We start from the raw sequence: 129,242 nt of genomic DNA on the forward strand, positions 1-129,242 counted from the left end.
TACTCACCAGACATGTCACCCATTGAGCATGTTTGGGTTGCTCTGGATCGATGTGTACAATAGCATGTTCCAGTTCCTGCCAATATCCAGGAATTTCGCACAGCCATTGAAGAGTAGTGGGACAACATTACACATGCCACAATCAACAGCTTGATCAACTCTATGTGAAGGAGATGTGTCGAGCTGCATTAGGAAAATGGTGGTCACAACACATACTGACTGTTTTTCCTGATACACGCACCTACCTTTTTTAAAGTTATCTGTGACCAAGAGGTGCATATCTGTATTCCAAGTCATGTGAAATCCATACATTAGGGCCTCATGAATTCATTTCAATTGACTGATTTCCTTATATGAACTCAGTAAAATCTTTGAAATTGTTGCATGTTGCATTTAGATTTTTGTTCAGTATATATAGCCAAGTTAACCTTACTCATTGTGTTTCTATTGGATAAAATTGTCTGGTACATGGCATATATTGTTACTCCTTATTGTGTTTTACTTTTCTATTATTGCTCTATTTTCTTTCTCTCTGCATTGTTGGGTAGGGCCCATCAAAGTATTTCACTGTTAGTCCACACCTGTTGTGACAAATACAATTTGTTTTGGATTGAACATTTCTCCTGTGCCTTATTGTTGGTGTTGAGGTTACGTCACGTATTTAAGTTAAATGACAATCATTCTTATTTTAATTGAAATATGCACTTTTATAATCATATTTTTTTCCGTAGAGAAGATTGTATTGAATTCTATGCATAACGATTGTTGTAGGTTACTTTGATATCAATGAGATCCTATTGAGATTACTAATGCTCAGTATTTTGTGTGGGTCCTTTGTAAAGTGTATGAATAATTTGAGGGCAGAGGCTTTTTCTAGATTCATGTCATCTGTATCTGGTGACATAATGTGACAAAGTGATGATGTACTGTGACATCTAGAGCCCATATGCTGATATCATATTTGAATGTCAGGAATGTAAAAACAATGTGTGGTAAGTTCATATATTTTTTTTGTAATTTACATTGTGTTGAATTCATTTTCATGACTTCACTTCCAAGCACCACTTTGGTGAAGAATCAGTGACTATTATATTATGCTGTATTTAATATGTAATATGCAGATTTCTCCTATTCAAGTATTATTCAGGCCAGGTAGTTTACTACTGTGTTAAATGTGATCCTCCAGACAGTTGTGAGATAAGGTCAATTAATATACACTTCCTTTAGGTTTTAGTGGGCATGCCTGGAAATTGTCTTGAGGTAGATAAGGTACAGAGGAGTTGTTGGAATTACACCCCTTTGTAATTCTATGTAAACGTAATATTAATATGACTTTACTGTACTGAACATTTAATCTTCATCCAACCAGCAGACAAAATGAATGGTTAAGCTACAAAACTTATCTCAGTATTTGGACTTTAACCTTGCACAGGTAAAAAGATAAAGGAAGATCCTCTTGAATTTTAACTTGGGTGCCCGGCTGACATTTCATAACTGCTTAACTGCTGAGTTGTGTATAAAGAGTCCCATAACCTCTCAAGCCTTATGAGTGGCTGCTGCTCTACTGGTGTGCAATGGGCAAGCCAAGTAGCCAAGTTCGTGATTATGATGAAATTACATCTTTCTTGGGAACATGGGGACCCTTTCAGCGGACGATTTTCTTTGCATTGGCTGCCAGCATCCTCCCAAATGGGTTTGTTGGTATTTATATAGTGTTTGTAGGTGATACACCACCACACGAATGCTATATTCCTGAGGAGTATAACGTCAGTGAGATGTGGAAAAATTTGACAATCCCCATGGTTACAATGAATGGTGTATCACAGCTTAGCTCTTGCTTAAGGCTCAAATTGGAGACCGTTAGAAACTACTCTAACCTTAATATCGTCCCAAATGTGGATATCAACGTGAGTGAAATTGAGCTGGAGAGTTGCTTGGATGGTTGGAAATACAGCAAAGAGGTCTACCAGTCAACAATTGTCACTGAGGTAAGGCAGGAATATTCATGATATAAATGTTACTTTCATTCTAACATGTAAAACATCACACATTTTACAGTACCAAACAATTGTATAAAATCATATGTACACACCTTGTAATCCAGGAAAATGGGTAAATATGGAACGATATCTATACAAGAAACTTTGTTTTTAATGTTCAAGAATAAGTTTCCTTTGTGTGTCGAGATAAAGTCCACAAGCCCTCGATGGCATATGCAGTCAGCTTAACTTGACATTTTCACATTCCATGTCAACTTTTGAAGTGAGCTAAAATGACCTGTATTAAATATTAACCGTCTGCGATTGGGGAAAACAATCTTCTGTTGAAGAGCACAGTGTCGCTGATTCTTTTGACAAATCATTATTTAGTGCACTGATTCCTTAGACAAATCAATGTTTGTGCTTGAAGTAGAGGCAGAGATTTTAAGGTTTTTAAGCCGGAAAGTTTGTAGTGCTTCTGTGGTGACGAGGTGACAAATCCTCTGTTTCTGCTAGTTCTGATTTTGACACTTTTGCTCCCAGAATTAAATGAAGTGGCTACCCTCATGCTGGGCTGAGAGCAGCACAGACCTATAGATCCATAGTCAAGGGTTCCTCCAAACCTACAAAGGGTTGTATCTATACTGATTAGTAGCTGATCTGTCGGTCCCTAATGGTTTGTTTTGCAGTGGGACCTGGTATGTGACAATGAGTTCAAAGAGCCTCTGACTTCCTCAATATACTTCCTTGGTGTTCTGGTGGGAACCTTTATCACAGGACAGCTGTCCGACAGGTGTGTATGACAAAGACAAGTTTGGAAAGAACAAAGAACATCATATTCATAAGGACTTCTGTGGTTCTTACATTGAGTTGGGAAAATATAATTATAATTGTAAGAGGCTTGTAGGGAAGTCAAAACAAAATGCAGTGTCTTTGTTTGCTGCTACAGAGTCCCAAGGTGTTCACAGGATCTCATAAAATACAACATTGAATAATTAGCTTTTCCTTGGTCCTTATATATCCAGCCTGGCGTCAACCACTATCAACAGATAGGAGAATAATACTTATTTAACAATCAGTGTCACGGCCATTGGCCATCAACCTGTACCTTGAGTGTCACAAACACTAGATATCATGTGTATTTCAAACATTTAAACACAATGCTTAGCATATTGTCTCAATCACTCTAAACTGAATATGAACTTTAGTGATCTTAAACAACCCCATTAAAATCATGCAACACAAAGGATGTTGTGACTTAACAGTTCATAGATTGAATTTGGATTGGAGCAGTTCACAATAAATACTTTTCTTACTGCCATATCTCCACTGTGTATCTTTTAAATTCCATTAATAGGCTAAATCAGTGATGGGCATCTCCAGTCCTTGGGGCCTGATTGGTGTCACACTTTTGCCCCATCCCCAGCTAACACATCTGACTCCAACTAGTCAACTAATCACGATCTTCAGTTTAGAATGTAATTAGTTTATTCAGCTTTGCTAGGGATAGGGGAACAGTTTGACACCACTCCGGCCCACGAGGACTGGAGTTGCCCATCCCTGGGCTAAATACTAATCCATTTAGTGTTGTTCATAACTTGCTATGCCACAAATGTATGGAATCATCAACCATGACTTTTGACAGGTTCGGAAGAAGGCCGGTGCTCTTTTCCATGATGGTGTTACAAACTGTAGCAATATTCGCCCAGGTATTCTCCCCAAACTGGGAGGCATTCAGCGCCATCTTCTTCTTTGTGGGCTTTGGTGGATTCTCCAACTATGTGGTAGCTTATGTGTTAGGTTTGTGACAAACTTTAAAAAAAATGTATCTTCCATTAATTCGTAACAGCTCAAATTCAGATTTATCCAATAAGAACAAATGACACAATACACCTTTGACCTGTGTGCTGGTTGGTGTCTGCAGGATCCGAGATTCTGAGCCCTGGGACGCGCGTAGTGTTTTGCTCCCTGGGCGTGTTCATGGGATCTGGTTTGGGCCAAATGTTCATGCCAGCGGTGGCCTACTTCATCCGTGATTGGAGGTGGCTTCTGGTACCCATGGCTGGTTCTGGACTGATGTACATCCCCCTCTGGTGGTAAGTTGATGAATTGGGTGCCCTCAACACGGTCTAGTTGAGGACATGGTCTAACTGTACTACCTACTGTATGTTTGACTGGCACAGGTTAATCCCAGAGTCTCCCAGATGGCTGCTCTCTCAGGGAAGAGTTGAGGAGGCTGAGGCCATACTGAGAGACGCTGCCAGGAGGAACGGAGTTGAAGCACCAGAGGTCATCTTCACTCCCATTGAGGTAAGCAGATACCTTGAGTGAATAGGTCTAGATTTGAGGCTAACAGAATAGGTCACACTTACACTATAGCTACAAAGAAAAAAATTGATACAGTGACAATTACACCTATGTGACAAGTGAAATTGGGCGACACCTCAAAAACACAGCAAAATTGAGGTTGGAAGGGGGAAAATCCTTAAGTGGAAGGAGAATGTGTATTGCAAACTTGGAAGTTTTTAAACTTACAGTATTTCTGTCCTACAATAGATTGAGGATGCCTGCGAAAATATGGACAAGAAATATAATTTCTTAGACATCATACAGAGCTGTAACATGGTCTCAGTTATACTCATTTGTTCTCTTTTGTGGTAAGTCGTGCTCTCCATTGCATTATAGTTGTATTCCAAGATATGTTTAACATACCAGAGTCTTATCACTCATTAAAGATAGACTCTCCTTTATGATGTTGCCATGAGCAGCACTGCACATTTTGAGATGATCACGATGCATGACTTTGCTCTCACAGTCACACAGAGTATGTTAAAAGGGCTTTATAAATACATTTGACTGATTGATTGATTGATTGATTGATTGATTGATTATCTATGCATGTGCACGAGTGTATTTTTAGTCAGCATGCTAGGCTAGCTTATGCTTTAGCAGCCCGTTGGATTCCATGACCTAACATTATATAGTAGCTGCCGGAAGTGTTGTGGAATCCAATGGGCTGCTTCAAAATCAAATCAAATCAAATCCAACTTTATTTATCACATGCGCTGAATACAACAAGTGTAGACTTTACCGTGAAATGCTTACTTACAAGCCCTTAACCAACAGTGCAGTTCAAGAAGCTAGCATGAGCTAGCCTTGCCAATTCATAGACAGTAATGCTAGCGCGTTAGAGTGTTTTCACATACATATGTGACTGACCGGCTCGATTAGGTCTTATGTAGCAAAATTTGAAATTAAATTTTTTACTTAGGATAAAAGTAGACTCAGAGCTATAAAATGGTATATCATACAGTACATTACAGTTGATGAACAATGGTTAAGTAATTCTACTTTGAAAGTTGATCAACTTGTAACCCCACTTTTGAGAAAATGGCCCTTGAATGTTTTGGTACACCTACTTGAGAGCTCTTCTTTGTCTACACCCATTCAGCATCGTTCACTTAAGCCTTACTCCCACCCATCTCTTTAAGGATTCCCATGTGAGGCCATGTACTAAACAACAAAAGATTTCAAGACTAAAGGCTTGTTTATACTACGTCTATCAACAGTTGTCGCCGTGACATCATGAACATTCTGTTGTTGTCCGACATCAAACTTGTCATTGTCGTTATGAAAAAGTTAGAACACAAAAACTACAGACTGCATGACATCAGCAGCCTGGTGGTCTAAAATAGCATAACTGGTGTATTTTAACACCAATAAACCCACCCGTTTAAAAAACAATTCAGTATATGTCGAATCAGGCAACTAAAAGCAACTTTCAAAACAATGTTTTGGTTCTTTCTAGCTTGTTAGCTAGCTAGCTAACGTTAAGTTAGCTGGCTAGCCAGTTCAAATAATGACCACGTCATATACAGTAGCCCCCAATGTCTTCACTTTAACTAATTTGTATTCACTGTTGCAAGAAAATAAACTCACAACAAGATCATTATTTACAAGTTAATGGTGAGCTAATTACAGAAAATAGCTTGCTGTGGTGAGTGTGACGAAATAAAAACAAGGCATTCTACCAGAGAACTTTATGATTTAGGAACTGTTTCTTTGGCCTAATCTAATATCATAATTTGACTTTGATAGAGGTCATGTTGTTCTTCACATTACTGTCTCTGGTAAACACATAGTATGTCAAATAAAACCAAAGTTTATTTGTCACATACAACAGAAGTTGTAAACAGTACAGTGAAATGGTTACTTGGTGGAGTCTTTTGGTTAGACATCTAGCTAGCTAGCTAAACAATTAACCATAATCCCTCTCTGTCACGGATGTCATGGTTGCCCTTAGTTTGAAGATGTAATCCGGAGAAAGGTGTTTTATACAACAGCAGCCTTCTGTGTGTTCTCTTTTCGACTCCCTCTGCGTATCAAACGCCAGAATTTTCTCAATTTCTTTTGCTATCATACTCTAATTCCACTGGGCATTCCACTGATTTCAAAATACTTTTGCAGTTGTACTATGTGAAATCTTTTTAAAAAAGCTGCATTAGAAAGGATTGCCTACACATACTGACCAGCTCATGTTATACACAGAAGCATGCTACATGGCAGACCAATCCGAACTCATCTCTCAGCATGTCCAGCCTCACCCATTAATTATCTCAGCCAATCATGGCTAGCGGGAAGGTGCCTGCCTTTTTCCGTGGCTAAACCAACTAGGCTCTTAATTTAACAATTGTATTCGTATTTACAGATGGCATACAAGTTTGTTTTTTAAGGCACATGAAAGTTCACATATTCCAGACTTTCTGCCCCCCCCCTCCAAAAAAAATATAAGTTGTATGTTCAAATGCCTCTCCTGTGAAGTATTGAAGTGTAACATTTGACTAGTTTCCTGAAACAAGTCACATACTGTATCTGAAGTGTGAGGGAAATGCCCCGATGCTCCGACACTGTCCCAACGCTCTGTCTAAATGTTAATACGCCTTGGTTGCAATACGGTTTTAGAAACATCTGGAACTAACCTTCCAAATTGGCTAGAATTTGTAAAAAATAAAATAAATAAAAAAACGAAAGGTTAAATTACCTTACACCTTTATAACACAAATCCTTCATGGCCGTATTTCCATGTTACAGCGTGTTTATGGAAGAGAGAGGCGACCACCTGTTCTAATTAGCTATATAACATCTCTGAACAGCTGTGTGTAATGGAAGAAGGATGCCAGAAAAGTGTTTTAACTGAAAATATTGTAACTGAAAAATACTGTCGGCTGCAACTGTGTTAAAACAGTGTACAGTACGTGTATATTTTGCATTTGTAAAAGGATTTTGGTCAAGTTTATTCCGCTTTTCTTCATGTCATCTTCAGAAAATTGCATTTATCTTTTCTCCATACCTTTGTGGTAGTTTGTACTGGCATGTCAGATTGGCCTTGGGGGTATGACCAAATCCAAGGACTGGATTCCGATTGGCTCGTTGTAGGTCGGTTATTCAGACATTTATTTCACAGCAATTTATGACTTGTTGGTCTCTCATCATTTTATTAATATCAGACTATTATCAATCCTCACACTGTTATTAATATCATACTTTAACCCATTACTTGACCTGGGTTACATGTACTACAACCAGTATTTGCAATCTTAGAGAGCTATAAATAATGTATGATGACTGCTGATTGCAGTATTTATGTTATTTTCCTATTGTCCCTTTAGGATGATCATCACCATGGCCTACTATGCACTGCTATTCAATACCACTAACCTGCATGGGAATTCCTATATCAACTTCTTCCTGTCTGCAGTTGTAGAAGTGCCAGCCTATATAATCGCTATGTTACTCCTGAAATTTTGCCATCGAAGATTCTGCCAGTCATCCACTCTGTTTCTTGGCGGTTCTGTTATTCTCTTCATCCAGATTATCCCAGCAGGTAATGTTAAAATGTAATCTCCAGTCTAGGGGATACACTGTTTTATGTTCAGTTCATTATTAACAAAGCAATGTAAAACCCATAAGCGTTTCCTACTGCACATAATCAAATACTGTTTCATTTGTGTGAAAATATGAGCTCTTGATGTCCATTTGATATGCTGTGTGAAAGTCAAGATACAAGATATTAACCCCTGGCTGACATCGCCACTCAGATCTCCCAGGAGTGGCCATCTTCCTGGAGATGGTGGGGAAGTTTGGCATCACCGCAGCGTTCTGTGTGGTCTACGCCGTCACGTCGGAGCTCTTCCCCACTGTGGTGAGGAACATGGCCATGGGGACGTGCTCCATGGCAGCACGCATAGGCAATATCATCTCCCCCTTCATCATCTACCTCGGTAAGACCAATCAATCAGTTAATCAAACAGTTAATGAATCAATCAATGTCAACATTGGACTGTTAATAAAGTGTATCTATATAATCTTGCCCTCTTTTACCAGGTAATTATTACAAGTACCTACCATATATTTTGATTGGGAGTCTGGCTGTGTTATCCAGCCTACTTTGTTTCGTTCTACCAGAGAGTTTTGGAAAGGTTCTCCCTGAGACAATACCACAGATGCAGAAGCTTAGAGGGTAATTCATGTATTTCATAAGTGTTATAATAGTTAATAGCATATGGTAACGTTTCATAGCTTGTTCTTATGATGGCATAATGATACTAGCAACAATAATGAAAACAAAATGTTTATTAGTATCATAATTGCAGCATTTATCATTAGGAATAGTATTAGAATTATAATAGCAGTAGTAATAGTAGTAGGTAGCAAGTATATGTTGTATAATGTGTTACACTTATACGTCTCTCATTTTGCAATAGGTTCGGAAGTAAGAAGAAAACTGCAAATACAACTAACAATCCCATTGTAGAAAAAGAACAAAGATTTTAACTGACTCACGTTGTTACTTCCCACAAGACACTGTACATAATAAAGGTTTTTAATGAACATGTTTTTATTTATATCTCATATGTCATTGTTCATATACACTGAGTGTACAAAACACTAGTAAAATCTTCCTACTATTGAGTTGCACCCCCTTTTTCCCTCAGAGCAGTCTCAATTTGTCGGGGTATGGACTACAAGGTGTCGAAAGCGTTCCACAGGGATGCTGGCCCATGTTGACTCCATTGCTTCCCACTGTTGTGGTTGGCTGGATGTCCTTCGGGTTGTGGACCATTCTTGACACACACAGGCAACTGTTGAGCTTGAAAAACCCAGCAATGTTGCAGTTCTTGACACACTCAAATCGGTGTGGCTGGCAGCAACTACTATACCCCATTCAAAGGCACATCTTTTGTCTTGCCCATTCACCCTCTGAATGGGCACTGTAAGATGGCGCCGGAGCAGAGGGTAGACGTTTTACACCCTCTTCCGATTGTGTTTTTTTGTTTGTTTATCTGCATTATTTCTTTACTATTTTTGTACATAATGTTGCCGCTACCCCCTCTTATGACCTAAAATAACTTCTGGACATCAGGACTACGATTACTCATCACGGACTAGTAGAATAATTTTTCTTCTATCACAACTCTGACGAGCCCGAGGCGGAGGATATATACGGCTCCCTCGGGAACAGGCCCCAAGCCCAGTGATCTGTGTGAAGAGGAGGCGGAGAAAGAGAGGCCGGAGGGTGAGCTGCCTTCTGAGGAGTCGGAGGCAATTGAATAAACCCCCACTTCCCTCAATTCTGCTAGCAAACATGCAATCTTTGGACAATAAAATGGACGAGTTATTAGGAAGATTAAACTACCAACGGGACATTAAAAACTGTAACATCTTACTATGTACCAGCAGGATAGAACAGCGGCGTCTGGTAAGACAAGGGGCGGCGGTCTATGTATTTTTGTAAACAACAGCTGGTGCACGATATCTAATGAAGTCTCGAGCTATTGCTCGTCTGAGGTAGAGTTTCTCATGATAAGCTGCAGACCACATTACCTACCGAGAGAGTTTTCATCTATATTCTTTGTAGCTGTTTACATACCACCACATTCAGAGGCTGGCACTAAGATAGCATTGAATGAGAAACTTAAATCAGCTTAACCAAATTTCTATCAGCATGTTTAATGTGCAACCAGAGGGAAAATAACTCTGGACCACCTTTACTCCACACACAGAGATGCATACAAAGCTCTCCCTCGCCCTCCATTTGGCAAATCTGACCATAATTTCATCCTCCTGATTCCTGCTTACAAGCAAAAATTTAAGCCGGAAGCACCAGTGACTTGATCAATAAAAAAGTGGTCAGATACAGGACTGTTTTGCAAGCACAGACTGGAATATGTTCCGGGATTCCTCCAATGGCATTGAGGAGTACATCACATCTGTCATTGGCTTCATCAATAAGTGCATCGATGACGTCATCCCCACAGTGACCATACGTACATACCCCAACCATACGTACATACTCTCCGCAGCCAATGTGAGTAAGACCTTTAGACAGGTCAACATTCACAAGGCCGCAGGGCCAGATGGATTACCCGGATGTGTACTGAGAGCATGCGCTGACCAACTAGCAAGTGTCTTCACTGACATTTTCAACCTCTCCCTGTCCGAGTCTGTAATACCAACATGTTTTAAGCAGACCACCATAGTGCCTGTGCCCAAGAACACTACGGTAACCTGCCTAAATGACTACCGACCTGTAGCACTGACGTCTGTAGCCATGAAGTACTTTGAAAGGCTGGTCATGTCTCACATCTACACCATCATCCCAGAAACCCTAGACCCACTCCAATTTGCATTCCACCCCAACAGATCCACAGATGCACTCCACACTGCCCTTTCCCACCTGGACAAAAGGAACACCTATGTGAGAATGCTATTCATGGACTACAACTCAGCGTTCAACACCATAGTGCCCTCAAAGCTTATCAATAAGCTCAGGACCCTGGGACTAAACACCTCCCTCTGCAACTGGATCCTGGACTTCCTGACGGGCCACCCCCAGGTGGTAAGGGTAGGTAATAACACATCCGCCACGCTGATCCTCAACACAGGGGCCCCTCAGGGGTGCATGCTCAGCCCCCTCCTGTACTCCCTGTTCACTCATGACTGCACAGCCAGGCACAACTCCAACACCCTCATTAAATGTGCCGATGACACAACAGTCAGGCCTGTTCACCGACAACAATGATACAGCCTATAGGGGGAGGTCAGAGACCTGGCCGTGTGGTGCCAGGACAACAACCTCTCCCTCAACGTGATCGAGACAAAGAAGATGATTGTGGACTACAGGAAAAAGAGGACCGAGCACGCCCCCATTCTCATCGACGAGGCTGCAGTAGAGTAGGTTGAGAGCTTCAAGTTCCTTGGCGTCCACATCATCTACAAACTAACATGGTTCACGCGCACCATGACAGCCGTGAAGCGGGCACGAGAAAACCTATTCCCCCTCAGGAGACTGAAAAGATTTGGCATGGGTACTCAGATTCTCAAAAGGTTCTACAGCTGCACCATCGAGAGCATCCTGACTGGTTGCATCACTGCCTGGTATGGCAACTGCTCGGCCTCCGACCGCAAGGCACTACAGAGGGTAGTGCGAACGGCTCAGTACATCACTGGGGCCAAGCTTCCTGCCATCCAGGACCTCTATACCAGGCGGTGTCAGAGAAAGGCCCTAAAAATGTTCATAGACTCCAGCCGCCCTAGTCATAGACTGTTCTCCCTGCTAACACACGGCAAGAGGTACCGGAGCGCCAAGTCTAGGTCCAAGAGGCTTCTAAACAGCTTCTACCCCCAAGCCATAAGACTCCTGAACATCTAGTCAAATGGCTACCCAGACTATTCGCATTGCACCCCCCCCCTCTCCACACCATTGCCACTCTCTGTTGTCGTCTATGTATAGTCACTTTGGTTAACTCTACCTACATGTACATACTACCTCAACTAACCGGGGCACCCGCACATTGACTCTGTACCGACACCTCCCTGTATATAGTGTTATTTTTTCTGCTGCTCTTTAATTACTTGTTACTTTCATCTCTTATTCTTATCCATATTTTTTGTTAGGGGCTCATAAGTAAGCATTTCACTGTAAGGTCGACACCTGTTGTATTTGGCGCATGTGACTAATAACATTTTATTTGAATGTCACACATACACAATCCAAGTCTCAGTTGTCTCAAGGCTTAAAAATCATTCTTTAACCTGTCTCCTCCTCTTCATCTACACCGATTGAAGTGGATTTAACAGGTGACATCAATAAAAGATCTTAGCTTTCACCTGGATTCACCTGGTCAGTCTATGTCATGGAAAGAGCACTCAATGCATATACAGTGCCTTTGGAAAGTATTCAGACACATTGACTTTTTCAACATTTTGTTACAATACAGCCTTATTCTAAAATATATTAAATAAATACAACTCCTTATCAATCCACACACAATACCCCATAATGACAAAGTGAAAATAGGTTTTGTTAACTTTTGCAAATGCATTATCGTAATTTCCGGACTATAAGCCGCAACTTTTTTCCCACGCTTTGAACCTCGCGGCTTAAACAATGACGCGGCTAATATATGGATTTTTCCCGCTTTCAAATTTTTTTCTCCCAAAAAAACACATTCTGTGACGTGCTCAGTTTTTTGGCGGCATGAAGCTTTCATTAGACCAATGAAATTGCCAAAAGGGTTAAGGTCAAACAACTTTTTTGTTTACTGTTTAGATTAAATCGAGCGCTCTCAAACTTCCCATCATTCTGATTACGGTAGTCATTTTGTCACCCTCATCCTGGCAAAGACACGGAGAAATGCATATGATGCAGCTTTCAAGTTGAAGGTGATTGATCTGGCTGTTGGAGAAGGAAATAGAGCTGCTGCACGGGAGCTTGGTCTTAATGAGTCGATGATAAGACGTTGGAAACAGCAGCGTGAGGAATTGACTCAGTGCAAAAAGACAACTAAAGCTTACTGCTAATTTTTTTGGGTTTTGTTACAAGCCGTGTTTCGTTAAAGCCTCTTTATTTTTGTTACAAGCCGTGTTTCGTTAAAGCCTATTTATTTTTGTTACAAGCCGTGTTTTGTTAAAGCCTGTGTAAAGTTCATTTGTTTCAATGTACCGGTAAACACCTGCGGCTTATAGACATGTGCTGCTTATTTATGTTCAAAATAATACTTTTTTTAATATTCAGTGGGTGCGGCTTATATTCAGGTGCGCTCAATAGTCCGGAAATGACGGTAAAAATTCAAAACAGAAATACCTTATTTACATAAGTATTCAGACCCTTTGCTATGAGACTTCCATTGATCATTTATTTATTTTTATTTAACCTTTACTTAACTTGGCAAATCAGTTAAGAACACATTTTTATTTACAATGACGGCCTACTGGGGAACAGTGGATTAACTGCCTTGTTCAGGGGCAGAACAACAGATTTTTACCTTGTCACCTTTCGGTTACTGACCCAACGCTCTAACCCTTAGGCTAACTGCCGCCCCAGGTAGAGTGGCCAGACGAAAACCACTCCTCAGTAACAGACACATGACAGCCCGCTTGGAGTTTGCCAAAAGGCACCTAAAGGCTCTCAGACCAATATAAACAAGATTGTCTGGTCTGATGAAACCAACATTGAACTCTTTGGCCTGAATGCCAAGTGTCACATCTGGTGGAAACCTAGCACCATACCTATGGTGAAGCATGGTAGTGGCAGCATCATGCTGTGGGGATGATTTTCAGCGGCAGGGACTAGGAGACTAGTCAGGATCGAGACAAAGATGAAAGGAGTACAGAGAGATCATTGATGAAAACCTGCTCCAGAGCGCTCAGGACCTCAGACTGGGGTGAAGGTTCACCTTCCAACAGGACACCTTCCAGCAGCGACGCTCCTAATCTAATCTGACTGAATTTGAGAGGATCTGCAGAAAAGAATGGGAGAAACTCACCAAATATAGGTGTGCCAAGCTTGTAGTGTCATACCCAAAAAGACTCGAGGCTGTAATCACTGCCTAATGTGCTTAAACAAAGTACAGAGTGTATGGTCTGAATACCTATGTAAATGTGATGTTTCAGGTTTTTTTAAGATTTGCTAAAATTTCTAAAAACCTGTTTTTACTTTTTCATCATGGGGTATTGTGTGTAGATTGATGATGGAGGGGAATAAAAGAGTTAATACATTTTAGAATAAGGCTGTAACCTTACAAAATGTGGAAAAAGTCAAGGGGTCTGACTACTTTCCGAAGGCACTGAATTTGCAATATCATCGCTAATATCCTTACATCTACATTTCCTGAGCTGATCAAATATACAGCTGGTTATATAGAAGCAAAGAGTTTCCATGCCAGAGCCCTCCCCCCAACGGATCACAACAAAAAGTGAAAGTAAAACTGACTGCCATGAAAACACAACGCAAGCCAGCTATCCTTGGGTCCCTCAATCTTTATTTATGTTAAGGATATTTTCTGTATATTTATGGATGTATTCATTGGAATGCGTTTTACTATGGAATATGATCTTCTCACTGCATTGAAGGTGAGTTTGCATGTAGATGTCCAAGGATATGATAAAACTATTACTTAGGCCTTAGGGATTGCCAAAGCAATGTTTTCACAGAAGATTGGTCAAAACATGGTTGTGTATTTCTGTTGTTCATGTAAGAATATAATACTAAATATACTCAAATGTGTGTATGGTGCAAGTCAATAAATGCTTTATTACCAATAGTTTCATATAATCTGTTACCCACATGCTATGTGAGAAAGTGAAAGTGAGGGACTGTAAAGAAAAATGAAATGCCCTTGTCTCGTAGGCTTCTATGCTCTTTTTGAAACTCGTCCACCCATACCTTGAATTGCTGTACCACGTAAGCAACATCGTTTCATTCAGGCTGTTTGTAACTGATCAATTTTGATGGACCTCAGTTTTAGAATGTATAGATGTGTATGTGTTTTGTGTGTGTGTGGGTGTGTGTGCTTGCGTACGTGTGTCCGTGCCTCTGTGCCTGTGCGTGTACAATTTGCAGATAAATGCGAATACCTTTAAAGAACATTTGTATTTCTGTTCTTTGATGTTTCTGTTCTTTGATGCTTCTTTCAGATGCATTGCTTGCTGTTTGGGGTTTTAGGCTGGGTTTCTGTACAGCACTTTGAGATATCAGCTGATGTACGAAGGGCTATATAAATACATTTGATTTGATTTGATTTGATGTCTGTCACGTCCTGACCAATATAAGTTGTTATTTTCTATGGTAGAGTGGTCAGGGCATGACAGGGGGTGTTTTTGTGTTTGTTCTATGTTTTCTCTTTCTATGTTGTAGTTCTAGTTTGTCTATTTCTAGGTTGGGGTTTTTTGGGTTGACCTTCAATTGGAGGCAGCTGGTCCTCGTTGCCTCTAATTGGAGTTCATATTTAGTAGGGGTGTTTCTGCATGTTGTTTGTGGGTGATTATATTTTGAGTAGTGTGTTTTTTCCCCCTCTCTGCGTCACGGTTTGTTGTTTTCTGGTTAGTTTAAGTGTTTATGTATTGCATCACATTTCACTATTAAATAAAGATGTGGAACTACGAAAACGCTGTGCTTTGGTCTGCTCCTTATCACAGCTGTGACAATGTCTCTTTGGTGTCAGAGTTTGTGTATATTGGAGCCCTAGGCAAATTGTCACTGGTAGGGTTTAAGTGAAATGTGTCGGGTGGCATTTTATACATTTCCAAATATTCTATTTGGCTGGCCCATTGAAGAATTGATTACATCACTGCTTCTCTTTCTTTCCTTGTGACATGTGATTGATATCACAACACAAGCTTAATTGGCACAAAAAAAAAATGCATCACTTCACACTTCAAAAGTTTGATAAAAGACCACAAGATGTCGCCAAGAGTATACTGCCAAAACATTGATTGCCCTAAGACGGGTTCACTCGGTTTCTCTCGTTACTCTCACAGTTTATAACAATAAAAGTATGAACTCATCTTTTAACCAGGTGTCACATGGTTTTTACTATGACAGTACTGTTAATGTGAAACAATGTGTGAGGTATTTGCGTGATTGTGAAGAGTTTTGTCACTAAGCCTAAAGTTAGTTAGAAATGGCATGCTTGTCTACAATGCACTGGTAGGCCTTTGTGCATGCAGGTAATTCTCTAGTATTAAACATGCTGAATTCTAAATAAAGGCCTATTGATTGTGTCAAAGTTAGGAAGAGGATCTCTTACGCTATTTTCATGACAGAGCCAGAACAGATGTTTTTTTAATAGTGTTTTGGATGTGGAATGCTGCCAAGCAAGATGTTTTCTCTCTCAATTGTAAGACAGTGATAGTGATCAAGGAAATTGTGACCAACTAGGTCAGAAAACGCAATGCACCCAGACTTGAGAGCAGTGGTGGAAAAAGTATAAAATTGTCATACATTTACATTTTACATTTACATTTTATACTTGAGTAAAAGTAAAAATATCTTAATAGAAAATGACTCAAATAAAAGTGAAAGTCTCCCAGTAAAATACGACTTGAGTAAAAGTCTAAAAGTATTGTGTTTTAAATATATTTAACAATCAAAAGTAAATGTAGTTGCTAAAATATACTTAACTATCAAAAGTAAAAGTACGAATGATTTAAAATTCCTTATATTAAGCAAACCAAACGACACAATTTAATAGTTTTTTTTATTTGCGGATAGCCAGGGTCACACTCATCATTTACCGACAAAGCATTTGTGTTTAGTGAGTCCACCAGATCAAAGGCAGTAGGGATGACCAGGGATGTTCTCTTGATAAGTGTGTGAATTGGTCCATTTTCTGTCCTGTTAAGCATTCCAAATTTAACAAGAACTTTTGGGTGTCAGGGAAAATATGTTGACTAAAAAGTACATCATTTTCTTTAGGAATTCTAGTGAAGTAAAAGTAAAAGTTGTCAAAAATCTAAATTGTAAAAAGTAAAGTACAAATACCCCAAAAAACTACTTAAGTAGTACTTACACCACTACTTATGAGCCAGAATTCCAAATAATGTGAGGTCTAGTACTGGTGTAATCCTGATGTGTAGCAGTCTACAAGTATTCACCTCAAACAATTAACCTACAGAAAACAAACTACAGTGCTTAAATGCCCATTGAGATTCACATTAAGGATCAAATCTTTCAATAAAATCTGTTTTAATGCTGCTGATGCAGAGATAAGGGCATTTCTCTGGTACGTGTGTCAAGTCAGCCACCGGTATGTAGCCTAGTTCTTATGTAACCTGGTATTTGTCAATGTTGTGTATTGTGTAAATCGCAGTAATTGCAGTAATTATCTGACTTAGGTTTATTATATCAATTGGTGTGGTTGGTTCTAATGATGAACTTAGCCTTAAGATGCTTTTGGGAAGCCAGGCCCTGGACAATTTAAACATGTGTGCACAAGTAATGGACATGGATCCATGACAGGGCACATAGTTTCCTGTAAATGCTTCTCTCTTCTTCTCAGTGGTGACATTCCTCTTCTCAGTAGCGATACTCCCTGGCCAGAGGCCCACACTGCAGCCCTAGGAAAAGTCACGTGATTTACAAGAAATCGAACAAGTAGCTCAGAGCAGCAGTCACAGCCTGCTATAGACAGACAAAAACAACTGCAGATGTTTGAGCTTGTCCACTGAGATTGTTTTATAGCAGCATCCTGTATGACGATTGTATTTTATTACTCTCAGTCCAACCTTCGATTTATCAAGTCAGAGGGAGAGTGAAGAAAAGTTCAAGGTTGTGATTTGGATACCTTGTATAATATCTTGCTTATACAAAAATAGTTGATTTGTGGTTTTGTCTTTCACTGCTCCTACTGTAACTCTTCATTCTGGTTTCTGCACGTGATTCTGATGTTTCAACACTTAATCCTGTTTTGACCAAAGACTATAGGTAATTGTAGGAATTTCTGGGTTGAAATTGCCCTCTGCAGAGCTAGAGTTATTTTGGTTGTTTAGCAAAGTTTATATGTATCATTGGCTAAATTGCCACAAGGATGGGGGAAATGTCCAACTTTGGGCACGCAAAACAGTACAACTAATCCTCTTTCTCAATTTTCAAACAGAAATGGGGTGTGACTTTGGTGGTTTATCAATGTTTCATTCTGGTCATTCGTGCCATGACCAAGGTAGTTAGTTCGTTAACTAATGCCGCAATCACGTGCTAGTCGGAACTGGTTAACTCCAAAATTTACGACTTGCTAACTGGTTGTAGTTATGCATGTGCAGTGTTCAACCAATTAGCAACTAGCACGTGAACGCGGTTTAAGCTAGCCACTTGTAGCTAGCCTGTAACTCCTCCTGTGTGTTTTTGGATTTGTTTTTGGAAAAAAGCTATAAAGATTGGTAAAAAATGGTACTTCTGTAGCCAATTATCTTATTCATCCATTTTTTTTTATTCTTAAAAGTCTCTTGAAGCACATGTGCGTCAATCTAAGTAACATTATAAAAAAAAAGATATCAGGTTTTTTGCATAGGCTGCATCTCAATCCATCGCATCCGCCTATGTCGCCCTTCTGCCTCTGCGGTGGAAGACGGCCGAACGACAGAGGTGTGTGTCAGACCATGAGACATCCTAAAAATGGGTCTTCTCACGAAAACGTCCACAGCGATTGAATGGCTTAAAAACTATTATGACCACTCTATGGAAAGGTGTTCTCTGTTTTGCACTAGACCCCCACACAAGACTTGTCTGAAGTCGGTAACGCTGATGTGCCAACTTCTGTCTGTAACTTTCAAACCAGTTGAGCTACACACTAATATGAACTCACTATGGAAAGGGGAGACTCTCACGAACACAATGGTATTCTCCGTTTTCTCTACAACCCCCACAAATGTCACGGGACTCATCTGAAGGTACCCCATAAAAACAAATGGAAGTATTGAGATACAGTGTATTCGGAAAGTATTCAGACCCCTTGACTTTTTCCACGTTTTGTTACGTTACAGCCTTATTCTAAAATTGTTTAAATTGTTTTTTTCCCTCATCAATATACACACAATACCCCATCATGACAAAGCAAAAACAGCTTTTTATACATTTTAGCAAATGTATCAAATAAAAAACTGAAATATCACATTTACATAAGTATTCAGACCCTTTACCCAGTACTTTGTTTAAGCACCTATGGCAGCGATTACAGCCTTGAGTCTTCTTTGGGTATGACACTACGAGCTTGGCACACCTGTATGTGGAGAGTTTCTGCCATTATTCTCTGCAGACCCTCTCAAGTTCTGTCAGGTTGGATGGGGAGCGTCGCTGCACAGCTATTTTCCGGTCTCTCCAGAGATGTTCGATCTGGTTCAAGTCCGGGCTCTGGCTGGGTAACTGAAGGATATTCAGAGACTTGTCCCAAAGCCACTCCTGTGTTATCTTGGCTGTGTGCTTAGGGTCATTGTCCTGTTGGAAGGTGAATCTTCAACCCAGTCTGAGGTCCTGAGCGCTCTGGATCAGGTTTTCATCAAGGATCTCTCTGTACTTTGCGCCGTTCATTTTTTGTACGATCCTGACTAGTCTCCCAGTCCCTGCTGCTGAAAAACATCCCCACAGCATGATGCTCCCACCATCATGCTTCACCGAAGGGATGGTGCCAGGTTTCTTCCAGACATGACGCTTGGCATTCAGGCCAAAGAGTTCAATCTTGGTTTAATCAGACCAGAGAATCTTGTTAATCATAGTCTGAGAGTCCTTAAGGTCCCTTTTGGCATCCTCTAAGTGGGCTGTCATGTGCCTTTTACTGAGGAGTGGCTTCCGTCTGGCCACTCTACCATAAAGGCCTGATTGGTGGAGTGCTGCAAAGATGGTCGTCCTTCTGGAAAGTTCGCCTATCTCCACAGAGGAACTCTGGCGCTCTGTCAGAGTGACCATCGGGTGCTTGGTCAACTGCCTGACCAAGGCCCTTCTTCCCCGATTGATCAGTTTGGCCGGGCGGCCAGCTCTAGGAAGAGTCTTGGTGGTTCCAAACTTTCTCCATTTAAGAATGATGGAGGCCTCTGTGTTCTTGGGGACCTTCAAGGCTGCAGACATGTTTTGATACCCTTCCCCAAATGTGTGCCTCGACACAATCCTGTCTCGGAGCTCTACGGACAATTCCTTCGACCTCATGGCTTTGATTTTTGTTCTGACATGCACTGTCAACTGTGGGACCTTATATAGACAGGTGTGTTCCTATCCAAATCATGTCCAATCAATTGAATTTACCTCAGGTGGACTCCAATCAAGTTGTAGAAACATCTCAAGGATTATCACTGGAAACAGGCTGCACCTGAGCTCAATTTCAAGTCACATAGCAAAGTGTGTGAATACTTATGTAAATAAGGTATTTCTGTTTTTTATGTCTAAAAACCAGTTTTAGCTTTGTCATTATGGGGTACAGTGTGTAGACTGATGAGGGGAAACAATTATTTGATCCATTTTAGAATAAGGCTGTAACGTAACAAAATATGGAAAAAGTCAAGGGGTCTGAATACTTTCCAAATGTACCGTAGTTTTGTGCCAACAAAAATAACAGGTTAAATATGTGTCCAAAAAAAATACAAATTAGCTTTTGTTAACTCCAAGATACGATATAGGACAGACACTTCAAAACCTTGTTCTTTATTTATTCATTTATTTTTTGCCATTTTTTCCTCTGGATGAGCATTTTCCAGTTGGCTTATGGCCCCTGAACAAAAATATAAACGCAACATGCAACAATTTCAAAGATTTTACTGAGTTACAGTTCATAAGGAAATCTCTCAATTGAAAAAAATTCATTCAGCCCTAATCTATTGATTTCACATCAATGGACTGTTGGTCACAGTCTGATACCTTTAAAAAAAAAAGGTAAGGACGTGGATCAGTATCTGGTGTGACCACCACTTCCTTCCCATAGAGTTGATAAGGCTGTTGATTGTGGCCTGTGGAATGTTGTCCCACTCCTCTTCTGTGAGAAGTGCCTGGATATTGGCGGGAACTGGAAAAAACGCAGTCATACACGGCAATCCAGAGCAACACAAACATGCTCAATGGGTGACATGTCTGGTGAGTATGCAGGCCATGGAAGAACTGGGACGTTTCTGCTTCCAGGAATTGTGTACAGATCCTTGTGACATGTGCATTATCATGCTGAAACATGAGGGATGGCGGCGGATGAATGGCACGACAATGGGCCTCATGATCTCGTCACTGTATCTCTGTGTATTCAAATTGCCATCGATAAAATACTATTATGTTCATTTTCCATAGCTTATGCCTGCCCATACCATAACCCCACCGCCACCATGGGGCACTCTGTTCACCATACCGCACTAATGTGCAACATTAGTGCACAGACTTGTTTCAATTCAGCTGCAAGAGCAGTAGTGAGGTCGGGCACTGATGTTGGGCGATTAGGCCAGGCTCACAGTCGGCATTACAATTCATCCCAAAGGTGTTTGATGGGTTGAGGTCAGGGCTCTGTCCAGTCAAGTTCTTTCCCACCTATCTCGACAAACAATTTCTGTATGGACCTCGCTTTGTGCACGGGGGCATTGTCATGCTGAAACAGGAAAGGGCCTGTTGCAACAAAGTTGGAAGCACAGAATCAAACCCCTTCACTGGAACTAAGGCGCCTAGCCCGAACCATGAAAAACAGCCCAGACCATTATTCCTCCTCCACCAAACATTACAGTTGGCACTATGCATTCGGGCAGGTAGCGTTCTCCTGGCATCCACCAAAACCAGATTTGTCCATCGGGACTGCCAAATGGTGAAGCGTGATTCATCACTCCAGAGAAAGCATTTCCATTGCTCAGGAGTTCAATGGTGGCGAACCTTAGACAACACAAGCCGAAGCTTGGCATTGCGCATGGTGATCTTAGGCTTGTGTGCGGCTGCTCAGCCACGGAAACTAATTTCATGAAGCTCCCGACAAACAGTTCTTGTGCTAACGTTGCTTCCAGAGGCAGTTTGGAACTTGGTAGTGAGTGTTGCAACCGAGGACAGGCGCTTCAGCACTCTGCAGTCCCATTCTGTGAGCTTATGTGGCCTACCATTTCGCGCCAGAGCCGTTGTTTCTCCTAGATGTTTCCACATCACAATAACAGCACTTAAAGTTCACCGGGGCAGCTCTAGCAGGGCAGAAATTTGACAAACTGACTTCTTGGAAAGGTGGCATCCTATGACGGTGCCACGTTGAAAGTCACTGAGCTCCTCAGTACAGGCCATTCTACCGCCAATGTTTGTCTATGGAGATTGCATGACTATGTGCTCGATTTTATACACCTGTCAGCAACGGTGTGGCTGATATAGCCGAATCCACAAATTTGAAGGGGTGTCCCCTTTTGGCCATTTAGTGTAGTGTAGTGTAGTATAGCTAACCATGAGCTATCTAGCTAAATAACAATATTCCAACAGATGCAATGTACCTTGATTTATCTGTTGTTGTTGTTTTTTTAATCAACCCACACCCTTCCACTACATGGTAGGTGTCATGCCAGGCATTCCTGGTCTCTATGTGTTTCAGAGAAGCTCTGGTCTTTCTAGTAAATCAGCAGACAGACATAGGGAGGCTTAGAGCCTGAGTCACTCAGGGATCTCTTCCTCCTTCTCAGCCTGCTCTCAGCCATAGGGCCCTGGTCAAAGTAGTGCACTAAATAGGGTGCCAGTTGGGACGCACTACGACCATGCCACATCAGATCACATCAGATCATTCTGTTAGTTAGTATTCATACTTTTGTGTCGTGGGTGTATTGTGGTATTGTAGTAATGTTGTGTTGTATTGTAGTGCATTAGTACCCTGAGTTATCATTGGGAGATGCAGCTGCCAGTGGGTAGGTGTGTGTGCCTGCCCCGCAGAAGTGTTTCCAGAGAAGCCAAACAAAAGCATTAAGGTCAAGTCTAAAGACACAGTAAACACAGAAACTAAACCTGAAAATCAACCTACCCCAGCCGGGCTCTACTATGTTGTTTTGTTTGGCCTTTGTTGTGATTCCTTGCACTCATTTCAATCATTTTGCATTGACGTATCAAATATTATTTGTTTGATTATTCGTTTGAGCAGGTGAGTTTGAGGAGGGATTTAGTGGTTAAAGGAAGGGATTTAAACAGAGGGGTTTAAAGTGGTGGTGATGGTGTTATGTTCAACAAGATCATGCAACATCTCACCAACAGTAATATCACCACCATACCACAATGATTATGGCACTTCCGTTGCTACATGTCCATCCAATTTGATTACAAGCCATAGTGTAATAATTCATCTATAATAGCAGAGTTTGCATAGACAGAACTGAGTTTAATAGGAAGACATTTACATGTGTTCAAAAGGCATGCATATCAGCTGAGTCTTGACTATGACCCATAAATGCATTCCATTGCTGAGCATTGGTATTCAGAATCACTGCCCTAAATCGTCCTAATGCTCTCTACTCTACTTTATCTCTGCCTATTGACATCCTGTCATTCAGAAAAGCCTGTGGTTATTATCAATCCTGTTGACTTTTTCACACTATCTGGTGCAAAAACAGGTGATAAAGCCAATGTGTGTTTGTCGCGTCTGGCTTTCCAGTAAAAGGGACTTAATTTAAATGAAAGGCAATGGACATTGCCAAGTCCCCCTTCCTCCTCCTCACTCTTTTCCCAGGGGAGAAGAAAAATGTATAATCTGATTATCTCTGATAATCTCTGATTATCATCAAACATCTGAGTTATTGTTTCCTTGGTAACCCTTGGCTTTGATTGAGAGAGAACAATGATAATTCATCACTTTGAAATACAATTCAAAATCCCATTGTTGATATTGTTGAAATAACAACCTCACCCTCAGTTTCGTTCCTGTTCTGAGATTAGATATTTGCTAATTCAACTCAGAACCTGCACAAACACACGTACACAGACACGAACACACTTCTCACCTTTTCTGTCGCTCGCTATGTTTGTTTTACCTGTGTCATTGAGAGTCTTGACCCCCCAATAAGGACTATATGTTTTGTTTGTTAATGAGTGGCATGGGTGGTTAATATTTAGGCTCGCACCCTTTCTGTCACATGCTTTGTGTGCTTGATATATGACAGTACGAGTCAATATTACAGTACTTAGACCTACTAAAACAATTACGTCAACACATTATGCTCTTACAGTCATAGATCATTTATATTCTCTCTGGGTAATGTTTGCAGAAGACCAGAGTTGCAGCATAAACTCTCCCTTGGTGGAGAGTCAGTATGTACAGCCATGCTGGGTCATTAGGGCTGAACATTTGGGAAATACCAAACAGACTTTTCTCTCCACGTGATAAGGGAAGTTACCCATGCTGCAGTGCTGTGGTGAGGTTGTGTTGCTGGTCTCATTTCACAACCGTCAAAACAACTCATGTTAAACTTCTGCTTGTTCAGAAGCAATAAATCAGCACGTGTATATCTTGAACAAAATATGAAGGTGCATACTTTTATTCCTGACAATACGTCTTCAGGTAGGGTACTGTAATTGTCAACTAAGATACTGTTTATCTGTACCTGATACTGTAGGTGAAACCGACTACCAGCACCAGTTTGCTGGATAGCATCTTAATGATAACAGTAAAGTGATCCCATTATAGATATGAAGAATAGCCCCTTTGGTCAATGAGAAATACAGTCACATAGGTTAGATGGTTCTTTTTTGTAATGGAAATTCTGTTCTTATGGGACAGCCTATGTATCAGTTAGACATTATATGTACACTACAGTGTGTGTAGATTGGAAAGCACCTCTGTTTTTCATCTGTCACTTGATTTTGGTACACTCCCTCCTTTCCTCCCACCTTCTCTTTGTGTGTTTGTGGTTACATATGAGCTACTGGGACAGAACTTACTAGTTCTTAGCATAGGCAGGATGGATCATGGATTAAGTCTATTGTAATAAAAAATGCTTGAAATAAAAAATGAAGCTGTATAAAGGTTATGTATACAGATGATAATTAAGTGATAATGCCATAGAAGCCGGTGTTTGGAGCATATTGTTAAGTTCTCATTTTCAGCGTACAAACTCAACGGACTCTATGAAAGCTTAAACGAAGTTTATTCTTCCCAGAGGGCCAATACAGCTGCATCAAACAAAGACATGGTTTCACCTGTGGTAGTATACATACCCCACTTTGGATGGAGTCTCCTCCTTATCACTAAACATTGCATCTTTATTGCTAGGCAGGGAGCTGAGTGATACGGGACTTAAACGGTTCCGCCCCTTTTTTTGTTTATCTTACCATTATTTAACTAGGCAAGTCAGTTAAGAATACATTCTTATTTTCAATCACGGCCTATGAACAGTGGGTTATCTGCCTTGTTCAGGGACAGAACAACAGATTTGTACTTTGTCAGCTCGGGGATTCGATCTTGCAACCTTTCAGTTACTAGGCTAATGCTCTAACCACTAGGCTACCTGCCACCCCAGAGTACAGTACGGGAAAATGACAAGTTAGGGAGAATGTTTCTGACATGAATCAGCTAAGCCACATGAACATTTAGAAACTAGACCCAACTTATTGAGAAGCAGCTGAACATGCATGGAGCTTGAAGCCATATAATAAACTCAAATGACCAGGAAAAACTCCCATTAATAAGTATAAGTCAGGTCAAATTATGACGTTGTGAAGGAAAACCGTCTGGACAATGCACTGTGAAAAAAACTGTAAAAGTATCGTTTTGATACCTCTAACACCAACTCCACTGCATGTATGGACAGCCGTTTTAACAAAAATGCATTTAATTTGATAGCAATATTTCCCCATAGGATTCAATGGAGAAACCAATTTTTGATTATGCTAATTTAATTATTGAAAACAATACTGTGATCCTGTCTATGTAAAGTTGCTTTAACATAGAGTGCATTCAGAAAATATTCAGATCCCTTGACTTTTTCCACATTTTGTTATGTTACAGCCTTATTTTAAAATGGATTCAATTAAAAATGTTCCTCATTATTGTACACACAATACCCCATAATGACAAAGTGAAAACAGGTTTTTAGAAATACCCTTTGCTTTGAGACTCGAAATTTAGCTCAGGTGCATCCTGTTTCCATTGATCATCCATCCATTGATGTTTCTAGAACTTGATTGGACTCCACATGTGGTAAATTCAATTGGTTGGGTATTATTTGGAAAGGCACACAGTTGACAGTGCATGTCAGAGCAAAAACAAAGCCATGAGGTAGAAGAATTTGTCCATAGAGCTCTGCGACAGGATGGTGTCAAGGCACAGATCTGGGGAAGGGTACCAAAACATTTCTGCAGCCTTGAAGGTCCCCATGAACACAGTTGCCTTCATCATTCTTAAATGTCTTAAGTTTGGAACCACCAAGACTCTTCATAGAGCTGGCCACCCGGCCAAACTGAGCAATCGGGGGAGAAGGGCATTGGTCAGGGATGTAACCAAGAACCCAATGGTCACTATGACAAAGCTCCAGAGTTCCTCTGTGGAGATGGGAGAACCTTCCAGAAGGACAACCATCTCTGCAGCAATCCACCAATCAGGCCTTTATGGTAGAGTGGCCAGACTGAAGCCACTCCTCAGTAAAAGACAGATGACAGCCTGTGAGAAAACAAGATTCTCTGGTCTAATGAAACCAAGATTGAACTCTTTGGCATGAATGCCAAGCGTCATGTCTGGAGGAAACCTGGCACCATGCTTTTGGGATGTTTTTCAGCAGTAGGGACTGGGAGACTGGTCAGGGTTGAGGCAAAGATGAACGGAGCAAAGCACAGAGATACCCTTAATGAAAATCTGCTCCAGAGCGATCAGGACGTCAGACTGAGGTGAAGGTTCACCTTCCAACGGGACAACGACCCTAAGTACACAGCCAAGACAACGCAGGAGTGGCTTCGGTAAAAGTCTCTGAATATCCTTGTGGCCCAGCCAGATGCCCGGAATTGAACCCGATCGAACATCTCTAGAGAGACTTGAAGATAGATCTGCGGCGACGCTTCTAATCCAACCTGACAGAGCTTGAGAGGATCTGCAGTGTCACGGTTGTCGTAAGAACTGGACTAAGGCGCAGCCTACGTAGAGTTCCACATCTTTATTATCAAGTGAAACTTCAACAAAACAATAAACGAACAACGAAACGTGACTACGTGATGCACATGCACAAAATAATATCCCGCAAACACAGGTGCGAAAAATAGCTACTTAAATATGATCCCCAATTAGAGACAACGATTACCAGCTGCCTCTAATTGGGAATCATACAAAACACAAACATAGAAAATGTAAACTAGAACACAACATAGAAATATAAACTAGACTAGCCCCTAGTCATGCCCTGACCTACTACACCATAGAGAAACAAGGGCTCCCCACGGTCAGGGCGTGACATGCAGAGAAGAATGGGAGAAACTCCCCAAATACAGGTGTGCCAAGCTTGTAGCCTCATACCCAAGAAGACTCGAGGCTGTAAACGCTGCCAAAGGTGCTTCAACAAAGTACTGAGTAAAGGATCTGAATACTTATGTAAATGTGATATTTACATTTTATTTTTTTTATACCCCAAGCCACTTAGTTATCACTTTTGCCTTATGTCAAGGTGCTCCATCATGCTGGAAAAGGCATTGTTTGTCACCAAACTGTTCCTGGATGGTTGGGAGAAGTTGCTCTCGTAGGATGTGTTGGTACCATTCTTTATTCATGGCTGTGTTCTTAGGCAAAATTGTGAGTGATCCCACTCCCTTGACTGAGAAGCAACCCCACACATGAATGGTCTCAGGATGCTTTACTCTTGGCATGACACAGGGCTGATGGTAGCACTCACCTTGTCGTCTCCTGACAAGCTTTTTTCCGGATGCCCCTATACTTTACCCCAGTCCTCAGCAGTCCAATCCCTGTACCATTTGCAGAATATCAGTCTGTCCCTGATGTTTTTCCTGGAGAGAAGTGGCTTCTTTGCTGCCCTTCTTGACACCAGGCCATCCTCCAAAAGTCTTCGCCTCACTGTGCGTGCAGATGCACTCACACCTGCCTGTTGCCATTCCTGAGCAAGCTCTGTACTGGTGGTTCCCCGATCCCGCAGCTGAATCAACTTTAGGAGATGGCCCTGGCGCTTGCTGGACTTTCTTGGGCGCCCTGAAGCCTTCTTCACAACAATTGAACCGCTCTCCTTGAAGTTCTTGATGATCCGATAAATGGTTGATTTAGGTGAAATCTTACTGGCAGCAATATCCTTGCCTGTGAAGCCCTTTTTGTGCAAAGCAATGATGATGGCAAGTGTTTCCTTGCAGGTAACCATGTTTGACAGAGGAAGAGCAATGATTCCAAGCACCACCCTCCTTTTGAAGCTTCCAGTCTGTTATTCGAACTCAGTCAGCATGACAGAGTGATCTCCAGCCTTGTCCTCGTCAACACTCACACCTGTGTTAACAAGAGAATCACTGACGTGATGTCAGCAGGTCCTTTTGTGGCAGGGCTGAAACGCAGTGGAAATGTTTTTGGGGGATTCAGTTCATTTGTATGGCAAAGAGGGACTTTGCAATTAATTGCAATTCATCTGATCACTCTTCATAGTATTCTGGAGTATATGCAAATTGCCATCATGCAGACTTTGTGAAAATTAATATTTGTGTCATTCTCAAAACTTTTGGCCACGACTGTATAATACAATGGACAATAAAATGTATACCTTGTATTAAGTACATTGCGATGATTTGACAAACTACCTAAATAGGAAATGAGAACAATTATAAAACATGGACGAACACAAAACATTTTGAGCAAGGCAGGTTTGGGTATATTCATCATACTAAGATGAATTGTAACTTTTATCTTTGGCTGAAACTCACATGAGGAAGAATAGATTTGTCACGCCCTGACCTTAGAGAGACGTTTATTTTCCTCTAGTTTGGTTAGGTCAGGGTGTGATGTGGGGTGGGCAATCTAGTTTTCTATTTCTTTGTGTTGAGCCGAGTATGGTTCCTAATCAGAGGCAGCTGTCTATCGTTGTCTCTGATTAGGAATCATACTTAGGCAGCCATTTTTTCCACCTTTAGTTGTGGGATCTTGTTTTTGTGTAGAACCCACCTACCTGACCATACTGCCTGCCCTGACCTCGAACCTGCCTGCCGCTCTGTACCTCCTGGACTCTGACCTTTTGCCTGTCCACGACCGTTCTCTTGCCTGCCCCTTGGATTATAATAAATATCAGAGACTCTAACCATTTGCCTCCCGTGTCTGCATCTGGGTCTCGCCCTGTGCCCTTATAGCTTCTGTGGAAAGCAGTTGCAAAAGTAGTTTGACCTGTTTCCGAGAAACGTTACAAACCTGACATGAAAAAATGTGCATCGGTATTCAACAGTGTTTTATATGCTTGAGTCTGAGAAAGTAATTCCTCTCTAATTTATATAGTAGTGTAGTTTACAACAGCTGGGAATAATCATGTGATTTACACACAATGCTGTATTAAATCCCCTTCACCATTAAAAAAAAACATTTTATGCTCTGTTAAAAGCCCTGCCACTTTGAAGAATGGCAATAAGACTCCCTTCAAAACGAATCTGTTTCCAATAAATTGTTATTTTACAATTATTACATTGTAATTTACAATGTTACTATAACCTTGTATCAGGCTGTTGCCTGTTGCACAGTGATGCATTGGACACTCCCCATGTCTTAGATATACTCATCAGGTTATACAGGCTGTTCTCCCCTCATCAAAACCTCTCTAAAAGTATGTCATGTCAGATATAAATATTTTTAGATGTTAAGTATAGTATACAATATATGAACTATACAGGATACACACAACTCACAATAGGTTGGCATTTCATTTAATTTATTTTGTACAAAAAAGAACATTGACTTAAAAATATATATACAAATATACACAAAATGACATCTTTAACACCTTTCACCAAATGAACAGACAAGTTCCCATAATAGTTCGTTATGAATGATTATCGTCCGGGAATATACTGCTCTATATCATATAGTGTGTAAATAACGAAACATTTTGTCACAGTAAAACAGAAAAACCTGATGTTGCTCATCCAAGTGGAGAGTTGATGTGATGTTCTGGCAACGGGCTAGGTTCCCTCATATCAACTATGGATCTTGTAAATGAGCTATTCATACTGAGTACAATACAGCTATGAGCACGATTTAACAAAGAGTGGAAACACAGTAGAGAGTACGAGACTTACTTCCTTTCAAAAATGCTACCCAAGGTTTTAGAGATCCTCCAACTGTCACAGAGCAGCATTCGTCAAATGGCAAAGATAGTGTAGCGTGAGGTCATGAGATAAAGAAAAGGTTGGGAGTGAAGTCTTTTGGTTCTGTTCAGGGTCTGAGAGAGCGGGGCTCAGAGTGGGCATGTGATCTGTTGGGGATAACTGGATGTGTTGTTGTTCAGTGTCCAGTAGTCGGTGTAAGAGAGGATGTCGTCAATGATCGGTAGTCCTGAGCTGAGTTCTGTGTACAGCCGCAGCTCTATTTCCGTTTCTGTCAGACAAACAAAACAAAGGAGGTCAGGGATGCAAGAGAAACACAGCTGAAAGATGGTACAGACTTCTTATGTTTTGCAGTATTGACAGCAGCCTTGTTAGATGATTTTTGGTGCAATGACAAAAACTGAAGCTTAGGCTCTGGTGTAATCATTCACTTCTATGTCTTCCATCTATTTACCATATATGCATTATCATGTTTCACACCTTATGCATATGAGAAGGAAATATTATTGATTGAAACACTGTCCTCAATCGTCTCAGTGTTTTACATATGACAGTTTTGTTTAACAAACATGTTTCCAATGGCCTACGGGATCCAGAGTTTTCCTATTCCTTTTCCTGTTGTAGTCCTTCATTTTGACTAACAAATGTTTTACAAAGACAATACATGCAGACAGGACGAAATCCTGCCGTTGAATGCTACAGTATAATTAACAGCCTGATTCCATCTAGCATAATTTACCTGAGTTATCACTCCATTGGCTCTCTTGACTGTGGTAAGACTCTGCAGTGTCGAAGGACTCTGCTGTGCCTACTTCATTGCTCTGGAACCCCTTGTCGTTTACACTGCCTTGCTCCCAATGATGTGTCATCTAAATGAGCAAAACACAGGTGATGAGCCTGGTTGAATTTTTGTTAGGTTTAACTGTGTTAGAATTTTTAGTATTCAATACAGAATATCTGGCAAACATGGTTATTCCTGATAATGAAAAAAGCACACTGAACTTGTAGAGTTGAGACAAACTTACCCCAATAAGGGTTTCTTGGTGACCGTCTTCATAGTCTGTAAAGTTGAAGAAGGACAATTGACATGAGCATTGTGCAAACCTCAATTACATTTGCAGCCCACACTCAAACACAAAGAGTTTAGTCAAACCCAAGCATCTAGAAAGGTTAATCTTACCTGTGGAGTGGTCTGGTGACACTTGGAAAGATGCGTAGAAGTTGTTGGTGCTGTCTGGGCCTATTTCCACATTGGTGGAACACTCTGGAGCAAATGTAAAATCACCTAGGTTGCCTGTGCTGTCTACTATGCTTTCCTGTGTCATACTGTCCTCCTGCAGGTGTGTGTTGGTATTGAGGTTCTCGGGGCAATTGGTTTCGCTGTACGCCATTCCCCCTGTCTTGATCTGTGACCCCTAGAAGAGACAATAGCAAAGCATGAAGTAAGATTATAATGTTAATCTCTGTTGACACTGGCTTGGATACAGCCAGCTAAAATGACATGCACAGGTCTTTATATAGCAGAGGGAATACATTACTACAATGATAGGGATTACTACGATGATAGGGATTCTAAAGTGGGTTGAAGGGATTCTAAAGCGGGTTGAAGGGATTCTAAAGCGGGTTGAAGGGATTCTAAAGCGGGTTGAAGGGATTCTAAAGTGGGTTGAAGGGATTCTAAAGCGGGTTGCAGTTAAAAAGGAATATAACCTTACCTTCTTATTTTTCTTTACATTGTTTGCTTTTGACCTCTTGTTATTTGGTTTAGAGTAGATGTTCTTCATTTTGTAGACGCGCACTGCTCCACTCCCTCTGTTGATGCTTTTGTCTTTCACTTCCTCTATGTCAGGAAGGGAGTTCATTGCACAGCGGAAATTAGCCTTCCATGTCTTAGGGTCTGTTTTAGTCTCGCCTTGTATGAATTTCCCTGCATCCACAGACAAGTAACACCATTGTTATTATGATGCAGTAAGTATATTGAAAAACCTTAAGGTGCTGAAGTGCATATTGCGCAGAGCATATGATGCATCTAGGTGAAATAAAATTGTATTATGAGAGGGGCTATAGTAGGTAGTCTAGGTATGTGTTATTTGCTCACCTGTGTGCATGGCCCATTGCTTGAACAGACATGCGTCCTTGTTCAAGTCCCATCCATGACGTGCAGCATGCTTCCAAGGGACGGAGAAAATCTTATTGTCCTGGACAAAAACCACAAAGCAATGGGTTTCAAATGAGCGCCTCCTATCTCTCACCCCAGCTTCTCCTCTACATGCTTAGTTTTGAGTAGTCCTTCTCATGGGTAATAGTGCTTAATATGCTTTGAGCTGTCAATGTCAGGACTAAGGTCTCTTCTTACAATGAGTGTCCGCCACTGCAATGTTTCAGGGAGTATTTATTTCCTTTGTACATAAAAATGCATTAGATGAGTCTGATTAGTCTTACCTTGTCCACCCACACCAATCCACTGATGGAGTTGGACTCAATCTTTTCCTCCAACCAAGGCCTCATTCTCATCCTAGACACAGGCATGGTTCCTGGGAGAGTAAGAAGAATAGATTAGCTCAGTTTTAGCCACATGGCATGTGTAATGTGAGGTAGATGTACAAGCATGTTACTCAGGCCCCTCCCACTGCCCTTCTCAGTTAGTGCAGATGATGAGTGCAGGGAAGCTCATGACCTAGCCTTGGCAGATGATAGTGGGAACTACAGCTGCACTGTAGTCTGAGATTAATGTGCATTCCCAGTAAACACTCCTGTACCCCTTGGACCGGCTCATACATAAAGCATCCTCCATTCAGGCTGCAAAGGCATCGTTTCTTTCCCTAACTATCATTAATGACGAGCTGCCGGAAAATATGTGTACTGTCTTAATAAAACACAATTTTCCATTACCATTTCGTATTTTCGAACAATTTAGGATGTTGCACAAGGCGTTCAGCGAAGGGTGTACAACATCCTAAATTGCCCGAAAATACGAAAATGGTGGTGGCAAATTGTGTTTTATTAAGACAGTACACATATTTTCCGGGGGTTCGCCATTAAAGATAGTTAAGGAGGGGAATTGTGCCTTTACAGTCTGAATAGAGGATGCTTTAAGTACGAGCCGGTCCAGGGAAAGCACGAGTGTAGTATCGGGAATGCACATCAATTCCAGACGATATGCAGCTCTAGCGCCCACTATCGGATGCCTAGTCTAGTCATGACCAGGAAGTGTGATGTAGCCATGACCATTGCCAACGACTGTCAAATTACTGGACTATCCAAATCAGTGAAAGAAAGCATTACTAGTATTTCTGTCATGTGCATTTAATAGGACTACATTGAACGTCTTTAAATGTATTTTTCATTGTCCTATTCAAGCAGATAAAAGAGTTTGGTTATATCTGGTGCATGAGCAGGTTCTTTAGAAGTGCTTAAAAAGAACACGATAGACATATTCAACTAATAACAAGCATGCACACTCTGATCATGCACTGAACAAGCGAACGGATTTAAACCAATGCATTGCAGTGCCTAGATACGTTACAAACAGTGTTACACCTAGACCTACTAAAACGTGCAAATATTTATATTTTAACTAGAACTCTTGAAAAGTCATAATATACTACTGCAATGTTGTATTAGCTACTTGCATTACTTCGGCTAGGTTAATTCACCAACAAGTTGACCGTACCGCCACAACCCTTTGCTTCTAGGCGCGTTCGAGTCAGTGTAATATTATCCGTCAAAATATGTGGAGCATGCCCGATGACAAGCCGTACGCTGCTGCACACACGTAAAAACAAATACGAGTCAATATTTAAAAAAAATGCCTATAGGCCTACTATAAATACAAACGATATTGTCTATAAATATGTACAAAGAGAACTATGAGCACTGTTTATATGTAGCCTAGTAGTGCATGCAATAAGAAAAGGAAATCACTTACAGCTGCAATATGATGTCGCTTAATCCGATTGATTAGAAATGTAGCCTAAAAGCAGGTATTCTCTTTTGTAAAGATGGAGCGAGAAGTTGTTCCTCTGTTATTCCTTGTAATATCCACTCTGGTCTTCATTGACAGTGTGTACACTGCTGACGGAACAATGGTTTTTATACAGAGATGCTGGGACTTCCCCACTTAGTAGCATACATATGGTTTTGGCAGCTGTCCGCATCTGCGCCGAATGTCACAACAAGGACCGCGCGCTCAAACTACAGGCAACCTGATTTCCGAGAAATCATGCCGTTGTGAGCGAAGCTGTGATAGTCGTGAAAAGGCGTGAACAGACCCAGTAAGATAGCTATGCATGTTGATCGTAGCAGTATCATGAAGTATCATTTACAATATCTAGGCTTTTTATGTCTTATTGTTTTCAGTGAAAATTAACAATTCTGCATGACTATTGATCGTTTATTAATTGAACTTGTGTTTATAGAATATATAGAGATGATGTATAGTAAACATAGGCTATCTTATCAGTTAAGTAATCATCCCACACGTATTTCTATAATTTAATTGAATGCAGTCGATTATCCCCAATAATGAGACAATATTAGAGAATACGATTCCATGATGTAATTGCATAACTATGCCAAATGCAACCAGTGGGTGAATAGCCTATGCATTTTCTGTTATTGATGAAATTATGTACCGCAAAGCATCAATAGCCCAGGCATTGACAAGCCCTTATAAATAAATCGCAGTCGAACTGAGAAGTCGCGCTTTTCCGGGAAATGGTGTAGGTATTAAAAGCACCGACAGGGGAAGTGTTGACTTGTTCAGTTGGTACAGGGTGCCACAGACTCCAGTCAGATTGCTGACACGAGCTTGTTTACAAAAGAAAGCACTTATACCAATTGCCCACTTCTACAAAGTTAAGCAATCGTGTTATGAATTACTATTCAAGAATTACCCATGTTCGAATGCTAACAGCATGAAACTGCCATACACTTTATTATAAGGAATTGGAGTGATCTGCTTTAATCTCAATTGTCTCATATTGCATAAATACAGAAACGCGTATTTAACAGTGTTCTGATTTACAGTGCAGAGGTTAATCCGCCAGGAAACCCTTCGTCAAGCAGGAACAAGTCACCCGTCTTTTCCATAAAATGACTGTCATGTTTGAGCTCGGAGCGCGCGGGGGAGTTGTGTATTACAGTGTGTGGGTGTGTCCCAGTCCTATGAGGAAAAGCAAGGTATTTTCCTGCTGCGGAGTTTTTGCTCCGTTCAAAAAACCCAGGGTTTTCCCAATAGAAAAAAAGGATATCTCTCTTTTAATGGTGGTCAATATTATTTGTTCTTTATACAAATAATTTGGTTTACCACCAACCCAATGTGTGTATAATTAACTATTTGGTATATCTTATCCAGGAGGCTTCTCACATGCAATGGGTAGCCTAGTACTTCAGTATGTTTTACATGTTTGCTAAATCCCAACCTGGATGCTCTTAGTAAGACATTCCTTGCATTTGTATAGTGCTTTCATTTCACTACTTCTCAAATTGCAACTCACCACAAATCTGTCTGAACAGGAAATATAGACAGCAAACTAATTCACATATTTAATTGCAACTCTTCTGAGGGCATGGGCATATAATGCATTAATAAAATGTTGGGTTGATTCATTTAAAGGCCTTGCGAAGCGTCCAGTATGTCTATATAGCTCGCCAGCTTGTAGTCCTAAAAACCGGAAATGAACACCTCTGGTTCATTCAGCCATTCCAATGGGGGAAATGAATGGGGAAAGAATAGGGTTTGGTGATAAACACCGAAAGTATAGTCTAAGGTTAACACAGACTTAGATTTTATATTTTTTGTTCTATGAAATAACATCAGTCAGTTAACATGACCTTTATGAATTATGAAGCTTTTTTGTTCTTTATGTGTCACGTCCTGATCAGTACAAGGGGTTGTTTGTTATTGTAGTTTGGTCAGGGCGTGGCAGGGGGTGGTTGTTTAGTGTGTTTTGGGGTTTTTGTTTTATGTTCTATGTTTTCTATTTCTATGTGGTTTTTCTAGTTTTCTATGTCTATGTTAGTTTTGTCAATGACCTCCAATCAGAGGCAGCTGTTTGTTGTTATCTCTGATTGGAGGCCATATTTAGTTGTGTGTGTTTTCACTTGTGTTTGTGGGTGGTTGTTTCCTGTTTAGTCTGAGCACCTTACGGGACTGTTTTTGTCGTTTGTTTTGTGTAAGTGTTTTGTTTTTCCTTCAATAAAAGAAGATGATAAATATACCTGCTGCATTTTGGTCTACCTACAACGATGCATGTGACATTATGTGCTTATTTTGATTACATAAATGCTTCAAAATGTTAAAAAAAGTGACTGATAAAGAATATCTCATAGAACAAAACATATAAGATCTCCTAAGCCTGTGTTTACCAGACCTTATTTTCACCTTTATCCAAAACCCCCTACAAAAATGTTTTATTCCCATAGGCCTTTACCAACGAGCCATGGTGGAGTTAGCCTCTGTTATTGCCTACATAAAGACGCCGTTACTATTGTGCTCTATTGACTTTTTAAAATCAGTCACAGAATATGTATCAGCAATCTACACTGAAGCCCCTGGGTCTTTATAAATCAAAAACTCACATTAAATGTCTGAACAGATTAGATGTATAATATAATAAATGTCTGAATGCTAAACTGCTGAGGAAAAAGTAGCCTCCATGCCATGCTTTGGAGATGAAGGAATGGAGAATAATAAATAGTCTGTTTGCAAGGAGAAATTCCCTCAAATGGGCATCTAAAGCTCCTCCGACAGAGGTCATACTACTAGAGTGAGTACATATACTGTATTGTCCCTGTCTGTCCTGCCTGTCTGGCTGTTTTCAGTGGAGAACAGGAGCTTATGGGCTTTAGATGAAGCGGCTTGTACTACACAATCTCCCCTCAGCCATCATCTTGCGAAAAAAGTAATATCTACCCTGCTCCAGAGATTTCCACCCTGACACCATCCAGAGGGTAAATGCCAGCCTGTCTCAGACTGTGTGCTACGGCCAAATCTACACCTGGCCCACCATCCCACCTTCAGCCTGAACTGTCTTTACGACAATGTATACCTGTGCAAAGAGGCAGTCCCCACATTAAACAATGTTTCTGGTTAATTTTGGTTACCCTCCCTACTCCCATTACCAGGACAGGCCTGGGACACTCCTGCCCGCTATGGCAGACCCAACCATGCAACAGGAGCTACACCAAGGCCTGCTGTGCACACCCAGAATGGAACATTGGCAGCCACTCTGATCCCCTGCAGCAGCTCCACTCATTTGGCAGGTGATTCATCAGGGTGGACTGAAATCTGCCAACACTGCTCTCCCAGTTCCCGCTCTAGCAGCTGCATCCAGCGACTTGAGGGAGGTCTGTAAAGTGTTCAGTCTGCTCTGCTCTCATGTGGTTGACCAGGGACCTTAGCAAAGTCCCAGTTCACTCAACAAATAGCTGCAGATTACCCTATGCCTGTTAGCTCTTATGGGACTGAGCTGGGGGCTTAGGCTAATGCACCTAAATGTGCAAACTATTGTTTCAATATGGACACAATTGATGTTTGGGTACAGGACTCGTGTCCTGACATTCTGGTTCTTTCAGAAACATGGTTAAAGAGTTATGTATCTGATAAAGATGTTGAAGTAAATTATTATAATGTATTTAGATGTGACAGATTACAGAAAGGGGGTGTAGTGGCCGTATGCAGTACCAGTCAAAGGTTTTGACACACCTACTCATTCAAGGGTTTTGTTTATTTTTACTATTTTCTACATTGTATAATATTAGTGAAGACATGAAAACTATGAAATAACACAAAAAAGTGTTAAACAAATCAAAATAGATTTTTTATTTGAGATTCATCAAAGTAGCCACCCTTTGCCTTGATAACAGCTTTGCACACTCTTGGCATTCTCTCAACCAGCTTCATCTGGAATGCTTTTCCAACAGTCTTGAAGGAGCTCCCACATATGCTGAGTATTTGTTGGCTGCTTTTCCTTCACTCTCCGGTCCAAGCATCCCAAACCATCTCAATTGGGTTGAAGTGGGGTGATTGTGGAGGCCAGGTCATCTGATGCAGCACTCCATCACTCTCCTTGGTCAAATAGCCCTTACACAGCCTGGAGGTGTGTTTTTGGGGCATTGTCCTGTTGAAAAACAAATGATCGTCCCACAGCTCAAACCAGATGGGATGGCGTATCACTGCAGAATGCTGTGGTAGCCATGTTGGTTAAGTGTGCCTTGAATTCTAAATAAATCACAGACAGTGTCACCAGCAAAGCACCCCCACATCATCACACCTCCTCCTCCATGCTTCACAGTGGGAACAACACATGTGTAGATCATCCGTTCACCTACTCTGCGTCTCACAAAGACACGGCGGTTGGAACTAAAAATCTCAAATTTGGACTCATCAGATCAAAGGACAGATTTCCACCTGTCTAATGTCAATTGCTAATGACCAAGCAAGTCTCTTCTTATTATTGGTGTCCTTGAGTACTGGTTTCGTTGCAGCAATTCGACCATGAAGGCCCGATTCACGCAGTCTCCTCTGAACAGTTGATGTTGAGATGTGTCTGTTACTTGAACTCTGTGAAGCATTTATTTGGGCTTCAATTTCTGAGGCTGGTAAATCTAATGGACTTATCCTCTTTAGCAGAGGTAACTCTTGGTCTTCCTTTCCTGTGGCGGTCCTCATGAGAGTAAGTTTCATCATAGTTTTTGGTTTTTGCAACTGCACTTGAAGAAACTTTCAATGTTCATGACATTTTCAGAATTGACTGACCCTCGTGTCTTAAAGTAATGATGGACTATTGTTTCTCTTTGCTTATTTGAGCTGTTCTTGCCATAATATGGACCTGGTCTTTTACCTAATAGGGCTATTTTCTGTATACATTCCCACCCCTACCTTGTCACAACACAACTGATTGGTTCAAACACATTAAGAAGGAAAGAAATTCCACAAATTAACTTTTAACAAGTCACACCTGTTAATTGCAATGCATTCGAAGTGACTACCTCATGAAGCTGGTTGAGAGAATGCCATGATTGTGCAAATCTGTCATCAAGCCAAAGGGTGGCTACTTTGAAGAATCTCAAATATATTTTGGTTTGTTTAACACTTGTTTGGTTACTACATGATTCCTTTTGTGTTATTTCATAGTTTTGATGTCTTCACTATTATTCTACAATGAAGAAAATATAAAAATTAAGAAAATCCCTTGAATGAGTAGGTGTTTCCAAACTTTTGACGGCATCCAAATCTTTACATTTTTGAGTACCCAATAAATGATAGCTCTTGGTTGTAGATGTGTCCATAATCCACAATACACATTCATGTATTGCTGGGATTTACCTACCCCCTGCTGCCATGGTGGATGTTATTGGTGCTATATCCAAGTGTTTAACACCTTTTTTGTCCTCGGAGTTGGTCATTTTAGGGGATTTGATATCTGGATTGGCTATCATTGGCCTCAAATCAATTTAAGAGTATATGCATTGATTTTAAACTAACTCAACTGATCTCAAAACCCACATAGCTAAATGTGAAAAACCCTGGTAACTCCTCATTCATTGATTTAATTATATCACAACTCAGGATATGACCCAGATGCAGACACGGGAGGCAGATAGTACAGTTCTCAGATGTTTTCTTTCTAAACACGGGGCAGGAAAAGGGCAAGTCGAGGGCAGACAGAGGTTTGTGATCAGGTCAGAGTCAGGCAGGTACAGGACGGCAGGCAGGCTCGGGGTCAGGAAACAGGAGACAAAGGGCTGTGAGACATAGGTTTAATCCTAGACACATGAAAAGTGGGATGTATACGGAGTGTACGGGGCAACAGAAGACGAACAGCATAAGGGCTAAGGATCTTTGAGATGAGGAAAGGGACAATAAAACAGGGGAACAGTTTGCGGGACTCTACCCGGAGGGGCAGATGCCAAGTGGACAGACGATAACGGGGAGCTGGGGTCCGGTGGTCTCCAGGTATCGCCGCTGTCGTCGATACCTGGAGGTGGTCTTGAGAAGAACCGACCGGGCTCTCTTCCAGGTATGACGACAGCGGCGGACGAACATCTGGGCCGAGGGTTTGCTTACCTCTTGGGGCTGATATCCCAGAGAGCACTCAAAAGGCGAGAGACCAGTGGCTGAGCAAGGGAGGGTGTTGCGGGCAGACTCTACCAACACGAGCTACTGGCTCCAGGTGGTGGGATTAGCGGAGAGCAGGCAGTGAAGAGTCATCTCCAGGTCCTGATTGGCTCGTTCCAACTGGCTGTTAGACTGGGGGTGGAGCCCGGAGGACAGGCTGGCCGATGACCCAATGAGCATGCAGAACGCCTTCCAGAACTGGGATGAGAACTGAAGACCCTGGTCGGAGACCATGTCCACCGGAAGTAGTATTAGGCGATTGTGAAGATCATTCGGTTGAATAGCAGGGCCCGTCGAGCTTGTCTGGAGTTGAGGTGCTTGGTATTCCAGGTTCTGGTGATCTGTCCATACTATGAATGGGTGTTCCGCCCCCTCTAACCAGTGCCTCCATGATTACCCGACACTCTCAGGTTAATGGGACACGTGGTGTGGGTGACACTGCCAATAGATTCCTCGGAGGCGAGGTGGAAGTCGAGGACGAGTGTCGGCAACAGGGAACAGACTCCCTCTCCCTCCTACGTTCCCCTTAGCCACCCATTGATCTGGATGGTCAAGGATATGAGGGAGTCGAGGTTCAGGGGCAGCTCCCGGGCTGCGAGCTCGTCTTTAATCACCTCTGACAACCTGTGAAGGAAAGCGTCAAACAGGGCTTCCAGGTTCCAGGCACTCTCAGCTGCCAATGTGCGAAGATCCACAGCGAAGTCTGCCACACTACGAGAATCCTGACTTAGTTGGAGTAGCTTACGAGCCGCCTCGTCTGGACAATGGAGAATCGAACACTTTCCATACCTCCGCCACAAACTCCTACAATCTGAGGCAAACGGTGGGTTGTTGCTCCCACATCGTTGTAGCCCAGGCATGAGCCCCCCGGACATCAGCATTATCATGTACTTTATCCTCCAGGAATCTGAGGGAAATGAAGAGGGCTGCAGCTCAAAGATGAAAGAACACTGGGAGAGAAACACCCAGCAGGATCTGGGATCTCCAGCACTCTGTAGGAGGTAAGCAGGGTTTTTGGGAAGCTGTGGTAGATTTGGGAGAAACGCCGCTGGGAGCGGGGTAATTGACAGTTTGGGGGGTTACTGTAGTGGTGGGCTGCCTCACAGAAAATCAGCGGAATTGCTCCAGCAATGTGTTGAAGGCATGGTCTTCGCTTTCCACCAAGGTCTGGAATCCTTCCATAAAACCTTGAAGTAACTCCTTGTGTCTTCTAATGGTGGCTCCCTGGGAGGAGACGGCATTGCGGAGCTGCTGGGTCAGTCATGGCCAGCTCGTACTATCACAACTCAGATGCAGACACGGGATGTGGATAGTTTATTCTCCGATTATTTATTATAAACACTGGCAGGCAAAGGGCAGGTCGAGGGCAGGCAGAGGTTCGTGATCAGGTCAGAGTCAGGCAGGTACGGGACGGCAGGCAGGCTCGGGGTCAGGGCAGGCAGAGTGGTCAGAACCAGGAAAACTAGGAAACGGAACTACAGAAATAGGAAGGTGGGAAAGAACGCTGGTAAGACCTGACAAGGCAAGACGATCTGGCAACAGACAAACAGAGAACACAGGTATAAATACACAGGGGATAATGGGGAAGATGGACGACACCTGGAGGGGGGTGAAGACAAGCATAAAGACAGGTGAAACAGATCAGGGTATGACAAATTCTTACTAATAACCCATATAAATATTTGTCTAGTGGGGTATTTGCATATGATCTCAGTGATCATTGTCCCATAGTATGTATTAGAGATATGAAAAAGTTAAATACTAATCATCGTTTAATTAAGAAGATACATTTTAACGTTTTCTCCTCAAGGGTTTTTACATGACCTGTTCTACTCTGATTTAGCCACTATCTTCTGTATTCCTGACCCTGAGTTGGCTCTAGAACATTTCTCCTCCATATTTATTCCTCTGGCAGATAAACATGCCCCTTTTAAGCAATTCCGAGTCAATTCCATCCTGGGAAAGCCTGACTGGCCGGCCGAGGCATGGCGCTGGACTAGCTAGCTGAGGCGTTGAAGCCCGACGAGCCGGCTGAGGCGTGGGAGCCGATGAGCCGGCTGAGGCGTGGGAGCCTGATGAGATGGCTGAAGCATGGGAGCCTGATGATCCAGCTAAGGCATGAAAGCCTGATGATCCCGCTGAGGCGTGGGAGCCTGACGAGCCGGCTGAAGCATGGGAGTCTGAGGGGCCGGCTGAGGCATGACGTGGGATGGGAGCCTGATGAGCCGGCTGTGGCATGGAAGCCCAACGAGCCAGCTGAGGCACAGCCACTTCCATCTGCGGCGGCACATGGACCCAACGTCACCACCAAAAACAAAAAACAAAAACTCACTGATGCTTCAAATAATGGTGTCAGCATTCTATAAGGACCGACGCTGGAGCCGAGAAGCAAGTACAGGGAGTGAACATTTAATGGAAAACGGACATCACACAAAACAACAACAGCATCTGGACTGGGGGAACAAAACGACATGATAACAATAATGCTGACACGGCGAACCAACTGAGGAACAGACAGATATAGAGGGGAAGGTCAAACAAAGTGACGGAGTCCAGCTGAGTCCAATGAGTGCTGATGCGCGTAATGATGGTGACAGGTGTGTGTAATGATGAGCAGCCTGGCGCCCTCGAACGCGAGAGAGGGGAAGCGGGAGCAAGCATGACAGTTATCCCGCCGGTTGACCAGGCTCTATCTGAACTACAGTCTGCCTTCATAGCATTACAGAAAAACTGTATTGACCTGAAATTACTATTGAATGCAGGTACAACTAAGTATATGTCGTTCACTAGAGCGCATAAAAATAACTGATGATTTAAACATATGTACTTTGGCTGGTGTCCATATTGATCATGTCCCTGCTTACAAATATCTGGCCATCTGGATTGATGAAAAGCTTTATTTTAAAAAGCATATTGATGAGTTAGTAAAGGGGAGAATAAAAATTTGTTTCTTCTATAGAAATAGGTCTTGCCTCTCGTTAAATAGTAGAAAGCAGATTTGGTATTTTTTGGTATTTTATTAGGATCCCCAAGCAGCAGCTACTCTTGCTGGGGTCCACACAAAACATGAAGCATTACATAATACAAAACATTAATAGACAAGAACAGCTTAAGGACAGATTATTCAGTTGACGTTCCTATTGGTCCTAGACTGTGGCGACATCATCGATATGAATGCAGCTGCCACTTCATTAAAGCCGTTAGATGCAGTTTATCATAGTGCACTGCACTTTATTACCGGAGACAATTTTTATATCATCACTGCATTCTCTATCAGACAGTTGGTTGTCCGTCTTTGATGTCACGTAGGTTGATACATTGCTATGTTTTCATTCATTAAGTCCTTTTACAGAAAGTCCCACTGTACCTAACATCTCTACTAAACTTTAGACACAAGTTACCACACCCGGTCTCAAGGATGGTTAACTCTGGAAATATTTTTGGTCTCCACGAAGTAAGGTAAGTCTTGCTTCGTATTTGTGGAACAAAATTTTTAATATTTTGATGCCTCTAGGGCGGTTCAGAAGGCTGATCGAGGACCTTTTACTGATGAATGTGTGTGTTTTTTATGATCGTGTTTTTCTTTCTACTTGCATTTTGTATTTATATTTTGATGTGTGTATTTTCTGTCATTTATGTAATTCAAGGCTCATCTATAAAAGAGACCTTGGTCTCAGTATGACTCCCTGATAAAATAAAGTATAAATAAATACAAATCTGCTTTGACAGCTCTGTGACATTGGATCAAATGAAAGCCACTGTTGATACTTCATGGTGGCGGCCCTGCCCCCTTTAGCAGCTGCTCTGCAACAGTTCTCTACTTCCTCCTTTTCCTCCCTCTCCCTCTACCTCTCCCCCTTCCACCATGGCCACAACCCTCCCATATACACATTGAGCGGTGAGATAGGCAGGCTTGAAGATGCAATAGATAACCTGACATTCTTTATGGACATGGAGGATAGGGGAGGAGGAAGAGGAATAGTGTATGGGAAGATGTTTTATGTGTGGAGCTTTGAAATAACATGGACAGAACAAGCTTCGGGGGAAAAAAAGGCATGCTGTCTCTGTAGTACAAGACACATGTCATCTTTGAAGGAAATAACCCTTTCACTCTGTTATCACTTAATTCCATGTGTGTGTTGTGTACCCTAACATCGATGCAAGGGGCATTGCAATCACGCAATGAAATCCCTATTGTCCATCAGTAGGTTTTTTCTCTTGCAACTCTTGCATGACCTCCCTGAATTCCCTCCTCAGTCTGTGGGTGCATCCAAATCCCTATATAGTGCATTACTGTATACCAGCCACATGGAGAGTAGTGCACTATAAAGGGAATAAGGGTGCCATTTGGGATGCAAACAGTATCCACCTGTGTGATCTGGGGTGTAATCATTAGCCAAACAGTTGCAACACAAGAGTTTTTATTGGACAAATTCAAGTAGATCCCTCCCCGTTTAGTTACGTTTGCTTCACTTTAAGAAACATTTCACAACAGAATCGGCGTAATGAATACGCCCCTGACTGTCCTCCTCTGTTTAACATGTTTAATGTGGCCATGTTTGTCTTTTCTGCAGCAGGAGGCGGGAGATGTGACTGGTGGCAGGACAGGAAGTGACAGATGGGAGGTCCTGACAATGACCCACTTGATAAGGTCAGTCACGTGATGCAGACACCACAATAACACAATTAGGCCTAATTTTTCATGCCTACCTGCAGAAGAGCACTCCTCCCCTCCCTGGCTCCCTCCCTGGCTACCTCAGGAGACTGCCTCCAGGAAGTGTTTTATGCTGCTCAAAATGTAAAAAAAAAAAATACAATGGAAACATATGTAGGCTAGGGCTACTCAAGATGTGTCTAGACTCCAGATTAACCATTGCATAAAATATGCTACAGTAGGCTTGATATTTAATGTGCAATATGTATGACAAACCAAGAAATATAAAATGATCTCTGTATGTCCTTTTAAATTATCACATAAATATTATGGTTGCAGAAGCAGCAATGGGCGGTCCCCTTGCTTAGGAGGGAGCAGTTTTCAAGGTGATGTGTCATGTCACGTGAGGAGTGTATATCCAACCCATCTCCCTCTTGGGAAAATGTGAATCAGCAGGACACAAACATTCCCCATGGAGATCCACTGAAATGTACTAAACCCAACTCTACAATCCACTGTAATTCACATAGCCTATATACTGCAGGTTTACGATATACAGTTGAAGACGGAAGTTTCCATACACTTAGGTTGGCGTCGTTAAAACTCATTTTTCAACCACTCCACAAATTTCTTGTTAACAAACTATAGTTTTGGCAAGTCGGATAAGATATTTACTTTATGCATGACACAAGTAATTTTTCCAACAATTGTTTACAGACAGATTATTTCACTTATAACTCGTTGTATCACAAGTCCAGTGGGTCAGAAGTTTACATACAGTAAATTGACTGTGCCTTCAAACAGCTTGGAAAATTCCAGAAAATTATGTCATGTCTTTAGAAGCTTCTGATAGGCTAATTGACATAATGTGAGTCAATTGGAGGTGTATCTGTGGATGTATTTCAAGGCCTACCTTCAAACTCAGTGCCTCTTTGCTTGACATCATGGGAAAATCAAAAGAAATCAGCCAAGACCTCAGAAAAACAATTGTAGACCTCCACAAGTCTGGTTCATCCTTGGGAGCAATTTCCAAATGCCTGAAGGTACCACGTTCATCTGTACAAACAATAGTATGCAAGTATAAACCCCATGGGACCATGCAGCCGTCATACCGCTCAAGAATGAGACGCATTCTGTCTCCTAGAGATGAATGTACTTTGGTGCAAAAAGTGCAAATCAATCCCAGAACAACAGCAAAGGACCTTGTGAAGATGCTGGAGGAAACAGGTACAAAAGTATCTATATCCACAGTAAAACGAGTCCTATATCAACATAACCTGAAAGGCCGCTCAGCAAGGTAGAAGCCACTGCTCCAAAACCGGCATAAAAAAGCCAGACTACGGTTTGCAACTGCACATGGGGACAAAGATCGTACTTTTTGGAGAAATTTCCTCTGGTCTGATGAAACAAAAATAGAACTGTTTGGCCATAATGACCATTGTTATGTTTGGAGGGAAAAGGGGGATGCTTGCAAGCTGAAGAACACCATCACAACCATGAAGCACAGGGGTGGAAGCATCATGTTGTGGGGGTGCTTTGCTGCAGGAGGGATTGGTGCACTTCACAAAATAGATGGCATCATGAGGGAGGAAAATTATGTGGATATATTGAAGCAACATCTCAATACATCAGTCAGGAAGTTAAAGCTTGGTCGGTAATGGGTCTTCCAAATGGACAATGACCTCAAGCATACTTCCAAAGTTGTGGCAAAATGGCTTAAGGACAACAAAGTCAAGGTATTGGAGTGGCCATCACAAAGCCCTGACTTCAATCCCGTAGAAAAAAAAGCGTGTGCGAGCAAGGAGGCCTACAAACCTGACACCGGCTCTGTCAGGAGGAATGGGCCAAAATTCACCAAACTTATTGTGGGAAGCTTGTGGAAGGCTACCCGCAATGTTTGACCCAAGTTAAACAATTTAATGGCAATGCTACCATATACTAATTGAGTGTATGTAAACTTCTGACACACTGGGAATGTGATGAAAGAAATAAAAGCTGAAATAAATCATTCTCTCTTCTATTATTCTGACATTTCACATTCTTAAAATAAAGTGGTGATCCTAACTGACCTAAAACAGGGAATAAAAAAATGCCGGTATATAGAGCTATTATGTGACAGGACAGAGACTACATAGAACTATTATCGAACATCATGCATTATCAACGTTATTTAAATGCATGTACGAATCCACAAATCTAACCTAATCATGTACAAAAATCTAACATACGTTTGATCTGTTAACTCATTTATACCCAGCATCTATGCTGTCGTGCATGTTGGTAATTTGAATTTATTTGTGTATAGAATAAAAATAAAATAAAAATAAATAGAGCCACTATAATATCGCTATATCCTAATAGTGCACGTCACCCAGTACAGTTATCTCTGCGTAACCTTGCTCTCCGCGCATCTCACTTGCGACGTCGGTAAAACGCTTTAATTTCAGTCGGTATGCCGCTGCGCAGGAAAGCGCAGGGAAGCCTATAGTCTACCTAGAGGTGAAATAAAGTATATAGTCCAGGAGGGATGATAGGCTATATTCGTTTATATTTGAGGATGCATTTTTTTCTATCTCGTGCGCACCTATAGCTATTTATGTACTCCAATGCAAATAGGTATAGCCTAGGCTGTAACCGGTTGGACGTTGCAATCTGAATTGACTGGCTAGCAGTAAATAGACCAGTAGGCTATTACTCGGTGATTCTTATAATCTCCCAGATTGTCGGCGAGTTACTGCAGTCGATGCTGCAGTTTTAGACTCTTGCACCAGGCTGTGTGCTGCGACCGCAAACTCAATGAGAAAGACATGCTTTCCTTCGTTCTGGTCTCTGGGTCTGTCTGGATAATATTAGGTGAGTTTCATATATTTGCATTCGTTGTGTTCACCATAGATAGAATAGCAAGTGCCATTTGTTGTATGGGCGCAGCCTCTCTGAAATTGTGAGACATGTTATTGGTTTAGAATTCATATAGAATAGGATGCGTTCTTTTTACAGGTGCCGCTTCCATATTTAGAATAGCCTATAGAGTGGCATGGATGATACATTTTCAGGATACATTTATTCGCGTCCGGCCTACACGGAATGCATCTGGGAAAGGTTATCTTTATGTGCGTATCTGCCGGCCTGACAGTTAGTGCACAATTATAGCATAACCTATTTGATGTAACTTATAATAATAACCAGTTGTTGAGACATTTTCACGGAATAACGATTTTATTCTAAACGGGCCTTGTAATTACAGGCATATGGTATGGCTTCGGAAAGCGCATAGCGCATCACAATGCAATAACCAATGTGCATAGGACAACTGGGTCGATACAGTTTCTTCTGAACGTATATATTGTGTTGTGTTTCAGCGAGTTATACACATTTCCGGTCATTTTATGAAAAGTTATTCCACACGACAGGCTTCAGTGTGAGAAATTCGTGTCTGCAGGTTATTAAGGTCGTGCAAGATACTGTAGGGTATATGCCTAACCGGAAACACGTAAATGAAAAAGCTAATCTCTCAACCATTTAGCAACTGTATGTCGCCTGCCAATGACAGTGACGGCTGCTAACATGCATCAGTTTAAATGTAGGCCAGATAACACGTAGATAGGTAGATCAACAACAAAAAATATACATTTTGCTAAACAATTGCAGGATAGGCCTATATAGCAACGTGGCATAGTGGTTGCCGAAGGATGTCTTCAGAATCTACCCACGCCATAGTGGGTGGTGTGACGTGCGATTTCACGCGCTGAAGAGAGGCATGTCTGATTGGTAGGAGCTGTCCAGTGGTGAGGGTCCTGAATCACTGCAGCCAGCTCGAGTGTATTAGCAGTTTCTTGGGTAATGCTCTGTCAAACACTATTTTATTCCGCCAGTAAGGGGTGTGGGGGAAAATGTGACCATTTAAAAAACGTTTTATATGAATCAACATTAGGCACATGTTCCACATATCAGCATGTTTAATCTTTAGTAACCCTGACTGCAAAAGATAAAGTAGCCTAGGGCCGGTTAAACTGTTGTGTTGTCAACATTTGCTTTACAGCCGTTGTGCGCTGTCAAAAGTCATGCGTAATGCATTGTTTTAACATCTGAGGTAGGCTACTAAACATAGTCTATGAGCCAGACCCCCCGGATATGGTCTATTGGGCTCACTTAGGGTGACGATGTCTCATAGTAACTTTTTTGAAGGTCTATGTCCCTAGAGTTGGAAAATGTGCAATAGCAGTGCAGAAATGGAAGCTTTCTCCGTGTTATCACTCTTTCTTTCATCCCTCCGTCCCATTATTTTTTTCCCATAGGGATTTTACCCTTTGACAAACAATGTCAATATACAACAAGTTATTGCTCAGTTATACCCTTTAATCATATATCATTGGAAAGCTTAGATTCACAGCTATCCATCAGACACATTTTCGGGAATGTTCAGGTAACAGAACTCTGACCTTGGACCTCTAGGGTACATATCACAATGACCTGTACAAATTGCTTTACAAAGGAAACCCTGGACAAGTGGTTCTGAACGATCATGAAATTACCTTTCAAATGATATAAAGCACTAGATACAACTATTGCTTAAATAGCCCATATTGTGCCATTGAAATAAGAATGTTGGAAGCTTGGCCATAGAATTCCATGTAATTGGGTGATAGAGGCACAACATTGCACACACACACACACACACACACACACACACACACACACACACACACACACACACACACACACACACACACATTAACCCTACATAAACTTTTTTCCAATATGGCCGCCGAACAACTCAATGGGATCTTATTGGACAATTTCGCATGACCATACCTGTATGAAATATAATTGTAGTATGCCCCCAAATACCTTAAAATGTTCATAGTGATGTAAAATACACATCCAAATGAGCCAGGTGTGCCAGATATAATTGGGTTAACACAAGCTGTCCAAATCGCTGATTTCGGAAGACGTTGTGATCAGTAATTGCAAAATGTCACTTTCAAACATGTAAAATGGATATCTACATGTGAATTGTCATGGATGTGACTGATAAAAATGATATACAATGTTATCCTTGTAGCGGTTTTCATTATGAGGACTATAAACCTGCCCCTTACATTCCATTACATTGTAGTAAAATCACATTTTGGGCCTTTTCAGGGCAATTATATTACTTTTAATATTCTAGTAACAGACTAATCTGCTATGGCTCTATAGTAAGAATACATCTTCATTTAGATGAACTATGTGGAATGGTTTGCTGTTTTCATCGTCAAGTGAAAACTCATTGGCGTTCCTGTAGAATTTTTCATTGTAATGTATGCGTCCTCAGTTTTAAGAAAACAGTTAATACGACAACATTTACATCATTTTAATCAGCTCGCATCCATGACTATTCACATGTACATATCCATTTCACATGTTTGAAGATGAAATATTGCAATTCTTGATCATAACACCTTCAGAAATCAGCGATTGGGACAGCTTTTGGGCACATTCTTAACACAGTTCTGTGAATAGTATCAATTCTTTAAATATCTGGTACACCTGGCTCATTTGGGTGTGTATTCTACATCACTATGAACACTTTAAAGGTCAAATGTAGCCGTTTTAATCACAATATCAAATCATTTCTTGGTAACATTTAAGTACCTTAATGTGATTGTTTTAAATTAAAATGGTCAAAAAGAAAACATTTTGCTAAGACTGTCTGGGAGTGGGAGAGGGGAAACTGAAAACTAGCTGTTATTGGCAGAGAGGTTTGGAACTCTCTTTCTTATTGGTCTATTAACTAATTTATCCCATGGTGATGTCACCATGGAAGGCCAAAACTCCATCCCACCAAAACAGGTTGAAATTTCAGGCAGTCTTTTCAAACAGCTCTTACAATAACATATTATTTTCACAATTTCACAGTATTATTCCAAACTCATAGTGTGGAAATATATATAAAACACAGGAAAATCCCATTTTTGACTGCACTGGGCCTTGAAGATATAATTGGGCATACTACAATTATAGACATGGCCATGCGAAATTGTCCAATAAGAGCCCATTGAATTCTTTGGCAGCCATATTGGAAAAATGCTTCTGTGGGGTTGATACATGAATTCTGTGATATTTGTAAAACCCTGTTCTAGCTGTGTGTGTGCAATTTGGTGCCTCTATCACCAAAGTTAGAATCCAAAAACAAAGCTGCCCCATTACATAGAATTCTAAGTCTGTTTCCAACATTCTAATGTTGATGGCACAATAATGTTGATGTTGATGTTTAATGTTGATGGCAATTTTCTAGCAGCTGATGCTTCCAACGTTGGTTATGTTATATATCATTTGAAAGGTCATTTCATGACCATTCAGAACCACGTGTTAAACAAAGTTAAAAATATTTGCAGGTTTCCTTTTTAAAGCAATTTATACAGGTAATTCTGATATGTACCCAAGAGGCCAATGGTCAAAGTTCTGTTGACCTGAACATTAAGAAAAATGTGCCTGATGGATAGCTATCTTTCCAAATATATATGATTAAAGGGTATAAGTGAGCAAGAACTTGTTGTATGTTGAAATGTTTCGTTATTGGGTAAAATTCCTATGGGAAAAATGAATGGGATGGAGGGATGAAAGAGAGATGAGACATCGTCACCCCAAGTGAGACCGACCAACCCCCCTGGCTCATGGACTAACAGGTAAACCTATTATTTTCCCCCTCTTAATAATTCAGAGGATGAGCCACATGCTCCGCCCGTGACAGAGTCACAGACTGAGAAAGTATATATGACTGCTTCTCAGTTGAAAAGTTTGGCAAAAATGCAGTATCTTTCTCAACATTGTAGACTACATTTGTAAATCAGCCTACAATTTTTAAGGACTTTTTATGTCTCCATGGAACCTAGCTAGGCTATAGCCTATTTAGTGAATGTTATACTATACCAGCATGAGAAGAGTGGGGATAATATCAAGCATAAAACCTTTAGCCATTACCCTATCAGCTAGATTTGGCCCCTGTACAGCAGGCTATGCTACTGTACATGTGTGAGGTGTTAATTTACAGGTTCATATTTATAGTATGTAAGTGCATTTCAAGTTTAAAGAGAGGAAATGATATGATATTTACATCCTGGAATGTCATATAATCCATCGCATTAATTATATTAATGGATGGATATTGCCTCAGTCAGACAGTTGTGTTATGAAGAGTAGGGGTGGATGTTCCAGCATCCCAAGCATTTCCATTGCTTTAATGTCGGTTATTGGACTGCATTGACAAAATGGAAAGTGTTGAACAAGGTTTACGTCCTCTCCTGATGCATCACATTCTTTACTAGGTATCTTTAGATCAGTCTTAAAGGCACTCAAAAACGTGATTTTCTTGTGTATTATATATATATTTCAACACTATGAGGTTGGAATAATATCATGCAATTGTGAAAATGATGAAGAGCTGTTTGAAAAGACGGCCTGAATTTTCTGCCTGTTTTGGTGGGATGGAATTTTAGCCTGCCTAGGTGACATCACTAGGCGGTCAATTAGTTAATAGACCAATAAGAAAGTGTGTTCAAAACCTCTCTGCCGATAACAGCTAGTTTTCCCCGCTCCGACCACTCAAAGACAGTCCTAGCTAAATTCTTGCTTGAGAAATTACTCTTTGCTAAGAAGCTATTGTTGTTTCTGTTTGACCATTTTAATTGAAAAAAAAAAAATCTGAGTGTTACCAAGAAACAATTTGATTTTTAGATAAAAACGGCTGCATTGGGCCATTAACTAGAAAAACCATTGCCTGACATCCCCCATCTCTTTTAAAATAACTCATTGATCTGCTCACTGTATGACTCAATCCTGTATGTTTGTATGTTAATGTGTTTGATTGAGTCTGCACTGTACGTATGTGTATGTTTTGGGATCCTGAGTGGCACAGCGGTCTAAGGCACTGCATCGCAGTGCTCGAGGCATCACTACAGACCTGAGTTCGATCCTGGGCTGTATCACAACCGGCCATGAGTCCCATAGCGTGGCGCACAATTGGCCCAGCGTCTCCCGGGTTAGTGGAGGGTTTAGCCGGGGTAGGCCGTCATTGTAAATAAGAATTTGTTCTTAACTGACTGCCTAGTTAAATAAAGGTTAAATTGAAAATACAAAAAAGTTAGCTTTTAAACTTGCATGTGTGTGTTTGTTTTTGTGCTGAGGTCTCCATGTGTGTGTGTGTGTGTGTGTGTGTGTGTGTATGGTACATACAATATTTATCATTTGCTGGAGGAACGGAAGCACTGTGGGTTTAGGGAGGGCGGAGGAGAGAGAAAGGGAGGGGAGGGGGAGCGAGATAGAATAGTTGGAACGTCTGCTGAAGGTGGTGTGATACGGTGGCCAGCCAGGCACAAACTAGGCCAAATGCGCTTCTCCTTTTCCCCCCTCGCTTCCCTTGCTGAGCATAATCTCCCAGCAGTGGGAGGTAATCAAAGGTTTGCAGAGGGCAAAGTAAGATCTGCCTGGTGGCCCATACACCACAGACACACACACACAGACTGACGGGTTACTGCGCTGCCTTGCAAGTCTTCACTACCAGAGTCTAGTGTGCCTTGCTTCCATATTAATGCAGCTGCTTTCCTGTGCATTGATGTTGAACCCCAACCCCTTTTAAAGCACCCTCCACACTTGCCTTTATCTGTATCAACGAGATTCTCCATGTGTCGTTAGCCTAGAACGCAGCCACAGTCACATGGAGTGCGTGGATGTGCGCAGCACATGGGCTTAATGTGACTGTGGGTTTGCGGAGGTGACACTGAGATAAAATGACTGGATGGTCGCACAGCTAGAGAGAGAGAGAGAGAGAGAGAGAGAGAGAGAGAGAGAGAGAGACCAGACAGACAGACAGACAGACAGACAGACAGACAGACAGACAGACAGACAGACAGACAGACAGACAGACAGACAGACAGACAGACAGACAGACAGACAGACAGACAGACAGACGTGACTTTAAATAGAAAAGGCAGAGCCGGGGGGGGGTGGGGGGGGTTACTTCTGTGCATCCGTCTCTGTACTAATAGGCCATAATCTCAGGGCAGAATAGCCTAATTGCTGGTGACGCTCTGCAGATGGGGAGAGGGGGCGGGACTCAGGCCTCTGAGGTTAGTGTGGTCAGCCAATACCTTCCGTTCCCAACTCTTACGCTACCGGTAGGTTACATGTACAGTATCCAAGGATTCAGAACAGACATAGTAGGCCTACATATGGAAAGAAACAGTACATCTAGGGAAAATCAGTGGTGGAAAAAGTACCGAGTTGTCATACTTGAGTAAAAGTAGAGATACCTTAATAGAAAATGACTCAAGTAAAAGTGAGTCACCCAGTAAAATACTACTTGAGTGAAAGTCTGAAAGTATTTGGTTCTAAATGTGCTTAAGAATTAAAAGTAAAAGTAAACATAATTTCAAATTCCTTAAATTACGCAAAGCAGACGGCATCATTTTCTTGTTTTGAAAATGTACGGATAGCCAGGGGCACACACTCAGACATCTTTTACAAATGATGCATTAGTGTTTAGTGAGTCAGCCAGATCAGAGGCAGTAGGGATGACCAGGTGTTCTCTTGATATGTGCATGAATTTGACAAATTTCCCGTCCTGCTAAGCATTCCAAATGTAACAAGTGCTTTTGGGTTTCAGGGAAAACATATGGAGTAAAAAGTACATTATTTTCTTTAGGAATGTAGTGGTAAAAGTAAATGTTGTCAAAAGTATAAATAATTAAGTAAAGTACATACAACCCCCAAAAAACTACTGAAGTAGTACTTTAAAGTATTTTGGCTTAAGTACTCTACACCACTGGTGTTCCTAATGTTTGGTATACTCAGTGTATATCTTGCTGTCTGTGTACCCCTCCAACCACAAATATCATGAGCTCACTGTGTCCCTAATGACCCAAATTAGGCTGTGTTAGGCGACTTATGTGATTGGTCCATCTGATCAAGGTCATTATTGTTGATGATGACGATGTGGTGGATTGGGAATTGGTGGTTGCCACTGTCCTCTGCCCAGTAGTACTCTTCCTAGGCTAAAGATAGCTGGCTCTGACCTATGTGTGAGTGATCCTCTGCTAGCCTAGCATAGGGCCAGGTTACTATAGGACAAAGAGTGCAGAGAAGGGACACTCCCTCTTGGATGAGAGGATAGGCTAACCCTCTAACAATGAGACAGATGCAATCTGATGATGGGCTGCCATCAATAATGGAAGGGTCTACAACTGTTATCCCCCTGGTTTACAACCAAGCTTTCTTACTCTCCAACTGGGGTCATGACTTTCTCGAAGGTTGATTGGGTATTTTACTTTTGTATTCCACCTGGACAGCGTTTAGCCTAGTCTTAGGCTGATATGGGTCCTCAGATAGACTAGCCTCATCTGGTCACCGTAGGACAGGTAGCCTAACACACAGCAGGTTATCTTCTGTTACCGCTTAGTGCTCAGCAAGCCTCAACTCTGGTGCCGAACAGACTGGGACTCATCACAACCATGCTACCTCAACGTAGCCTGCTATGTGTTTCATTGGAAAGGTTCAGTTAAGGGTTAGATCAGAATGTTTCTCTAATTACACTACTAGGCCTATAAAGTCTCTCTCAAGTTTTTGTGAACACTTTACATTGTAGGCAATCCATATCCTTGTGATTCATTCTGGCCTGGCCTGTTTGTCTGTGGTTTTTCATGCTTAGTATGTGTGTATAATGGCAGGTGTAGCTCTGCTCTTAGATCTACCTGGCAGCAGTGGCATAAAGGGTTAAGTTGAAATATTTTGGGTTAAGTTGAAATATTTTAAAGTACTACTTAAGTATTTTGGGGAGTATCTGTACTTTACTTTACTATTTATATTTTTGACAACTTTTACTTTTACTCCACTACATTCCTAAAGAAAATAAAAAACTTTTACTCCCTACATTTTCCTTGACACCCAAAAGTACTCGTTACATTTTGAATGCTCAGCAGGACAGGAAAATGGTCTTCTTATCAAGAGAACACGTGGTCATCCCTACTGCCTCTGATCTGATAGACTCACTAAACACAAATGCATCGTTCGTAAATTATGTCTGAGAGTTGGTGTGTGCCCCAATCGAGCCGTAAATTTAAAAAACCAGAAAATTGTGTTGTCTGCTTTGCTTAATATAAGGAATTTGAAATGATTTATACTTTTGATTCTTAAGTATATTTTAGCAACTACATTTACTTTTGATACTTCAGTACATTTAGAACCAAATACTTTTAGAATTTTACTCAAGTATGACAATTGGGTGCTTTTTACACCACTGCCTGGCAGTATAATTCACCCTCATCAAGGCTGAAAACCCCCCACCAGAGATAGATATCGGACAGAGACAGAGTTCTAGCCTAATACTAACACAGCAACTGAAACAAGGAAGTTCAGGGTGGTATAGAATTACAATGTCTGTCAAATAAATTGCCGTAAAAAGCATCATGTACCACATACCACTATGAGCAATAATAGTATTACCATAATGTTGCACATGACTCATTGTTGTAACCTTGCTGTAGACTTTCAATAGAAATGGTACTGAACCATAGGAATGTAGTTAAAAACACTCACAGGATATATAGAGTCTACGTGTGTGAATGTGTCAGTTTTGTTGTGACAGAAGAGGAAATGCGGCTTGTTCTGTTCTGATAGATGGTTGATTCACATGGTGACTGCTGTAACTGTCATTGCTGATGTCTCTCTCTGCTGCATAGTGAACCAAGAACGAGGAGGAAGTGATTGTGATTGGCCGGGCTTGGGGTTCTGTGTGACTCATACCATTAGGGAAGAAACACAAATTCAGCATTTCAACCGTCTACCAACCAACCATACAGAATAATGTATATTATTCAGTGTTATTCAGTAATGTATATCTTAAGATAGCTAGGTGGGACAAAAACATGCCTAAGTCATAGTAAGTACATTTTTCCTCAATAAGGTAGCTATCAGCAAAGTCAGCAAAAAGTCAATTGCGAGTGTTAGTTCACAAAAGTGGTAAAGAGAGGGTGTGATGGGGGGGGGTGCTGTGGTATTATTGAAGATACTCTTTGAAGTGGTAGGGTTTCAGATGTTTTTGGAAGCTGGTTCAGGGGGAAGCTGGTTCCACTATTGGGGTGCCAGGACAGAGAAGAGCTTTGACTGGGCTGAGCAGGAGCTGACCTCTTGTAAATGTGGGGGGGCCAAGAGACCAGACGTGGCAGAATGGAGTGCTCGGGTTGGGGTGTAAACTTTAAGCATAGCCTGAAGTTAGGGAGGGGCAGTTCCTCTTGCTGCTCATCCAAGCTGGGCTGACTTCCAAGCAGGTCTATCTACCTGGTATGCAGAGATGCGTGTCGCCACCTGGATGTCAGAAGGGGGGAATGAGAAAAGTAGTTCTTCAGCACTTCTAGTGCTGCACTATATGATAAATACTTTATATAAAGTGCAGTGAAAAAGTATTTGCCCCCTTTCTGATTTTCTTTATTTTTGCATATTTTTGATTCTGAACATTATCAGATTTCAACCAAAACCTTATATTAGATAAAGGGAATCTGAGTTTACAAATGACAAAAAAAAGGTGTACTTATTTTATTTATTTAATTAACAAACGACACCCAATTTCCCTGTGTGAAAAAGTAATTGCCACCTTACACTCAATATCTGGTTGTGTCACCTTTAGCTGCAATGACGGCAACCAAATGCTTCCTGTAATTGTTGATCAGTCTCTCACATCACTGTGGAGGAATTTTGGCCCACTCTTGCATGCAGAACTGCATTAACTCAGCAACATTTGTGGGGTTTCAAGCATGAACTGCATATTTCAAGTCCTGCCACAACATCTCAATTGGGATTAGGTCTACAACTAATCCAAAACTTTAAATGTATTTATTTTTAACCATTTTCATGTAGACTTGATTGTGTGTTTTGGATCACTGTCTTGCTGCATGACCCAGCTACACTTCAGCTACAGCTCACAGACGTTCTCCTGACATTCTCCTGTAGAATTTTCTGATAGAGAGCAGAATTTATGGTTCCTTCTATTAAGGCAAGTTGTCCAGGTCCTGAGGCAGCAAAGCATCCCCAAACCATCCCACTACCACCACCATGCTTGACCATTGGTATGAGGTTCTTACTGTGGAATACAGTGTTTTGTTTTCGCCACACCTAATGGGACCAATCTGGTCCAAAAAGTTCTCAAGTTGCCAAAAAGCACCTGGAAGCATCTTGATGATCATCAAGACTCTTGGAAGAATGTTCTATGGACAGATGATTCCCATAATGCCTGGCAAAAACCAAACACTGCATTCAACAGTAAGAACCTTATACCAAAGGTCAAGCATGGTGGTGGTAGTGCGATGGTTTGGGGATGCATTGCCGCCTCAGGACCGGGACGACTCTCTCTGCCTCTCCTTTTCACTTACTCTCCTCTCTACCCTTCTGTTCCCCTCCTCCCCCCTCCTCCTCTCCCATCCCAGAGCTGAGTTCCACCCTGATGGAGAGGATGCAGGCCCAGGAGCTAATGAGCAGTCTACGGCTGCCTGAGCTGGACGAGTTAACCCAGTTCTTCCGCTCCCTGCCCACCTCCACGCTGGTGGGAATTGGTGCTCTGACTGCTGTGCTGGCCTACTGGCTGGCCACACGGCCACGCGCCATCTCTCCTCCCTGCAACCTCCAGCACCAGTCTGAGGAAGTGCTGGTAAGCCAGAGATACGATGCGATCAGAGGAGGCTGGTGGGAGGAGCTATAGGATGACTGGCTCAGGGTAATGGCTGGAATGGAGTCAAACGTTGTTTCCAAGCATTTGATGTGTTTCGTACCATTCCATGTATTCCATTACAGCCATTACAATGAGCTGGTTCTCATATAGCTCCTCCCACCAACCTCCTCTGGATGCGATACTCCACCTCGGCCCATATTCACAAAGTGTCACAGAGAAGGTGTGCTGATCTAGGATCAGTTTTGCCTTTTAGATCATAAGGAATAATACAGGATGTGCCTGATCCTAGACCAGCACTCTGAGATACTTTGTGAATATAGGCTCTGGGCACCAGGGCAGCACACAACAAAGGGGGCTGACTAAGACATAAAATCCCACAGAGGTTTACCTGAGGGTTAACACATTACCACTGTTACACCCACTCCATTTACCCTCATACACACATCATCACATCCTTACGTAAGTAAGAGAATAAAGGGTAACATTTTGGTTATCGAACCAACTGTGTATTTGGACCACATTCAGAAATAGTAATGTTTTTACTTTGGTGTGTGTCTCTGTGTGTGTGTGTTCCCTAGCCTCATTGTGTCTATCTCCCCCTGTCGGTCTCTAGCATGAAGATGGGGGTCGCAGGTCCATGCTGGGGGACAGCCCCAATAAGCTGCTGACACACTACCATGACGATGCCAAGACCATGTACGAGGTGTTCCAGAGAGGCCTCCACATAGCCGGTGTGTACACACATGCATGCACGCACGCACACACACACACACACGCACGCACGCACGCACTCACACACACTAGCACTTACTTAGACCGCAGTGTCTGCATGAATGTCAAATACGGTACATGCACACACACATACGCTGTGGTCTGAGTAATACACCCACACATAGACATTGTGGTCCGACAAAGTGATGGTGCCCTGCCTGTGTGGTCTGTCTGTGTGAGTGGAAAAAGTGCCATCTATGTTATCATGTCAACCGAGCGTGTGGGAATTACTGTGTGAGGCCTAAAGTCAAACTGCAGACAGACTAGACCGTATATGAAGTAGATAGTATCTCTCTATATCTGGTTCTGAATGGGCTGAATGACTGACTGACTGACTTACTGACTGACTGACTGAATGACTGACTGACTGACTGACTGACTGACTGACTGACTGACTGACTGACTGACTGAAAACTAATGCTGAGGACCAACTGTCATTTTATGTGTCAGTCAAGGTGTCAGTCAAGAACTTTTGTGTTTTCATGTGATCGTTTGGGGGTTTCTGTATTTTCATTTTTTCCCTGATCCTGTTGTTGTATTGTCTCTAGGTGATGGACCTTGTTTAGGCTCCCGGCTACCCAACCAGCCTTACAAGTGGCTGTCCTATAAAGAGGTAAACACACAGTAGAACTACCTTTTGTACAGAACACTGAAGCACAAGAGCAGCTCTCTGCTTTGCATACAGGCTCTGTGTGGTCTATTCCTTCATAGGGCTAGTGTAATCTATAGCTCTGTGTGTAACTCACTCCTTGTGGTTTGTTTTGCATTTGGAGGTGTAGCATACGGCGTCTTGACAGATCCACAGGTTCAGTTTACAGTCTCCCCTACCTCAAAGAGAGACGTCTGCTACTACTCAAACCTCTGTAGTAACACACAGTTGAATTTGAAGTTGATTTACACTAAAGCTTTCTGTACAACTACTGAAATACTGGCCTTTTTTACACACACATTTGAAGCGATTTTGGCTTCCAAACACAATCGAAAGTGAGGAATTCATTTTCAGCCTTCTGTATATGGAATTCTTTAATAGTATTTTCTCCTCAATGTTACTGAAAGGGATTTATTTAGGAGGCTTATAAACCCTTCAGCATTGGAATGCCGCAGCTGGAAGGATTCTGCTCCAATATTGAATCTATGACATCATGAGAGTTGAGCAGAGGATAGCATGTTTCTCTTTTATACTGGCATATTTCTCTTTTCCCAATACGCTCAGCTGCTATTTATTTTTCACTTCCAGGTCACGACACGGGCAGAGCACTTGGGGTCGGGGCTGCTGAGCCAGGGCTGCACGCCGAGCCCAGATCAGTTCATCGGAGTGTTTGCACAGAACAGACCAGAGGTGAGGTCATCATCACGGCGAGACACTGTGTGTGCGTCTCAAATGGCACCCTATTCTCCACATAATGCACTATATAGGGAATAGGGTGCCATTTGGGACGACACTGATTCACAAATGTTTTGACGTGATGCACAGTCTAACAGCCCCGACTGCTCACGTAGAGGCTTTTTTATTGTCTTTATGGCGACGCTGACCTCCTCTTGACCTGTCTGTCTGTACTTGCAGTGGATCATTTCGGAGCTGGCCTGCTACACCTACTCTATGGTGGTGGTGCCTCTGTATGACACACTAGGGCCTGATGCCATACGGTACATCATTAACACTGGTAAGAATAGCAGCTTTCTGAGGTTTGTGTCCCAAGTGGCACCCTATTCCTTACACTGTTCACCTATGGGCCCTGGTCAAAAGTAGTGCACTACATAGGGAATAGGGAGCCATTTGGGACTGAAACTTGCTGTAAGTGTCCTGCTGTCTACTCTATTCGCCCAAAGCAATAGATCTTAGAATGTTCCTTTTGGTTTCATGGTCCAGTTCTTTTAATTATTTTCTTGATCAAGTTGCTTTGGCGATGTCATGAAACACATACTACCTATAGAGGTGTCTGAAAAGATCAAAAACTGAGACACTCAGCCTTCCCTTCCTGAATAACAGTTTTACCTTGACCAGAGAATTGTGTTTTGTCGTGTTTAAGTTACACAATCCCATTAACTCCACACACTCACTCACAGGAATCAGGCAAGGGCTCACCTTCGCCTTATGCTGGAGGTAATGAGCTTAGCTCAGTGGGTTTGGGAGAGAGCAGGTCTTGAGATGTGTCGTTACACTCTCCTTCTTTCCCATGACCTCAGGGCTTTCCATCCTTTAGTTTCACACTAGTCAGACAGATAACATTAACTCACTTTCATCATGTTATTCATCATTTCCAATTGCCCCTCAGTGACGTTGTGCGTTGGTTTTGGCCTAGTGCCCCAACAGGATTTGTCTCTGCTCCAAGGCTGTGGAAGGGGAATCTGTTTGTAGAGCAGTAGTTTGTTAGCTGTGTGTTTACTAGCTGATTGGATCATGTATGTGTGTTCTTACAAAAGGCGTGCGGATCTCGTGTGCTGTCTTTCAGCCGACATCATCACAGTGATCTGCGACAAGCCTGAGAAGGCCCAGGTGCTGCTGGGTAACGTGGAGAGGCAGGAAACCCCCGGGCTGAAGAGGATCATTCTCATGGACCCCTTTGACCCTGCCCTGCTGGAGCAGGGGGAAGGCTGCGGGGTCATCGTCCAGTCCATGCAAGACGTTGAGGTACGTAGGGAGAGTGTAAGGGGGCAGGGGGGATGGGGAGTAGTGTAAGAGGGTAGGGAGAGAGGAGGGAGGGAGTGGGGAGAGTAGGGGCAGATGGAGATGGGAGGGAGGGACCGCAGGTAGGGAGGGAGAGGGGACTCAGCCCAGCTAATATACTTTACGGAGTGGCTACAGTTCCAGATTTTGTGGCTATTGATACAGATTTCTGCGCAGGTGCAGGATTTTTTTCTTTACCTAGCTGCTACCCACTCTGCTGCCTACATAGCTTCTGCTCAGTGTTCCCACTGCTCCGCTGCCGCTTCCGTCTCCTTGACATGAAGGGGGAAACTTTATGTTGTACACTAAAGCAACACTCGCTACGATATGGCAGCATAATTATGAAGATTATCATTGCAAATAGTAGGCAGCCGAAAGTAGTAGTTGACAAACGATGTGAGGAATAATACCTCACCGAGTGCCAGGCAATGCAAAACAAGCTCGCACATTATCAGACTCTGTTTACTGGTCTGGATACACATGCTCGGGCTGCCTAGAACGTTCGGCTGGCCAGAGGTGGAACAGCTAGGTAGCCTACTCGTGTGATACTTGCATGATCATTGAGAAGCAAAATAGCAGTTAGTAGTGCCTATATGTGGTTAAAACACAGATATTTTTTTTCCCCAATGCAAAACTCAAGTTGGAAGTTACATTCTTTTTACAGGAACTGGCTAGTGGCTAAAATATGGCCGCAACTCTAAAGATTAGCCTAAGAATTGAAAGATGATTCACCAAACTATATTTTGAAAGAGGAGGCAAAGTACTTTAAGCATATGTTTTCATTTCAGTGTTCTCCATCTCCACTAACTGAAGTTAATTGTAAGTTTTTTTCCCATTAATAGTGTATAATTAACATCTGTACAGAAAGAGTCAAGTGAAGGCCTAATTACAGACAAAGAACTTCTAGATGCAATTAAAGCCTTCAAGTCCAGGAAAACTCCAGGGCTGGATGGTATACCAGTTGAGGTATATGAAATATTTTTCGATGTACTCAAAGGTCCGTTATTAATGTGTTTTAACTACTCCTACAAAAATGGTAGACTATCAGATACTCCGCAAGAAGATCTGATTTCACTATTACTGAAACAGGACACAGGTGGTAAATATAAAGATCCAGTCCACCTAAAAAAACTGGAGAGACCTTACACTTCAAAGCCTAGCAAAATGCATAACGCATAGAATTACAAAGGTATTGTCAGATATTATTCATCCTATTCAGACAGGTTTTTTACATGGACATTAAATTGGAGATAATATAAGACAAGTACAGGAAACAAGGGAACACTATGAAAAATCCGTGAAACCAGGCCTGGTATTCATAGATGACTTTGAAAATCCCTTTGATAAAGTACAATTGGAATTTAATTTCGTACAAGGGGTTAAAAGTATGAGAAAGTACTTTCTCAGAAAGTTTTACATTGTCAAGAGGAGTGAAACAAGGTTGTCCACTATTGGCATATCTATTTATTATGGCCATCGAAGTGTTAGCTATTAAAATCAGATCCAGCAATAATATCAAGGGGCTAGAAATCCAGGGCTTAAAAACAAATGTGTCATTGTACAATGACGATTCATGTTTTCTTTTAAATCCACCATTTGGATCCCTGCACAGCCTCATAGAGGATCTAGATATTTTCTCTAATCTCTCTGGATTAAAACCGAATGATGATAAGTGCACCATATTACGTATTACGTAAGAAAAATACAACTTTTATATTACTGTGTAGTTTACCAATAAAATGGTCCAACGGTGAAGTGGACATACTCGAATTTCATATCCCAAAATAAATAAATAATCTCACTGCAATACATTTTAATAGAAAGTCTATTTGTGGAAAAATCCCCCTAATGAACTATTTAGTCATACCCCAGTTTACTTATTTAATTATAGCCCTGCCTACACCTAATTATAGCCCTGCCTACACCTAAAAGTGAAGAGGCGACTCCGGGATGCTGGCCTTCTAGGCAGAGTAGCAAAGAAAAAGCAATATCTCAGACTGGCCAATAAAAAGAAAAGATTAAGATGGGCAAAAGAACACAGACACTTGACAGAGGAACTATGCCTAGAAGGCCGGCATCCCGGGAGTCGCCTCTTCACTGTTGATGTTGAGACTGGTGTTTTGCAGGTCCTATTTAATGAAGCTGCCAGTTGAGGACTTGTGAAGCGTCTGTTTCTCAAACTAGACACTCTAATGTACTTGTTCTCTTGCTCAGTTGTGCCCCTGGGCCTCCCACTCCTCTTTCTATTCTGGTTAGGGCCAGTTTGCGCTGTTCTGTGACGGGAGAGGTACACAGCATTGTACGAGATCTTCGGTTTCTTGGCAATTTCTCGCATGGAATAGCCTTCATTTCTCAGAACAAGAATAGACTGATGAGTTTCAGAAGAAAGTTCTTTGTTTCTGGCCATTTTGAGCCTTTAATTGTACCCACAAATGCTGATGCTCCAGATACACAACTAGTCTAACGAAGGCCAGTTTTATTGCTTCTGTAATCAGGACAACAGTTTTCAGCTGTGCTAACATAATTGCAAAAGGGTTTTCTAATGATCAATTAGCCTTTTAAAGTGATAAACTTGGATTAGGTAACACAACGTGCCATTGGAACACAGGAGGGATGGCTGCTGGTAATGGGCCTCTGTACGCCTATGTAGATATTCCATAAAAAATCTGCCATTTCCAGCTACAAAAGTCATTTACAAGATTAACAATGTCTACACTGTATTTCTGATCAATTTGATGTTATTTTAATGGACAAAAAAATTTGCTTTTCTTTCAAAACAAGGACATTTCTAAGTGACCCCAAACTTTTGAACGGTAGTGTAACTCTGCAAATAGCACTGCTGGTTGATTTGAAAAGTCATAGTCAATCAATCAATAATATAATAATACTCTTAGCAAAGGTGTTTATCTTTAATTTACAATCTGTAGAAACTATGTATCACGACTCAGGACATGACCCAGATGCAGACACAAGAGGCAGATAGTACAGTTCTCAGATTATTTATTATAAACACGGGGCAGGCAAAGGGCAGGTAGAGGACAGGCATGGGTTCGTGATCAGGTCAGAGTCAGGCAGGTACAGGACGGCAGGCAGGCTTGGGGTCAGAGCAGGCAGAGGTTCGTAAATAGGTCAGAGTCAGGCAGGTACAGGACGGCAGGCAGGCTCGGAGTCAGGGCAGGCAGAGGTTCGTAAATAGGTCAGAGTCAGGCAGGTACAGGACGGCAGGCAGGCTCGGGGTCAGGGCAGGCAGAGGTTCGTAAATAGGTCAGAGTCAGGCAGGTACAGGACGGCAGGCAGGCTCGGGATCAGGGCAGGCAGAATAGTCAGAACTGTGAAAACTAGGAAGCAGAACTCGAGAAAAAGGAAGATGGGCAAGCACGCTGGTAAGACCTGACAAGACAAGACAAACTGGCAACAGAGAACACAGGTATAAATACACAGGGGATCATTTTGAAGATGGGCGACACCTGGAGGGAGGGAAACAAGCACAAAGACAGGTGAAACAGATCAGGGTGTGACACTATGAGAATAGAAAGGTTCAAAACTTTTCTGAAAAATCACAGCACAGTGGAAAAATATATGTGGCATCTAGAAATCAAAACAAGATGGTCTTCAGAGATAGATGGGATGGGTTGGGGGTAGCTGAAGGCTGGGACTAAAAACACAAAAAAGATCAAATATATAAAATATATAAAATATACTGTTCATGAAATGTATGTAGTATGTATTAGCTGGAAGTGGAATCCTAAGTATTGTTGTCCATTGGTTTACTCCAATTAGGGGACGGGTGGTAGGGTTAGGGGAAAATAATAAAGAACAGAAATATATTTAAAAAAAATATCTATATATTTAAATTAATATAAATATTAACAAAAAAATATATATGGGGGATTGTAAATTGTGCAGACAAAAGAACATGGACAGAGGAACTCTGCCTAGAAGGCCAGCATCCCGGAGTCGCCTCTTCACTGTTGACGTTGAGAATGGTGTCTTGCGGGTACTGTTTAAATGAAGTTGCCAGTTGAGGACTGCTTCGGCATGCACTTTTTTATAACTAAATTATTCTAGCGTAAAACTATGCAAGCCTCTCTTTTGTCGGGACATTACAGTTGTTCAGATATTCAACCCCCTCTATTTCGTCATGGCTGTAAATTGTATTTTATGATTTTATTTTATGATTCTTCATTCTTCATGATTATCTAACACAAGATGTTGTGCTTCTTTGCATGCTGTCGTCCCATCTAGGCACTGGGCAGAGAGAAGCATAGAAATCCCATGGTAAGTGCGGTCTGTATGTCTGGTTTGATTGTTTGACTGAGTAAGCATCTCTGTATCATTAGCTGCATCACATCCACACTGTCATAACCTGCCCAGCTAGGGAAATAATTCATTAGTTGAGAAAAGTTCACATCTAGGTCTCCTCTGTAATCTTGTCTCTAAGTAATTCTTGTCTAATCTCACACATTGGAGAACAGTGCATGATGCAACTTTGTGGTTAAGCAGCACAGAACACAAATTAGCATCTTCGAATAGCCTTGAGATGGACATTGTCTGTCCCTGTCGTGCTCTGCACAGGCAGAATGCAGGACGACCTCAGTGTCGTGCTGACTATGTTTTGTTTTGGATATATTGCAGACTACATATCTCTGGCCTGGTGACAGTTCTTCCGGCTTGACCTGTTTGTGTTTGCAGAGAGAGTATTTGAATATGTTTTTTCCATCGAACATTTGTTATTTTGAGTACAAACCAATTGGTTTCCTTTGATTTCCGTATAGAGCACTGAACTGTGTGTGCTATTATGTAAGAATTGAGATCACACAGCAGACATAAGGTCTTGCAAACGTTCTTTTGTTGTCTTTTCCCATAGTAACCGCTGCTTGAAATACATACTTTTGATCTCAAAGAGCACTTGAGGCCGGGAGTGCTTATGTTCTTCAACGGTAGAAAAAGTACCCAATTGTCAGTCCTACTTGACTCGAGTAAAAGTAAAGACATCTTAACAGAAAAAAGACTCAATTAAAGTAGAAAGTCACCCTGAAAATACTACTTGAGTCGTTACTTGATCTCTCTCTCTCTGCTGTGTGTGTGCATCTTCTCTACAGTCACACGTTAAAATGCCAGAGATGGGCTATTGTGATGGTGATTATTGTCTAAAGGGGATGTCAACGAGTTAAAGATCTCCTTCAGACTATATCCTGACTGAACGTTTGTTCCCCCACAGCCACCTGCACCAGAAGACCTGTCCATCGTGTGCTTCACCAGTGGTACCACAGGTATGGTCATCTAGCCACCAGACAAACTAACACCCCAAAGTGTCTTATTCTTTCAAGCTGAATGCAGTGCTAATGTGTATTATCACAGCAGTGTACTATCTTAAGAGTTTAGCTCACTTCATCCACAATCCCTGATTCAAGTCCAACCCTTGACTTGTGTCTATTGCTTCTCTCATTGTGCGTGACATATTATTAACAGGAAGACACCCCAACCCCACCCGACCATTTCAGACCAGGGCCAATGCCATGTATCAGAGTTAATAGTATGGTCATGGTAGGGCTCCTAACACTGATAGACTTCCGAGGGAAAGACATTTAGACATAAAAGAGGAGTTGTCTGGAATCTTAACCTGTTATTACAGTCTGGCCACCAACACAGTCACAAAGAAGATAAAGAGTAAGATTAGGAGAATCCCGGTATTTCCAGATGAGGGTGGTAACCACAGCTTTAGTCACAGGCAGCGAAGCGGCCCACTGCAGTAGTGGAAAGAGTGCCACCTGTTGGTCTTTCAGTGTAACTTCCATTAGCCTGAAGCCTGTTTCCCCCTGGTGGATGTCTCTGCTGGTGCCCTCTTATCTCCTGTGGTCTGTCTCTGAGAGTATATTCCAATAGTTGTGACAGGGTGGTATAACTCAGGCATTTTCCACTATGACAAATACATATTTTTTTAAAGTGAATGTGTAACTTGAAAAAACGGGTGGCACAATATTATTGTTCTGTTAGTTCCTAGGCTGCTAATAGCTAAATGTTTGTTTTTCCATATACACTGAACAAAAATATAAACCCATTATGTAAAGTGTTGGTCCCATGTTTCATGAGCTGAAATAAAAGATCCCAGAAATGTTCCATAAGCACAAATCTTATTTCTCTCAAATTTTGTGCACACATTTGTTTACATCCCTGTTATTGAGCATTTGTCCTTTGCTAAGATAATCCGTCCATGTAATTGGCATGCTGACTTCAGAAATGTCCACCAGAGTTGTTTCCAGAGAATTTAAACTTCATTTCTTTACCATAAGCCGCCTCCAATGTCGTTTTAGAGAATTTGGCAGAACGTCCAACTGGCCTGACAACCGCAGACCATGTGTAACCACACCAGCCCAGAACCTCCACGTCCGTCTTCTTTACCTGCAGGATCATCTGAGACCAACCACCCGGACAGCTGATGAAACTGTGGGTTTGCACAACTGAAGAATTTCTGCACAAACTGTGGTCAAATGCTCACCTTCAATGGCCACTGGCACGATGGAGAAGTGTGCTCTTCACGGATGAATCCCGGTTTCAACTGTTCCGGGGAGATGGCAGACAGTGAGTGGTTTGCTGATGTCGACGTTGTGAACAGAGTGCCCCATGGGGGCGGTGGGGTTATGGTATGGGCAGGCATAAGTTACAGACAACAAATACAATTGCATTTTAACAATGGCAATTTGAATGCACAGAGATACGGTGACGAGATCCTGAGGCCCATTGTCGTGGCATTCATCCGCCGCCATTATTTCATGTTTCAGCATGATAATGCAAGACCCCATGTCGCAAGGATCTGTACACAATTCCTGGAAGCTTAAAATGTCCCAGTTTTTCCATGGCTTGCATACTCACCAGACATGTCACCCATTGAGCACGTTTGGGATGCTCTGGATCGACGCGTACAACAGAGTGTTCCAGTTCCTGCCAATATCCAGCAACTTCGCACAGCCATTGAAGAGGAGTGGGACAACATTCCACAGGCCACAATCAACAGCTTGATCTATGCGAAGGAGATGTGAACTCTATGCGAAGGAGATGTGTTGCGCTAAATGAGGCAATTAGTGGTCACACCAGATACTGACTGGTTTTCTGATCCACATCCCTACCTTTTTTTAAGGTATCTTTGACCAACAGATGCATATCTGTATTCCCAGTCATGTGAAATCCATAGATTAGGGCCTAATGAATTTATTTCAATTGACTGATTTTCTGATATGAACCGTAACTCAGTAAAATCTCAGAAATTGTTGCATTTTTCGTTAATATCTTTGTTCAGTGTATTGGTTGTTTTCCATGGATTGATACTGTATGCTGCACCCTTTTCTCTATATAGTGCACTACTTTTGACCAGAGCCCTAAGTAGTGCACTATAAAGGGAATAGTGTACCATTTGGGACAGAGCTAATGCTATCCATTGTTGAGAGCAGGTATAGGGGGAGAAGTTTATAGAGTTTTTTTCTGAATCCCTCCTCCGTAGGAAACCCAAAGGGAGTCATGCTGACACACGGGAATGTAGTGGCTGATTTCTCAGGCTTCCTCAAAGTCACGGATGTGAGTTCAAACAGACTATGGTGTCACAGAAATGTCCCTTGCATTTATCTTGAGTAGGTACTTTTCTCCCGTTTCTGTAACTCTATTAGAGGCAAGGCTCACTAAATTGCTTCAAGTCCCATATCTTACATTGGACAATAAGACACAGATGTATTTATTTTTTGTGCATCATTTATGTTTCTCATTGGTATCATATTTGACAGTTTAGTGGTGGGAAACAAATGGTTCTGAACCTGTCTAACCACCGCTTCTCTCCCCCATGCTTGTCTGGCGTGCCACAGAAAGTCATATTCCCAAACCAAGACGATGTTCTCATCTCCTTCCTGCCTTTGGCTCACATGTTTGAGAGACTCATCGAGGTAATGTCCCAAACAAAGTCCACATGAAGCTTTGAGTTGTATTATTATAGTTGGTGTGTGTGTGTGTGTGCGTGCGTCCTCGGCCGCAATTGACCTTGCTATCTGGGATGTTAACTTTGCCATAGCCAGTCAGCTCTTTACTGATAGCCTATCTGCTGCCTCTGTAAAAGCTGGCTCATACAGTTACGGGCGTGTGCTTTATTTCATCCGTTTCTCACAGCTACAGGAAACTTGAGTCCCAATTGGCACCCTAAATTATATATTGCACTACAAAGGGAATAGGGAGCCATTCGGACCACAAGCTTGGCCTGTTGTTTCCTGTAGCTATGGTTCCAAAGTGTTTACTGTCCCTAACTACTCATTTAGGATCAGTCAGGAACGACCCTATCTTTTTATTAACTACTATGACAAAAACAACAAAGCTGGCACTGGACCAGCTGCAGCACTGAGGGGGTAAAGCAACCACACGTGTTCAACCAGCATGCCTGTTTTGTCCCACTGCAGTACGTGTTCTTCCATTGTCAGCGTGTGAGAGGCGGACACAACCACAGGAAACCACCTCTCAGACATGTGCTTCACGTTCACGAGGATACACACATCCAGACACTGTTAATGCGTGGGACTTCGTTGCAGCAATGCAGATACCCACAAGTTAATCCTCAGAAGGAACACCACATGGTCCCGTGTGGCTCAGTTGGTAGAGCATGGTGTTTGCAACACCAGAGTTGTGGGTTTGATTCCCACGGGGGACCAGTACGGGAAAAACAACATGTATGAAATGAATGCATTCACTACTGTAAGTCGCTCTGGATAAGAGTGTCTGCTAAATGACTAAAATGGTAAATGTAATGTTCTGTGTAGAACTCTGTGAGTAGGCTATGCCTATGCTGTGATATTCCTAGGGCAGCAGGTGGCCTGGTGCTTAGAGCGTTGAACCAGTAACCGAAAGGTCACTGGATTAAATACCTGAGCTGTCAAGGTGAAAAATCTGTTGATGTGCACTTGAGCAAGACACTTAACCATAATTGCTCCAGGGATGAAGTACCGCTAGGGTTGACCATATAAAACAACACATTTCCCTGTAGCAATCTGGTATATGTGACAATAAAACATTTAAACATGTATGCCACATGCAGTATTATGATACCTGCCAGGGTGCTGCAGTCTTATTATGCAAATCATGTCTGTCAACAAGGAGAAGAAGAGAAAAGGCGATCCCTGCAGAGCCTTTCCTCCAAAGTAGGAAATGTTCCAAAGATGGGATTGAATTAGGGTCATGGCTAGAAGGGAGTAGAAGGTTAGGAGAATTAACATAGCAGGTTAGGAGAATTAGCTTAAGGTTAGAAAAGGGGTTAGGGATAGCTAAAATGCTAAACATTTCCACTTTTGACGTTTATTTGATAAAAGCTGGATCCCTTCTAACCATGACCGTGTATTAGGTCAGATCCCATTTTAACCAAATTCTAATTGTTAAGAAACAGAGAAGAGTGTGGAGGTTATAAGTTACTATCAGCCATTTGGTTTTTAAGAAGGATAAAAAGGTACTTCTAAAGTATATAAACAAATCTGAAACAACTAGGCCAAAAAAGTACACAATGCCCACACTATTCATTGGGCTATTCAATTGCTCTATTTAATTGCTCTGTAACCAAGTATCATGTTATAAAAAAAATACATTCAGCATCACTCCGTCAAGGGAAATATACTGTACACTAAACAAAAATATAAACATGTAAAGTGTTGGTCCCGTGTTTCAGGAGCTGAAATAAAGGATCCCAGAAATGTTTCATGCGCACAAGCTTATTTCTCTCAAATTTTGTGCACAAATTTGTTTACATCTCTGTTAGTGAGCATTTTTCCTTTGCCAAAATAATCCATCCACCTGACAGGTGTGGCATATTAATAATCTGATTAAACAGCATGATCATTACACAGGTGCAACTTGTGCTGGGGACAATAAAAGGCCACTCTAAAATGTGCAGTTTTGTCACACAACACAATGCCACAGATGTCTAAAGTTTTGAGGGAGTGTGCAGTTGGCATGTTGACTGCAGGAATGTCTACCAGAGCTGTTGCCACAGAATGTAATGTTAATTGTTAATTGTTAATGTTAAGTTTCTTCCTCCACAGACTCAAATTATACATTTTGTGTATGGTTTCATAGAAACAAGGGTGGCTCTACGTATCCCTTTGGCTCAACTTACCCCACTCTCCCCAACTGTATGCAATAAGTGCTTTTTGAATCAACGGTCACTGTTTTGTCTTCTTTCTCTCTATTTCCCCAGTCTGTGGTGTATTGTCATGGCGGCCGGATCGGCTTTTTCCAAGGTGACATCCGCCTGCTGTCTGATGACATGAAGGCCTTACGGCCCACCATCTTCCCTGTGGTGCCTCGATTGCTCAACCGCATGTACGACAAGGTGAGAGAACCACCTACCCACACAAGCATTGACGCACACACCTCCCTCATTCTCCATATCTTATATCAACTCACCCTCTCTCTCGTGTGTGTGTGTGTGTGTGTGTGTGTCCCACAGATCTTCAGCCAGGCCAACACCCCATTGAAGCGCTGGCTGCTGAACTTTGCAGCCAAGAGAAAAGGGGCAGAGGTCAGCAGTGGGATCATCCGCATGGACAGCCTGTGGGATAAGATATTCTTCAGTAAGATACAGGTATCCACCTCACCTCCTCCTCTTGGCCTCTCCTTCCTATGAGTGGCCTGACACGGTTGATGGATGGACGGATGGACGGAGGGACGGACGGATGTGAAGATTGATACATAGATGTGTGTGTGTTCAGACAATGAAGGGGGAATATGCCGTGTGTATGTCCTCAGTGTGACCCTTTGGCAGGCAGAATCCACTGTATTCCAAGAAAGACTCAATGTTTGGTGTGTTGTTGGAGTTTGGGTTGTGATAATATTGTGTTCTGTTGGTCAGGCCAGCCTGGGTGGGAGGTTACGTATGATTGTAACTGGAGCTGCTCCGGCCTCCCCCACCGTACTGGGATTTCTCAGGGCAGCACTGGGTTGTCAGGTGAGTGACGCACACACACACACAAACAAGTATGAGTGCTTAAACCCACACAAACAGACACACACAAGAAGGCACACATACACAAACACATGAGCTTGTGTGCATACAGACAAATCACACCCTCCTAACATGCTGTCTATCCTTGCTGGCTGTAGGTGTATGAGGCGTATGGCCAGACGGAGTGTACTGCTGGTTGTACTTTCACCACTCCTGGAGACTGGACCTCAGGTTAGCTTATATTCTCTCTCCTCTTCTTCTCCAGCTGCTCCACTCCCACTTCACCCAACAAACCTTATAATATGGGATGCATCCAAAATGGCACCTTATTCCCTATATAGTGCATTATATAGGGAATCGGGCCCTGGACAAAAGTAGTGCATATGAAGGGAGCCGTTTGGGACAGACACCTACTGTAGGCCAGGGAGCAAGATACTTCTACGACAGGGATGGGCAACTTTGATGGGGGTGAGGACAACAAAAAATTCTAACATTTTAGTGGCCCCCCCATCTTGACAGCTGATAACCTTTTTTGTTCATTTCGTGCAATTCTACACATTTTTGCCATGGGGTGTAAAGCAATGGTTCTCAACTGGTTGTGCCTCGGGACTCATATTGAACCAGCTTGTCTCAGTCGCTACCCAATATTTGCATCCCAATTTTTGGGGGGCTAAAATGCAATCTGGAAAATTATTCCCACTTTTTAAATTGTCAATAATTTGATTTTGCCCATATTCTTGACGTAGAATGTTAATAAGCTCACTGATTTGAGACCACTAAATAAACCAAATCCGCTAAATAGCACTGCTAATACTGTAACTTTATATAAAAAAACTGTGATTAAATTATTTTAAAAATGTAGGTTCAGTTATATTTCTTTACACACTTTCTACCTGCTTTTAGTTGTTTAAGTTCAGACTGGAGTATTTTTCCATAAAAATAATAAAAAATTAATTACTCAAATGACCTGCAACCTATTCAAATCCTCCTGCAACCAAAATGTGGGTCGCAACCCACGAGTTGAGAGTCGCTGTTGTAGTTTTAACCCAAGTTTGCTGCAACTTTACTACACGTTTTGCCTTGTGGCAGAGTGGAAAATGAGCTGTTTTACAGCTAATTTCCTGCAATTCTTCAGATTTTTCCATAGGGTGGAGAGAAATGTTTGCAGTTTTTTATATGATATCTGAGTGAAACTAACAAAATCAATGGAGGCCACCCCGGACAGTAATTCGACCATGATAACAAGTTTAGATAGTTGGCCGCTAAACTAATTTAGCAGTCGAAAAAAATGTAGCTGACATGGGTTTATTAACTGTTCTGGGAAGGGGGTTCCGCTAGCGGAACACCTGGCCTACAGCCTGTGAAATTGCAGGGCGCCAAATTCAAACAACAGAAATCTCATAATTAAAATTCCTCAAACATACAAGTATTATACACCATTTTAAAGATAAACTTCTCGTTAGTCCAACCACAGTGTCCGATTTCAAAAAGGCTTTACGGTGAAAGCACACCATGCGATTATGTTAGGTCAGCGCCTTGCCACAAAAACCATACAGACATTTTCCAACCAAGGAGAGGTGTCACAAAAGTCAGAAATAGCGTTAAAATTAATCACTTACCTTTGCTGATCTTGGCACTCCCAGGTCTCCATGTTAGACAAATGTTTGTTTTGTTCGATAAAGTTAATTTATATGTCCAAATACCTCCTTTTTGTTCGCGTGTTTAGTCCAGTAATCCAAATGCACAAAGCACGGGCACAAAGTCTAGACGAAAAGTCAAAAGGTTCCATTTGAGTTTGTAGAAACATGTCAAACGATGTTTTTAATCAATCCTTAGGGTGTTTTTATCATAAATATTCAATAATGTTTCAACCGGAAAATACTGTTTTCATTAGAAAGGAAAGGGAATGGAGCTCGCGCTCACTGCCACGCGCGTGACTAAACTAAAGGCTTTCACCTGGGCCATCTGCTTTGAGTGCTCTTATTCACTCCCCTTTCACAATAGAAGCCTGAAACAACTTCTAAAGACTGTTGACATCTAGTGGAAGCCTTAGCAAGTGCAATCTGACCCCACAGACACTGGATATTCGATAGGCATTCACTTGAAAACTACATACCTCAGAATTCCCACTTCCTGGTTGGATCTTTCTCAGGTTTTCGCCTGCCATATGAGTTCTGTTATACTCACAGACATTATTTTAACAGTTTTGGAAACTTTAGAGTGTTTTCTATCCAAATCTACTAATTATATGCATATTCTAGCTTCTGGGCCTGAGTAAAAGGCAGTTTACTCTGGGCACACTTTTCATCCAAACTTCCCAATGCTGCCCCCTATCCCTAAAGAGTTTAACTATCAGTGACTGACAGAAGAGATAAACTTCTGATGCATAACCACATTTCTAAATTGCACCTTGTGTATTCTACTATTATAACTCTCAACAGTAAGTTGAGACCACGACTGAGTTCCAGTTGCACATCCCTGCTGGATGACATCAGCTTACAGTCAGTTCTGGCCGACGCCTGTATTTGGTATTTATTAGGATCCCCATTAGCTGCTGCAAAAGCATCAGCTACTCTTCCTGGGGCCCACATGAAACATGACATAATACATAGTACAGAACATTATTAATCAATGACAGAAATACATACATTGAAAATGTCACACGTAGCCTACATTTTAGTACATACACACAATATCTAGGTCTAATACATAGTACAATGCAAATTACAATACAAGATATATAAAATGGCTGTGTCTCTTAACTTTCCCCTTTGTGCAGTAAGGTGTTCTTTTATCTGTTTTTTGAAAATGGTTTTATTGCTAGCTTGAGTTACCTGGGTTACCAGAGAGTTCCATGTAGTCATGGCTCTATTTAATACTGTGCGTTTCCCAGCCTCTGTTCTGGACCTGAGGACTGTGAAGAGACCTCTGGTTGCATGTCTTGTGTTGTACCGATGAGTGTCTGAACTGTGTGCCAACTGCTTGAACAGACGGTTCAGTACCTTCAACACATCAACACCTCACACAAAGACCAATAGTGATGCAGTCAATCTCTCCTCAACTTTGAGCCAGGAGAGACTGACATGCATGTTACTGACACTTTCCCTCCATGTCTGGTCGACTGAGATGTCAACAAGGCAGAACAATGCCCTATCATGCACACACCTCTTCTCATTTTAGCAACCATTGAGTCTATATGTTTTGACCATGACAACTTTCTATCTAGGGTTACACCAAGCAGTTTAGTCTCCTCAACTTGCTCAATAGCCACATTTTTCAATAATAGATATAAACGAGGTTTAGCGTTGAGCGAGTGATTTGTGCCAGAAATTATGCTTTTAGTTTTTGAGATATTTTACACCAGCCTATTGCTAGTTACCATTCTAAAACTGACTGAAGCTCTATGTTAAATGTCTTAGTTGTTCATTTTACTGTTGCAGCCGACGTGTATACTGATGAGTCGTCAGTGTACATTGACACACAGGCTTTATTCAAGGTCAGTGGAAGGTCATTCGTAAAAACAGAAAACAATAATGTCCAAAGTCGGCTGCCCTGCGGTACACCACTCACAACAGAATTTACATGAGAGAGGCTTCCATTAAAGAAAACCCTCTGTGTTCTATTAGATAGGTAACCCTCAATCCGTAACACCTACGTTTTTCAGCAATAGGTTATGATCAATGACATCAAAAGCTGCACTGAAATCTAACAAAACAGCTCCCACAATCTTCTTACTGTCAATTTCTTTCAGCCAATCATCAGTCATTTGTGTCAGTGCCGAGCATGTTGAGTGCCCTTCCTTATAAGCATGCTGAAAGTCTGATGTTAATTTGTTTTCTGTAAAATATAAACACCTTATCCTGCACCACTGGGTGAAAGTCTCCAATTTTACTATAGTGGAAACAAAATTACACAGAGATAACATGCTGCGTGTTGGGAACACATTATCGTATCACCCCTCAGTAGATAGTGTTATTAGTCAGAGTCACATGCTTTCAGCCTCAGACAACTTTTGAGGTTTTATGTTTTTAGCTCTGTGGCTATGGGATGCATGTGCCATCTTTCTGCAGCGTGCTGCTTAGACACCCAAATAGGACCACAACCATTTCCCCTCTGTAACGTGTGAGAACAGGGGTGACGGGTCGTTAGACCTGACTCGATTTGGGTCAAAGGCCTGTGGATCCCAGCCAGTATTTACACACGCACCATGTTGTTGTTCTGTGTTTTACAACAGGTTCGCAGTTGCAGTATGATAACGTATACACTTTATTATCTCGGTGAAACAGCCATGGCCAAAGGTTACACTGGGAAAGTAATGAGCTGCAGTATTTGTGGTTTAATGGTTGTTAAAGGAACTGAAACTCCTAACCCAGACATCAACCCATTAAATCCCCTGTGCGTCCAAAACGGCTCCGTATTCCCTATATAGTTCACTACTTTAAACCATGCACTATATAGGGAACAGGGAGCCATTTTTGAACGCGGACGTCAATCATCTCCTGTCTGCCTCTTAATATTTCACGAGGCAGAACTTGCTATTGCGGTTACCAGCAGATAGAGCCATTCTTCACAGGGCAGGAGTGGATTATGTTATTCAAAAAGCGAATCAGTTCACGCTCATAATAAGGCCCTGTGCTCTTACAGTACCTAGTCAGTGGGCTAGCTCAGTGTTAGTTTGGATCAGACAACTGAATGTGTGAAACGACATCAGACAAAACTGAATCAGGGGTGTCAGGGGGGAATGACAAGTCAAGATCGTCAACTGCCCAAGAATTGGTCTTTGGTTTTGTGCCGTGCATTTTTTTATGTTTAGCAAGTGTGGATAGACGTATGACTTCAACTATTGTGCAGGCCTGATCGTCAAACGACACGAAGTATGCCTATTTCCACCAAATAATGTTGTGGCTCAGATGCACATTGTAAGTTGTAAAAGTAATATAGCTCGTGTCCCATCCATAACATCAACATGTGAAAGTGGTACGTTTTTATGTTTTGTAGTAAAAAAAAGACAGCAAGATAAGTATTTACAATGACATCAACCAATCAGTAGGCAAGGCCTACTAAAATCACGACGCACACCAATGATGTCATTGGGAATGGTGTCTCTTTTTTACTACAAAACCTAGAAATGCGCAATTTTCACACATGTTGATGTTGGGATGGTGCTGAAGCAAGGCAGTTAACCCACTGTTCCCCGGGCGCCGAAGACGTGGATGTCGATTAAGGCAACCCTCCGCACCCCTCTGATTCAGAGGGTTAAATGCGGAAGACACATTTCAGTTGAATGCATTCAGTTGTACAACTGCCTAGGTATCCCTTTCCCAATTAGGGATAAAACTCTTCAACTGGTGGCGCTAACGAGAGGGTAGACTATACAGGGTGAGGGGTACTGTGGTCAATGTCTCCACCTAGTGGTAAAATACAGAAAAGCAAACAGTAAAACAATTGGAAGGGGAGCATATTTCAGCTACAGTAAATATAATTGATGTAAAACCACTACTATAGAAAATGTTAGGTTTTTGGGGGGGGAATGAGGGTTAAACAAAACTAGGGAGAACATCAAAAGCAAAAAGGACTAAGTGGTTTAAACAATAGTACACTAGTGAGCTTTTCTCATGAATGTATATGAAGTACAAATGGCTCCAATAGCTAAAGTATCACTTTGTTTAAGGGGGGGGGGGGGCATTCACAAAAACATACAATAGTCCTTCTCTAGGTTAAGACCTCTGGGGACTAAAGTATCTAAGGGATTGATCCAGAACATCTCTCTGGGCTGTCGGAGTTTGTCAACGTCGCTACAGCGTTTGTTTTTGCTAACTCGTTCAATTCCAAAATAACTCACAAAGCGAGTGTCCTCTCTTTTTCAAACAGAGGGGCACTGGGATGTTGGGGTCATCACTTCGAATGGCACTTCGGCGCTCACACATTCTAGTGCGTAACTTCCTTGAGGTCTCGCCTACGTTAAATAAGTTGCACAGGCAGCAAATCACATAGATCACACTGCGAGAATTGCAGTTGATGGTACCTTTGAATTTGGGGTCACGATCCGATCTGGGGTGCAGGAAACTTATCATACGTTTGGTGTACTGGCATTGGGTACAACTGTCACACGTGTAGTTGCCGGGAGGAATAGGCAGGATGCTGGTCTTCTTTGCGCTTTGGCTGACATTGGATCGGACAACATTGTCTTAAATGTTTTTAGCGCTATGTTAAGCGGCGCGGGAGGCTGCTGAAATGTATTGCCTAGAGCTGGGTCTAAGCAGAGAATATGCCAACGTTTTTTGATGATGCCTAGGAGTTCTGGACTTTGCTCGGTGTAGGTAGTGACCATTTGGATGGAGGTAGTGACCATTTGGATGGAGGATCTAGCTCTAGGGCTTGCTCAGTAGCTGTCCACGAGGAGATGCACTGCAGTACTTAATGCAGCTGGTGGCCACACCAGATACTGACTGTTACTTTTGATTTTGACCCCCCCCCTTTGTTCAGGGACACATTATTCCATTTCTGTTAGTCCATGTCTGTGGAACTTGTTCAGTTTATGTCTCAGTTGTTGATTCTTGTTATGTTCATACAAATATTTACACATGTTAAGTTGTCTGAAAATAAACACAGTTGACAGTGAGAGGACGTTTCTTTTTTTGCTAAGTTTAGAACAGGGCGTGTGAGGGGGTGTTGGAAATACCATAACACTCATGCTTTTTTAAATTTATTTTTTATATCTATGATGTTGTGATTGAATGCTTCCACCAATGTCTCTGATCTGTTCATTGTAGGTGGAGTCAGAGGGAAGTGGCATGTAGAAGTTTCAGTCTGATTGAGCCTCACTTCTGGAAAAAAAACTCCTGTAATCTGATAGTTCTGAAAAATGCCTAAAGGTCTACAGAGACAGTCATTAATAGGAACAAAAGACAAACCTCGATTCAGGAGGCATACTTCCGATGGTTCAAGATGCTTTAGGGAAAGGTTGACTCTTTGGCTTTTGTTTGTGTAGTGTTGTACCGGTGCGTAATTCCGTTACCTCCTGGTTTTTCTGGTCTCATCTCATACGCCTGTCCTTTGGTTCACTGTGAATTGTGCTGTTCACCCGATTTGTTGTGCCATTGGCGTCTGGAGTTCGGTCTCTGTTGTACGAGCGGTGGTTACTAGACTTTGCGGGATGCGAGTGCATGGAATTGTCACGTACATCTAGTCTCCCCAAGCTGGGTTGACGGCGGCCCCCTTTATGACTTCTGTATTGTGCTCTAGGGGCTGACTTGGATAGCCAAGAGTACACATAAACCTCAGAGTAATCTCGTTGTCCCTGTGGAACTTCTCCTTTTCGCACTCTCTCAGCTCATTTTAGGTTTGTGCGGCCTCATGGTTAAGGTCCTTTAGAGTGCTGGTTAGTTGCCAATCTTTCAAACGCTCTCCTAATTGTGTCTCTATTAGGGTGAGGTCGTCTTTCAGTTTGTTCTCCTTCTTTTGTAGGTAAGAGATTGTGGCTGCCTTCAACACGAAAGAGCGTCTATTCAAGGTGTCAGTCCAGGTGTTGGTTAGTTCCTCGTCATCAGATAGTCAGATAATGTCACCTCAGGTAGATGGGTTTTGTCCAGTCCTAGTTGGATGTCTTTCCATTCAGAAGGGAATACATTGCTTGTCCGTCCTCAGTGACTCCAGCATAATAGCATTTTCAAAGGAGTTATCGCTTAAAAAGGTGTCCAAAAATGTATTGGAAGGATTGATAGCCCTATTTCCTCCTTGGGCCATGGTTGGGAGCAAGCCGTCAAATCTTATATGTTAAGAAATGAAGGGTGCTCTATAAATGTGAATTGAGGTGCAACCAAAATGTTTCATCACAAGGCGCATCGCTCACTCATCATTTAAATATATATATATATAATATTTTAGCAAGGTTCAAATATTAACATTTCAGCCTTCATCAGAATAATTACGCAAAGGGAATGGACAAGTTCATATTATAGGGCATGGGTGTCAAACTGTATGCTGGTTTTCATTATTAACTTTCAATTTCTGTGTGTGGGGAGTTCCTTACTAATCAGTGACCTTATTGATCAAGGACAAGGGAGGAGCGAAAACCCACAGAAACTCGTCCCTCCAAGGAATGAGTTTGTCACGCGGTATAGGGCATGGGGAAGACAATTAGGGCGAACTAATTGTCTGGTGGTGCTCATGAGAGAGCGTGTGGTAGACTATTCAGGTTGGTCCTCAGTGTGAGGGGTGTGGTCAATGTATCCACCTAGTGGTAAAATACAGAAAAGGAAACAGTAAAACAATTGGAAAGATAAGGTGAGCATATTTCAACTGCAGTTGATATAGTAGATGTAAAACCATTACTATAGAATACATGTTGGTATGTTAGGTCAGGGGTATCAAACACATTCCATGGAGGGCCTAGTTTCTGCAGGTTTTTCCTTTCAATTAAGCCCTAGACAACCAGGTGTTGGGAGTTCCTTACTAATTAGTGACCTTAATTCATCAATCAAGTAGAAGGGAGGAGCGAAAACCTGCAGACACTAGGCCGTCCGTGGAATGAGTTTGACACCTGTGTGTTAGGTATTGGAAAATAAACAAGAGGGCTAAGTTTTTGTATTTTCAGCTTTATATATGCTTTTTTTTGGCATTATACTGTAATGCATAATTTTTGGTGGCAGCCAGTTTACTGTGTAATGACTTGAATCAAACAAATGAAGACATCAATTAGCGCTGTCTGTAAACTAGATTTTTCCTCATATTTGTCCTTGTTTTGATGACTAACTCTAGGTCATGTGGGGGCACCACTGCCATGTAACCTCATCAAGCTGGTGGATGTGGCTGAAAAGAACTACTTTGCTGCCAAAGGAGAAGGAGAGGTGAGTTGAATGAAACATCAAGGATATTTTTGGGGATAATCTGTACTTGAACAGGGTCACAGACAGTTGGTCATTGAGGCTATAGTGGGTATCATAATTATTCACCCCACCTTGGATTTGTTCACATTTTGTTTTCCGTGACAGTGGGATTAAAATGGATTTAGTTGTGATTTTTTTGGTTTTTTTTTGTTTTTTGTAATAGACCTACAGTACTCAATGTCAAAGTGAAAAGAAAATTCTACAAATGTTAACAAACTAAGACAAATGTAATAACTAAAATATAGTTGCAAAAGTATTCACCCTTTTTGTTTAGGTAAGCCTTTACTATTTCAGGAGTAGAATTTGGCTTAACAAATCACAAAATAAGTTATATGGACTCACTCTGTGTGAAATAAGGGTTGACATGATTTTTGATTGACTATCCCTTCTTCTGTCCTCCATATGTACATACAACATATGTAAGGTCCCTCAGTGAAGTTTTGAATTTCAACTACAAAGACCAGGGAGCTTTTGAAAGCCTCATAAAGAAGGGCAGTGATGGGTAACCATAACATATCAAACATTGACTATCTCTTTTTATGAATGGTCAAGTTAATAATTATGCTGTGGATTATGTATTAAACCACCCAGACACAACACATATACAATCATCCTCCTGATTTGCTGCAGGAAAGAAGGATGTCAGGGATGTCACCTTGAGGCCATTGGTGAATTTATTCATTTATTACATTTATTTTAACCGCTACAGAGTTCAATGGCCGTGAAAGAAGAACTGAGGATGGATCAACAACATTGTAGTCCACAATAATTGCCTAAATGACATAGTGAAAATAATGAAAAATACAGAGTAACAAATATTCCAAAACATGCATCCTGTATGAAAGAAGGGGGGAAAAAAACACAAAAAAAAACACAGCAAAGGAATACACTTTTTGGCCTTAATGCAAAGTCTTAGGTTTGGGGCAAATCCAACACAACACATCAATGAGTAACTCCCTCCTTATTTTCAAGCAGAGTGGGGGCTGAATTAATTTCAAACCTACTTTGAAACGCAACAAAATGTGAAGAAATACAATGGGGGTGAATACTTCTGATACCCACTTTATGTACAATATGTTAGCATTAGTCAAAATGATAATTGGGTGCTGAACATATTCTCCTTAATTATCACTTTGTTTTTCTCTCCTCCCTCCCTCCCTCCCTCCCTCCCTCCCTCCCTCCCTCCCTCCAATCATCCATTAGGTGTGTGTGAAAGGGCCCAATGTTTTTAAGGGCTACCTTAAGGACCCAGGGAGGACGGCTGAAACGCTAGACACAGACGGTTGGCTCCACACCGGAGACATAGGGAAATGGTTACCTGTACGTACACACGCTTGTCTATGACCCTTCACTTGCAAAGACAATTACTCAAATATCTCTTTGCCTTCCTTGTACAATATCCTATTTTCTGGTTGAATCCGATCCACAAGTATCCCTGTTAAAATGTAAGGTATGAGCGTATTTCAAGACAGGCTTCAGACCTGTGTTTCCCACGATCTCCTTATGACGTCTGCCCTCTCCTCTTCTCTCCTGTCCTCTACACTGCTCAGAACGGTACACTAAAGATCATTGACCGGAAGAAGCACATCTTTAAGCTGGCCCAGGGAGAGTACATCTCCCCTGAGAAGATAGAGAACATTTACATCCGCTGTGAGCCTGTGACCCAGCTCTACGTCCATGGTGACAGTCTACAGGTGAACTAACCTACCTCCCTAACAACCTTTCTTCCTTATCACATCACAGCATGTGGTTCGTTGTTTGAGCATTATGATGAGAGATGGTCACGGGACCCAGAACCACCTGAGCGTACCTAGACATCTCTGTGTCCAGACTGTACATGTACCCATGTGCTCTAAACCAAACCCATGCAGTTTTAGTTTTTCTGTTTGTTGCCAGAGGACATAGATAATCGGGTCAAGCCAATTCATTATATATGTCGCTCGATTTGTTTAGAAACAGCTTATCCAGTCAAGTCAGTAGTGGCTTTTCTTAATGCCACAGTTTATGCTTGACACTGTTTATGTACAGCTAGTTTCATAGAGACAGACTTACTTAGGTCCATACTGTAGCTCCTTGGCCATCGACGACTTGAACGAACCCAGTTCTAGTCAGTCTTCAGCAGCTCGTTCCCTCCCGTGATGTGTGTGTGTGTGTGTGTGTGTGTGTGTGTGTGTGTGTGTGTGTGTGTGTGTGTGTGTGTGTGTGTGTGTGTGTGTGTGTGTGTGTGTGTGTGTGTGTGTGTGTGTGTGTGTGTGTGTGTGTGTGTGTGTGTGTGTGTGTGTGCATAGAAAGATGTATGTATGAAAATGGAGTCACGGGAGAATTTCCATAATCCAAAAAAATTAATAAAAATTATATACACTACCATTCTAAAGTTTGGGGTCACTTAGAAATGTGCTTGTTTTTGAAAGAAAAGTACTTTTTTGTCCAATAACATCAAATTCATCAGAAATAGAGTGTAGACATAGTTAATGTTGTAAATGACTATTGTAGCTGGAAACTTCTGATTTTCTATTTATTTTATGGAATATCTACATAGGCGTACAGAGTCCCATTATCAGCAACCATCACTCCAGTGTTCCAATGGCACGTTTGGTTAGCTAATCCAAGTTTATCATTTTAAAAGGCTAATTGATCATTAGAAAACCCTTTTTAAATTATGTTAGCACAGCTGAAAACTGTTGTACTGATTAAAGAAGCAATAAAACTGGACTTCTTTAGACTAGATGAGTATCTGGAGCATCAGCATTTGTGGGTTCAATTACAGGCTCAAAATGGCCAGAAACAAAGCACTTTCTTCTGAAGCTTGTCAGTATTCTTTTTCTGAGAAATGAAGGCCATTCCATGCGAGAAATTGCCAAGAAACTGAAGATCTCATACAACGCTGAGCACTGCAAACTGGCTCTAACCAGAATAGAAAAAGCAGTGGGTGCAAAATAAATCATTATTTATAACCTTGTCAACCTCTTGACTGTATTTCCTATTCATTTTGCAACCAATTTCTTGTATGTTTTCAAAGAAGTGTATATATACAGTGGGGGGGGGAGTATTTGATCCCCTGCTGATTTTGTACATTTGCCCACTGACAAAGAAAGGATCAGTCTATCATTTTAATGGTAGGTTTATTTGAACAGTGAGAGACAGAATAACAGCAAAAATATCCAGAAAAACGCATGTCAAAAACGTTATAAATTGATTTGCATTTTAATGAGGGAAATAAGTATTTGACCCCCTCTCAATCAAAACATTTCTGGCTCCCAGGTGTCTTTTATACATGTAACGAGCTGAGATTAGGAGCACACTCTTAAAGGGAGTGCTCCTAACCGCAGCTTGTTAACTGTAAAAAAAAGACACCTGTCCACAGAAGCAATCAATCAATCAGATTCCTAACTCTCCACCATGGCCAAGACCAAAGAGCTCTCCAAGGATGTCAGGGACAAGATTGTAGACCTACACAAGGCTGGAATGGGCTACAAGACCATCGCCAAGCAGCTTGGTGAGGTGACAACATTTGGTGCGATTATTCGCAAATGGAAGAAACACAAAAGAACTGTCAATCTCCCTCGGCCTGGGGCTCCATGCAAGATCTCACCTCGTGGAGTTGCAATGATCATGAGAACGGTGAGGAATCAGCCCAGAACTACACAGGAGGATCTTGTCAATGATCTCAAGGCAGCAGGGACCATAGTCACCAAGAAAACAATTGGTAACACACTACGCCGTGAAGGACTGAAATCCTGCAGCTCCCGCAAGGTCCCCCTGCTAAAGAATACATATACATGCCCGTCTGAAGTTTGCCAATGAACATCTGAATGATTCAGAGGACAACTGGGTGAAAGGGTTGTGGTCAGATGAGACCAAAATGGAGCTCTTTGGCATCAACTCAACTCGCCGTGTTTGGAGGAGGAGGAATGCTGCCTATGACCCCAAGAACACCATCTCCACCGTCAAACATGGAGGTGGAAACATTATGCCTTAATGGGTGTTTTTCTGCTAAGGGGACAGGACAACTTCACCGCATCAAAGGGACGATGGACGGGGCCATGTACTGTCAAATCTTAGGTGAGAACCTCCTTCCCTCAGCCAGGGCATTGAAAATGGGTCGTGGATGGGTATTCCAGCATGACAATGACCCAAAACACACGGCCAAGGCAACAAAGGAGTGGCTCAAGAAGAAGCACATTAAGGTCCTGGAGTGGCCTAGCCAGTCTCCAGACCTTAATCCCATAGAAAATCTGTGGAGGGAGCTGAAGGTTCGAGTTGCCAAACGTCAGCCTCAACCTTAATGACTTGGAGAAGATCTGCAAAGAGGAGTGGGACAAAATCCCTCCTGAAACATCTGACCTCTGTGATTGCCAACAAGGGTTTTGCCACCAAGTACTAAGTCATGTTTTGCAGAGTGGTCAAATACTTATTTCCCTCATTAAAATGCAAATAATTTTATAACATTTATGACATGCGTTTTTCTGGATTTTTTTGTTATTCTGTCTCTCACTGTCTCTCACCTACCATTAAAATTATAGACTGATCATTTCTTTGTAAGTGGGCAAACATACAAAATCAGCAGGGGATCAAATACTTTTTTCCCTCACTGTAGATATGTATGTTTGGACACACCTACTCATTCAAGGGTTTTTCTTTATTTTTACTATTTTCTACATTGCAGAATAATAGTGAAGACATCAACTATGAAATAACACACAGAATCATGTAGTAACCAAAAAAGTGTTAAAAAAATGTAAATAGATTTTATATTTGAGATTCTTCAAAGTAGCCACCCTTTGCCTTGATGACAGCTTTGCAGACTCTTGGCGTTCTCTCAACCAGCTTCATGAGGTGGTCACCTGGAATGCATTTCAATTAACAGGTGTGCATTGTTAAATGTTAATTTGTGGAATTTCTTTCCTTCTTAATGCATTTGAGACAATCAGTTGTGTTGTGACAAGGTAGGGGTGGTATGCAGAAAATAGCCCTATTTGGTAAAATACCAAGTACATACTATGGCAAGAACAGCTCAAATAAGCAAACAAAAATGACAGTCCATCATTACTTTAAGACATGAAAGTCAGTCAATCTGGAAAATGTCAAGAACTTTGAAAGTTTCTTCAAGTGCAGTCACAAAAACCATCAAGCACTATGAGGAAACTGGCTCTCATGAGAACCGCCACAGGAAAGGAAGACCCAGAGTTACCTCTGCTGCAGAGGATATGTTCATTAGAGTTAACTGCACCTCAGATTGCAGCCCAAATAAATGCTTCACAGAGTTCAGGTAGCAGACACATCTCAACAACTGTTCAGTGGAGACTGCGTGAGTCAGGCCTTCATGGTCGAATTACTGTAAAGAAACCAGTACTAAAGGACACCAATAAGAAGAGACTTGCTCGGGCCAAGTAACACGAGCAATGGACCTTAGACTGGTGGAAATCTGTCCTTTGGTCTGATGTGTCCAAATTTTTGGTTCCAACCGCCGTGTCTTTGTGAGACGCAGAGTAAGTGAACGAATGATCTCCACATGTGTGGTTCCCAACGTGAAGCATGGAGGAGGAGGTGTGATGGTGTGGGGGTGCTTTGCTGTTGACACTGTCTGTGATTTATTTAGAATTCAGGGCACATTCAACAAGCATGGCTACCACAGAATTCTGCAGCGATATGCCATCCTGTCTGGTTTGCAATTTGTCCCACTATCATTTGTTTTTCAACAGGACAATGACCCGACACACCTCCAGGCTGTGTAAGGGCTATTTGACCAAGAAGGAGAGTGATGGAGTGCTGCGTCAGATCTCCTGGCCTCCACAATCCCCCGACCTCAACCCAATTGAGATGGTTTGGGATGAGTTGGACCGCAGAATAAAGGAAAAGCACCCAACAAGTGCTCAGCATATGTGGGAACTCTTTCAAGACTGTTGGAAAAGCATTCTAGGTGAAGCTGGTTGAGAGAATATCAAGTGTGCAAAGCTGTCATCAAGGCAAAGGGTGGCTACTTTGAAGAATCTAAAATATATTTTGATTTAACACAACTTTTTTAACTTTTCACTCAACCACCACTGAAATTATAATTGCTAGCCTTTCCTTTGAGTTTGAGTCAAAACTTTTTGGGTTACTACATGTGTTGTTTCATTGTTTTGATTCTTCGCTATTATCCTACAATGTAGAAAATATTAAAAATAAAGAAAAACCCTTGAATGAGTAAAATATGTAAAAAGGGCTTTATAAAAAATGTGATAGGTGTGTCCACACTTTTTTGACTGGTACTGTATATATTTATTTTATACCCTTTCTAACTTCTAATGTTCATATTCTATATGGTCTGTTACTCTTCCAGTCCTGTCTGGTTGCCATAGTTGTTCCTGACCCAGAGACAATGCCAGCTTGGGCCCTGAAGAAAGGCATGGAGGGGAGCTATCGGGACCTCTGTAAAAATACTGTATGTGATTTTAAATTAGTCCACATTCAATGGTGTATTTGTTCCATTTGTTGTCATGATGAAAGGTGTCAACTATGTGTTATGTGAATAGAGAAATAGCCCTAGATGATCAGTAAACTGATTAAAGAAAATTAAAGGGTGCTCTGTTGAATCCCTTTTTGTTAAGAGTTTGGCCCTTTGTTGAATAGGTTGGCACAACACATGGTATTATCTTCGAGAGTCATAGTGTGGTGGTGTTGTCTCTATTTGTGTAAAGGTCCTGAAGAAAGCCATCATGGAAGACTTGCAGCGACTGGGCAAGGCCAGCGGCCTCCACTCGTTTGAGCAGGTGGGTGTGTCAATTGTGAGGTGTTCATTGGTGGGGGCAACTGACACTCAGTTTCAACAAATGACAAGTATCTGAAAGAGAACTCGATGATGACACAGGATCCTGTCTACATTTTATAACGTCTTCATTCTCTCCTAAGGTGAAAAACATCTACGTCCATAATGAGCAATTCTCCACACAGAATGGCCTGTTGACTCCCACACTAAAAGCGAAGAGACCTGAGCTGAGGGAGTTTTTCAAGGAGAAGATTGAAGACCTGTACGAAAACATCTCCATGTGAAACACTACCACGACCACAAACTAAAAGCCTGGTTCTCAGCAACATCACTCCTCATTCACATTTCTCCTTCACTCCACTTCACCCCTATGAAACCACAAAAACAGACTCAAATCAACCAAACAAGTTACTGACTGTGGTTCAGGAAGGAATAATCGATTTCTCTTTTGACGCCCGCTGACCGAGTGTTGCCCGCTGCCCCACGGCAGCCAATGTAGAGCTACAACCAAATCAGCCTCCTCTCCATCTTGAAACGGCAGCAACAGACAGTCAACATAGCCTGCACGTTCCTCTTTCCTTTTGTAGGCCTATCAAAACATAACTTAAAGATTGCATCAGTTGTTCTTCCTACATGATGTGCTCAGAGTTTGCCTGGTAAGAACATACATACATGGGCTAAGGGCAGTGCATGCAGTGTGCTCTGCATTGCTGGGACTGTTGTTACATGATACTTCAAAATTTGTCCTGGGATTTTCTGGTCGTCGACAGTCAAACTGTAAGGCTTCCTCATGTAGTCGATATCGACAAGCTCCACCCATTGATGGAGGTTAGAACAAAATGGACAGTGACATTTTGGGTTTACATAGTACAAATGTATAGGCTTCTGAGTTAATTTTGGTTGCAAAGTATCACTATGTAGATGTAGATGTAAGCATATGAATGGATTTTTTTTTGCGTGGAGTGAGATGAATTGTAACTTTTATTGAATTTTCTGTCATATGGAATCATCACCATATCCTTGTATTGAATGAGTGCAGCAATAAGGATTAGGGGTGTGTTGGGGTAGGGGTGGGGATGGAGCAGAGAAAAATCTAATAAATTCTTGAATAATTTTTATTTATTATTTATTTACTTTCCATGTCAAGCGATGCTCAATCAAACTAAAACAGGATTAACTTTGCATTGCAACACTGACTCATTTGGCTGGGCGATATAGACAAAAGTGTTAACTATGATCACGATAGTGATATAGGGTAATATGAGCATGCACACAGTTGGACAGGTGGCACAGTCTCCATAGAAGTGTTCATCCTGTGTTTTTGGAGTCTATTGAGCTTTACACAGTTAACGTGGCTGTGTGATTGGTTGAAGTTTACTATGGCACAACAAAAGTCTACGTCGAGCTAGCAGATGCTAGTGCCTGCTTCTTCTCAGCAGCCAACAACCACAATGTTGAGTGCTGAAGGTCTATAGGGTGTATTTTCTTCAAGTACCTCAGATGATGTTTCATCATCATATTTGATGTCTGATTTTAGTGGGGGAAAGGCTGCACTTACAGAGCCTCTGAAATATGTTTGTGAGCAGTAGAACCTCACATTGTCTGTTACAGCTAACCAATTAACCTCCGTATCGAAGTTGCATGGGGTTAGGGGTTTCGACTCAAACGGAAAGGCTAGCAATTGTAATTTTAGTGGGTTTTGTGTGAACTGAGGCCTGAAGACTAGCCCACAAAGTACATGCCTACATGATTTAGCTCTGCAGGCTAACACAGTGATATGACACACAGTCAGCCAGGGCTCAAATCGTAGTGTCCATCACACAGATTAATATAATACATTTGCAACATCCAGCTCATTTTATTTGGTAAAACACTATTTAAATGTTTTACACTGTGTCAAAAAAATACTTGACTTAAAGACCATAGGCCGTTGACGGTAGTCCTCCTCCATCTCACTTATTTCAAGTTTGCACCAGTTGAGACCGCTCTCAGTCATTTCTGCCTGGACAAATACACCTGAGTCACAGTCACAAGTCTCTGCTTACAAACAAGCTGTTCAGAGGATAACATGAATCCACTTCACAGATAAGATGTGATTAATATATGTAGGGGAGAGTACGAGGATTGTGTACATTGCATCTGGCAGAACAAGCATGCTTGTACAGCACTTTTGTAAATTAATGTAAAGTATAAAAGGTATACAATTTTTCTTTGCATGTGAAACCATGGGACTGGTGAGGAATCAATTAAAAATGTATAGTCAAATTCCAACTGATGAATGTAAACAGGGCAGAATATAAATAATCATGTAGTATGTTTAAAAATATATAAATAATAGTATGTTTTATAGTAAATCTAAATGATGGGCAGGAGAGGAATAAAGCTGTACATGTTGGATATTTGAATAGTCCGTGTTTTTCCTTCTTTGACTAATGACATGACTCCAGGTGAGGTCATGTTTCAAACCTGGTACAGTGTTAGCACAGATAGAACAATGAGTTAGTTATAAAATGGGTTAGTTATAAAAAACTCTGGCGCAAGTGTACTCTATTCTTGCATCTCACTTTTATGACCAGCAGGGGTCGCAAAAATACATTTTTGGGGGGAACGCCGCCATTCCAAATAATTGCTGAATAGCTGGAGAGGCTCAAGCTTATTCAAGTTGCTGAAGATCCAGAATTGAAAAACTCGCTATGGCCAATTACAATATTTTAATAATTTAATTAAGAATAGTTTATTCAAACTATCTTTTTGATTCGCTGGCTTTCTAATTTGATCTAACAAGTGAAACACCTGGGCAAAAAACGAACGTTGGCTAGCTAGCAGTAGCTAGTTTAACAGGGGTCATTCCCTGGTCACTCAAACACGTCTGCTAGCTCGCATTCGTGTTTTGTTTGAACAATTACAGTATGAGCTACTATGATTATACCTGAAGGCCATATCTCCCTAGACTTATTTGAATGTATTCCTACAGAGATAAGATATACAGTAGCCATCTAAAACATTATTAGAAAAACAATTTCTCACAACCAGCTACACACATTTACCTACAGCACAACTGGTGGACAAAAAAAAGACCCAAGCCCAGTATATTCATTACCAAACCAGTTTTCTACCTTGCAGAGGAAGTTGAGTCCTGCTCATAGTTGATCAATAAGTTTGCCTGCTATGGTTGCTGTTCACTTGCCTGGCAGAAGCAAATTGGTCTGGATGCCAGACAAACTGGTCATCAAGCACATCTTTTGTTTAATTCTCAGAACTCTTCGCTAAACCCCTCTGTGCACAGCAAAAAGGTCCTGACACCCATAAATGAGTCAATATGCGCTAACCACAGGTGAGCTGCTTCATCTGCTTAACAATTATGAGCAGTCATAAGGCTTGAGTCCCAAATGGTACCCTATTCCCTATATAGTGCGATATTTTTGAGCAGAGCCATATGGGCCCTGGTCAAAAGTAGTGCTTTAAATGCGGAATCGGGTGCCATTTGGGATGCAGTCAGATAAGATTTGTAGCTACAATAAAGTGACTGATCATCCCATTGACATCCCATTACAATGCTTACCTCAACAGATCTGTCTCGTCAACTGCTCCCCTGGTGAGTGAAAACATTCAATTAAACCAGTTCGCTTCACCTCTGATTTACTCTAGCTTATCACTCTCCATTTTCTTTTTCAGGAGAGCAAAATCAATTCAAGCACAGAAGACCATGCAAGTTGAATTTGGAACATGTTTTTTTGTTGTCAGTGAGTGAGTGAAGGGATGGAGGGCCTTTGCACCTTTTGGTCTGTGATGTTTTGGATTGTAATTGGGTCAGAAAGTTGACCACTGAACGTAATGTATTTTCTAGGTGCAGTTTCGCCAATGGGTGTTTCCTCCCTAATGTTGGATTGTGATGAAACTGACAGATGATATTATCTCCAGCGATACCAGCACCAGCAGTCTGATCTCACCTGAGGTGTTCCACAGAGAGGAAGTCTATGGTGTGTATGTGTGTATGTGTGTGTTGGTCTGGGACTCAGCAGGCACTGTAAAAAATACCTGGCTGACAGCCTATGCTGTAAGAAGTTGATTGACATGGGTTATTAAATCTAGTATCGCATGGTATACCGGTACCATGGTAATATCACGATACCAAAACGTCATGATACTTATGACACCAACATTTTTAGAATAACATAGTACCGTTTCACATGATACTACTGAAGTTTTCAACCCTACCGGTCTAAAGAACCTGCTGGAGCCTGTTATAAAATGTTTATAAAGTCAGTTTGGTTTATTAACTCAGTTGAATTTAAGCAACAGCCACTGGTCTCTTGTATGCACAGGTTCAATAATATCCACTTCACTTTCATGCTCATATCACGTGTGGCAGCTGTAATCAACCAGCTGCATCCCTTACCAGCCCTCACTCACCTGCTTCTCCCAGCATCCCCTACCAGCCCTCACTCACCTGTTTCTCTCTGCATCCCCTACTGGCCCTCACTCACCTGTTTCTCTCCGCATCCCCTACCGGCACTCACTCACCTGTTTCTCTCCTGATCCCCTACTGGCCCTCACTCACCTGCTTCTCTCCGCATCCCCTACCGGCCCTCACTCACCTGCTTCTCTCCGCATCCCCTACCAGCCCTCACTCACCTGCTTCTCTCCGCATCCCCTACCGGCCCTAACTCACCTGTTTCTCTCCGCATTCCCTACCAGCCCTCACTCACTTGTTTCTCTCCACATCCCCTACCAGCCCTCACTCACATGCTTCTCTCTGTTCGCTCTTCATGCACTTCTATTCCTCCATCAGTTTTTTAAAATATAATTTATCTGTCATACTGAGTGGGGATGCAGACCCTACTACTCGGTATCGTGATACTTAGCCTGGTTATGTATTGTTAGTCAAATTTTGGTATTGTTACAACACTAATTCAATCCCATCTTTCTTGCAGTTTAGAAGAGACAGTGGCCTTCCCCAGTGAGGAGCTTTTGGACCTGCATGTGAAGAATACTATCCTAGATGTCAGCCATGCTGAGGACATGAATATGCAGCAGCCTCCTAACCTGTAGTCCATCATATGTAAGGGATACAGTGCACTACTGGACATACTGTACAGGTTGTGTCCCAAATGACACCCTATCCCCTATTTAGTGCCCTACTTTTGACCATGGCCCACAGGTCTCTGGTCAAAAGTAGTGCACTACTCAGAATGAATAGTCATTTACAGTATATTCTAACAAATAAAATGTCTTTGTTCACAGCCATTTAGCACTGCCCATTAGACACATTTTTAGGGATTTGTTTATCATTTATGTTGTGTTTATAATATATAATTGACTTATTTCTCTCAAACACCTAACAAAAGCAGAAGAACACATATCAAACTTATTATTTATTTTCCATGTATTTGTAGACAAGCTGTACAATGCCTATGTTTCCATTGAAAGAACACCCTTACCTGGAGGAGTAACTGTGCTCTCAGTCCCCAAGAAAACACCACGAGTATGAAAACGCTCACCTGTCTTTTTGTATTTCTCCAATTCTGGCTGTATCTCAGTGGCATTTAAAGAGAAATTGTTTAATTATCAAGAGAAATTGTGAATCATCTGAATGTTACGCACGCCTCTAGAAAGAGGGAACACAACACCCTGCTACAACTTAACTCTCCGTGGTGTGAAAAAGGTATGGAAGTGTAGATGTGAGCAAGGATGACAAAAAGGCAGAGAATACCGTTTACTGGGAATTTATTCCTTCACGCGGTAAGTTGGGGAAAAGGGGCTGGACGGAACCAAAGCAAAGAAACTAAATATCAAAGCCCCCTCTCCTACCTTACCTGCCTACCCACTACTTACCTAACTAGCACCACCTGGTGCACTAACCAAAATACAGGGGATGGTCCGCCCAGGTCTTTCCTAGTGTGCATAGACAATAAATTACTACGGGTATATGTATGCCCGTGGGCCTCTTGCCTAAGCACTCCCTAGGTGCCTTCCCCTCTGGGAACAAAGGAAACAGAATAACAAACAATTTCACAACTAATCTGAGAAAACCTCAGGACATTAAAGAAGCTCTCTCTCTGAGCAACAAACTAACACAGAACATAAGGTTTCTCAGCAACAACTAACTAAGTACATACCAAATGCTCTTTCTGAGAAACACACATATATATATATATATATATATATATATATATATATATATATATATAACCCTCTGCCATCAACCTCCTCTCTCAGCAACTATCTCCCTGCAATCATCTCTCTGTGTCTCTCCCTTTCCCTGAGCAACAGCACACTGGCTTATATTGGGGTTGTTAATTGAGACAGCTGCGTCCTGACGAGGGGGCGGGGTCAGCTCTCCAATCAGCAATGGGGCCGACCAATCAGCTGCTTGGAGAACTTCAGGAAGCCATTACCTGAAACACACTCACAAATATACAAACTACAACACAGAAACTGGGGAACGTAACACTGAAAAAGAGACTCTGAGTATCAATGGGCTTTTCCTGGTTGAATAAAGGTTTAAAGAAAAACACACACAAAAATAGTGTATGTCAGTTAGTAATGAAATCTTTCTCTCAAAGTCAGTGATGATTAGACCCAGGAAGATCGATTGCAGGAAGAGAGTAACATTCAGTGACTCTGTTACCACTGAGAAGATGGTAGTGAACAATGTGAGCCTGTCAGTGGCCACACGCCCAGTGAAATCACTGAGCGGACCGGAAACACAGGGGGCGACAGAGAGACGTCTGCCCCTGAAGAAGCCCCACAAGTCCAGAAAAGACCCACACATCACTTCCCGGAGCAAACCAAGTTCTTTTACTTTGCAGACGAGAAAGAAAAGGACACATTATTTCAAACATTGTGGCAGAGGTACTCCTCCCTGAGGGTAAGCATTCTCTCTGAATGGTCAATCTGGATGAGTCGCTGTCATAGAATGTTGTTTGACTGACCATGGGCCTGGTATTTTTCGCCACCAGATGATATTCGCCATTGTTGGTGTACCTTCGACAGATGCATTTGAAGATGAGGGTGAAGCTGTTTGGTATGCTCACAATTTCTATACAGGATGAAGTCTTGCAGATTTTTGTAAAAAAACCTGTGAATTCCACATCCTCGGACTCTGTTTACCCTGCACTGAAATGTCTTGCAGAAATATGTCATTACTCGAAATGTCCATTAGAGGTCATGCCTTTCTCATGAGACCTTTCATCATGTCCTTTCAAGCATTTCCATGAGTAGGGCCAGGAGCTTTTCCTGACTATTGTGACTGGACCAGGAAAAACTTGTGGCTCTATTTATTGGCTATAAATTGGGCTCAATTCCTGCCACCCTATCCATGAAACATACTGTTTTGTTATAATAATGTATAGTGATGGTTATTGAGTATGATTAATCTGCTGCTACATCTGTTCATTTTCTGTTGTTTTTATTGAATATTGTGCTTTATTCACTCTGCAGTTCCAGAACCAGCTGTGCAAGGTGTGCTGGTTCCACCCCTCCAGGAAGGAAAGCTACCACAACTTGTTAAAGCTGTCATCAATCGAGGTGAGAAAGCAAACAAACCACATTGGCTGAAGCTCATATATAACCTTATTTTACCTGACATTTTCACAACACATTCATCTCACAAGGCCCTGTAAGCATGTTTTGAAAGAGTTTTGCAAACTTGTAATTCAATACACAATTGTGAAAGCTATACAACACTAATGAAAAGGCAGTTTGTACATTTGTTTTTTAATTATTTATTTTAAGACAATTCTGTAAAAAAAAAAAAAAGAGAATGTTTTCACAGTCCATGTACAGGTTGTCTGTTTTTTGTTTTTGAAATACAAAATAAACATTTATGAAATTCTGTTGCTGTAATACATAATGCACATTGATTTTGTTTAACTAAATACACTGATAATATTACCACCCTGTTGGGGAAGAGCTGGTATTTGAGCTATTTGACATGTGACATACAGTATGTTTCAGGCTAGGAATTGAATATGAACCATATTTAACTTATCAAAATATGTAATCTTCTACGGTGTCCTGGCCTGGGATATATATGGATTCTTTATTATGTTTTAGGAGTTTTTAATGTACATTTTATTTCGTATCTCGACCAGATGGTAACTTTAAGCCAAAACATCAACACAGCATTTCTATTGACCACGTGGTGCTTGGCCAAAAATATCAGCCAATCAAGTATTTTCGACAAGGAGCAGTGGATCATCGTCCAATCAGAAACATGTAGTGGGTTTCCAAGCAGCTCGTGTGACTAATGCTTGTCATATGACTCCGACACAAATGGAATTAGTTTCAAGGAACTAGCGTTGCTTTTGGATTTAAAAGAAAGTGAGACGTTCTGTACCTAAATATTTGGTACAAAATGCCTCCAACTCTTTTCCATAAACTTTTTAATAAAAGAAATGCCTTTTCGCCGCCCCCAAGATGCAACAAAGAGGATCCCGCGTTCAGGTACGTGCGCATGCTATCCATAATAAACTAGCTAGCTAACGTTAGTTGAGCAGCTCGTCTTGTGAAAGAGGTGAGCGAAAGGTCCGGAGCATTGTGTTAGGATACTGCTATGCAATCCGTATGAGCGTAACTAATGTCTGATGACAGCAGCTGAATGCGGCCCTTATTGTTGCCACCGGCTAGCTAACGTTAACCCACCTTGTGAACTCGCTCGAGGAACATGTTGGGTCTTTTGTAGAAAATAAGGCAATGCCGCCACTCTTGGTGGAAATTACTTGAAGACGTTTCAGTAACACGAGACAAAGCAAGTGTTAACTTCTAATGCAAATGTTACTCATTTGTGCTGGATAGGGTGTTCATAATTGGGGTGTGTTACCGTGGAATAAATTGTCGATTTTTAGAATTCATAACTATTCATAACTAGCTTGCAACAATTCCAGATTATTATCGACACTTGGTGTAATGTACAACGGCGCTGCATACATGCTACTGTACCAATGATGTGTGTGTGTGTGTATATAAATCATTGTACAGTAGCAGGCATTGAGATGTGGTCACAAGCCAGCCAGTCAACCAGGGGCAGTATGTGCTCTGTGCACGTGACTGTTCAATGGGCCTATGACAAATGGATGGCTGGCAAGCTGAAGCTGCTCTGTGAAGGCTCAGAAAATACTACATTAGTTGTGCTATAGTTTCTCTGATTGCTCTGAAATTACAAAGCTTTTGATATTTGTCTTCTGTTACTGCGCATTGGGAAATCATTTTATACATTCTTTAAAAATATAGATCTTATGAATTATAGGCCTATCATTTTAAGAGAGATGTCAATGAATTCAGGTGGATTCCATTTATATCTGTCTCTCATGAGAACCCATGATACTAAATACCCTCCCCTATATGTGTCAAATTCACATTCATAAAGATGTCCAGGCTGAGAGAGAGATGCAGCGGAGTTCATTTCGCACTGGACCCCATCATGGCATGGGTTACTATTCCCTTTCTGGTCCGCACTTAAGTACGTTTCTTTGCACCCAGGCTTCATTCATCAGACACGCGGGACTGATAGTTCACTTTAACACACGCACTCAAGCACGTTGGTGTCTCCTACTACAAAATTATTGATTTGCTTATCTGACAGTAAAACTACTCAGATACTGACACTGGACTGACTATAAGAATACTAGGCAGAGCAGCAGGTTGGTTGACCCTCTGAGGAAAACCCTTAACAGAGCTCATATTACCCTGACTCCCTGGCTACGTGTGACCAAGGGCAGTATACTGTATATCGCTGAGAGATACCTGCCAAAGGCTTTGCTTGCTTCCCAGCCTGCCCCGACTGCAAACAGCTTCCTTCCTGTACCACAGAACAACACACACAACCTTGAGTCAGAACTCAAAACACACTGCTCCTTCCCCAGGCAGAAAGTATTCACACCCCTTTTACTTATTCCACATTTTGTTGTGTTACAGCCTGAATTTAAAATTGATTACATTGAGATTGTGTGTCACTGATCTACACACAATACCCCATAATGTCAAAGTGGAATTATGTTTTTAAACATTTTTATTCTCCAATTTAAGGGAAAGAAATGTCTTGAGTCAAGTGTTCAACCCCTTTGTTATGGCAAGCCTAAATCAGTTCAGGAGTAAAAATCTGCTTAACAAGTCACATAAGTTGCATGGACTCACTCTGTGTGCAATAATAGTGTTTAACACATTTTTTGAATGACTACATCATCTCTGTACCCCACATATTCAATTATCTGTAAGGTCGCAGTCGATCAGTGAATTTCAAACACAGATTCAACCAGAAAGACAAGGAAGGTTTTCCAATGCCTCGCAAAGAAGGGCACCTATTGGTAGATGGGTAAACATTTTTTTTATCCCTTTGATATTCAATATCCCTTTGAACATGGTGAAGTTATTCATTACACTTGGATGGTGTATTAATACAGCCAGTCACTACAAAGATACAGGCGTCCTTCCTAACTCAGTTGCCGGAGAGGAAGGAAACCGCTCTGGGATTTCACCATGATGCAATGGTGACTTTAAAACAGTTACAGAGTTGAATGGCTTTGATAGGAAAAAAACTGAGGATGGATCAACATTGTATTTACTCCACAATACTAAACTAAATGACAGAGTGAACAGAAGGAAGCATGTACAGAATTAAAAAATATTTCAAAATATTCCATGCATCCTGTTTGCAATAAGGCAGTGAAGAAATTAACTTCATGTCCTGAATACAAAGCATTATGTTCGGGGAAACACAACACATCATTAAGTGCTACTCTTCATATTTTCAAGCATGTTGGTGGCTGCCTCGTGTAAAAATAAATTCTAGGTGAAAACCTGGTTGCTCATAACCAAATAATGTTGTTGACTCGCCATTTACTTGTTGGCCAAAGCATACATTAGAGAAAAAACACTCAGTTCTAGTGATGCACTGATATGACATTTTTGGCTGATACCGATATCCGATATTTTCCTTGCCAAAATAAACGAAACTGATAACCGATATTTACAATTTTAGCGGCTTTCTAAGCATTCTAGTACAGTTATAGTTAACACACACACGGACGCAGCGGTCTAAGGTATCTCAGTGCAAGAGGCATCACTACAGTCCCTGGTTCGAATCCAGGCTGTATCACATCCGGCCATGATTGGGATTCCCATAGTGCGGTGCACAATTGGCCCAGCGTCTTCCGGGCCATCATTGTAAATAAGAATTTGTTCTTAACTGACTTGCCTAGTTAAATGAAGGTTACACACACCACACTGACCAAAAAGTTATTTTGTTGGCATTTATGTATGTTCCCATTACCAGTAAAACATAGTCATAACCTATCTCTTTCATTTACTTGCTGTGCTCATTCATTTGTTCAGTTGTTTCATTCTCAACCAGGACTTCTATGGAATGCCGTTCAGGTCTTTGCGTGTCAAAAAAGATACGCATCAAATAACACTTTGATGTGTCAAATAACATGACATCTGTTTCAGTAGCTATATTTAGCTAGCTAACTATAAAGCTAGGTGTCATCTAAAATAACCCTAATTTATAAGACAGTTCTTATTTGATTAATTGTGGTCCGACCCATCTATGTGAAGTTAGCCACAATGGTGGACTTTGCAGTTAGCCTTCAAAATAAAACTATGGCATAAATCTACTATTTGTATTCATTTGCATTACTGTCAATGACATTTTATTTTTGAAGGCAAACCGCAAATTCCACTATTCTGCCTAATCCTTATTGTGGTTAGCTTCACAACACAACCCGGTGCGGTCGAGCCTTACTAGCCAGATGAAGCTAGCTGGCTGCTTATAACGTTAGCTTTGGGCAACAGGGTTAAGTTGCGGTCATGTACCTACGTTATAGGTATGCACGGTTCTTTTGACATCGGGTTTTGCACAACGGGGCGTTAAACTAGACATCCGATGTTGGCGTTTTTAGCTAATATCGGCCGATTCCGATATGTTCACCGATATATCGTGCATCCCTACTCAGTACACTTGTTTTTGACGCAAACAGTTTTTTTTTTTTAAACGCTTGAAATTTGCTTAGATAAGGGCACATCTTATCCAAAGAGGATGTCATTATCTGATTAGTCAAGCAATGTTTTTCTCGAGGGAAGCCAAACTTTACACTCCTTCGTCAGTGATTTGTCAACAGTAGGGATTCTTCAATGAAGTGTTTGTCATTCAATGACACTTTATATGCAACAAACAATTACTTGAAAAATACTGCATCAAACATCTTAATGTAAAATTGCACCACCATGATTTCTTCTGCAAAAAGGTGTAAATTCAGGACAGATTTCTTAAGTTATCTCCGATTAATTCTGAATATTTTGAGGAAGTGTAAAGATGGACCAACAGTACACGGACCACTTTTTTCTTGTTTTTCAAGCAAAGGAATATAGTGACAAAGCAAAGGACAGAAAGACTCAGACTTGTGAAATTATCAGTCTGCATTTATTGCTGTTATGGTAAAGTGCACTAGTAGTTCCATCGTGTGTTTCCAAATCCTGAATCCATCCATACTATTTGACTTGGTCCTTCCGGGCTCAGGCAGACTGCCCCAGTGCCCCCACATGGAAGCTAATTTGAATATCCAGGTGTATGCAAGTTTTATTGGATGAGCTGTCAAAGCAGTTATTTTTTATTTACCAGTATACTCCCAAACCACTCTTTCCTAACAGGCCAAGCAGAGGCACAGAGAAAAGCTGCTTTTTAACATCCTGAGTTATATTTTTGGGGAAGGACATCTATTTAATTCATGTTGTAATGAATTGTAGGTAATATTTCATAAACATTCTCGAACACTGGACAGATACTTTAAGTTGTAGTAGTGGAATGGTTGAGAGAGGAGAACTCTAGGCTCAAGTTCCCTCTGCACATAGTTTCATAACAGTGTGTGTCATGTGCGGGATGTCACAGTATCACTTCTATTCCCTAGTCAGTCACAACCTTTAAAAGTTGCTTCCAGGTTAGATGAGGGAAAGTCGTTGCTTTTTTTATTTTTTTTATTTTTTACATCCAATCTCCTGCTTCTCCATCTTGAGTTGTGGTTTGGCTACTTTGTGTTTTTTTTTTTAAATGAGTTAGTCTAGTGAGTGTGTTGCATCTCATCAGGCAGGCCAGTGGTCTGTAAGACAGCTTGTCGACATGTTCTTCCTATCAGTGCTATTTTAAGTGACCCAAGAGTTCTCAGAACAGCAGGGTCATGGTAAAGATATATATTTTGCGTAAAGGACCCTACCCTGTCTTTACCTATGGTACTGGCATGGTAAGTACTAATAGTTGCCTATGTCTTAATGAAAACTGAATAGCCTTATTTGTGTGAGATTTAGGGTATCAAATGTAAAGTTATGTAGCCTACTAGGCCTATTTCTTGAACTCTTCCATGCTCTCTTAGTTAGCAGCACAATCAAGGTTTCCTCATAAACCACATCAAAGCCTTTGAAAAGCTGGTGTTTGAATGGTGTAGGCCTACGGGCATTTATCCTAGATTTTAATATGCAGGCCTAAAAGCGTCTGCATGTTTCACAGCTGATAACAGTTCGGAACAGTTTGTGCGTATATTATGACACATTTTATGTTCATTTGGTCTTCGGCAAGGTTTCTTTTCGGTTGTTCATGCACATTATATTTTTTCTCAAGGCAAGCTGAGGTCGGCAGCCGACTACGTGCCTTCGTCTGTGATTGGTCAACAGTAGGGATTCTTCAATGAAGTGCTGTCATTCAACGAATCGTTTTCATGCACTTTAAAAAAAAAGAAATGTTTTACTTGAAATACTGCACCAAACATCTTAGATGGAAAATTACGCAACTAAGATCTCCTTAACTCAAATGTGTCATTAATTGACTATCTTAGATTAATTTAGACTTTTTGAGGAAGTTCTCTCAGAATGGACAAACAGTACTATTGGTGTTTTAAGGGAGTATGCGCGCGCGCACACTCATTCGTTTTGCCTTGCCAAGTTCAGCAAGGCGCCAGCTGAACTGAAGCATGCTGATGGCTTAACTCCCCTCAGAATTCTAACCCTAACTAAAATACCAACTTTGCCAGAAACCCTTTTTGCTGTTTCTCAGAATTGGCAGTCAGAGCTTGTCCCAAATTACACCCTATTCCCTATATAGGTTAGTGCACTACTTTTTGACTAGATCCCAATGTGTCCTGGTCAGAAGTAATGCACTTCATAGGGAATAGGGTGCTATTTGTGTTGCCGTGAGTCATGGAACTGGGCTTGTGGTATCAGTAATGTTTAAGAGTTTACTGAGTTACAATTCATATAAGGAAATCAGTCAATTGAAAAAAAATTCATCCGGCCCTAATCTATGGGTTTCACATGACTGGGAATACAGACATGCATCTGTTGGTCACAGATGCCTTACATTGGGCCTCAGAATCGCGTCACGGTATCTTTGGAATGCACAATCATCGATTTTAAATGCAATTGTGTTCATTGTCCGTAGCTTATGCCTGACCATACCATAACCCCACCGCCACCATGGGGCACTTTTAACGTTGACATCAACAAACCTCTCACCCACACAAGGCCATACATGTGGTCTGTGGTTGAGGTCAGTTGGACATACTGCCAAATTCTATAAAATGATATTGGAGACGGCTTATGGTAGAGAAATTAACATTGAATTATCTGGCAACAGCTCTGGGGGATATTCCTGCAGTCAGTATGCCAATTGCACACTCCCACAAAACATGAGAAATCTGTGGCCTTTTATTGTCCCCAGCACAAGGTGCACCTGTTTAATGATCATGCTGTTTATCATCAGCTTCTTGATATGCCACACCTGTCAGGTGGATTATCTTGGCAAAGAGGAAATGCTCATTTAATTAGGGATGTAAACAAATTTGTGCACAACATTTGAGAGAAATATGCTTTTGTCAATCATGTTCATGTGTAATGTTACACCATAAACTGATATGAACACTTAAAGGCCTCTCGGAATGTAATCTAGGCCTAGCCTATTTAGTTGAGTCCCATATCAGTGATGTGTCCCATATCAGTGATGTGTCCCATATCAGTGATGTGTCCCATATCAGTGATGTGTCCCATATCACCTGACTACCTACTTTCTTTCTGTACATTCTGGCAAAACAGTGTGAGACACTCAGTATTGTAGGGGCTTTCAGACAGCCATTTCTTGGTCTAGAACTGAAGCCCAGAATTAGGCCTAGTCCCCTTGCACTCAGCTTTTACTTAGAGTAGAATAACTATTTTCCCCAGAGATAACGTGAGTTTGGCAATCATGTAACAGCAATAGTATTTCACAACGTTACACCGTTCTTACACGTGTGATGCAGCATGATCCAGTCAGTCATAGACACACAGCCCCTGGGTTTGTGGTTTCCTCTGGCATCCTTTTCATTGAACAATCAGGGGTTGAACTTGGTTTGACGAGAATGTGGATGTGATCCACACACTCATGGATCATGTGATTCATGGAGTGGAATGCAGAAGTGAGCGGTCACCTGGCTGAAACCAAGGAAACACAACAGGTTGTGGGTCAGGTGTCCAAGTTAGTCAGCCGTGGTGGTAACTTGGAAGCTTTCAAGCTTCCCTGCATTTGCATCTTGTGGCTTCTCTGGGGCTGTTGAGAGAGACTGGAGAAAGGATCCCCCCTTCCTCCAGCTCCCACTGACCCCTCCCCAGTTCACAGACTCGGTCACTGTGTTTTTAGTTTTAGCAGGGAGGGTATGCGTGTGTTGCCCATAGATCCAGTTGTGTGTGTGTGTGTGAGAGATGTTGTTTGTGTGTTGGAGTCGGTAAGCAGGTGTCCTCTTTCACCCATAAGAAAGTGTGATTAGGTTATTCTTGCACCCAGTGTCCTAAAGCAGGGTTTCATTTTCAGCCCAGAGTGTTAATATAGCCTAGCTGGACTGGTTCACCAGAATGCCTATCTGGAAAAGTACCCTCTGTGTATTCAAAAACAACCCCCATTATCAGACAGAGGAAAAGCGTCACAGCTTAGGTTGATTGTTTATGTAACATGCATGTTCACCCCACTTAGCTGCCCACCCCACAGTGTCCCAATGGCCTCTGCAGCGTGTGCCTTTCTGGTGGGAGGGAGGGCTGTTTTGCGGTCACAGCGAGGAGGACATATTATTCCCTGTGAAGACCTCCAGTGGATGGCTGTGCCTGTCACTTTCTTTAGTTTCAGAGGGTGACTAGACTCCCGCCCAGTGGGCAGCGGCAGTGCCGGGATGCCTTTGTCCAGGCGCTGTCCAGCACAGCGCAAAGATCACCTGACAGTCTCATGTTGTTGTGTGAATTTAGTTCAGCGCTATTCTTAGCCACGCAGTGGATGAGAGGGCAAGGAGAGGGCTGGGGGAAAGACTGGCAAATGCACAATGATGTCCAGGTACCTAGTAATATTTAAAACGGCTTGCTGCTTGTGTGCGTGATTATTGGCAGGTGTTTGATACTGTTCAGGATTTGACCGTGTTGGATTTGAATGTGGTTAGAATACTTAACTCAAGGTTACTTTCAGCTTCACGGAGAGAGCTGCAGCTGTGTGTCGCGGCGCTTGAATCTACTTGTTTTTAAGTGGCGCAAGGCTGTATATTTTCACTATAATTGTGGTGACAATGTGCTGCTGTGTTATGTAATGTGGTGATTAGTGCTCTGACAGCTTGCAGTTGCTTCTCTATTTGGAACCAGTGTGGATGCAGTGTTTACCGCCTTTCAGTCAAAGGCTGTCCGTCTTCTGTAATTTTTAGGGAGTTTACTTTGGCACTGCAGGGCTCCGGCTCACACAATGCTTCTTTGTAAATTGTATGCTCTGATTGATACAGCTGAGCTATAAGCAAATTGTTGTTATTACAAATGCCCTAGTCTAAATAGTACATTTGAAACATTCATAGATTTAGGGATAAACACATTAAGAGGTGGATACTGCAAGGAAATTAATATGATGTTTATAGGCCTTTTTTTGTAGGCTATTTTATAGGCTCAGACCGAATTGAGGTCAGCACTGTGCTGCTGTATGTAACAGTCTTGTGTGCTGCTGCTTTTATGAATGGCTCCTAATAGCCAACTGTCACAGGGTCTGTTTCCTTGTTTCTCCCCGCTTGCTCTCTGTCCCTGGTTGATGGATGCAAAGTTCTTAAAACTGTTCCACTTTCTCTCGTCTGCTAACTTCTGTTCTGATAAGATGGAGAGCTGCGTTGTCTGTTATCCTCTGCTGAAATGATTTGCCAAGCTCATTATGTTTTCGTTTTTGTACTCCCTTCTGTTTGTTAGGCTGAATGAATCCTATTACTAGCTTTAGCTAGGCCTAGCCTATATGTAAATGTATCATGCTAAGGAGTAATAACATGGTCCTTAAAACATATTGACAGGCTCTAGGCCTGCGCTACTGTCATTTGATCCTATCATTTAGTCCATACGGTATGATCCTGTCATTTAGTCCATACGGTATGATCCTGTCATTTAGTCCATACGGTATGATCCTGTCATTTAGTCCATACGGTATGATCCTGTCATTTAGTCCATACGGTATGATCCTGTCATTTAGTCCAATTATAGGACACTTCCGTTCACCTACTAACAAATTTACACTTCTCAACTACACGACGACACACGAAGGAGAGAGGACCGACTTTTGCCCCAATGAGGAAAAAGTGAATGCCTCATGCATAACTCAGAGCCAACATCATTGATGACTTGGTTGTCTGAGGGGAATTGGATGTTTCTGAACAGAATATATGGGCTAGCTATGGAGAGCCTTGGGTGTAAGAGGCTCTTTGCATCCCAAATAGCACCCTAATCCCTATATAGTGCACTACTTTTGACCATAACCCTGTGGAAGAAGTAGTGCCCTATGTAGCGAATAGGGTGCCATTTGGGACAAAGGCGCAGTAAGTTTGACTAGTCTGCTCTTTCCTACGCTCTACAATGGGTAGGGGAGTGTTCTTGGCCTGCCATGGAATGCCGATTCCCGCCAGGGTAGGTTTTGCTTTCAAAATGGACAACTTTTGCACTCCATGAATGAGTCCAAGGATGATTACTTTATAGGATTCGTGTACCATCACCTCATTCGCTTTCAAGGTTTCTTTTCTTGAATGTTGTTTTTCGTTTAGCCGACCTCGATTAGTGCTGTCATTGAGTGAAGGTTTGATGGGCACATAAAGGGAATATTGTACTCGGACGTAGAAGTTATTGTGAGGGCCCTGATAATTAATCTATTTCAATGATAGACGTTATGTTAGGCCGATGTGATACGAGCTAGGCTTGGGCAGTATCCAGTGTCATGCTTTCCTACCAACCTTGTACCATACTGGGATATTCGGTAATATTAGCGCTGAACACAAGGGGCCTGGTTTTCAACCCCACCGAGGCGCTAATCCGAAGGTTATCAATGCTAACAAGTACATGTACAATCCCGTAGAGAATGCTAACTAAATTCAAACAAAGGCATTGCAAACATTGTATCGTTTCTGACCTAAACTATACAAGTAACTAAAAAATGCTACTCAAAGTTTGCAGCACATACAAAACAAATATTAAACAGCATGGCTCTTGGTCCAGGAGGGGATTCTCTGCTGTTACCAAGCAAAGCTTTATTTTGGAAGGACTGTAGCTAACCACTTAGCTAGATTGCTAACTAGCTAGATAGCTAACTAGCTACTAAATTAGCAAACCAAATGCACAACTGCGGAGCATTTGGCATATTTTAGACCGTTAACTTAATAGTAATAAGATACCTGGCTGGCAAACATTTAGTTGTGAATTCCATACTGTAACTAGATCACCTGGCGCGTGCAGCACAACAGTGGGTGACAAACAAGGCTCCGGTCTTTCGTCGTCGTGTGCCTGTAAACAAACACCACGTGAGGACTTACCTGGGGACTACAGGTAAGCCTTCTAATAAACAATGGTCACAGGTGAAATGAAGAACACAATCGTCTTTATCTTCTGAGGTACTGCACAAGTTGACTGCAAGTATTTACTTAAAGTGTCTGTAAATATTCAAATGTATTAAACTTCAAAGAAATAGTTTCAACGGTGTTGAAAAAACATCCAGTGGCTTTTTCCAAATACCCGTGTGTGTGTGTGTGTGTGTGTGTGTGTGTGTGCAGTGTACCACCCAAGCCCCTAATACCAACGATATAAATTATCAAACGACTTGAGATGAGCAATGGACAATTTGATTAAAAGTTCCTTTAGATTAGAGGCTTAAGAAGAACTAACCCCCCACCCTCAAGTGAATGAGGAATGTTGGTTATACTGTGACTGACAACAGTGTTTTGGTAAACAGCACGTCACACAACGCACTTAGCCCAGACCAGTACACATCCCTGGCCCTGATGGACAACAGTAATGCAGAGAACACAAATACCAGTGGGCTGTGACTTAGGGTATTGACAGGGAGCTAGGACAGCTAAGCCCCCTCACCCCTCCTCAAAACAGTGGCATTTAATAGGACCCCTCCTCACAGACTCCAATAAACAGCTAGAAATAGGCCTATCCACTCCCTGCTTCCCATCCCTCAGATTTGAGAAAAATCCTCCTCTGTTTCGTCTCTGTCCATCACTTTTTTTTTTTTTTTACGGCCCTCCTAACCAAACAGGCCCTGTGGTGGAGGCTTGGGGGGGTGGCCATAGCTCTCTCTGCTCCCCATCAGGGAGGCGGCAGAATGAGGGGAGGAATGGCAGCAATGGCACGACGGGCAGGCCCACCGATCCAAAGGGCTGACCGCTTAAGAGGACTTATTAACCAACTGTCAGTCCATCACTGTGAACCTGTTTTACTTTTTATTATAATTGATCCTTTATTTGATGCCGTTTACCTGGGCCATTATGGACCTCTGCTTGGTTATGGTATTCTGACTGGGTGAAGACAGGTCTGACTGGGGAATGTCTGTCTTTACGTGCTGCTGATATTTTGGGAGTCAGTTTGATAGTTTGAATAACAGGTCTACATTCATTGCTAGTAGTGCCAGCATGGTCATATGCTTCATGCTTGTTTCCCCCCCCCCCATCTCTCTTTCTCTAGCTGGTCATCCCCACAGCTGGACCCTAGCCAGATCAGATTGATAGTGTACCAAGACTGTGAGCGACGGGGGAGAAATGTCCTCTTCGACTCCAGTGCCAAAAAGAGGAGTGCAGAGGAAGCCCCTGCCTCGGTGAGTGACACTTTGATGAGGGATATGGGGGGCGGTGTGTCTATCTTGTCTGGGGAAGGTGTTTTATGAGGCTGTACACCATAGTGTGGGGGAAATGCTGTCTAAAGCTCCTGTGGCTGTATTAGAGAGGACTTGACTGGTTTGAACTGGACCTCTTATCTCCAATAATAATAGCATCAGCTGACACCCGCCACCGATGTGTAAACATTCCTCCAGACTCACATGACCAGAGTCTCTGACTCTCTATCACACATCTTCAACCCTTTTGGCATTGCGCTGTCATGGGTTGCTGCAATGTACTTTGGTGTTGACAACACCCCAACTGCTTGACCTGTATCACCCTTGTGTCCAAATAGAACATGTGTATTTACTTTAACAACCTATTGTAAATGTTTGCATTAAAAAGCAATATGAGTTTATTGGATAGAGGCCACAATTAGCTAGGCCTGTCCATGCAACAAGTGTGGGTACTATGTTAGTCATTGCCATTCAATGCATTCTGCAGCATGATTAAGGTTTAGATCGCTCCTGTGTGACCCCTGTCACATGATGGGTTTTTTGCCTGAGGATATTGTTTCTCCCTAGAGAGGTGGAGAGCAAGTTAGAGTGAGTTAGCTTGAGAGGGGGAGAGCTAGAGAGGGAGGGGGAGGAACTAGGTTGTACAAGCTAGAAAGAGGGTGAGCAGTGAGTGAGCTCGAGGGGGGGAGGGAGTGGGTGCTGCAGAGAGAGAGGGAGGGAGGGGGAGGGAGGGAGAGCAAGAGTGCGGTTGCAGCTCCTGCTCACGAGTTCCTGAGGAAGTCATATGACAGGCACTCACATGTACCAAGCCTTTGTGTACTCTATCAGGGTGTGGCGAGACATTTGTTTGATGTGAGCCATTACTAAAGCAAAGCAACACACGCAGTACAGTATAATAGGGTGCCATTCTCTGCAGACAAATTAAGTCACATCACATGGGGGGGATAAGATTTGTGTTTTAATCTGTATGGATTTAAGACGAACAGAAATGACTTCGAATGCTCTGACATCAGTCTCATTTCATGAGATACAGAAAGCCTCTATGTTGGTTGTGTTTGCTTAGAAATACGAGATAAAGCTTTGATAATGGCTTGATTTTTATTTCATTTATTATTTACATTTAATGTCACTAACACTTGTTTCTTAGGAAATTCCTCAATGCACTGTATTTGTTATTATCATTATTTAAGCAATGTATGTCTATAAACATCAATCATTCAAACATGAACAGAAGAACATTTTTGTCGCTGTATGCGCATATATTTTTGGGGCGAAGATTGTACCGCTAAACTCTTGAATTCCATCCGGGTGTGTGTATGTGTAATTATACTGTCAGACAATTCCTATGAATGTGCCCTCTGTGCAAAATATATCCAGTGTTTGTTTAAAGATCAGTCAGAAGCTCATCAAACTTAGGACAGAGGCAATATGCTTCTTATTTATGTGATAGGCCATGACAAATACTAGTGGCAAAAGTATGTGGACACCTGCTCAAACATCTCATTCCAAAATCATGGCCATTAATATGGAGTCGGTCCCCCCTTTGCTGCTATAACAGCCTCTACTCTTCTGGGAAGGCTTTCCACTAGATGTTGGAGCATTGCTGCAGGGATTTGCTTCCATTCAGCCACAAGAGCATTAGTGAGGTCAGGCACTAAGTTCCAATTCATCCCAAAGGTGTTTGAGGTCAGGTCTCTGTGCAGGCCAGTCATGTTCTTCCACACTGATATTGACAAATCATTTCTTTATGGCCCTCGCTTTGTGCAAAGGGGCATTATCATGCTGAAACAGGAAAATGCCTTCCTTAAACTGTTGCCACAAAGTTGGAAGCACAGAATCATCTGGAATATCATTGTATGCTGTAGCGTTAAGATGTCCCTTCACTGGAACTAAAGGGCCTGAACCATGAAAAACAGCCCAGACCATTATTCCTCCACCAAACTTTACCGTTGACATTGGGGAAGGTAGCGTTCTCCTGGCATCCGCCAACCCAGATTCATCCATCCAACTACCAGATGGTGATGCGTGATTCATCACTCCAGAGAACGCGTTTCCACTACTCCAGAGTCCAATGGCGGCGAACTTTACACCACTCCAGCCGATGCTTGGCATTGCGCATGGTGATCTTAGGCTTTTGTTCGGCTGCTCGGCCATGCAACCCCATTTCATGAAGCTCTCGACGAACAGTTATTGTGCTGACGTTGCTTCCAGAGGCAATTTGGAACTCTGTAGTGAGCATTGCAATCGTGGACAGCCGATTTTTACACGCTTCAGCACTCGGCGGTCACGTTCTGTGAGCTTGTGTGGCCTGCCATGTTGCGGCTGAGCCGTTGTTGTTCCTAGACGTTTCCACTTCACAATAACAGCACTTACAGTTATAGCAGGGCAAACATTTTACGACTCTTTTTTTATACACCCGTCAGCAACAGGTGTGGCTGAAATACCTGAATCCACCAATTTGAAGAGGTGTCCACATAATGTTATGTATGTATGTATGTATGTATGTATGTATGTATGTATGTATGTATGTATGTATGTATGTATGTATGTATGTATGTATACGCATTTATGTATGTGAATGTATTATTTGTTTGGTCCTCCCCCAGCAGAAGATGTGCAGTAGTGAGGCCCAGATGAAGGTGTTTGGGAAGTGCTGCCAGCTGAGGCCTACAGGGGGCAGCTCCAGCTCTCTAGACAGCTCCTCCTCCTGCGCCTCCGAACCCCGGGAACCCAGGGAACAGGGCCTGCGCTTCCAGGTGAGAACATACTGTTGGATAGAGAGGCGCACTTGGCTCAAGGCCTGTTTTGGCATGCGAAACACTATTGGAAAGGAGATTTAACTCTCTAGTACATCTCTATGGGTAAGAATGGTCCCTCTGACACCTCACACGCTGTTCGGATAGATGGGCCACAGCTCCTCAAAGCATACCACTGAGAGCTATTTCATGATCAAAAGACACTGGCTTGAACCCTAATAGTTTGACATAAAGGGTTTCCCTATTGCCTGGGGCAAGTAAACTGAAGTCACTCCATGGACAGTTTTTTTTTTATATATACATGCATGCATACATACAGACATACAGTTGAAGTCGGAAGTTTACATACACTTAGGTTGGAGTCATTAAAACTCGTTTTTCAACCACTCCACAAATTTCTTTTTAACAAACTATATTTTTGCCAAGTCGGTTAGGACATCTACTTTGTGCATGACACAAGTAATTTTTCCAACAATTGTTTACAGACAGATTATTTCACTTATAATTCACTATCACAATTCCAGTGGGTCAGAAGTTTACATACACTAAGTTGACTGTGCCTTTAAACAGCTTGGAAAATTCCAATGATGTCATCGCTTTAGAAGCTTCTGATAGGCTAATTGACATAATTTGAGTCAATTGGAGTTGTGGATGTATTTCAAGGCCTACCTTCAAACTCAGTGCCTCTTTGCTTGACATCATGAGAAAATCAAAAGAAATCAGCCAAGACCTCAGACTAGACCTCCACAAGTCTGGTTCATCCTTGGGAGCAATTTCCAAACACCTGAAGGTACCACGTTCATCTGTACAAACAATAGTATGCAAGTATAAACACCATGGGACCACGCAGCTGTCATACCGCTCAGGAAGGAGACGCGTTCTGTCTCCACGAGATTAACGTACTTTGGTGCGAAAAGTGCAAATCAATCAATCCCAGAACAACAGCAAAGGACCTTGTGAAGATGCTGGAGGAAACAGGTACAAAGTATCTATATCCACAGTAAAACGAGTCCTATATCGACTTAACCTGGAAGGCCGCTCAGCAATGAAGAAGCCACTGCTCCGAAACCGCCATAAAAAATCCAGACTACGGTTTGAAGCATGGGGGTGGCAGCATCATGTTGTGGGGGTGCTTTGCTGCAAGAGGGACTGGTGCACTTCACAAAATAGATGGCATCATGAGAAGGAAAATTATGTGGATATATTGAAGCAACATCTCAAGACATCAGTCAGGAAGTTAATGCTTAGTCGGTAATGGGTCTTCCAAATGGACAATGACCCCAAGCATACTTCCAAAGTTGCAGTAAATGGCTTAAGGACAACAAAGTCAAGGTATTGGAGTGGCCATCACAAAGCCCTGACCTCAATCCCATAGAAAATGTGTGGACAGAACTGAAAAATCATGTGCGAGCATGGAGGTATACAAACCTGACTCAGTTACACCAGCTCTGTCAGGAGGAATGGGCCAAAATTCACCCAACTTATTGTGGGAAGCTTGTGGACGGCTACCCAAAACGTTTGACCTAAGTTAACATGACATGCGTTTTTCTGGATTTTTTTTTGTTATTCTGTCTCTCACTGTTCAAATAAACCTGCCATTAAAATGATAGACTGATCATTTCTTTGTCAGTGGGCAAACGTACAAAATCAGCATGGGATCAAATACTTTTTTCCCTCACTGTATATGGTTCTCTGCATGAATAGCTCATTTACATTTGAGGGCAAGTGATCAAAGTGTTTGGGCAACCAAAAAAGAAATGCCTTTCAGACTTTAATGTCAATCCAATGTATTATGTTAGTCTTGATGGCAGAAAACAAGTAAATTGTATGGTTCTCTCTCTTCTCTCTGTTCTCCTTTCCCTCTCTCCCCCTCTCCTCTCCTGTCTCTCAGGGGTCACGGTGCTCCTCTGACGCCAACATGTTGGGGGAGATGATGTTTGGCTCTGTGGCCATGAGCTACAAGGGCTCCACACTCAAAATCCATCAGATACGGTGAGATCCAGGGGAGGGGGGGGAGATTGTGTCCCACAGAACTTTGAACTGAAGATCTAAGAAATGTACACAGCAGCTGTGTTGATGTGATTTCATTATTGAATCGTGGAATAATAGTGAAGACATAACTATGAAATAACACATATGGAATCATGTAGTAACCAAAAAAGTGTTAAACAAATCACAATATATTTTGATTCGTCAAAGTAGCCACCCTTTGCCTTGATGACAGCTTTGCACACTCTTGGCATGTCTTCAACATTATTCTACAATGTAGAAAATTGTGAAAATAAAGGAAAACCATTGAATGAGTCCAAACTTTTGAATGGTACTGTACATCACATGTCAGGAGCACCAAGTCATCATGAATTTCCCCCCCCTCTTATTTTTCTCGCCCTTTCTCCCTTGTCTGTTGACAGGTCGCCCCATCAGCTGATGCTGAGTAAAGTGTTTACAGCCCGAACAGGGAGCAGTGTCTATGGCAGCCTTAACACGTAAGCCCTACTACCACCTTCCCTCATGTATCTTTCTCTCTCTCTCTCTCTCTCTCTCTCTCTCTCTTCACTCTCTCTCTCCTGTCTTTCTCTCTCCTGTCTTTCTCTTCCTCCTCTTTCTATACTTGCTCCATCTTCTCGATCTCTTCTACTGATGCCCTTTGAACCTGTGCCATTGTCTGTGTGCTCCTGGCAGACTGCAAGACAGCCTGGAGTTCATCGGTCAGGACCCCAACGCTCTGAGGCCAGATCAGAACACTGTGGCCAACGGTCTCCTGGGAAACATAGGTAACCACAACCACAGTACAACTGACTGGTCTGGCACCTACAATGTCTCACACATGAATGGATGTATACTGTTCATATCGACACCTATGGGTTTATTTTATTTTGGTTGTGCTGAAGCACTGTTTTGTTTATCTATCATGTCTTTGTTTATCGTTTTATCCATGCATAGACACAGTTAACTTCCAAAATAAAGGAAACGCCAATATGAAGTGTCTTAATAGGGCGTTGGGCCACTGCAAGCCGCCAGAACAGCTTCACTGCGGCCTTGGCATAGATTCTACAAGTGTCTGGAACTCTATTGGAGGGATAGGACACCATTCTTCCACAAGAAGTTCCAGAATTTGGTGTTTTGTTGATGGTGATGGAAAACAGTCTCAGGCACCGCTCCAGAACCTCCCATACCTGTTAAATTGGGTTGCGATCTGGTGACTTGAGAGACACACACACACCCTTGAAAACCCCTATGCTCCTTTGAGACCCCTCTTTCAAAGTCACTGAGAACTCTTCTTCTTTGGTAGCCAAAATGAATGGGCCACTTGGCATTTTTATACATTACCCTAAGACTGATTTGAATGTTAATTGCTTAATTAACTCAGGAACCACAATTGTGTGGAAGCACCTGCTTTCAATATACTTTGTATCCCTCATTTCCTCAAGTGTTTCCTTTATTTGGGCAGTTAACTGTATGTGATCTGTGTTGCAAATCTTTATCAGACACTGGCTCTCTTTTTACGTGTGTTACATGTAAATTGACTTTACTTGAATTGACGTGTATTCTCCAGGCAAACTGTTTGTTCCCTTTCCTTGAACATCCATTTCTGGACAGTTTAAAACAGGTTGAATTGAATCTGCCAAGAGTTCTCCACTGAAGCCTGTGCCTCTTGAGATTTATGACGCAAACACAGATCTTTTGGCAAATTCATCTCTTGTTTTCTCTCTGTCATCCCCACAGAAAATACACTCTCTACAATTTCGGAATGTTTTCTAAAAAGTATTTCGCTGTGAGGTTGTATTTTCTGTGCGGGATCTTGGTCCACCTGACCGACTACTCTCCGTGGCAACTAAACATATCCGACAGACGTTGTGGTCACATTGTGGTCCCGGACTGCTCCAGGTTGTCCGTCTCCCGTCAGGGTTAGAGTGCCTACATGGTAGTCGGCCTCCTGCTTCTCTACTAACAGTGGTTCATGTCCGGTTTTGTTTTGTCTCTTCTCCCTGTCCGTTTTGTGCTGCGCAGGTTTATCTCAGCTCTGCAGCCCGCGTCGGGCCTTCTCTGAGCAGGGCCCTCTCCGCCTCATCAAGAGTGCCTCTTTCTTTTCAGGTTTGCGATGTGCTTGTGTGCTGTTGCATGCATGTGTACGTACGCTGCATGTGTCAGCAAGTGTATTACGGGGCATGGTCAATATCTGCTTTATGGTTGTTGTACCCCTCACTTTCCTCACTCCCTCCTACCCTCCGAACCATAACCTCTCCATCCCCCCTCCTCCTTTTCCTCCCTCCCGCCGAAACCTCTCCCCTTGTTTTAATGGAGTGGTGGCAGGGGTGGTAATTTACGTATAAATAGCCTCCCTGTGACCCTCTGTAAGCCACTGCTAGGTGGCACGGCATGTTGCTCCCTAGCTATGCTATAGTGGAATGTTCATAAGGTGCGGGGTGGGCATGGGGCAACGGCGCATTGCAGCAAAGCTTGTGTTGATTTGACCGTAAATCATATCAACAGCACCACACCAAACAATGCCTTGGCCACCACATCGTTCTGCACTCGTAACTTATGGCGTGAACTTTCCCTTTGTCATTTAGCCTATTGTGTTCACGCCGAGGTAAACCTCTGCGAACGTACATGTTGTTTGTTGTGTATCTCCGATGCTACTGCTGCTGCACCTGCTTCAACAGAGTGGGGTTAGAGTGAACACAACAAACCACAGTACCCTAGTAGAGGGCCCTGTAGGAAGTATCTTGCACTGTGGCGGTATGTAATTGGTGGACTTGGTCATTGGGAAATGAATCTTCTGTGGTAGCGAATGTTGCCTCTTGCTTTGAGAGCGGTGGTGGGTAAAGCACTGGCACCCCTCCCGGCTTGCGCTCCTCAGTGAGCTGAGTCGACCTGGTCTGTTTCTCAAAGTCTTTCCCCTTCTCTCTCTCCCCCTTTCTCTCTCCTGCAGGCCACAGTAACCCCATGGATATGCCGGGCAGAAACCTGTACGACGAGAGAGACAGTGGAATCGCCAGATCAGGTAATGCCTATTAACTAAATCTAGGATTAACCTCGCTAGACACCCTGCACTGATCCTCAGCCTTATATGTCTCTCTGACATGTTGCGCCTCGGTTACTGGGTTTTCGTACTAGCTTCACCTCACTGGTGTGTCCTCTCTCGCTGAACCATCTCTAAACAAGAGTGCAATAACAACTAATGGGTTTAGATGAAGCCACATTCTTCTGGGTCACGGCTGTAGACCAGTCAGCTCCACACAGCATTTCTTTCTCTTCAAGGTCAAACTGGATTGATAGTGTCACCATGGCTGCATCCCAAATGGCACCCTGTGCCCTACACAGTGCACTACGTTTGACCAGGACCTTTCTAATGGAGGCATGACGCAGATGTTAACGGCCACCCTTTTTTCCATTCATTGACCCCCCCACTGCCACCATGTAGCCATCCTTCATGGGGGTGTGGAGGAGAGAGAGATGTTGGAAAATCTTGTGCAGTGGAAACTGACCCCCAGCCCTGGCATTGCCAGCATGAGAGGAATCTCACTTTCTGTCAACCACCCGCGTCACAGGCAGATACTTAAATATAGCACCTCCCAAAACCTGGTACTAGTAAATGAGGTTCTAATTTGGTCCCCTCTACCCCACACAGACACACACACACACAAAAAACTCCCTTTCTCCTACACCCATACACCTCCCTAGTCCTCAATCACAAACATTTGGCATGCCTCCATTGATCTATGCCTACGTGGTGCCTGGTATTGGGTCAGCTTTCCTTGTGACTGTGAGGTGATATTGAATGTCCCAGCCATGCTGTAATAATCAAGGAGGGCTGTGGGAAGCTGAACGAATGCAGTGCAGACGTCTGCTATGTGAGTTTTCCCTGTTCTGTTGTGTATGAGTAACCTTCCTGACTGACTCACTCTCCCTCTTCTTTCTCTGTCACCCTCCCCCTCTCTTCTATTCTCCCCTTTTGTTCTCTCTCCTTTCTCATTCCTCAACTCCTCTCTTTTGCTCTCTACACTTCTATGGCTCTCTGTTACTCCCATTTTCCCCTCTGTCATTCCTCTTCTCTCACTCGCTCTATCCATGCCTCCCTCCCTCCCTCCACAGCGTCTCTGAGCAGTCTCTTGATCACTCCGTTCCCCTCCCCGGGCTCCTCCCTCACCAGCAGCCAGGCCAGTAGCTACCAGAGACGCTGGCTCCGCAGCCAGACCACCAGTCTGGAAAACGGGGTCTTCCCAAGATGGTGAGACAGCAGCTCAACACAATGACACACATTCCCCTTCTGGTGTGTCCCCCCCGTCAGGGCCTCTCGAACGCCCGTGTGAAGTGGAGCCCCTGAGGACATCCTCAAATTCCAGCAGGCATCACTACTGTATATACAAATGACTGGACTGGAGGATCATAATACTGTGTGGGACCACTGGCCCCTCCCTGAATTCTAGCTACACACCGATCAATTACAGGACACCAAACGCACTGTCACTGGTGTTGACTTAATAGTACATGACCAGTTACAAATGACATTTAGGTATTTCATCGTATCGTTTATTCTAGGAGTTGTCCCTGTTGAAGAGTATTAACAAATCTTGGTGTTCTATCTATCCTGATTAGTGAGTGAGTACTATTGTCCTCCCCCTTTTCCAAGTTGAGATCTTATGTCATCTGTAAGGCATCATTTACCTCTCTACTTGGACTTTTGCCTGTTAAGAATACTGGCGTTCACTTCATAGTCACGATGTCTCTGTGTCCCCCGTAGAATTTATGTCTATGTTTTTTCCCCCTGCCCCAGGTCTGTGGAGGAGAGCTTTAACATGTCGGACGAGAGCGGCGCTCCTAGCTTGGGCGTGGCGAGAAAGAAGAAGATAGCCATCGGCGTCATCTTCCTCCTCTCCCAGGATGAGGAGGAGAACAGCAAGTTCCAGGACTTCTTCTTCTCCCACTTCCCCCTTTTCGAGAGCCACATGAACAAACTCAAAAGTGCCATTGAACAGGTGAGGAGCTGCTCCCATAGATATTGTTGTCGGTGTGTGGAGAACTCTCCCTGGTGTATTTGACAGAGATGGTAGATATACAAAATGATATGTTGTGAACGGAGAGAGGGAGGCATTCAATCAGACTTGCTCAGTGTGTTAAACATATACAATGTATGTTGCCTTGCAAAGAAGGGCACCTATGGGTAGATGGGTAAAACAAAATAAGACTGAATATCCCTTTGAGACTAGTGAAATTATTAATTACACTTTGGATGGTGTATCAATACACCCAGTCACTACAAAGATACAGGCGTCCTTCCTAACTTAGTTGCCGGAGATGAAGGAAAACGCTGAGGCAAATGGTGACTTTTTAAAACAGTTGTTTTATTGTTGTCCTGAATACAAAGTGTTTGGGGCAAATCCAATACAACACATTACTGAGTACCACTATCCATATAGTGGTGGCTGCATCATGTTATGAGTATGCTTGTAATCGTTAAGGACTGGAGAGTTTTTCACAGGCAAAATCTTACAGGAAAACCGGGTTCCGTCTGCTTTCCAACAGACACTAGGAGATTAATTCACCTTTCAACAGGACAATAACCTAAAACACAAGGCCAAATCTATACTGGAATTGCTTTCCAAGAAGACAGTGAATTTTCCTGAGTGGCCGAGTTACAGTTTTGACTTAAATCTGCTTGAAAATCTATGGCAAAACTTAGTTATCTAGCAATGATCAACAACAAAAATCATTTTTGAAAGAATAATGGGCAAATGTTTCACAATCCAGGTGTGGAAAGCTCTTCGAGAGTTACCCAGAAAGACTCACAGCTGTTATAACTGCCAAAAGTGATTCTAACATGTATTAATGTATGAATTCTTGTATTAATTCTTATCTAATCAAGATACATTAGTGTTTTTTATTTTTCATAAATGTTAAAATTGTTCTTCTACTTTGACATTTGAGTATTTTGTGTAGATTTTGTGACAAATAATTTTTAATACCACTTTGCAACACAACACAATGTTGAAAAAGTAAAAGGCTGTGAACACTTTCTGAAGGCACTGTATCCAGTCTCTGTTCTTGTCAGTGTGTGTAGTCTCAGGGGGGTCCCCGCTCTCTCTTCTCCCTCTCTAAGTACATGCCTCTTAACATGCCTCTGTTCTCATTTACAAGGCCATGAAAATGAGCCGGCGATCAGCTGATGCCAGTCAGAGGGCTCTGGCTTACAGCCGCATGGTAGATGGCCTCAATGAATTCAGGTGAGTTACTGTCATGTGTTTACTGAGACTGAAGCAAACCACACTGACAATGTAGCAGAGGCAAATCCCTTAGCTTGTTACCTAGGAGCCTGGGCAAGGAGGGAGGACAGGTGGAGGCATAATTTGTTGCCATAGGGACTCTTGTATATTTCCTTTTATGTAACGTATATCAAAGTGTCGGACAGCAGTAGATCATTAATCCACACCTTAGTTTAAGTTAGTGTGACGTAGATAGCTTCTGACCTTCCTAACAGTGGGCAGCGTCCCCACAGGGTGTTCTCACAAGCCCAGCCAAAATAAGCTCATTAATAATCTGCACTGTAAGCAGAGAGGGCGCATGCAGTCCCTACCTGTCCTGTCCACACTCGCACACGGTGACGACAGGCCAGCTACACCCCTGCTGCTCCCAATGCATGCTGGGAAATCCCCTGCTGCAGAGCCACTGATGCGGTGGGAGGGGAGGGAGAGACGTGTTGGGCACAGTGTGAAGGCTTCCCGTTGCTGCAGTCATATGCCTGCTGGCGCTGTGCCATGGCAACCCAAGCCCCCGCGTTGAGGAAACACGATCTCCCTCAGACAGTGTCCGGGGCTACCAGAAGAGTAAATAATATCAGTGCCATCAGCAGGAAGGCCAATATAGTTGAAGATTTATATTTGTGTTTGACCTTTAGGTCTCTGAGGTCATGGAAACATAATGGCGCAAAATGGAAGAAATGCTGCTTGATGACGAAGTCTGGTATAATACACACCCATACCCACAGAGGCAACATGGAAACGCATACAATGCCAATTGGATATCTTGTACGATTGGGATATGATGAAAACAGATCAAGAGTCTCTTCGTTCTTTGATGGACTTAAAATGCTCTGCCCGCACAACAGTGTTATTGAAGTCATATGGAATGAATGAAGTATAAACTTCGACTCAGTCGGTTTTATAAATGTCCAGTGGACTTGACATTCCTTCACGTCCGTTGCTGCCTTAAAGTTCACCTGGACAGCTGGTCAGCTGGCTTCCCCACGTCAGGGAAAAACCTCACTACCCACGCCCATGGGTTTTTAATAGGGTTCTTCACACTGGCGGCTGAGAAGTGTTGCTGTGATGAACTTTAGCAAAAGGTTCTGGATTTATGTGTTCGTTGAATAATAACAAAAGGTAGAGTGGGGTTGAAGGGATATTAGTTAGGCGATGTCTGCATATTTCCTAGCAGTGTGTCAAAATTATCCCAGTCAGTTGAAACCAAAATCTGATGTTTAACAACACTACTGTTGTAAAAGGAGACACAATATGCCTCCGGCAACTTTAGCCCTGGGTTCAAGTGGGGTTATTTGTGTTCATCTTTAGTTTCTGTGAATTTAATTCAGGGAAAGACCTTTTACAAATCATCGATCTCCTCACTACCTGTCATCTCCTTCCTATAGCTCTTGTTCGATAGTTACACTACTTGTTTTCCCTGCTCGTCAGCAAACATCTGGGACCTAAAACTATAATGCCGCACATTCCTCCATCCTCAGAGATGCCCTCAGTTCTGTGTAAAACTCTGGACTGCTTCCCGCTGTGGAATTTCCAGATGCTGAATTGCCTCAGAGAGAGGGTCTCCCTTGTAAGCAGGGCCTGGACTGAGAACTGTGGCCCTCTTGTTCACCCCGAGACAATGATGGCTTGTGTTTCTCCCTCCCCCTCTCCAGGACGACCATCGTCAACCTTTACACCATGCCCCGCGTGGCCGAGCCCGTTTGGCTCACCATGATGTCTGGAGCCCCCGAGAAGAACCAGCTCTGTGGACAGTTCATGAGGGAGCTCTCCCTGCTCATGGAGCAGGCTTCAAAGAACCAGTTGAGTGCTCCTGTCTGTCTGTCTGTCTGTCTGTCTGTCTGTCTGTCTGTCTGTCTGTCTGTCTGTCTGTCTGTCTGTCTGTCTGTCTGTCTGTCTGTCTGTCTGTCTGTCTGTCTCTTATGTGAGTGCTGTATGTGTGCAATAGTGAACGAGCTGATAAGTCAGGAATCCCTGCCAATCTATCTTCAGTTTGTTTTTGTCGAGGTTACAAAACCAAGCTTAATCATTTGCCAATGTAGCAAGACATCCATAGAACTCACTGTATTAGGATGCAGTAGTCTACTGCCACGTGATTTAGACTGACCAGTGACCACTATGATGTATCTCCGAATGATCATGAGTTCGTGAAGAGGGGAAACACGAGGCTGCGGAGGGGGTGGAGATTGAGGAAAAATGAGTCAGACAGAGAGTGGAAGCGGTAGACAGTGTCAGCGTCCAAAATGTCATCCTATTCCCTATGTAGTGCACTACTCTTGACCAGAGCCCTATGAGCCCTGGTCAAAAGTAGAGCACTCAATAATTCTCTCTCTTCCTCTTCTCTCAGGTTCCTCCCTGCCCTCCTGACAGCCATCCTCACCAACCACCTGGCCTGGGTGCCCACAGTCATGCCCAACGGACAGCCGCCCATCAAGATCTTTCTGGAGAAACACTCCTCTCAGAGTGTGGATATGCTGGCCAAGACCCACCCCTACAACCCACTGTGGGCCCAGCTCGGTAAGGACAGACCGAATGTTACCTGGGTTAGTAGAAATCGCGGTCTACTAAATCGGCTGGCCAGTGCTCACAATCCTTAAATTCCATCCCATCATGGCATGCATATTTGTCAGGATACTTTTTTTTTTAAGCTCTCAAATGGTATGAAAGTCATCATCACTCACTTCATGTTAAATAACATGGCAGAAATATCTCTGTATAGTCGACTATTAAAAGACGCTCCTATACGTAACAGTAACTATCTGTAAATACCAAATAGTGGGCTTCATTTTAGCACAGGCAACTTTAGTGTACAACTCCACCTAGTGGCTGAAAAGGATCAAACGCAGTACAGAGCACTGATTCCCACACTCTCCCAAAGGTAAAAGGGAAAGAATAAGTTATACACTTTTTACCACATTTTAATCTTTTAATTGTAGCTGTATATATGTAACAAAGTGAAAATTAGAAATATGTAGTTAATTGGGATGAACTGTAGTTAACTGTGGTGTTTGTTTTGTGCCTGTAGGTGACTTGTACGGGGCCATCGGCTCTCCGGTGCGTCTATCCAGGACGGTAGTGGTGGGTCGGAGACAGGAGCTAGTCCAGAGACTCCTCTACGTGCTCACTTACTTCATCCGCTGCTCGGAGCTGCTGGAGACCCACATGCTGGACAGTGCTGAGGATGAGGCTATCGTCATCCCCGGCTCCCTCATCACCACCTCGCTGCGGCGCGGGGAGGTGGAGGAGTCCGACTATGTGCTGGTCACCATGCACAAGCCTAGCGGAGACTACCTGAGCCAGGGTCCTGAGCCCCGAGAGGACAGCAGCTACCCCTCAGACAGTAATAACAGCCTGCAGAGTAGCACCTACACAGACACTGAGGCTGGCAATGGGCCTGAGGAGGAGGACGACGATGAGGAGGGAGACAGTAATAAGAACAGCCAGGGCTCCAAGAGCAGCGTCCTGCAGGCCCTGGCCCACTCCAGCCACAACACCAACGCTGTGCCCATCATTGTCCACACGGAGGATGATAGTGAGCCCGCGCCGCTGAAGGAGTCACCAACCTCTTGTGTGGATGCCAAGCTGGAGACGCTGGTGCGTGTGGGCTCAGCCTCCCCCAGGGAGCAAGCCTGTGTGCTCCTGGAGACCGAGCCTGAGGCAGAGCTGGAGGTCAAGGCCAGCCAGGAGGAGGTGACAGAGGAGATGCCCATCAAGGTGTTCCACTCCTCAGGGATACCACTGGAGAAGAAGCCCCCTGACAGGACCGTACCTGTACCTGTACCCGGCCCCTTTCTGTCAAACCACCAGGAGGAGCCTGCCACCAAAGTGCTGTTTCTTATCGGCGACCCCCAGTCCCCAGGGTCAGACACCGAGAACAGGAGGAAGAAGGTGGAGGAGGACATTAAGAAGCATAAGAAATACATCATGGAGAAACAGAGGCAGCAGCAGCTACTACATCAAGCGCAACAACAGCTGCTACAACAACAACATCAACAGAAACTACGACGACAACAACAGCAGCAACAGTTACTACTACAGCAGCAACAGTTACTACTACAACAGCTACTGCAACAAAAACAACATCAACAACAGCAGCAGCAGCAGAGTGGGAGCAGTAACGGTGGTGATCAGCGGGTGCAGTCCACAACTGGCACATCAGCGGACCAAACCAAGACCAACGGGGGGGGGGAGAAGACTCTGATGCGTGTCTCCAGTAAGATGCCCCAGTGGAACCCTGTCAGCGAGGAGGAGTGCTCGGAGCTGTTCGACGAATACTTCAGTGACGACAACCCTGTCGAGACCAGGACTATAGACGACGTGGCGAAACGCCTAGAGTTGTCGAGCGGCACAGACAAAACCCAGAAAGAGCTGCTGGACCCTTCGGGAGTCCAGAGCAGCAGTAGCACTAAGGGACAGGAGGGTATGGGACAGGGGGTTATGGGACAGGTAGGTGTGGGGGAGGCTGACGTCCAGACCAGGTGTAGGTGTGGCTCCACAGACACGTCGGAGGCAGGCTCCTGTCGGAGCTGTTCTGCTGAGCAGGACAAGGGCATTGTGATTTCAGTAACTGTCCGCAAAGGGGACAACATAGAGGACCAACAAAAGAAGGTGGCCCCGCTTAATGACTGGGAGATCCCCCGGAACGAGAGTTCGGACAGTGCGTTGGGGGACAGCGAGAGCGAAGACGCAGGGCAGGACATCCACAGGCAGAGCGAGAGCGACATCTACTACAGAGAGGATCAGGAACCAGACGAGTGGCAGGAGGAGGTGGAGGTCCCCTTCCCTGGGTGAGATACACTGCCTCTGAACCAATGGCTTGGCCACTTTCACACAGTATACGTCTTGAGTTTTACAGGGCATACTGATGTCAACATTAAAAACATTGTTTTCAACTCACATATCAACCTTTGTGACTTATGTGTCAGAATATGTTCTGATGTTGTCTATGCCATGTCTTAAATCAACAGGTCAAAGCTAGTGGAGAATTTCTCCAAACCGAGCATTGCCAACTTTGGGAGGTCCCTGTTCGGGGGGTACTGTCCGACCAACGTGCCGGACTTTGTTCTGCAGGGGATGCCCAACGATGACAAGTTAAGGCAGGGCCTCATGTCAGAATTGGCCCACGCTGTACAGGTAAAAGACTGCTATATACCTCAAGCACTAAACATCTGGATTGTGAGGCTTCGTGAGACCCTAAAGTCTAACTCACTTAATCATCTACATGCTGTATCTGGTCTGCAGCCGTCTGAGCCCAAAGTCTTCTCCTATTGGTTTTTTTTCAGCATCCAGTGTTGGATGAGCCCATTGCAGAGGCTGTCTGCATTATCGCAGACACTGATAAGTGGACGGTGCAGGTAGCCAGCAGCCAGAGACGAGCGACGGACAACAACAAACTGGGGAAGGAGGTCCTGGTCTCCAGCCTCGTGTCCAGCCTCCTCCAGTCCACCCACCAGCTCTACAAAATGAACGTCTCCCCCAACTTTGTAAGTTCATACAAATGCCAAATTAGCATGCAGTTTTTAGCAGTGTGAGTACTCCCTACTTTGGCTACTCGGTATCACAAACATCTAACAAGATTATAACTCTCCTCAGTGCATAATGCACCTTGAGGACAGACTCCAGGAGATCTACTTCAAGAGTAAAATGCTGGCAGAGTACCTGAAGGGACAGACTAGAGTGCACGTCAAGGAGCTGGGGATGGTCCTGGGGTGAGCAGCTAAACCGTTCTTATACAATGGCATTCCGTCCCAAATGGCACCTATTCCCCTATATAGTGCACTACTTTGGACCAGCGCCCTATGGGTCCTGGTCCAAAGTAGTGCACTATATAAGGGAATAGGCTGCCATTTATTTTCAAATATAAATGTTGTGATCAGTGTTCTTTCTGTTCTTAACATACTGCACTTTATTTACATCTGAATAACATTCACAGTAACAGAGTTAGGAGAATATAACCATGGCTTGTTGCTCAGCTATGTACAATAATCTAAGCATGGCTTCTCTTATCATTTCAGTATTGAGTCCAGTGACCTTCCACTGCTGGCAGCCGTGGCGAGCACTCACTCTCCCTATGTGGCCCAGATACTGCTATAATGGATGGAACCAAAGCCAGAGGTGGAGTACGACTGATACTGTGCTCTGGCCTGGCCTGACACGACGGCTTGACCCTGTCCGCTAACGCCCTGCTGACGTTCTCAGAGAGGGTCTCCTAGACACGGTGTGCATCCCAAATGGCATCCTATTCAAAAGTTGTGTACTATGTAGGGAATATTGTGTCATTTGGGACGAAGAAAGGGCCACCTCGATGGATGCGAGACCTCGGTGGATACTGCTGTTGCTGCCACTGGGCATACAAACACACTGCCACAAGGGGGCAGCCTAGCCCACAGTCTACTCTCCGCTAGTAAGTGCTGACGCTCTGTTGGCTAACTCCAGGCCAGAGAGGCATGCTGCTGCTGTGGAGCGTCCCTAAATCATTGTCCTCTTTGCATCCAGACTGTTTTAACCCTGTTAAAGGACAAGAAAGCCAAAGTCAGACATTTTCTGTTGAGTATGAATAATAAAGACAGCGATAATAAAATAGTTTTTTTTCTTTTTTCCCCCATGTACTATTTTTCTGTACAATCTTTAACCAGTTCATAGGAAGCAACGGACTCCGGAGATGGATAGGATGCATTTTTTTTTACTTGTAAATATCATAGAGAATATTGTCACTTTATGCCAATTATGTTTCTGTGTTTTTCATGTATTTGTTTACAAGTGTACTTGCCCTAAAATGTCTCTAAATGATCCATAATTCATTGGATTTCATTTGAAAATATACTACATCTTTTCACTAATTATAAACATAGGCCTAGAGGTCATATCTGGGTAATCGATAGTCATTTTAATTATTAACTGAGGTTGGAAAATGCTTAATGTGGCTTTGACATACTTTATCACAGGTACAACACTACCTCAGATCTGCTTTTTATAGTTGCCCGCTAGAAATGCCAGAGGGAATAATATTTTGTTATTTTTAATCAGAGGAATGTTCAAATAAAACTGTGTGAACACAATGCTGTGCTTTATTGAAAAGGGATGTTAATTGAATTCCTGAAAATGGGAAAATATTGTATTTCTCTTGAGTACAATGAGAGCCCATTTCTACTGCGGTATGTTGAAAATAACTAAACAATGATCTACATATATTTTCAAACTGAAATATTTTCACGGTTTAAAACTTTTTTATCCCTTTGCCACCATTATACCATGTTTACGGCTGTATTGAATGCTACAAAGGGAGAGTTTGTGGAATATATGTTAGCAATATGTGTATCAGTTCATTACACTATACTCCAATGTTTAATTATGGCTAACTTAAAAACAAAAACACTGCGTTTGATTTTACAAAAGCAAGAGGTGAAACCACAAATCAGTTTTGTTTTTTACAAATATTTTTACCAACCAAGAAATTGATGTTGCATTTGATTTCGAAGTACTTTGTCTGGAGAGAGAATGCCATACAATGGAGTCTCAGCGAAATGAAGTTGCCATGAGCAGCACCGGAGATAGTGTGATGCAAGACTTCGCTTTCACACAGTCACACACAGTATCTGCCCAGGTTCGCTTCTTGCTGTTTACAGCATGGTAGCCATGGCACAAAAACAGCTGAGAAGTTGAGCTTTGCACTTCAACACTCTTAGTTGTTGTGGAAATTGACCCGCTATGCTGTTTACTTTCTGCATCTACGTCATATCGCTGAGTCTACCTTTAATGGACATGTAGAGTGAATGGATCAGGGGCTTCTGAAGAATTTATTTTGCTGTAAAAAAAAAAAAAAAGTACATGCTTATCATGTAAGATGCTAGGCCACTGCAGGATATGTTGTACTTATTGCATTTTGTAAAACCCCTGATTATTTCTTGGAGGTATGACTTTATATCTACTTTTCTCTTTATACATGAATATGAATAAATAATTTAGTATGGTGTGTAATGATTAAATGTAAATTGTACATATTCATTTTATTTCAATATGAATTGTTTCTCCTTAAATTATCCTTTCCCAATTTTATGGGAATGTTGTGCAATAAAGATGCCAATGTTATAGATGCAAGTGTCTCAGTAAATACTTTCAGTATACATTTTTCATTTCAAATTCATGTTTCATTTCAGTACAAATTATGCCATTGAAGGAAATGGCGAGCAAACTAAGGAAAGTATTCAGACCCCTTGACTTTTTCCACATTTTGTTACATTACAGCCTTATTCTAAAATTGTTTTTTTCCCCCATCAATCTACACACAATACCCCATAATGACAAAGCAAAAACAATTTTTTGCTCATTTATTAATCATAAAAAAACACATCTACATAAGTATTCAGACCCTTTACTCAGTAATTTGTTGAAGCACCTTTGGCAGCGATTACAGCCTTGAGTCTTGGGTATGACGCTACAAGCTTGTGTCGTGTCTTTGGCATCATTAAATTGAAGACTGTTGTTTTATCAAATCAATTCTCTGTAATTATTACGTGTTTAAACTAATCATGTAAATGTAATTAACTAGGAAGTTGGGGCACCAAGGAAAATCTTCAGATTACAAAGTTATAATTTTCCAAATATAACTCTTCAGATATTTTAATATCTGATCAATTAGTGTTTTAATTAATTATTCTTTACCTCACATTAGTCTCATTCCAAACGTCGTAAATTGTTGGTTATCTGCATGAACCCAGCCTTTACTATGAATCATCCATACACCAATTGTCTTAATCATTTATTTACTAACTAACTAAATAAGCACAGAAATGCGCAAACAAACAGTAGATATGGTTACAATGAAAAGATTGGGGAGGTTCCCTAGTGGGCTAAGCCGATATGACGGCTTGGTGGACAAAGGGAAGTGGGTGTGGACTGAGAAGGGCGCGAAAGACAAAAGAGTCACTACACAGTTGATAATTATATTAATTGAAATGCTAATCCTTTGCACATGAACGCTCATTAATTCGGGAATAATTGCAATCAATATATATTTACGCTCAGTGTGTCGTGGTGATCTCTGTTGGAATCGTCCGTCTTTCTGTTGGAATGTTCATCCGCGCATCTCTCGCTGCTTTCCTGAAGTCTTTTGTGGTTAGAATGGCTACTTAAGAGTACCATTCAGAAATGTTCTTATAGATATTTCGGCGGTTGTTGGTCTTCGCATTCCAGGTCGACATAATTTCTAACTGCAGACTAGTAATTAGTATAGAAGATTTGCTCTTATTCTGTCGGGATCGATAGTCTCAGAGTTGAACCATTTCCACCAGTGTAGCCAATGCTCCACGTGGTTTGGTTAGGAATTCAACAACCATTACAACCTTAGGTTATACTGAGGTTTTTGTGGTCTCTACTCAAACCTTCACCCCATCGGTGATCAAGGTATGCATGGTCTCCAGAGGATTTCTTCAGGTGAGGGTTTTATTTGTAACAGTAGAAAACGGCTGTCCCATTAGCCAGATCATATCTGTGCTCATGGGGGCGGGCCAATGACTTAGTTAAACTTTAAAGGGAATACAATTCTCTCACATTAACAGTTTAAAATCACATTACATAATTTCACAAATACTTT

The 129,242-nt window shown here is 42.3% G+C and overlaps 4 protein-coding genes across 19 annotated transcripts; 3 read left to right on the top strand and 1 right to left on the bottom strand.

Annotated features, from left to right (window-relative positions):
• Positions 1–1,490: 1,490 nt before the first annotated feature.
• Positions 1,491–8,870, top strand: slc22a4 (solute carrier family 22 member 4). Of its 3 annotated transcripts, none has more exons than XM_014136841.2 (10): positions 1,491–1,988; positions 2,669–2,772; positions 3,625–3,779; positions 3,904–4,075; positions 4,163–4,289; positions 4,536–4,636; positions 7,649–7,863; positions 8,078–8,260; positions 8,445–8,499; positions 8,744–8,870. In XM_014136841.2, the coding sequence occupies exons 1-10, from the start codon at positions 1,575–1,577 to the stop codon at positions 8,811–8,813; spliced, it is 1,596 nt and encodes a 531-aa protein (XP_013992316.2). In that variant the 5' UTR covers positions 1,491–1,574; the 3' UTR covers positions 8,814–8,870. The 3 variants fall into 3 exon arrangements, with proteins under 3 accessions (XP_013992316.2, XP_013992315.2, XP_013992317.2); XM_014136840.2 differs by having other exon boundaries at positions 1,492–1,988; positions 8,364–8,499; XM_014136842.2 differs by lacking the exon at positions 8,445–8,499 and having other exon boundaries at positions 1,492–1,988.
• Positions 8,871–14,010: 5,140 nt separating this feature from the next.
• LOC106567519 (long-chain-fatty-acid--CoA ligase 6) lies at positions 14,011–90,913 on the top strand. 7 transcript variants are annotated; one of them, XM_045693406.1, is made up of 23 exons: positions 14,011–14,393; positions 37,132–37,353; positions 44,701–44,777; positions 58,235–58,455; positions 59,090–59,207; positions 59,796–59,860; positions 60,485–60,586; positions 60,812–60,911; positions 61,701–61,879; positions 66,161–66,193; positions 67,137–67,188; positions 69,414–69,487; positions 69,769–69,846; positions 72,132–72,266; positions 72,384–72,518; positions 72,786–72,881; positions 73,037–73,109; positions 81,639–81,727; positions 82,970–83,086; positions 83,317–83,460; positions 88,089–88,190; positions 88,447–88,518; positions 88,658–90,913. In XM_045693406.1, exons 4-23 carry the CDS (start codon positions 58,252–58,254, stop codon positions 88,796–88,798), a joined length of 2,109 nt encoding a protein of 702 aa, XP_045549362.1. In that variant the 5' UTR covers positions 14,011–14,393; positions 37,132–37,353; positions 44,701–44,777; positions 58,235–58,251; the 3' UTR covers positions 88,799–90,913. The 7 variants fall into 7 exon arrangements, with proteins under 7 accessions (XP_045549362.1, XP_013992320.1, XP_013992319.1 ...); XM_014136845.2 differs by having other exon boundaries at positions 37,132–37,269; XM_045693407.1 differs by lacking the exon at positions 14,011–14,393 and adding an exon at positions 34,190–34,277.
• On the bottom strand, positions 29,593–34,161 carry irf-1 (interferon regulatory factor 1). Of its 2 annotated transcripts, XM_014136758.2 has the most exons (8): positions 33,932–34,161; positions 32,446–32,537; positions 32,102–32,201; positions 31,719–31,930; positions 31,184–31,418; positions 31,029–31,063; positions 30,743–30,872; positions 29,593–30,274 (listed from the first exon to the last, which is right to left on the bottom strand). In XM_014136758.2, the coding sequence occupies exons 2-8, from the start codon at positions 32,530–32,532 to the stop codon at positions 30,135–30,137; spliced, it is 939 nt and encodes a 312-aa protein (XP_013992233.1). In that variant the 5' UTR covers positions 32,533–32,537; positions 33,932–34,161; the 3' UTR covers positions 29,593–30,134. The 2 variants fall into 2 exon arrangements, with proteins under 2 accessions (XP_013992233.1, NP_001117117.1); NM_001123645.2 differs by lacking the exon at positions 33,932–34,161 and having other exon boundaries at positions 30,135–30,274.
• A 4,347-nt stretch (positions 90,914–95,260) lies between the features above and the next one.
• On the top strand, positions 95,261–127,742 carry LOC106567520 (folliculin-interacting protein 1). Of its 7 annotated transcripts, none has more exons than XM_045693411.1 (20): positions 95,261–95,385; positions 95,477–95,541; positions 95,958–96,044; positions 108,486–108,615; positions 111,240–111,389; positions 113,281–113,381; positions 113,801–113,875; positions 114,072–114,163; positions 115,401–115,484; positions 116,326–116,397; positions 117,489–117,624; positions 118,171–118,372; positions 119,532–119,617; positions 121,306–121,452; positions 121,998–122,167; positions 122,676–124,437; positions 124,618–124,783; positions 124,933–125,133; positions 125,243–125,358; positions 125,665–127,742. In XM_045693411.1, exons 5-20 carry the CDS (start codon positions 111,246–111,248, stop codon positions 125,741–125,743), a joined length of 3,633 nt encoding a protein of 1,210 aa, XP_045549367.1. In that variant the 5' UTR covers positions 95,261–95,385; positions 95,477–95,541; positions 95,958–96,044; positions 108,486–108,615; positions 111,240–111,245; the 3' UTR covers positions 125,744–127,742. The 7 variants fall into 7 exon arrangements, with proteins under 7 accessions (XP_045549367.1, XP_045549368.1, XP_013992326.2 ...); XM_045693412.1 differs by having other exon boundaries at positions 111,243–111,389; XM_014136851.2 differs by lacking the exons at positions 95,261–95,385; positions 95,477–95,541; positions 95,958–96,044 and adding an exon at positions 96,730–96,962.
• Positions 127,743–129,242: the final 1,500 nt, after the last annotated feature.

This window comes from Salmo salar, chromosome ssa13, assembly GCF_905237065.1.
Source record: "Salmo salar chromosome ssa13, Ssal_v3.1, whole genome shotgun sequence".
In the NCBI taxonomy this organism is placed as follows: Eukaryota; Metazoa; Chordata; class Actinopteri; order Salmoniformes; family Salmonidae; genus Salmo; species Salmo salar.

What these genes read in the sequence shown, in the direction of transcription:
- LOC106567519 (XM_014136843.2), top strand. Translation starts at nt 47,588, where the DNA reads ATGCTTTCCTTCGTTCTGGTCTCTGGGTCTGTCTGGATAATATTAG. An exon ending in GAGAGGCCTCCACATAGCCG is followed by an intron (nt 59,208 to 59,795) that starts GTGTGTACACAC and finishes TATTGTCTCTAG; the next exon opens with GTGATGGACCTTGTTTAGGC. An exon ending in AGAAGCATAGAAATCCCATG is followed by an intron (nt 66,194 to 67,136) that starts GTAAGTGCGGTC and finishes GTTCCCCCACAG; the next exon opens with CCACCTGCACCAGAAGACCT.
- irf-1 (XM_014136758.2), bottom strand. Translation starts at nt 32,532, where the DNA reads ATGCCTGTGTCTAGGATGAGAATGAGGCCTTGGTTGGAGGAAAAGATT. An exon ending in GATTGGTGTGGGTGGACAAG is followed by an intron (nt 32,202 to 32,445) that starts GTAAGACTAATC and finishes GTTTTTGTCCAG; the next exon opens with GACAATAAGATTTTCTCCGT. An exon ending in ATGTAAAGAAAAATAAGAAG is followed by an intron (nt 31,419 to 31,718) that starts GTAAGGTTATAT and finishes TGTCTCTTCTAG; the next exon opens with GGGTCACAGATCAAGACAGG.
- slc22a4 (XM_014136840.2), top strand. Translation starts at nt 1,575, where the DNA reads ATGGGCAAGCCAAGTAGCCAAGTTCGTGATTATGATGAAATTACATCT. An exon ending in TCATCTTCACTCCCATTGAG is followed by an intron (nt 4,290 to 4,535) that starts GTAAGCAGATAC and finishes GTCCTACAATAG; the next exon opens with ATTGAGGATGCCTGCGAAAA. An exon ending in CATCCAGATTATCCCAGCAG is followed by an intron (nt 7,864 to 8,077) that starts GTAATGTTAAAA and finishes ATCGCCACTCAG; the next exon opens with ATCTCCCAGGAGTGGCCATC.
- LOC106567520 (XM_014136851.2), top strand. Translation starts at nt 96,874, where the DNA reads ATGCCTCCAACTCTTTTCCATAAACTTTTTAATAAAAGAAATGCCTTT. An exon ending in AATTGGCCCACGCTGTACAG is followed by an intron (nt 124,784 to 124,932) that starts GTAAAAGACTGC and finishes GTTTTTTTTCAG; the next exon opens with CATCCAGTGTTGGATGAGCC. An exon ending in TGAACGTCTCCCCCAACTTT is followed by an intron (nt 125,134 to 125,242) that starts GTAAGTTCATAC and finishes AACTCTCCTCAG; the next exon opens with TGCATAATGCACCTTGAGGA.